The sequence below is a fragment of the Cyclopterus lumpus genome, chromosome 13 (genome assembly GCF_009769545.1).
Source record: "Cyclopterus lumpus isolate fCycLum1 chromosome 13, fCycLum1.pri, whole genome shotgun sequence".
NCBI lineage: Eukaryota > Metazoa > Chordata > Actinopteri > Perciformes > Cyclopteridae > Cyclopterus > Cyclopterus lumpus.
The window spans coordinates 2258453-2402631 of NC_046978.1; the positions used below are offsets into that span (position 1 = coordinate 2258453).

General features: G+C 40.3%; 1 protein-coding gene across 1 annotated transcript; it reads right to left on the minus strand.

Annotated features, from left to right (window-relative positions):
* Positions 1-41630: 41630 nt before the first annotated feature.
* Positions 41631-106572, minus strand: zgc:172282 (leucine-rich repeat and fibronectin type III domain-containing protein 1-like protein). Its single transcript, XM_034548949.1, has 8 exons — positions 106380-106572; positions 104720-104871; positions 104240-104493; positions 103894-104137; positions 103620-103777; positions 102221-102601; positions 60181-60830; positions 41631-41704 (listed from the first exon to the last, which is right to left on the minus strand). Exons 1-8 carry the CDS (start codon positions 106570-106572, stop codon positions 41631-41633), a joined length of 2106 nt encoding a protein of 701 aa, XP_034404840.1.
* Positions 106573-144179: the final 37607 nt, after the last annotated feature.

Below are 144179 nucleotides of genomic sequence, written 5' to 3' on the forward strand. Positions count from 1 at the left end.
CTGGAGTTAACAGTCTATCTCTGTTTTTAAATCTGTGAAGCATGAGGGAAGGGCGAAGAGCAGCAGGCACATTGACGACATTTACATGCAGCTAGTTTAGTAGGTGAGATCAGGTTAAGGCAGGAAACTGGACAGCATGCTTACATGACCTGCAGTAACCTGTGAACCCTCCAACATGCTGATATTGTAGCTGGTATTCCATACTTCTTACTCCATGTTTAAATGCAAGACTGGCATGTTTCCAGGTTCAGTTTGAACCGATTTTAGACTGCTCTCAGAGTATTATGGCAACACATTCTAACACCAATGTGTCAAATAATGCAGCTTAGTCAGTGGTACTCAGCGTCAAACTATGAAGCTCTACATACTCCTCTAGCATCAGTAAAATAACCATGCTGCGTTATGCTACGCAGCCTAAATGTTGTACCATGTAAAGCGTAGGCTGTACATTGCAAATAAAAATAATTCCAAGTCTAGATCCTTTATATTGATAAAAGAAACTATTATATCTTATTAACATCATAGCATCTGGAGTTTATGGATGGCTCACGTCACACATACGTGCTTCTTTCTTGCCCCTTGACTTTGTTATATTACAGATGATTTATTTATTATTTAGCAGCATTAACACAGGAAACACCCATCAGCTTCAGACATTGACATTGGCAGTCTAGAGAAGAAAAAAGAAAAAAAAGTCACCTGGAAAGCAGAGGCAGGAGATCATGCCATCAAATCATCACTGGTCTGTTTTTGTGAAGGAGAGGCTGTGAAATGCTCCAAAGGCATTTGCAAGTTATAATACATTGGCTGTTTTCTCCATTTGTAAGTGGACTACATTTTTTCAAAGACTATAGCCTCTCTGATTTTTTCACTTGACAGTTTTTTTCATTGCTCGGCATTACCATACAGTGCATGGAACTCTTTAAAGTATGAATGCAATATGCACCCTTTGTTACCCAAAAGGAGGCGAGTAGTTGACCAGTGTGGGTCTTGGCCTGTTGTTAAAGTAGTTGTGTTTTATAGGTACAATATAATTTTGTGTGTGTAGGTTACAGTTGCAGGAACAACTGTAAAGTTAAAATATGTTGCATTTGTCGGTTGCTTTTGTGAACACTAAGCATTCAAAGTGGGCGACTCCTTCTCGGCTCAACGAGCGAGTAAGGGAGAGAGAGAAAGCAGAGATGGTCGAGCGAGCTATGGAGTGAATGAACAAAGGAATAGGCATTTGTGAGGACAAAGCAGTGAATCAGAGAAACAAAACATTATTTTCTGTATTGTTTTACACCAGCTACATTCCGAAGCACAATAAAGGCACCCACATCTCGGCACAACCCTGCAGGAAGGCGTTGTGTTGCCGGATTTTAAATGAGTACAGTCAAGGGTCACGCTTCATGCTGCCCGGTCTACTGGTGTGTTCCCCAGCAAGGAGCGATGCAACTAACTGCTCTCAACCGTCAAATATGGTCACTTTGTGTCTGACGGAGCTAAAGGGGGACATGTGTCTCTTTATCAGATGCAGAGGGGCCGGACAAAACAGCAGTATCTGACGGACAGGCTGCACACCCTGCATGCTAAAAAAAGGGAAAATACAGGCAAAGTGCAGCATCTCTCTAGAAAGAGAAACCATCACACACACCTCCAGTGGTTCATAAGTGATGATTGAGAGGGATTATATTTTAATCAGTCCACAATTTTTCTTGAAATTCTTGCATCCTTTTAACATAGAGATACATTATTTACAACACATGGACAAATGTGCCACATGATATTTGTCAGTTGTTATCATTGCAACGTGCTGGGAGCCTGTTCACTAATGGGTTCCAGCCTGATCTTACTTCAAGCAGCCTCCCAGCCCAGGGCCTCCTACCTGTGGTTCTTCATCTAGGCAAGAATAGCAATGCGCTTGCCTATTATATTTACCTACAGCTTTTTAGCCTGAGTCTTTGGATGAGGCAAACAAGGTTCACATGGGTCGTGGGTTGAAATGATTTTCAGAACCTCTAAATTAAAGCCAAGTACATTTATCAAAAATATCACAACCTGACAACCCATGAAAGAAACCTGGCAAACATCCACAGTGAAGCTTCAAGGATTACAAAATTCTTTTTGAAGACTATTTTTCAATTTTCTGTTATTGTAGGGATTTATCATACGCACATAGAGATTAATCAGACACAAATAATTTAGAACATTTCCAGTTTCAACATGTGCTTATCTTTACATGGTGACATAGATAGGTATCCATAGCAGCAGGCTTTTGCACCATGTAATTCATACCACTATTTCTAGATTTTGCAATAATTACAGTCCTTTGCAAAGTCTTTAAAGACTATATTTATAAGACTCATCAACAAGGGCTTCTTTCATGTCAAGTGACAGAGATTTTCCCATGAGGACTAACCGATGCACAATTTTGTAAAAAGTCTATTTCCCTGGCTCAAAGCACCACGCCTTTGTTGAGCAGTATTATGAGTGTATCATTTCATGCAAGGAACGCATTTTATTTGATTTGATTTCAAGTCAAATCAATCAGATAGCTAATATTCTCGGTTGTCTTGAGTGGGCTTCAAAGGTTGGTATGAACATATACATTAATATGCTTACATACTGAATGCTGAATTAAGCTTTAACACAGCTTTAGCTTTCAAACCAACACTCTGTCCTGGGGAATACCTAGTGATATCAAAACCTTGTCTCTGTCAAAACAAACTGGAGGTGTTTCTTAAACCTGAAAGTTCAAAAGATGCTGCTGGCATGCAGTGGCAGCTACTGCATATATTTATTGCTGATTACACAGATAATCTCTCGGGGCGTTGGAAACTCAGAGGAGAAGGTCATCACATCAAGTCTATGCTGCTACATAGAACATTTATGGATTTCATGCTGGGATCTCAGATTATTGCTCATAGCCGACCTGCATAAACGCATAGCTGCATTTTTCGAGATATGTTTCATTTGATATTTAGACGAGACTCAATAAATAAACAAGGGTAAAAGCATGTTGTGCTAGTTTTTACTGTAAATGTAGGCAGGTGAAAGAAATGCCAGCCGTCTAACCCTGACTGATATTCTGTGATTTTAGGTTTTTTGTTGTAGGCTCCATCAAAGCAGCTCTTCAGACTGTTGTAGTTAAATGAGCCGGGCTAGGTTCAGCATTGACTTCCCAAAAGCCAAATGTTATTGTAGCTGTTTCTACATTGACCTGCAGGCCTCTGCCAATCAAAATGAAGTCTCCTCTCAACTCTTTTCTGACCTTTACATGATGAAGATAACTAAAATGTACACATATTTAGGCGTCTTTCTCACTCACCTTTTTCTTTCTCTGACTATGCTTTCTTCACTGCTTGTCATTGTTTTCTTTTGTTTTGTAAAGGAGAAAGTGAAAAGGCGCATCCGTGTTTTAAGCACTCCTGTAGAACTTAAGTGCTGTGAGAATCAACAAGAGCTATAGCACTATAAGATGCACTGCATTATTTACTCTGTGCTGTCGCAGACTGCACATGTGGACTCAGAGTGGTTTAAAAAGCTGGGTGGGGCTGTAGGGGAAATAATATCAAGCAGGTCCCCAAGGCCAATGGTATCATACAGGTTTAGCAGGGAGTTTTAGATGTCAGCGCTAAAATGCCCACTGTAATATTGTGCAGCCGGCACAAAATTCTATTTCAGCACGAGAAAAGGCAAGTCACCCAAACAGAATGGCACATCTAAAAATAAGATACAAAAACATCTCAGAACAAGAATATTTTAGTAGAAAGAAATGATTGTTCCTAAAGTCTTCAGTAAGGTGTGTGTATAAACAAGTGATATGGGGGGAGGAGGGAGGGGGGGGGGGGTAAAGACGTTGTGATTTATAATAAATGCCAACTGGAAAACGACCATTTGAACTATCAAGGCAAGTCTGAGTTTGTTGCCCACATCTGAGGCTCTGAAAGTGAAAGGCTTTGAGTCTGTGTCGACAGTCAATATCCAACCACAGCTGACCTCATCTATCCCAGGCTTGAGTGGTGGAAATTGCCACGATTGTAATCTGATTTAGTTTAGGCTTAAAAGGAAGACACATTTAGTCACTTTAAACAACACGAAGGTAGGATGAGCTGGTGCTTTTTCAAGTACGCCTGGGTGGTTGTGATTTCAGATAATGGATGCTAAAGAAACTGGTCGCCTGTAGTATGAAAGTGTAATTGATTTTGGTTAAAAGCGAAACATGATGGATTAAACGTGAACATTTCTTTATGCATTATAATTTGTAACCTTTGTAACATAAAAAGCAAAAATCCACTCGAGGGTGTACTAAAGTAATTTTAGCATAACTGAGAGGGTTTCTCACTGTTGTAAAATCACTTAAAAAAAAATACCCCCCTGTGTATTATTGTTGTTAAATAAAAAACTGCTCGCACTCTGAAATACAAACATTCCAATTTTGTGCCACTCTGATTCGGAGAACGCCAATTTGCAAATGCATGTGTGATGTGTGAGGAAGTATATTGTTGTCAAATTATTATACTCAGTGATTTAAGTAAATCTGTCCCTGCTCCATTCTCAGCACAACTGCTTCCCCTCAGAGACAGCTGGTGCAGGGAATCCAACCCAACTGTTTTTCCTCCTTCTTTATTCAGAAAGTGGAAACTGAAACCTGAGAAAGGAGGTTTTGGATCCTGGAGCAGCAGCGGTACTAATGTCATTCCAAAAGCAGGGAGAGTTTGAACTCGGAGCCCAACTCGGTTTTCAAGGCTATTTTGTAACTACAATTTAGACGAGTACAGCAGAGGGAAACTTACTCGGGAACAGCGTTTGAGTGACAGCACTTAAACCCTGAAAGAGATACGAGCGAAAGGAAGCTAGAGGACGCAAATAGAAGCAACACATCTCAGCAGCTATAAACAAACATGGAAACTAACAATGGAAAAAGCCCAACGCTGTTTTCACCCTCACAGTTTTGGAACTGTTTGAGATCATTTTATTTTAAACACATGTGATAGCACTCCCTGCATCTAAATCAAAGCAGCATCCCACCACTGTGTATTCTTGGCTTTTTAGGGTATTAAACTATTGTTAAGCACGTATATGTAGTACAGTGAATATATCGTTTGATCCAGTAAAACAGTTGTACCAAATGAGAGCGTGAGAAAAAGTAATTGAAGCTGGTGTGTGTGTGTGTGTGTGTGTGTGTGCACTGCACAGTGCTTTAAACACACTTTCCTTGAGGTGTGTTTACGCTTCATGTGTGCTGTGTGGTTTGGAAAATGCCTCAGGATTTTCTATTTGATGTGTGTGTATGTTGAGATGATGTGTTTACTAGAGGATGAACATGTTTTTTCACATTTGCATGTCATATAGAATTTTACGGTATACCTTGAAGTGAAATCTAAACGTACTTGGGTGTGTATTGGGGGTTTGGGGCTGCTTGTTTTTAAGTACACAAGTACGGTGTGTGTGTGCTCTGACCTGTGAAAGACGATTATAGAAATCCTTGATTTATGCTTGAGGAAAAGATATAGAGCTAACAAGACACCATATGTGTGATAACCCAGTATACACAAGCACACATACCAATGCTTTACATGTTTACGCTCACAATTATGAAATCATTTTATATCACAAGTATTATCCAAATACACTTAATGACATAATGCAGTAAGTGCACAATTTAAATGGAGTGTGCCCTATTTTACAATTGTTGATGTCCATTGTATGTCGAATGATTTAAGCAGCAAAGGAACATGTGTCTTGATGTGTGGGATCCGGTACCCCTTTGGTTACTGTTGATACTAACAGGTATAAATGCAGTCCAGGCATGTGAGTGTTGGTTGTTTCTGTGTGTAGCCGTGCTGGTCGGGGCAAGTCAGAGGCTCAGTGTACCATGTGAATCGACCTGGTGTGCAGCATCTACCTGCTTGCCTTAGCTGTTAAACGCATGACTGATCACACAGAGACAGGGGGAAGGAAATGAGGAGAGGGGTAACTGAGAGAGAAAGAGCACATAAAGGGTAACAAAAAACAAAGGAGGGGGGTTGAGGGAAAGAAGTAAAGAGGGAGTGCAAAAGAGGAGGAAAGGATCAGAGATGGGGACCGATTTGTTGTCAGCCGCATGACTGGACACAGACACAAGACAGAGAGGATGGTGGTGGAGAGGAGGAAGAGCTCGCCAAATGGAACATAGACAGAGTGGCAAGGTAGGAAGGAAGGAAGCACTTTGGTTAACTTCATTACTACACATCAAAATAGACGACAGGATGGAAAACTGAATGCTGGGGAAGACAAATAGAGCATACACAGGTGCACGTCAGTATCTCAAACCCATTTTCATCAACTGTGACTGGCAAAGGTACAGTCATGCATGATTTGAGATGAGATGTTTTTAGAAAAAGGTTAGATGTTTAAAAAACCAACCTATTTTTTTAGGTTTCTGCTCGAAATAACATACCCAAACTAAAAAAGGTGTATCTCTGCAACCACAAAGGCGTGGGCTAACTCCTGACCTATTCGGGGGCAAGGTTTTTAAAAGGCTAAGAGAGGACAGGACACTGGACAGGGGCTGGAAATGGTTCAATAATGCTCCTCGCACCTTATAAAATGGATAGTACACATTTGTTGCGTTGAATAGTGAAAGGGAATGGGTTAAGAAAAAGAGGTCAGGCAGATGTGTCTGAAGGGCAGTTGGAGGATAAAGCTGGCTGCCCAAGTTTAAAAGTGTAGCCTGCAGTATTTGCCTACGTGTCAGAAAACAGCTGCTTTGATGATGAACTTCTTTCTTCTTTCTAGGATTTCATCTGTGTCGTGTCAACTCTCTTTTATCTATATCTCTGCACATTTCTGTGCAGGAAGGAGGCTACCACTGGTGTATTTACCTGAATGAACAGCCTGCTGGTGTCTCCTATTATACTTTACTTTGCTATTGTCTAATTAGAGATGAGGATGAAAAGCGGACTTCAAGGACTGAGGTGCTTCATTCATGACGCTCACATTTAAATTGTAAATCAACATTGCAATGCTGAACATTGTTTTTATATATATATATTATTTTTTTTTGCACGTGCATTCATTGTGTTGCATTTCTTCACATTAGCAGATTCATATCAGTAATCTAGTGTTTCCCCTGCAGCAGTGCACCACAATCGTTTATATCCTCTGCCCTTCTGCTTCAGAGTGCAGGGCTTACATTGGAGTCGTAGAGTGTGCAGAACAGGATGGCTTTCCACACACAGCAGAGACCGCTGACGAGAAGATAACAGTGTTGGAACCGATTACAAACAGGCTTGGTAATAAATAACTGGACGGATAAATAACGGATCACACTCTTCCACTTTCTGCACACACCGGGTGGCAAGTGTTGAGTTTTATTCATTAAAGAAAGTTATTTTAATAAAAAAATCACCAACACTTAATTGACGATAGGACAAGTTGAATTTGAGAAAAAGTGTATTGGATTAGAATTGCACACTTGGATAATGCGGGATTACTATTCCTTATGTCATGGGCTATTTGACTTTTCGGGTAATTCATAGGCTATACAGCATAATGTTTACAAAACAAGTCATTTAAATACCGATTTGGATGTTGATTACTATGACAACAATCAAAGCTTCAGGTCAGCCTAGTTAAGACTCACAGCTGTGCATTTGTGTCCAGTAGCAGGATGTGCAAAGAGACGCACGTACACATGTGTGTTGGGAGTCACGTGTGCATGCACGTTAGTCTGCATGGTGTTACTAAGCAGTCGGAGATGCACATGCAGACAAACAACAACTTTTAGTCAATAATCACATACATATCTACATATGTCTTGTCCTCCGTGGCTATTATTACCCTTCACACATGCACGTCTTCAAGCACACACACGCGCACACAGAGATGTAGATAGATGATGTTGCTAGACAACATAGTATGCAGAAAGAAGGAGGGGGAAACCAATCACTCAGAGACCTGATCAGCGCTTCACTAATGGAGTTCTGAAGAGTCATCGTTTTCTGGTCTTTTAATTGACTTCCTGTCATCTGCATATCATTTACATACTGTTACCCTGGGCGACAAGGTGGAAGAGAGGCTGATGCGTGTGTGTGCGTGTAGTTGAGTGTATACGAATGTGCTCCCGTGTGTTGTTAAGTGGAGATGAGTGCAGTGCAAACGCTGTTAAAGAGACACATTAATCAGGTGCTTAACCTCATCAGAAACTCCACACACAAACGCAAGCAAAATGAGACGCACTGTGAGAAAAAGACTGAGAGAGAGGGGGAAAAAGCGATTAGATAAGGAAAAAGAGGAAGTAGCCTCAGTGACAGCTATCAGTAACCGGGGAGTGTAGCTCAGGTGGCGGAGTGAGTCAACCAATTTAATTATATTAAATTATAATTTAGTTATAGCAAAGTGTCTTTGGAGTTGGGGGTTCAGTGTCTTGCATCATAATGAGAACATCTAAGTTGCTTCAGAATAAACATACAATTAGGCTCCACCAAACCACATAACCAACATTAACAACGTATTACAATACCTTTAGTAGCTACTGAGTAAGCAGGTCTCACATTTCAAAAATATTTCAGAAATATTAGTTTGGGTAAAATATTCACAAACTGTTTTTTTGTTTCACGATTTAAAGCAAATTTAAAATGTTACGGTGTAATACATATACACCATTGAGCCTTCCAGCTCATTAAATTAGGAGTTATAACATGCGACAGGATAATTGAGGTATTTCCCATGTGCTTTAGGAAGTTGATATCACAAAACAATTCTGTTCCAAAAGTACTTTTTAAAAAAACAAAAACTCTGTACTAAACTGAAGAAAGACATTGATATATTCCTACTGGCTGTAATAGATAATGATTAAATCAGTGTTATTGTGAAGCATCAGAGGCCGGACTGTTTACTTATTTGGAACTATATCAATCAACTTTATTTTTGATTTGCCAAAGACTCAAGTGGGATACCTCAGTGCTTTGTAACCACTCAAAAGCGCACTATAATGAGATTACATTTGTGTGAGAACAATGACGTACGCACATGCGGTGTGTTTTAAAGTGAATTGACTAGATGCGGCATCAGAATAAACAGTACTGAATAAGTGCACTTCCTTTTACATTTACAAAACATATTTTAATCTGTGTGAGACAGGAGTTGGACGAGCAGAGAGAAAAGGGAGTGATGGGAGGACAACAAAAGAGAAGCCAGTGTGCTGAATATTGAGGAAGATAGAAGCATAGACAATGAGAGAGCAACAGAGAGATATGCAGGGAGGTAGAAGAGAGAGAGAAGTAGGGTAGAGTGAGCTAAATTACGCAAAATTACAAATTGAGTGAGGAACCTGCTCTTCATATCCTAAAAGGGAAACCTAATCCAGCCTGATCCCATTCCTGTGTTAAGCTGCCAACAAAGCCAAGATGATGGAGAGAATAATGAATTAACAGAAAGAAAGCAGTGTGAGCAATGGGACACACATCTGGAAACTCAGACACAGAACCGTTTTCTCTGCTGGAGAATAAATAAGTTGGTATTGAGACATCTGCAGTGAATAATTACCGGGCACATTACTCTGTGCTGTCGTCCCTAGTAAAAATGCAATCTAAACAACAAACTCTTACAGGAAAATGCAAATTACAGTCTTGTCCACGCAGATGCAAATAAGTTGCAGATGCTTGATAAAACAACCAGAACTGAAAATCCCTATTTGACAGAAATGAGACGACATGTTTTCATCCTCTATACAGCACATTCTCGTAGCCATGTCATTGCATCCACAGAGGTGTCTTGCAGTAACTACACTATACTATGTCCCATATTTGACCCATATCTCTGCTGTCACTCATTGCTACACTCCGCTGACACACAGTTGGAAGCACACGGACAGCACGGTGACGGACGGCAGTGAGCTGGGAAACCATCCTCTTAGCTGCAGGAGCTGTGTTCAGCCCTGTGTGACAGCAACCATCCATCCTGCTCAAGGGTCCTTCAGAAAAACACTGAATTCCTGAATGAAGTCAGTTCTTCCAACATCGATTGGAAATATTGCACAACAAGGCCACCTTGTTGGTCCCAACACTGTCATGATCATATCTATCGTCACACGTGTGTCACGTGGCATGTTGCGTATGTGGAACGTGAGCGAGCGCACAACATGGGGTTATGTGCTATTTGGAAATCTCATCTGATAAAATGTGTGTGTTTAGTGTGTAATGACAAGATTGCTAAGCAGGGGCTGTAAGATTTGTTCAAAGCTCCGGGTCCCGTGGCCGCAGGAAATTCAGGATTCAATGAATTAAAGTTTAACAATATTTAATGGCAAAGATAACATTAATATAGCGTTCACGATCGTGCAGCTGGTAAGGGAGAGCTCTCCACAGACGGACACCTCGCTGCTCCCAAGGCCTCTCTCTCAGCCAGGTGCAGCGTAGAGCCCGGGGCGGTCTCAAGATCCCGAACCAAAGAACTCTGAGTCCAGAACAAATGCTCGGCTGTTAGTCTGGTCATGCAAATGAATTCACACCTATGGGTTAGTTCTATTGGTCAGTTCAAAGGATGCCGCCGTTCTGTTCGCTAAGCTAATTAGTAAACAGGCGGGGTCAAAGTGTACCATCCGGTCAGGGACCGGAAGTTCCCCGTCAGAATAAAACCTACTATTCTGCCTTCAGAATAAAAGCAACATATCAGGTTTCAATCGGCATCCATTTTAACTATTGTCTAAACACTAAAACATTAATTCTCATGCAACATACAGTTAATCATTACATTTGTCATTAACAAACAGAATAATAAAACAGTGATCCTCTCTTATGTTTCATAATACATTCCTCCAGAATATTCCTCATAATATCCCAAATTAATTATCATAACTTTCTTTATGTATTAATTTAAAACATAAACTTTCTTATTTACATGTGCAAGTATATATCAAATCCACTACAACTCAACAGGGCTCAGCAGGAGGTTTAGAGCGAGAAAAAGGGAAGCTTAAGAGAGAAAACGAGAGAGGGGGAGCGTGCGGAGTGATTTAGTGGGAGATGAGTGGGCAGGCTGAGAGATGAAAGGCAAAGTGCAGGAACGCTGGAAGTGGTAATGGGAGATGGAGACAGAACAAGAGGTTTGAGCACAGAGAGGAGGAAGCAGAGACCGAGAGAGGCAGTCGTTAGCGAGGTCCGACCTGAAGTGCTCTAATAAAAGGAACACTAATTGGGAGATAAATGGAAGAGGAGACAAAGAGGGGGCTAGAGGACAACAGATGTTGTTGCTGGATAGATCTGATTTTGTCGGGACTAGACAAAATAGATTTGGTAGAACATATTCAAGACTGCCCAGTCTGCACAGGGCTCCAGACTAACCTTTTACTTTGGCTACACTTGTGTGCCTAACTTTTTTACTAAAGCGCACATTATTTCAGTGCACCCACCATTTTTTGTGCCCTAATAATACATTTAAAGCATTACCCTTTTTTTGTCAGTTACCATACATTTTGGTAATTTCTTAAAACATTATGTAACTTATTGTGAACAGGAGGTGCAGATAAATATTCTTTTGAGTCAGGGTAGGCCATCTCTACCAAAGATGTTGGGTCAGAAGAACATTAAAAATACTTTATGCAGATAGCAAAAAATCATAAAGGTGGCTATAAATATCACAAAGTGAGTACATTTTAAATACAAAGAAATAATATGACATGAAACAAAAACAATGCATGTATATGATATTAGGGGAATATACATTGTTATTGGCTGTTGAGACATTTTACTTAAAAAAAACCTGCGGTTGACAAAAGAGGAAAAGCCAAAGGATCTACAAAGCCAGTAGCGATGCTCTTATAGCGATGATCAATGTCGGTACAAACTTTCATGACTTTCATCAATCCGATAGTTGAAATATTTCACTCTGGAGCAAAGTGGCATGACTGACTGGCAGATTGACACTGCCGTCCTTCAAACCATGGCCAAAGAAAAAAATGTAATGATTTATATTTTAAGGATGAAGGAGGATTGGGAAATGTGTTCATACATCAAATGAAAAGACAAAAAAAGAAGGGAAGAGGAACACTGTGTGTATATACTGTGCTATATGAGAACATGTTTTTTATTTATTTGGATTTCCTTTGTTTTTCAAAAGTCTTATTGGTCCATGTGTTAGGATTGCCTGCTTTCTCACCATCCAGATGCATATCTGCATCTCTATTGGTCAGTATGCCTGTTTGTCTGCTCGTCTCTCCCATAGATAGAGATAAGAAGTGGATGTAGTCACCCTGAAGTTACTCATTGGTTTGCGGACAACTGTTTTAAAGCATACAATTTGACATATTGGCCGTCGCTATCTTGATTATTGGCCGTTGCAAAAAACCAGAGGTGACACAAGAGGGTGGAGCTCAATGTTTACAATGTTACTGAGGTACATTTAATTTTTCAGAACTGGAGGTTGCAGCCTGGTCTCTGCTAATAGACTTGTCTGAGTACTGTTAAGTTCAACCGAAATTCTGAGCTTCCCGCGCTTTGAAAGACGTCCTGAGACCAGTAATTTAAAATATAAAGTATTTAATAAAAGAATAAGGATCATAAGCATATATTTCTGTCCCAGCCGGGCGCGCTCACGTGTCGTTGGGTCCACAGGCTATAATAACGATTTATATGAATCAAAATCTGTTAAAATAGTTAACTGTCTACCGCCTTCACGCGAGAGGACAAATGCCACGCCTTACAGAGTTTCGAAAGGTTAAGTACAATCCATACACTGAGCATAAAGCTTCTCCATTGGTTAGTATCAGGTATGCATGCATATACCTCAACCACACATCATGCTAACAGTACAAGGAGGCGGACTTCTCTAAGCAATAAACCACAATGCTACTTCCCTTATCTCTTCCCTTTCGGCCCTAAACAGTAAGATGGGCTCCTTCAAAATAAATGCCTCTCTTCCAGTCTCTTAGGGAGACCACTACTTTGACTACGCCTCCTTGGATCAATACATTCCATTCATACCTGAGTCATCTTTATAGTTATGATAACTATAAAACATAAAACAATCAGCATACAGTTACAATAATACTTATTCAGTGATTATACCTTTACAGTAACATACTTATACAGTGACAGTGACTTTTCTCCCATGTTTCCCAAACACATTCCTTCAGAATATTCTTCAGAATATCCCTTATTGATTATCATATCTTTCTTTTGTATTAATTTAAAACATGGACTTTCCTATTTGTGCAAGTATATATAAAAAACCATTACAACTCTACAATTCCCTCCTTTTATACTATTCCATAGTATAATCATCTTTGTAATGGATTTTATTGTAAACATCATTGTAATACAGTCTTTATTATCCCCCATATTCCTGTGGAATAAAAACTTATAATAATTGTCAGTGTGGTTCTAATCATCACACAGGTAAAAATCTTAAAATCTCTGAGTGTTCTAATCTAATCTATTGTATCTGTCTAAGTGTCTATATCTATGTATGTGTCTATGTGTTCCTGTTCCTCTCTGCATTCAATCTTCTGCATGATCTCCATCTCCTCTTCGTTTCACCTTTCTCTGCATTCCTCCATTCCTCCAATCCTCATTAGCTCAAAATAACCTGGAGGTGGGGTTGAATAGAGCAACGCCCTGTCTGGATCCTCTGCTTCTCTAGCCACCAGCGGCATCATCAATGGCTGGTCCTCTTTTGTCAGTGCAGTGGTTATGAGTCTGGCAACCAAAGTCCTGAGGCAAGGAATACAACAACATCCACAGAGAACCAAACCCACGATCATCATGGCTAATGTAGCCATGATCGACAGAAATAATTGTTTATACTTCCCGAACCAATTCTCCAACATGTCTGTGAAGAGGTCTTTTACTCCTGCATTCTCTTTCAATTCCTCAGTAAGTGAGGTGAGTCCTGCTAGCGCCCTGGTCACTGATCCATCAGGGGCAGTGTTGTTGGGGATGAATGTGCAACATAGTGAACCAAACATCTTACACACTCCGCCTTTCTCTGCCAGAAGCATATCCAAAGCCATCCGATTTTGCCAAGCCATTAATGAGGTTTTGTCCAATTGTTCCATCAAACCCTTGACCGCATCGCGTGTGTAATTTACAAATCGCTGTTGGTTGTAATGAATGTAATTAATCCAGTCTACATTTTTGTTGATTGTGGGCCATAGAAATATTGATTCAAACCCGGCAGCTATTTGATTTTGGGCTTTGTATTCATTCGGCACTCCTCTAGGTACCCCTATGCTGTCAATATACACATTCCTATCAAAGGAGGTGGCTATAAGCCCTCTCCTTCTCCTAAGTAAGCCCTGGTTGCGGGGTGTCTTTGAGTTAAGGAGCTCCTGAGAGTCCTGGCCTAATGGAATCATTGTTACTGGCATAATCAGTCTAACCAGCGCACAGGTTCCTGTCCAAGTTTTTGGAAGATAGTCTCTGAGTTTCTTGTCGCCACAATACCACCAAACATCAGCTCTAGCTGTGTTCTGGTCACTTACTCTACTGCTGGTGATGTGGTTGTCCCCTGCGGTAACATCAATGGTGATTTGACAGTCAGTCAAAGTCCCTACTTTATTTGTCCCTTGTGTACTTAGCAGACATGTGTAGTTGCCTTTGTAATATGTAAACGTCGGAGGATGTACTGAGGGCACCGCTGGAAACAGTAATCCCAGTGTGGTGCAATCGGCATCAATTACATTCTTAAACAGTCCCAGCATGCATTGGAAACCTTCAGCATCATTATAAGGGTTTACTGCAAATGGCACTGTCGCTAACTGGGGTCTAGCGTTAGCGCATACTAAACAATCTGGGCGCTGGAGGTCTTTGGCGGTGTATAAAAGCCAATTAAGCCAAGTGTTAGAGTCGCTAAACCCTGTCTCAGTTTCTATGGTTTGCCTTATGTTCGATATGTTCAGATACCTCACCATGGAATCTGGTGGAGCTCCGGTAGCGGTGGGTAATGGATCTGTTACCTGTATGAGGATTTTGTAATACCTCCGAATCCAGAGTTGTCTATCCCCAAAGTGTAATAACCTGCCATTTCTACCTGTGGGTTTGAGATGGTTAGTGTGACCTCATTACAATGATTTATCTTCTGTGGCCCATTCCAACTGGGCTTCGCCACGTTTGCGCATTGAGGTAGGCGGGTTGTTAGTGAGATAACTTTGTATTTTTCGTGTGCCCGATTTACATAACCATTTGGGTTAGTGTGTGCAAAAACATCAGCCCAACCACAATTACCGGTGCATAGATATTTATGGCTGCGTGCATTAGTCCGTACAACAGTATAGTGTAGTATTTTGGAAGCTGCTGGGCAGCCTCCTGCGAGGCAAACATCAAAAACTGCTGCACACAGCTGACCTGTGACACAACGGATTTTAATTTGGGGTGTTTCCTTAAACTGATTGTGTAACTTATTATAGCTGGTGCTCCCACCACTACGTCTCAATCGCCTTAAAGAGTTTGGTGGTGTTTGCGCATCTCGAAAAACTCTATCTATGAAATGAGTTGGGTATGTTGTTTGGTTTGTTGGATCAGCTGCTGTGGAATTCTCCCAGTGGGAGGGAGGTTCTTTAAGAGCTTTTGCCCCCCACCCCCCCCCCCACCCCCCCCCCCCCATATTATAGGGAGCACAGATATCGACGTTAGGAATGCTAATCCTAAAAGCATTTTAGGTGAGCCGAAACCGCTCAAGTCTTTGCAACGACTTCAAACGGCCCTGTCCACCTGGGCTCAGTCCACTTTCGCTTATGAACTTTCAACCTCACCCAATCACCTGGCTCTACCGCTGGCACGTTCCCCTCGGTTGGCTCCTGGTGGTTCCTGGAAACCTGCTTGGAGAAAACTTTAATCTGGTCAGACAATTTCCCGAAATATTCTTCCTCTTCTACTTGGAATATATCTATCACTGGACTCTCTCCCAGCTCTCTTCCTGGGCTCGGCATCGGTCTTCCTGTCAAAAGTTCATGAGGGGAGAGAAATGTTCTCCCTCCTTTTGAGGATCTCATGGACATTAATGCCAAAGGAAGTGCATCTAGCCAGTTCAGCTTGGTGCCGTGGCATATCTTAGCTATCTTAGATTTAATCGTCCGATTAGCTCTCTCAACTATCCCCTGTGACTGTGGGTGATAGACTGCTCCATGTGTGTGTGTGATACCTAAATACCGTTCAACTTCTTGTAAGTGTTTGTTTGCAAAATGTGTGTGTGTGTCATTGTCAGACCTAATTCTCCTTGGAACACCATATCTCAGTATCAATTCTCCTTCCTCCCTCCTTTTCTGAAGCAAATCTAATTGATTCAGAAATCTGAAGGAAGGGATCGGTGTCGTCGGCATATACCAAGTAATCCAAGAGTAACACATAAACAATATACTATTAAAGAAAAAGTCAATATATCAACAATAAAACCCTGGGTACGTACCAACCAATCAACAACCAATCTTAACAATATTCAAATAATAAAAACATATTTAAAAATTGGTTATCTATATAAAAAAAATGTTTGACCGTAAATCGAGAACTGTATTTAAATCAAAAATGCATGCATGTCCCGATTCGAACTGTCATCAAATGAGAAGCCAACCAATTCAAAATTATTCTACAAATCAAAACCATTCGTCCATCAATCCAAAACAGTAAACAATTCGTTGGGAATGTGCTTATCATCAATATGATTGCCGAAGTGTGTGACAGCTTTCAACACTGCTGGAGAATTCCCTGGCCAAAATTAGAGGCGCAATCAGACCCTCTCTGTTTCACCACCCTAACCTTGGCACAAGGTGGCGCCAAAAAGCTCAACGCTTGAGAACCCTAATTTCCTGCTGGGGTCCTCTTCCCCCTCTCTCAGCGTCCCTTTAAAAAAAAAAAAAAACCTTCCCCCACACCTGGAGTAAGGTTTATAGCTGTTTTATTACCCCGCTTTTATGGCCCTTTGTCCAAAAAATACTTTCCCTCCAATTTTCTCAGAGAACACTTTTAACATATATACAACACATTATTACTATTATTTACAACGCGTATCAGTAAAACCAGTATCTCTGCCCAGTATCTTCTGCCGCATCAACCGACTTCTTTTACTGTATCACTGTTTTTCTCCTACTTAAATTGTTCCGTAAAAAAGTTTTCTGGCCCGTGGTAATGGATCCGCATACTCAGGCGTCGTCTAGATACAGATTCCTAAGCGTGAAATACATGCTAAGTTAGTTCTTCTCCTCAAGCTTAGTACATCAGGCGTCGGCAATCCTAGATTTTATAATCTGGTTTTCTAGCTGTAAAATGCATGCTAAGTTAGTTCTTCTCCTCCGCGTAGCATTCCAGCGTCGTTTCAATACCCATATTCAGAATTTATTGTGCTCTCGAACAGAACTTAGAGAATCAAAACATATGGGGCACAATAAACGACCGCCGCCAATCTACGAACTCCCCGTCTTTCTTCTCACAGTGGACCTATCTCCTTAGAACCCACTGGCTATCGCCGAGACTTTAGTTCTGTTCAAATTATAACGCACCGTGTATAGAAAAAACAGGATTTTTTTTTCAATTTTTTTTTTTTTACCTTACTCAACAAACAAAAACAGCATATTCAACATATATTCTCATGCATCAACATTCATTCAATCAGATATATATCCTGATGACCCCTTCATTCAGTTTAGCCTTAAGTCTATACAGTGTTATACACTAAAAAATGTAAACCTCTTTACGACCAGCTGCTCCTCTTCACATCTAAATGTTCCTAAATAAACTAAAACAGTTTTCGGAATAAATCAGTCTTACCTTTGTCAATAGCCGGCTTTATGTGAAGAAGAGTCAGCGAGGCGGAACAAGGGCCACTAGAAACTGTGGTCTGTTGCAAATAATCTAGTCACTGGTCATCTTCCAGCACAAAGGCCCGCTCAGGAATTTCAGAACTGGAGGTTGCAGCCTGGTCTCTGCTAATAGACTTGTCTGAGTACTGTTAAGTTCAACCGAAATTCTGAGCTTCCCGCGCTTTGAAAGACGTCCTGAGACCAGTAATTTAAAATATAAAGTATTTAATAAAAGAATAAGGATCATAAGCATATATTTCTGTCCCAGCCGGACGCGCTCACGTGTCGTTGGGTCCACAGGCTATAATAACGATTTATATGAATCAAAATCTGTTAAAATAGTTAACTGTCTACCGCCTTCACGCGAGAGGACAAATGCCACGCCTTACAGAGTTTCGAAAGGTTAAGTACAATCCATACACTGAGCATAAAGCTTCTCCATTGGTTAGTATCAGGTATGCATGCATATACCTCAACCACACATCATGCTAACAGTACAAGGAGGCGGACTTCTCTAAGCAATAAACCACGATGCTACTTCCCTTATCTCTTCCCTTTCGGCCCTAAACAGTAAGATGGGCTCCTTCAAAATAAATGCCTCTCTTCTAGTCTCTTAGGGAGACCACTACTTTGACTACGCCTCCTTGGATCAATACATTCCATTCATACCTGAGTCATCTTTATAGTTATGATAACTATAAAACATAAAACAATCAGCATACAGTTACAATAATACTTATTCAGTGATTATACCTTTACAGTAACATACTTATACAGTGACAGTGACTTTTCTCCCATGTTTCCCAAACACATTCCTTCAGAATATTCTTCATAATATCCCTTATTGATTATCATATCTTTCTTTTGTATTAATTTAAAACATGGACTTTCCTATAATCTGGTTTTCTAGCTGTAAAATGCATGCTAAGTTAGTTCTTCTCCTCCGCGTAGCATTCCAGCGTCGTTTCAATACCCATATTCAGAATTTATTGTGCTCTCGAACAGAACTTAGAGAATCAAAACATATGGGGCACAATAAACGACCGCCGCCAATCTACGAACTCCCCGTCTTTCTTCTCACAGTGGACCTATCTCCTTAGAACCCACTGGCTATCGCCGAGACTTTAGTTCTGTTCAAATTATAACGCACCGTGTATAGAAAAAACAGGATTTTTTTTTCAATTTTTTTTTTTTTACCTTACTCAACAGACAAAAACAGCATATTCAACATATATTCTCATGCATCAACATTCATTCAATCAGATATATATCCTGATGACCCCTTCATTCAGTTTAGCCTTAAGTCTATACAGTGTTATACACTAAAAAATGTAAACCTCTTTACGACCAGCTGCTCCTCTTCACATCTAAATGTTCCTAAATAAACTAAAACAGTTTTCGGAATAAATCAGTCTTACCTTTGTCAATAGCCGGCTTTATGTGAAGAAGAGTCAGCGAGGCGGAACAAGGGCCACTAGAAACTGTGGTCTGTTGCAAATAATCTAGTCACTGGTCATCTTCCAGCACAAAGGCCCGCTCAGGAATTTCAGAACTGGAGGTTGCAGCCTGGTCTCTGCTAATAGACTTGTCTGAGTACTGTTAAGTTCAACCGAAATTCTGAGCTTCCCGCGCTTTGAAAGACGTCCTGAGACCAGTAATTTAAAATATAAAGTATTTAATAAAAGAATAAGGATCATAAGCATATATTTCTGTCCCAGCCGGACGCGCTCACGTGTCGTTGGGTCCACAGGCTATAATAACGATTTATATGAATCAAAATCTGTTAAAATAGTTAACTGTCTACCGCCTTCACGCGAGAGGACAAATGCCACGCCTTACAGAGTTTCGAAAGGTTAAGTACAATCCATACACTGAGCATAAAGCTTCTCCATTGGTTAGTATCAGGTATGCATGCATATACCTCAACCACACATCATGCTAACAGTACAAGGAGGCGGACTTCTCTAAGCAATAAACCACGATGCTACTTCCCTTATCTCTTCCCTTTCGGCCCTAAACAGTAAGATGGGCTCCTTCAAAATAAATGCCTCTCTTCTAGTCTCTTAGGGAGACCACTACTTTGACTACGCCTCCTTGGATCAATACATTCCATTCATACCTGAGTCATCTTTATAGTTATGATAACTATAAAACATAAAACAATCAGCATACAGTTACAATAATACTTATTCAGTGATTATACCTTTACAGTAACATACTTATACAGTGACAGTGACTTTTCTCCCATGTTTCCCAAACACATTCCTTCAGAATATTCTTCATAATATCCCTTATTGATTATCATATCTTTCTTATGTATTAATTTAAAACATGGACTTTCCTATTTACATGTGCAAGTATATATAAAAAACCATTACAACTCTACAGTACTGAAGGGTCTCTTTTCTCCCTCGCTGTTGGTGTAAATAGCTTTCTTTTAAACACCATATACAGCACAAGGTTAGCTTGATATATTTGTGTGTCTACTGTATGTATCTATTTTTTCATGAAACACATGCAAGCCTGTTATGATGTGAGGGCCCAAACCATGACAGTATGGGGCTGAGTCAAAGTTAATTGAATTTATTTCAAATTACCACACACAACACACACATACACACACAGACACGCACATGCACACGCACACACGCACACACACACACACACACACACACGCACACGCACACACACACACACACCTACACAGGCAGCTGCACATTGAGAGGGTAAGGCAGATTGGATTTCTTGGTGCTAAACACACTCATGTACGCACACACAAACTCATACACAGAGTGAGTGAGGGTTATTAAATGCCTTCATATCAAAAGGACACAGCTCTCACACTTCAAAGAGGAGCAGAGACCTGAAGCACACAACACAACACAACACAACACACACATACAGGCATGCGTTTGAGGACAGACCATGAAGCTCACGCCATACCCTAAACTTGACCCACACAGGAACACAGCAAACACACATCCCAGAGAAAGAGAAACATGTTCCAAGTAACATGCAGAGAGTAACTTTCTTTAAACAAGCTTTGATATAATACAACAAGTATTTACTTGTGCACATAAACAGGTAGTCGTGACAGAACCCGTACCAAGCTACTCAAACTATAGTCTGCCTATACCACAGAATTTAACACAGTATTACACAAGCATACAGAAACCAAAAGCCCTCCTCTTTATTATGCTTGTATAAGTTAATAGCTTCCGACACAGAGAAGAAAGGAGGACGAAATCTGTCATTAATCTCTGTGATTCTCTGTAGCCGCTAAAAGAACATTGCACATTACTGACAGGTCAACACACAGAGCACTTTGGTCATGAGAGAGCAGAGAGGAGTGATGCTTCACTGACCATATGGTGTGCTGTGGAGCTTTGATTTTACAACGGTGCATTTCGTCACCTCCGTGGGCCGTTATGTCAAGGTTATTACCGTCACTGCGAAAAATACAAAATACATGGACAAATGAATGGGCATAGTTGCTCTAAGAGCTGCTTTAAAATGAGGATAGACTTGTATGAATGTAACAATTAAATACAGTATCTAGTCAACTTTCTTTACTGTAAGCTTTACTCATATAGTTGTATTCAAGAAGGTATATTCTAACTTTTAGTAAAAGCTAGTTGACGGCATTCAGCAGAGTCATTCCAGCATCTCTCTGATATTCCTTTTTTTTTAACCCATATTATTATACAAGGAAGAAGCACATCTCTTATGTGAGTCTGTTGCATTGTCTACCTCTTCAGCTTTCAGGTTCTTTGCTTGTCCTGAGTCAGGGTTGGATCAGCAAGCTCCAATATTGTACAGAGACACTCAGCAACACTATTGCTGTTGCCTTGCAGTCATATAACCATTAGCTGTGTCTCTGTGTGTGTGTTTGTGTGTGAGCGTGTGTGTGTGTGTGTGTGTGTGTGTTTGTGCGTGTGTCCAACCTTCTTTCATGCAGAAGGCCAACAAGTAGGAGTTGCTAGTGCAGCAATAAGCACATGATCTCTCACTGGCCTCCCGCATCATGTTTCCTGTCTTCTCATGAATGAATTGATCCCAAGCAAAGGCCAACAGTTATTAAAGATATCAAGATATTTGATTTTGGTCTTCTCTAATTATTAGGGTCCTTGTGACGACTTCGCCGTAGAGGAACCTATTGTATTTCGACGAATTATTCTTTTCCTCTCCAAAGAAACCCCTTTTTGGGGCCTATTAGGGTATAAAGAAATGTCTTTATAGCGCCCCCTAGAATTTTTATTTAATTCAAAAGCCCACAATGTTTGCCCCCAATGACCGATTGAAATTTGGCACACATGTCCACTTGGACCTGTTCTACAAAAACGTCAATTTTGTAAAAACACGTTATTTTTCATTTTCCAAAGCTTGTTGATTTCTCATTGCGTTCAGAGGATATGGACCAATGAAGAGGTGTCGCCTAATATGTAAAGACACATAACTTCCAAATCACTTGGTCTATCCTCACCAAATTGCTAGCCTCTGTCCATATGGCATTCCTTAACGTACCCTAATTCTTTCATAATATTTGAACATTAGGGGGCGCTGCAATCAATCGCTTAATATCTGTATTTTGAGCCTTTTTTCACGTTTTGGGGAGTTGTAAAATAGTGAACTCCTCCTAGAGATTAAACCTGATTCCATCCAAAGTCGGGCAGAGTGATCTAGAGACCTTAGTAGTGAAAATTTATAAAAGGATTTTAAAAATATAAAACTATGTGCGTAGGGAGCGACGGCAAAGAACACCTTTCGCCATGATGATGGAATTTTTTTAAACTCGGCTATACATTATCTAATCTACTCCATATTTCTCATATGTCATGACATACTGACCCTGAAGACATCCATATGATAATTTTGAATTATTGTCATAGTGCCATCTAGTGGCAACATTAAGTTACATGTCTACTTTTCTACCCTTCTCCTCACAGATTAATCAGATCCCTCTCAAAACTTTTTTTTCCAGCTGAATAAACCATTCAGTCACGAACATGTACATTAAATACCAATGTAACATACTCAAAACATAACTAAACTTAGCACACACATTTAAAGTCAAAGATGTAGTTACCGGATATGATTTTAATGCTTCAGAATGGCAATATGTTTCAATAGCGCCCCCTACAAATATTAATTTAGGCAGCCCCAGCGCTACGTTTCACCTACATTTATGAAACTTGGTAGTCATATGTAAAACATGTAAACTGAACAGAAAGTCTCTTGGGACCATGCTCTAAACACTGTGATTATTACATTCTTTTTTTCATGCTTTAGTCTATTCAACTCCTCCATCATCGGACAGACTCAAAATTTGGTCAGTACAACCTAAATAATAAGTTGTCAAAATCTTGTTGATTGTAAAAGGCTGTTGCAGTGGCGACGCACTCTTTGCCATGAAGACAAAGATCTTTTTGGGTAGTTGAGGATGGGATTCCCACTGCAGCAGAGGGGGAGCCACATAATTGTGTTGTTTCTCTTGAACAGGTCTGCACACCAAGACCTGATCTCAAAGACACACCCTTTCCAAATGCTTTTCAGCAGAAAGTTTCCCTTTTTGGTATTTTCAGCTGTTTTCAGCCATTGTCAACTATCTTCAACTCTTCAATTCTCAGCCATTTTCAGTTATCTTCAGCCATGTTCAGCCATTTTGATCCTTTTTCAGCTATTTCAGCTATTGTTTTATATATTTCAGCTTCAAACTTCAGATTTTCCAACGCATTTTCTAAAGGAAATGCTTTTTCTAGTTTCCATTTGTTTTACTCATCAACACACATTTGGTCACAGTGACCCACTTCAAGGTCCTACTGCAATATATCATTTAGAATCTAAAACATGTCGATAACCTTTCTTTCTACACCGTTACAAACAGATATGAATAGATTATACTCCAAGAGATGAAGAGGACAGTTAAACTGACTAAAATCTGAACCAATCTGACTTCCCTCTGGAGACCTGCTCCGTCCGCCTGTCAATGTGCCAATCTGACTGCTCCACCAAGCTGTCAATACAACATGGATCAATTAAAGGTGGTCCGACCAGAACAACTTAAAGACTTGTAAACACAATCATGCACTCAGGGAGAGACTCACTGGCTCACACACCTACACTGATGTAAGTATCTGCAGTCACAGATACACACACATGCACACAGGGAGAGGTGGTAAACATGCTCTAATTGGGGTAGTAACAAGCTGCCTGTCAATCAAAACTCCTTCGTCACTTCTGTATTCTTCTCATTCTGGTCCAAGTCTGCAGCACTTTAATCAGCCACAACTGGGATTAGAATTTCCTCCTTGGAACACATCTGGTATATTTATTTGTTGATGTTTCATAGTGCAGAGTGCTAGTAAATAGAGGAATGGCGGGCTTTATTTAGTCAGGTCGTAGCATGCATTCTCCATCACCAAGACTCAATGAGGATGCATGTTAGCAGCACTGAAGCAGTTGTCTGACTCTTTCTCCTCAAAGAGACATCAGTCACAAGCACTTCCATAAATTATGACTTTTTGCTCAGAAGTGACCATTTGGGCTTAATGAAGGTTATATTAAATGCTCAAGAGATAACACTGCTGCAGGCCGGTGTCCCCGGGGTCATGTGGCTTGATGAAAAGCATGTTGTGTACTTGAAAACTGATTACAAATTATAGCGCCTTCATAGCAACATGAGACTGGCCTCAGTTCAGTTCTACTGTGGGCGGGGTCAGAAACTAATTGACTCATGTTCTTGAGAACGGCACTTGTCATGCGCTTACTTTCACAGGAATGTATTTGTAAAAGGAAGACACATTAGTCAACTCTCTCCCAGGTAATCTTGTGGCTTCCTGTTTATCTTTGTTTTCAGATTTTACAAACTTTGTGAAGCCGTTTTTTCAGTTCAGGGGAAAGGGTGACAGTTAGACATGTTCAGTTAGGTAATACTTGTTTTACATACACTGCACAAATGAAGTCCTTCACATAACATAAAGAAATGTCAGTTTAATTTAATTCATTTATATAATGTGTATTACTCTTATAATGGGCCTACTTGTTATATTACTTTTTTTGTCAATTTATTTTCTAGTTTTGTATACCATGTGCTGTTTTCTCTCATGATGTTTAACGTCTTTGCACAATGTTATTCATTTGATAATTGTCTTCTGAATCATTTAATTTAAGTATCCTTCCACGTTTCCTGAATGTTTTCTCGTTTGCGAAATACTGTATCTTCACTTAATGGATTTCCTTTGTTTTGGAAACAGGCTGCCAGATAGTTATTGGAGAGGCTTTGCTGACACGTGCATTCAATTGATAAACATAGTATGTTGAGAAATGCTAATTTTACTAATCAAATAAATGTTTTGAATGAAAGCTCTGTTCGCCTGCATTCAAATCAATGCGCTCAGAATGCAAAATAGAATAATATAAATACAGTATTCAATAGGAAACACATTATTTCTTGAAAGTAGAAGGGTATGAGAGATTAGAGATCCAACACAGGTTAGTAATGTGTTTTTGACCAAACAGCATGCACCGTTTGAACAGGTGTGATGGAGGACATCAAACAAAACAATGTTTACTCTGACTCATCCGCATGCTTTTATCTGATCCTCTGCAGCTTTTTGTTGTGTGTGTTTTACGCTACAGAAGTGATCTCTTCATTCTTTTCTCTTGGCATTTAAAAATGAGATTACAGTTGCTCTCTATTTAATAGATGGCCACGAGTAGATCAGATCGGCCTTTGTGGCCTAATGATCGAGGTCTAAATCGTGAAATGAAAGCCTTTTCAAATGGCTGGCTGCCAACAAACTATCACACTGCATCTGGAATTAAGAAGCTTCGCTAATGTTAGCTTTTGTTATATTCCAAGTGAGTTCAATGATGTGCTGATAATAATCAAAAGCTGAGTCTTATTGAGACGACAAACTGCCAGCTAACTGCCCAGCTGTATTAAGAAATTAAGGCCGGGCTAATCTGCAGTTTTTGTGATATTGCTGTCTCTAAATTCCTAATGAGTGCGATTATAGGATGATCCTATCTGTGTCACGAGCATCCAGTGAAGGCAGAATGCCAGTGAAGTACTCAGCTGAAGAGCTGGAGAGACACAATAGCTGCATCATTTGCTCTTAATTTATATTCAGCCACGATCTCTCCTTGTTCCTCTTTCTTGCTGGTTCTCTCCGTCTCTAAAGTCCAACTTCAGGAAACGCTTTGAAACAGTGTTTTTGTTAAATGTGTTAAATAATTTTACGAATTTTAGCATTTCTCTGTCTGCTTCAAAGACACTTTCAAACCAACAACAATGATCAACTTTATTTGTTCAACATTTTCTAAACATTTAAACTTTTTTAACAACATATATTTTCAAAGATGAATAAAATAAAACTATGAAGTTTGTATTTATTTTTGTTTTCATGGAATCTGATATGATATCAGGAAATTGTGGAACATTTTGTGTGATTTATTTAATGTAATTTGTAACTGCAAATATGTATATTGTTTGTGGCATATTGCAATATTAAACAACAGTAGAATGGTCCCTCCTTGTGTGCCTTCCTGTGTGTGCGTGCGTGTGAGGCTTTAGTTGGCGTCCGTCTTTCTGGCAGCCGAACTGCATCCCTGTTTGCCTGATTTGAGATCAGCTTAGTGTCTAATCACTTGCTGGATCTCTCACTACATCACTGACTGAGTTCACACGCACACAGTTTCTCTGATACTTCCACATATTATACTTGTAATTCACTGTTAATATACTTACTGATTTCTAAAACACCTCGAAAAACAAAAACGTATACCTCGGGCAAGCTGTGCAAATTGTTCCTTCAACATAACATTGGTGTGCATGCAAACATGTTTTTTATCTTCTTTCTCTCTGCTTCCAATTTGAACAATAGTCTTTCTTTTCTTTTGTCTTGTTTTCTTTCTTCTCCACCATCTGCAGGTGGTGGAAAAGAGGGAAAGAAGAAGCAAAAAAGAACACGATGGATGAAGAGCCAGAGCACAGGAAACAAATATTTTTCTTTCTTAATGTCTGTGTGTTCAGCCATGTGAGGGAAGCACTGGGATGCAGGCCAGCCAAAAGACTATCAAAGAAAACACGCCACACTGTGAAAGTGTAACACACTGTTACACACTCTCTTTCTAACACACACACACACACACACACACACACACACACACACAAACACACGCACGCAACTGGCTTGTTGGTAAGAGGAAAAAAGGAGGCAAGTGAGTAATGAGAGGGCAAAGGAGTAAGAGAAGAGAGGAGGAGGGGATGATGGAGTTGGTGTTGAGGCAGTGGGATTGAGGAAAGGAATGAGGGATAGAAGAGAAGCAGAAAAACAGAGGAAAGTGGAAGAAGTAGTGGAGGTGATATGGAGGCCAGAGGAGGGAACGGATTAATTTGCTCCCACTGTAGCTTGTCCTTAAATTACAGTTAATAGGACACAGAGAGACAGACACAGCGGTAAAGGAGCGAGATACACAGGAAGAGACGGATGACGCTTTAGAGACAAAGAGCCTAGATTTCTTGGGGGGGTATGAGAAAAGAAAAAAAGAACAAAAGGCCACGGATCCTGGGCCATGTGCTCCATCACTACAACACAGCTGTATGTATGTGTGTGTGTGTGTGTGTGCGTGTGTGTGTGTGTATTTGCACATAACTGTAAGGCAGCGTTGACATCCGATTTCCATCCGATTTCCATCCTCCCTGACCTTCTTCATTTTAATCCCTCTCACCCCCATCTCCCATCCCCATATTTCATCTGTTAGGTTTTTTAAAAAAAAAGAGAGATTGTGTTGCTCTTTGAAACAACCGCAGCTGCATAATGAACCGACGGGTCAATATGTTCACAACATTCGCTGGATCAGAAACGCTGCAGAAGAGCAAAGGGATCAGAGAGTTCATGTACAGCAGCACCAGTCGTAAACCGTGTGACATCCTACATGTGGACGTTACGGATGTCGGCCTCAACATCATGATCCCTATCATGATATAAGCATCAAGGTTCCTCCCAGATGGTGTGACACGTTTAAAGGTTCCTGTATTGTGGCTGCAGATCCATATTAGTTGGTTAAACGGTCCTGCTGCTAACAGTGAATCCCCAGCCTCCAACACGACACCTGTGACATGTCGGCGGGTCTAAATGAATGCGCTAGTGTTAAACTGTGGACAGCAACAATGAAGCTTAGTTAAAGATCTTTGTGCTATTTTCTTTGTGTAACCACCAACAACAAAAACGCATTCTGCCTCTAGTCTGTGAGAGTTATCTCCACAAGATGGACGGTTACACGAAGAAGGGCTGCACCTAAAGATTGTTTCCACTGTCGTCACTGTATGTCATAGCAACCCTTTACCGGAATTGGACAGTACTTAGGGACTAAACATTTTAAATGGTTATGAAATGGATTAATTTCCTCACTGGAGTCAAGTTAAGATATTCAAGGTATTGTTGAATCCGTGTGGGGTGAGGGAAATCATTTAATGAGACTCGATAACAAGAAAGCCATTTTCTCACACATACAAAAACAGTTAGATGAGGCAGTGTGTGAGGTTATGTTCCCATTACAGCAGCCCGATGGCTGCAGCACTATGTGTTCTCCTTTGAAAGAGTGGAATCATCTCGGATCTCTGTCACATGCTATATCATGATTTGAGTCCATCCATTGAAATTGACTTGTCATGAACCGTAATTATTTGCCTTGCTGTTCCCTTCATGATCTTTGCATTCAGACGGGAGGTGCAAGTTTGCAGCTAAGATGTAAAGATGTATAATTAATGTCAATCTTTATTGAAGTAAAATGTCCCATTTTAATGAGAACACACTCATATCCAATCATATGGTTTACAGGAAAGGATTTTTCAAGTGAAGATGTGTACAATGGCAGATGAATGAAAGCTTTCAGTGCTAACTAACCCCAGCTGGTCTCTTGATTAACACAGATTGTGAATCTTCACTCGTCTCTCAATTCAATTCGATTACGATTCACCTGTCTCGATTCAGATGCCCAACGATTCAGATGGTTACTTTTTCAAGAATAAATTCAAGCAGTCAGATGAATCTGACCTGCCTTTATATTTATAAAGTGCTTTCAAAATACCAGTATCTGTGTAGGCCACCACAGCACATGATCATCACAGAAACAAAACAATAATCCCTTTTTAGTGCATTACAGTGGGCTTAAATCAACCAAAATAAGGTTTTCACAAAGCGACTCTGAGACTTTTTGAATGCTGATGATATTTTACATTGGATAAATTAGCCGAGCTCGCTTTTTACTTTTCCTCACTCATAGCTCTAATATGATGCATTTTTTTCTTGTGCTGTTTTTTCAAAGCCAACCAGAAAAAGCTTTTGGATAGCTGTATCTTGACCAAAACACTGTATTTATATCTTTGTTGTTGTTGTTTTCATTTCTTTTCTCTCTTTCTATTGCAAAGTGATGTGAAATGATATCTTTCAAAGTAGTTGAGATGCCCCGATGGCAATTTTCTTTTTTTAAAAGTCTGACCTGCTGATTCTTATTTTTGCCAATTCCTAGTTTCTTAATAACTATTATTAACAGCAAGGCTCCAGGCCAGCTTTTTAACCACCGTCAACTTTGCCAAAAGTGTAAACTTCAGAAATTCAAAATGTTATCCATATTATCTATAGTGGTTATATGCATGAAGTCAAATGAGTGGGAAATTAATGATTGCATTTTTATTTGTGTTAATAGTGGAGTAACGGATGATAAAACTCACGGTGTGGATCGTACCACGGTTTAGAGTCACGGATCGGATCAGCACAAAAGAAAAAAAAGGAGCAAAGGTAAGTTTTACAGATCCCTGGTAGCTTTTTTTGCCACCGATACTATTTGCTGATCATTGATGATCCATAATGGCAGATACAGATCCCTTTGTTGTTTGATAGGAGCTGAGCTACAAGACTTCGTGCCATCGTTCTCAAAACAATTTTCAACCACTCTTCGGTCAGTTTGAATTCAAAAAAAGTCTAAATGTTAACAGGTTACGACTGATAATGCCTTTCCAACAGACAACGTTGTTGAGGAATCGCACACCCTGCGGTTCCCTCTCAGCTGAACACTCTGAGCTCTGTCAACACGTTTGCTGTTGTTTGCTCTGTTAGCACAGAGAGCCGCTGCCTCGTCAAAGCCACATTAAGAGCCGTTGAGAAGCAATCGAAAATGCTCCCGATCCCGTATCCTGGAACTACTTGCTTTGATTTAAAAAGAAATTACATATATATTGGCATTCATAGTAATAATGTATTATAAGCTGCTTTAGAGCTGGTGGAAGTTATGAGACACATGAAATCATCATTGTCGTGCTGATCAGATGGCAGCTGAGCAATGCTAATATCTTAATATTCAGCACTCCTTCTGTCAAAGTGTTACATACATTCAAGGCATTCTTTTATATTCAAGAGCCTGGTGCTCCATGGATTATACAGCAATGTTTCATTCCTTTTTAATTTAGTTGTTATTGTCCTCCTATTTCATTGCAAAAAGCAGAATTGCCACCTGGATCCTCAACACTTGAAGAGATACTTACCGTACATCCTTGAATCGCAATTCTCTCCCGAAAGTATTTCATATTGTTTTTTAATATTTCTTTTTCCTTTACCATCACATTTTTCACAGGTCTCCAAAATAACAGGCATATGTGTCTGTTTTCATAATAGTAGTTGGAATTTGAGTTATGTTGTTCCATGTAACCTCAGTCAGTCAGTAGGTTGCCGAATATACTTTCACAGAATCTTGGTTCTCTGAATGAGAAGTTATTGTCACCAAGGCAACCTATTCTTCATCGGCAATAACTTCATGTTCTATTCTCCACTTCAATCTGACTTAAGTTCCCCTTTGTAATTTCCTGGACTTTATATTATTTTCCTCTATTTCTTCTTTTCCCAACTCTCCACTTTTAGGAACTCTCCATCTCTGATAACAACTTAACATGATTCCTTCTTCCTATTTCTCTTTGTACCACAAGTAACAATCTTGGCATCCTTCACATTGTTCAACCTGCGTCCTCCTACTTTTCAAAGGCAATATCAAAATGTATCTGTGTCTGACATAAAACACATTCTACACAAAATCTTGGTTTTTATCTGATGGCAGAAGCCAAACCAACATTACCACTTGTGAACACATATTTGATACGTCTTCTTCAAAAAGATAAACATAACTGTATGTTGTTTTTCATCATTGGAAAGCAAACAAACAAGATTTAATATGCAAATCAGGTGATTTTTTTGGGGTCCTTAAAACTTCATTAAGAACCCGTTTTACTCCCACCTTTTTAATGTTAGGTCTAAACGGTCCCACTGTGTTTAATCTTTATACTGTACCCTATGCCGCTTTGTGAGTGTTCCACTTAAAATGAACTGAACTGGAGCAGGTGGATATCACTGATATGGATGATGTCTCTTTAGGATTCAAAGGTAACTCAGGGATAGGCCGTTAAATTTGCGAAAACATAAAAGACATTGCCAGTACTAAATCACTTGTTTCAATGGAAAAATGCTTAAATGTTTTTTTCTTTTGACCAATATGAAAAACTACGAGAAACAGTGGAAATAGAAAATGTGCACCAACAGCCAGGCAGCATGAAAACAACGATGAAAAGAAAGTGACCATCTGCAATCTAAACATAAATCCTGCTGTACTTAAAAATGCATTAGATTCACTGGTGGTATAACCCATTATCAGATGGCTTTGTTGAATGAGTACAAACATCACCTACCAAGATAAGGATGACATATTTTATACCCAAACAATAATGCATTAAATGACCTCATTATTTACTGAGAACAATACAATAATTCAACAGATGTGTCAAAAACATGTATGAGAGTCTGTTGTATAGGGATTCAATCTGAACTTTTGAGAAGTCTAACTCCCAGCACTGCAGAATCATAGATGGTGTCATAAAAGATGTCGGTAATAAAGGTTGCTTAGGTATCATGGGTAAATGCAGTAATAGGCAAAGCAATGACACTACAAAAGGATCAAAAGGCCCATTCACACCGCTGCTACGGCTCTGAATCCTTTAAGACAACGTTCTTCAAGTCTATATCAAATTATTCAGTTTGGTACCAGAATGAGTGGGTGCTTCCACACAATGTTTATATGAATGCCATAACAAAATCGTACACAAAAGATAGTTTCCTGCCGTATCCTTAAGAGCCAATCAGCTGCAGGGGAGGACTTAACTTGAGCAAAGAGCAACGGCCCAGAAAATCAAGGCCGAGACAATTGTGTGACAATCTACAGTGAATGACATTGCTAATGAATATAATGGGAGGAGGTGCTGCTTGTCAAAGGAATTATGCATGCAGCTCCGTGAATGCAGTTGACCGTGACACACAGCACTCAAATTGAGTCGCTCATATTACTGTACAGTGCACACGAAACGGAGAACCTGGCAATATGCACATTTTCAGCAGCTTTAATCCAGTTAATTTGGGACAGAAAGGGTGAAAGCGTTCATTGGTCCAAGGAAAATACTCATAATTTAGACTCTCCTGACCTTACTAAATTAGCACTAAAATATTAATATCAGGCTTTAGGTATGAACCAGGCTTGTTCAGTTTTTTGTAAAAGCAGCAGTTAATTAGGCAGAGTTTAGTATTTAGCTTTGCATTTGCACTGTAAATATCACTGTAGTGTACTTACTGTAGTAAGACACGACAGAAAGATACAACAAAGAATCTGCGAGAAGTCAGTATATGAACAACAAAAATAAATAATAACTTCAATGGATATGCAATAATTGGGGGTTTTCAAATTTGAATCCTGTATTCATGAGTACACATATGAAAAGAAACCCATTTTTTGAAGCTTTTTTTCAGTTAACAGCTGATTTAATGGAGGGGAGGGGTTTGATTATGATAATATTTCAGTATGTAAGCACCAAAACACACAATGAAACACATTCCGGACCTTTCCGTTTGCTCTGGGAATATATATTATTATGATTTCTAATTTAGCATGAGTAAAGGCAGTTTTTCTCTAAATCCGTTCCCAGTTGGGTCGACTCCTCTGCTCTCCTGACACAAAACAGCTCATTTGAGTAGGAGTCGAGAATAAAGATGTCTACTCAGCCTCTGTGTACTGCACACTTTAAGAGATTCTTCAAGCAAAATAGGCATCCATGCAGGAAAGCACACTGCTTCTTATTTACAGTAAAAGTAGAACATAGATAATGTTAAACATTGGAAAACACTAAACCCACATAAATGTTATGCCATCTGGAGTGAAGGGGTTTGTATGATGGTTGCAAAATATTTGGGAAACCTCACATGTATTATTTAAAGACTGGCGCAAATGGAGGCCAATTGTTTTGTCACTATGACAGACGAAATGCCAAATTAAAATGTTTAATCTTTAGAGGTTCAAAATTAACAAAACATTTTCACCCTCATTTGTCTCCATTCGACATCAGTACAGAAACCTTCATGACACCGTGTCAACAAAACTGAACAGCTTAGCAAAGGTAATTTATTGGAAGTGTATGTTGAAATGGATTTGAACTAAAGAAATGCGGGAAGGAATGCAAATGCATGATAACAGCATATTGAAAAAATCCACAGAAGTCATTCATACAAAATCTACATTCAAGTTTTCCTCTTTTTAAATGTTTTAACTGCTCCTACAGCAAGATACCAGTAACTTCTTAATTGGAGTTGAAGCCCATGGCTCTTGAGAATAGGCGTGTGTTGAATGAAGATGAATCAAAGGCAAAAAGTTCTGACACAACTTATTGAAACTAATTATTTTAAATTAAATGTATGTTATTCCTAAAAAGAGGAACTCCTCCTCAAAGATTTTAGGATTGAAACAGCCTCTTCATGTCCTGCGATATACAGATGGATGGCTGCAGATATGGTCCTTTTATTTAAAGATAGAAAGATCAGAGGGAGCAGTGATGGCAGATAAGAAATGTTGGCTTGTATTGAAAGCACACACACACACACACACACACACACACTGGCCTGAGATGACTTTTGCCATTGGCATTAACATTCCAATCAAGTCGCTCCACCGACTATATTCTTTGATGGGATAATTTCAATGAAATTGTCCTCGAACTACACTCCGACTTGTGAAACTTTCCCCATCTCTTATTAATTTTCTTAAGATGTCTTTTTATACTTTCATGTCTTTCGTAAGAGTTCTCTATTAGCGCTGCTCATAGTCTGGTTGAAGTTGGAGAACAATTCAATATGAGAGAGAAATTCATTATTCAGTTATCAACTTAACTTACTATTGAAATAACTTAAATTTCAAAGTCCTCCACTCCAACATATGAATTAGCTGTCATTTGCCTTTCAAGGCTGTGGCCTCCTTCTGCCCCTCCAAGCTACTGTCCATGAACAATAAATGAAAGCTGGCCATACTGTCAAAAAACAGTATGGCCAAAACCAAACATGATCTTCTTTTCATATCTAACTTCCTTCCATGCCTCTCGACATTAAGTTAAAAAGACTTGAGTCTTGACAAAATTCAAAAAACAATTGTACTGTACATTAGAACAATAATTGCATTTAATTAAGTTTGGAATGTCATTTTTGCTACAATCTTGATTACATTTCTCTGGTAAAGAGAAATCTCTTAAAATTATCTCAAATATCGGATAAAGATGCAACTTAATTAAATACCAAAAAATGCCTTTTTGCTCTAAATCTAATTGTGCAAATAGGTTCTACACAGAATATGTGACATTTGCCTTGCTGCCTCTTGCAGCTGCTGCAGAGCTCCACACAGAATGTTTTAATTTTTAGGGAATCATGAAATTGATTTAAAGAAATGTGTTTCAGAGGTACAAATTTAAAAGGGATAGTTTGGAGTGAACGTATCTGTCTTTAACCCTCAGTAGATGTCGGTCGCAAGCCTCCAGTTTGGAGAAATTGACATTCGTACTGACACAGAATATTCTAAACATGGAAGTGTCAAGTGTATGAAGGCAGATGACCAATATTAATTTCTTACTTGCTTATTGATTAGGGAAAAGGGTGGGTATTTCAAACCTATCCCAGCATGCACTGGATAAAAGGCAGGAAAACCACTTGGGCTTGCTGTCATAGAGTATAAACAGACTCGTATATTGCCAGATATTCACATGACATGTGCAATTTGGATCCTTTTGTTTATTTCATTTGGTGAAGAAATACTGCAGTTCCCAGAGGAAACCTTCATGTTCCACCCTAAATTGTACAAATAAAGAAATTACAAACAGCTGCTGAAGATACATACATCCCAAACTCTTTGTTCTCCCAAATGATCTAGAGATGGTGCACATTTCTTAATGTATGTCGTTTTATGTCATGTCCTGTTGTGCAGGTGTGATATCAGATGAAATATATAAAGCCCCAGCACCACGAGGGAGGTTTACACAATGATGTGACACGAATCAGCATGATGTGCTGGCTGGATGAGTTTCCATGCTGTTTCTTTAGATACTAATTCAGATCACTGCGGTCCCCTTGCTACTTCCTGCCAAATGTGGACAAACGCTACATGCTTTTGACAAGATTTAACCCCAATTAAGCAATTCCGTGCATACAAATTTAGAAAAATAAATTTCAGAATCGTACCATCATGTCTTTCCTTTGTGGCTTTCTTACAGCAGTTCCCTCATCTGGAAAATGTGGGCCCGGGAGAAGACGGTAACTTTGGGTTTAATTAGTTGAACTAAACTTGATGCGATCTTGTGGTGTGCAACCAACCTCAGATAAAACCAGGGGAGAGCAGATTTTTCCAGTTATCTCTCACTGTGAGCTGTCCTCATTAAAACACATCTGATGGTTGTCTGCAGAAGATTAAACCAAAAACACCATGAGGTGCCGTTATTATAAATACTGAGCTCTGCTGATTACAAACAATTGCCTTTATCACCCCTGCTCCCTTTGCTTAGCAAGTAGGTTGTGTCCTTAAAGTCCATTCAGTTGCCTTGCTCAAGTGATGAGGGATATTATACATATTTCCTCTTGCGGATGAAGAGTTAAAGTACCAGCAGAGCAGCAAGCAGCTACACTTTTTTAGTGCTTCAACTGCAGCTATTTAAAAGCAACATTTTCAAAAAAAGTTCCATTATTCATATGTAGGCTATATGTGTGACGTGTGATATGCAGTCATCACTTCACTGTGAGTGACACTGGCGACAAGGGGCACAGGAGGAGTAAAGTGGTATACGATGTTGACGGAACAATAGCCGACCGTAACCTTTTCATCTTCTGTTCCTATGGAGACACCATATATACACGTCGTAGTTTGTTAAAAATACTATCTCACTCACCACTTGTTGCCATCTTCGATCATCTCAGTCGTTTGCGAAATTAAAATGTGGATGAAAGGATGGAGGCTTGATGGTGCTGAGACGTGACAGAGGCTCCTCCAAGCAAACCTGCTGCCTCACATGACGAACAGCAAGCACGTTGAGCCTCTCTCAAAGGGACCAAAAACAACGATTGAGACCCAAACTTCATCTGGCGAAGAAGAAGGCCCACCGCGCGGTGTCGTGTGTATCTGAACTCGGATCAGTTTGACCATTGAATGACTTGTTTGGCTGAAAAAGCAGCGTTAGGAAGAAGAGATGGAGAAGACAAGATTTGTTTTACCTTTGCCCGGACTCCAAGTGTTTGTTTTAGTTTATAGACAGTTATTGGCAAACTAGCTGTTGTATTTATTTATTTTTGCAACTAACTGGTGTCTTTGGCAGTTCAGGTGTGTTACCACTATTCAATTCAATTCAATTCAGTTTATTTTGTATAGCCCAATATCACAAATTACAAATTTGCCTCAGAGGGCTTTACAATCTGTACACATACGACATCCCTGTCCCAGGACCTCACATCGAATCAGGAAAAACTCCCGAAAAATAACCTTTGACAGGGAAAAAAGGGAAGAAACCTTCAGGAGAGCAACAGAGGAGGATCCCTCTCCCCGGATGGACAGAAGCAATAGATGTCATGTGTACAGAATGAACAGCATTTACAAAGTTACATAAACACATTACATGAATATGACAATGTATGAATGGAACTCCAATCCATGAAACAGAAGGAGGTAGAGAGGAGGGGGCGGGGCATCAGCAGGGCCAAGGTGGGAGGCCGGCTCACCAGGCATCAGACACCTCCAGGTCCAATGGACCCTATGAGACGTGAAGTCACAACGACTCCGGGGAGGAAGCAGAGTTAATAAGGTGCAATGGAGAGATGTAAATGTATCCATAAGGAGAGAGAGAAGAGGAGAGAGGTGCTCAGTGTATCCTAAAACATCCCCCAGCAGCCTATAAGCCTATAGCAGCATATCAAGGGGCTCGACCAGGGCAAACCTGATTCAGCCCTAACTATAAGCACTATCAAACAGGAAAGTCTTAAGTCTATTCTTAAATGAGGTGACTGTGTCTGCCTCCCGGACTGAAAGTGGAAGCTGGTTCCATAAAAAAAGGGCTGAAATGATTCATTGAGTAACTCAACAACGGTGCGTCGATTGATTTTTCAAGAGCAACTGTCAGTCGATCCAAAAAACAATTATTGTCATCTGTTTTTATGGTTGTAATTGCTGCTGGTTGCCTCTGGATAGTGCACATCAGAGCGAGAGAGAGGCAGAGTGCGTGAAAGAGAGAGATGAAACAACGTCTTGATTGATAAGATGACAGACATTCTTTCATTGGTAATGGCGGATATAGCGAGGATTGGATCAGTTTGAATGACTCGCGCAGTCCGCAGTCAGAGTGCTGAGCACTCGAGTAACAGGAGAGACCGACAGGGAGCAAGATGCCTTAGTATGAATTAATTGACATACATTTGGAATTCGAACACATCATCTCAGTTTGATCCGTTTAAATCACACAGTCTTAATATGAGTAGCCCATAAGACATATACTTTTATTAAAGTAATTTGACAGAAAATGCTGCCTTTAAAACTGAGAATGTGAAGATGCACTAAATGGGCCACCGATTAGTTGTTCATTTTAAGAGACCCCTCTTATTTTATTTGTTTGTATATTTACTATTGCTCCTTAGTAAGCAAAATTATTTCTCATCCATTTACTCAATTAATGGATGGGATAATGATTATCAATAGCCCTTATTAACACCATTCAAACATTCAAAACAGCTAACATTTGCAGATAGTTTTTCCATTTTGCATCCGTCAAAACTACTTCACATCTGAACATTGCAAGGATTTGCGAGAAAATCAAATCGGCCAGTCTCCACCTGAGTCGACAGCAGTCCTCAAAGGCACAACACATCCGGGTGTAGCAGTGCACTCCCCCGAGTGCGTATGAGGATGGAACGTTAAACACTTGCAAATGAGATTCAGCTACACATGTTGGGTTTACACCTATCTTAGGATGTTGGCCGTCTGTCTTCCAGCTCTCTCTTTTCCATTGTTTTTTCCCCCACTGAGACTGTCCCAAGAGGGGAACAACTTCAAAAGTTTGGTGTATGGCACGGACAGGAAATAGAAGTCTGGTTGAGAAATAAATCAGTCAGTCACTCAAGAAGCAGTCAGTCAAGTGTGTGGCACAAAGAGCGCATGTTGAAGAAGCCACTCATGCATGAGGAAGTCAGTTACAGCTCAACTTCTGTGTAAAAACTCGAACAGTTTTCAAAACATAATTTCATTCTCACACCTTTGTTATCGCTGTGGGAATGTGGACACGCTTCCCTGCGCCTGACTGTAAGAGGGAGGATTTCTGTATCTGTGTGAGTTTTCAAGGCTTCTCACTCAAGTTTCTTAAAAAAAAAAAAAAGAAGAAACGTTTGCCTCTCTTATCCGTCCAATCAGGCGTGAGTTCTATGGCCTTGTAGTTCATTTTCTAACCAATTAAAATAAAAGGTTCTTTTCTGCCTTTCAAAGCTTTGATTTAACAAGTAGCAGAATGTAATATCTATTCCATAATTCAACCAAGGACACAACAGTTATTGTGCTCTTTGTGTTACTTTTTAATATTGTCATGCTGACATCTGTCTCTGTGTGCAAACTTTATTTATACGTCGTTTACACTAACTTCAGACCAGTACATGACAGGAATGCAATACATACTCGAAGAGTTTCCCTGCAGAGAAGATGGCCTGATGAAATATGAAGTACCGTGCTGCATAGATTTACATTTTAATGACCAAAAGGATTATCTTTCTGAAACTATGATAACTTCTCAATGCTGAATGCTCATATCGAAAAGATGCAAAGTACAATTTACATAACTATTTGGCTTAATTAATGAATTCAGCAGAATAACTGATTATTTGTAATAGTATCACGGTGATTATGTTTGATATGTTTTATTCATACCCTTGGAAGAAAACTTTTAAGCAAAGGTGAATGTTTCATAATTATTTCATTATGCTATTAATGACTCGTGGGGATGTATTCAACTTTGTTTTGTACTCTCTTGCGTTGATTTCAAGTAATAATTATATTTCCGCATGTTGTAGAGCTCAAAGACTGAAACATGATTCAAATTGTACTATTAGGATAATTCTTAAAATGAGACCCCAGGTGCCACATTTTCTACAGCTGCCTTCATCTTTTTTCCATTTCTTTGTCTGTCTTTGATGTTGCTATGGTAATGTGAGAGCAGCCGTTCCCCTTTTCTACTTCTGCTAAGAAAGATATGTTTTAGCCTACTTCTCCTTCATTATACCATCATTCTTTCTGCTTCATGTGTGTGTGTGTGTGTGTATAAAAATGAGAAAGCGAATAAGAGAGGATATATGTATATATAACAGGTGGTGATAAGAGTAAAGGAGGAAGAGGAGAGCGAAACAGTGGGGAGCTGATCTGGCACTGGGCACCTGCCAAGAACTAAGAAGCAGAGAACTGAGGAATGGAGGAGATCCGGGGAGCAGGATGGAGTTGTGGAGAGCAGATTGGGTACTAAAGTTTAGAGGAAAAAAAGTGCTTGAGATATGAGGGGATTGGTTTGGAGAAAAGAGCATGAGGGGAATACACGAGGGGAGCAGTGAAGTGATAGGTGGAGATAATAGGTAGATATTTATGTTATGTTCACAGGAAGCTAAACAAATAGGAGGCGGTAACAATACACCTTCCTTTACAAACGGTACTGCTCAACTTAAACAGGGCTTTACGTCTGTCATGTTGTCAGCCAGTACAACGTTAATGCATCCATGCACAGTATATCATGGAGTGTGCCCAAACGCCTTACAGTATTTCCAGGGAAGCTGTATTGATTTTCCACTTTGAAAAGTCACAATCAAAAGCCTAGAGAGTGATGCATTGATCCAGTCATGTGCAGGAAGGCTTCGTGTTGATGTCTCAGCGAAGGAAAGATAAAACATCTGTCATCCGTAGGAACTGGTGAAAGACTGATCATTTGATCCACGTCATGTTGGTCTATGATCACTGATGCCAGCACACTGAGCCTTAACTGAGGATCTGTGTTATACGCCACCTTTCTTTTTCCTTTGTTTTCTTTTTACATCGGTGTAAAATGTAACATTGAAGCTACAATGACTGAACTACAATCCAATATGTATTATTTGTTTATTTAAGTTATGTTTCTGTCCACCTGAATACAGGTCCAATATTCTCTCTTCTCTCGTCTGGTCTCCACCAACTCGTGAGGGAAATATCTTACTCTTAGCTGCTAGATCTTCCACTTTGTGAGTCCCTACATTAGTTTGTATGCAGTTTTGTGCTGGACAGGTAGTGTAATGTTTTTCGGAGACATTTTGATGAAAACAGCTGCCTGCTGTGGCCAAAACGACCCTGTTTGCGCAGCTCTCGCCACGTTCAGAGCCGTGTTGAGGGATTAGATATGCGCTGCATTTATAATTTATTACCTTTAAATCTGAATTTATTCATATGTTTAAGTGTTGACGTCCACCCACAGTATACAGCACGACAATAATAATTAACACATTTCAAAGTTGAAATTCAGTAACATTCTACCAAGGTGGAAAACATGAAATTAGTCTTTTGAAATTACTCTGTCAATGTTTACCTTCACCTCCACTGACAATTGCCTACTTTGTGTTTGTTGAAATGCCAAAGGTTGATTGATGAAAAGAAGATAGAAACAAAGCCGCCGTTCTCGAACAAGGTCGTCCATTTGTGTTCGTTTATTACAAAAATTCAACACACCATAAAAATTACATGTACAAAACTATAATATTTTAAATTGCTGTATGTACACTGATGTACACAAAATATAAAGCCCAAAAAAAAAGTGAAGGGAGCACAGAGGGAGGAAAGTGAAGACGTGGCTTTTGTGTTTTTTTTTGTATTTCTTCTATAATGGGTCAAACGGTTTATGGGTCTCTGTCTATTTGCTCTTCTATCAACGTACATCTCTGTAGGAACTGTAACAATCATGACAGTCATTATGACACTGGGGAACGGCGGCGAGCGCCATTACGTGCACACCCACACACACACAGACACACATATGGACAGCACTTATTTAAGATGACACACATGTACCACATATCCCACTTACAATAACCAAAGCCTGTCAAAGCATGGAAATGATGAGAGGAATGCTCGTATAGAGCACCTGTATCATTCTGATGATTAATATAAAGGGATATCTGTGAGACACACATGGAGATGTAACTCTTTCGACCGAGAACATTAAGTGAGATGTGACCTGTTGAGATGTGTCCTCCACAGTGAGATGAGAATGTTATAATGAAGATATGCAGAGGGCCTTGATGGCTACAACCATGATGTTCATAATGCAGGGGGTGCAGTCATATACAGTCATACAGTGTTTTTCTTTAAATTAAGTATTTTGATTTTTAAAGTAGAACTCTGGACCTGTAAACTTATTCAGTGATGACAGTGATGATGGTGATTTAGATGAAGATGAAGGCTGATTGGCGTGAGTTGGCTTACTGATACCCTGCTACTTTATTTGATTATTCTCTATCTGTTTTCTTCTTGACTTGAGACATGTGGCTTTCATCCGGATCTCTGGGTCTGAAAGAAAAAGGAACAAAAGAGAGAGAGAAATAAATCATCTTGCATGTAACTGTTGTTTACAGTCAGAAACATTTGAAATAATGTTTTGTCAAGAACAATATGCAGTGTCAAAATGTGTCAAAGTCATAGCTAATGGCTAAAGGTGATTGGGGTATTGACCCACACTTGAGTTATATAATTCCAAACATACATAAGTAACAATGATTTAATCTTTTAATGCAAGAATGAACATTTAACACAAAATATTTTGAATCACAAAGCAATATTTGTTCTGTTAGCAACAGCTGTTCCATATGTTCAGCCTTGGGCAAAAATATGTGTGTTGGCTAGAAGTATAACATGTGTGTGCGTTGTGTGTCATAGGCAAAATGCTGTGTGTGTATTTGTGTGATTTTTTCTTCTTCTTTAAAACATGACCACAAAGCTTCAGTTGCAACTCTTTGGATCAGACCAGGCCGAATCAGCAGGTGATTACGAAGAGCACTTCATTGCAGATGCATGGCCATGACGGGCAACTACTTCCCGAGCAGCTCTGATGGGAAAATATTCTTCAGCCTACGTTATTTACTCACATTTATAATTGTCCCTATTTGAAAAAAGAAAGAATGAGATGGACAGTCAGGCTGACACATTTCCAGCTTTCTCATTCTCAGTGCTCTACTGTAGATAATGTAACAAACTGGGTTTGAAATCCAGTGTACTGGAGTGTTTGACAAAAAAAGTATCTAATTTTGTTCAACCTTATACTGATAATATTATATAATAAAATAGATAATCTCTGCATTCTGTTACCACATACTGTTAAAACTGTCAAATAAGCATGCATGTCAGAAGAGCCCCGAATCCAGAAAAAAACATTAAAGCTACATGATGTCGGCCGTCGATTCCGCTCTTAGAACAATTTAATAAATGCATTCTGCTAAGTGACGATAGATTTATGGGAAAACATGTAGCAGAAAGCAATTGGCCAGCACACCAACTCCTTGTTAAACTTGAACAAATCTCCCACTGCTGGCCTCATTAGTCGTGTAATGTGAGCAAGCTAACATGATTCGCTGTCACATGGTAAGTATCCCTCTTGGGGAAAACCTGATGCAATATTGAGTGGTCGGCATGAAGAATACGTTTAAATGTTAATAATAATTACTGGACAAAACAAATCAGCCTTGCCAACCTTACCCTTACCCAAACTAGATCGAAGGCATTTTAACTGACTAACACTGACATTTCTAGGGATATGCACTCTCTCTGAGTGTTGTTAAATGTTGATAAATGTTTGTCCAATTGATTAAACCACTGACCGCCCTTCCTCATACGCTGCAACATGTGCATGAAATTGGACTGACAAAGGGACATGAAAGTACTCTCTGATTAAAGTGAACCAAAACTTCATCTGATGATTATTTAAAAAGATGTCTAAACCCATCGAGTGATTTCAAAGCTAATGTCAGACTGCGTGGTATATGGCAAAAATACATCAATATTTCACATTATATGTAGCTCTCTGCAGCATTCTTTGTTTTGTTTTTTTCATTTCAACCAACTGTTATTAACATGTGGAGTAGCAATGTGTTTAGTCTTTGGTCCAAGCTGCGCCATACACGGACAAAACAGATCCTGCTATTAAAAACAATAATAATGACAAATCTAACATCTAATGCAAAATAGACATTTGTCACTTCTTCACAAGACAAACCTAGAAACCTTTACCCACAAACTCATCTCAACCCGAATGTCATGTGATACACTGAGTATTTCACAGCAACAAAAGACACTCAACCCCAGAGCTTTGTTCACCCTGGTATTTTAAAACAAAAGCTTGTCTCTCAATCTTTATTTTCACAGCATAGCCCTTGAGACCATTATTTGAGTAAAGCTTTATTTCCACCAATAAACCAATAGACCACTGCTGTGCACTTTACACACATAAACACATAAAAAAACTCCAATCTCTAAATTCAACACTCTCAAATCTCACCATCGTCTTATCTTCCTCCCAATACAAATACACTGTGCCAGCGTTTTTGGTGAAAATCTACCGATATACCAGCCAACAAGCCTTTCTGAGGCTAAAACCTTAAACCTGCACACTATTTGAATGTAACAACAGTCCCATTTAAAGACTACCATTTCCTCTCCTGCCTGCAGAGGGACAGAGTTTTCTGCCGAGAGAGATAAATGTAAAGATGCTCACTCAAAGTCCCTGTAGTCAATAGATGTGTGAACACCTGCACGGCCATTGAATTAGTGGATGTGTCATTGACACGTTACATTATGTGTCACATGTAAGACAATATAACACATGGAAATCACATTAAGACTAGGGTGTAGTTATGAAAGGGACTAACATACATTAACACACTGCATACTTTACATTGAAATGTGTCATAATGTTAAAGCAGTGTGAGTGTCGATGCTTGTTAAATTATGTTAATCAATATCACAGTGCATTTAGTCTATTAAAAAACAAAAAAGTGTGTAAATCTACATAATGCACTGCAGTGATACCGGATACTGTACTAAACTTTATATTTATATGTATACGTCAGCCACACATACGTATCTAAAGTACAGAACATAGTGCAGTAAGAACCTCTGCAATCTTTAACCCTGAAATAGTTTACAGATAGCTCTGCAAAAATACAGCTGCCACCATTTATATGTAAATGGCAAAAAGGTACTTTCTTTTTTGCTGGATCATTTTATATATATATATATATATATATATATATATATATATATATATACAGCCATCAGTATTATCCTATTATAGCTTTACTTTCTGCAGCACATAACATGCCAAATCCTCACCCTGATCTTAGCCTAAACCCAACCCAACCTTACCCTCAGCTTAAACGTCATCACCCTAAAATGTAATGATACTTTTACGAGTCCGTGCATTACTAAATGTCAGCCTGTTTCAGTTGTTGTTGTGTTTAATGTTTTAAATGGCTATAAATATATTGCTGCACTCTCAATGGCCTCACAGGCTCTCAGTGCCAATGAATTATTATTCTGCTATCTTGAGCCGGAAGTTTAAATCACTTTCAGCGCTGCAGTATGTTGACTGACTTGCTCAAAGGAAACATATAAGATTGCAGCCAAAGACAACCACCCACACTGTTTCATTCAGCACTGTGTCATCATTTAAGTATTATTTTATTAAGTGGTGCAAATATACTGGGATAAGTGTAAAAGCATTGGTACACTGAGGTTATATTCCAAAAAGAGAGTAAAATCATCACATTTAAAATTTAAACTAATATATCTGATGGGATAAATGTGCTGGTGACTTTGATTGAATAGAGAAAATGACAGCAGTTCTTTTGAAACCGTTGCTTCATTGCTGACCTTCAAAAGCTGACGCTGGAACACTGAGACCAAGATCTTTTTGCAAAACAAATCCCAGGGGTGCTCACATTTAAGTGCTGAACAGCGCCCAGAAAGCATTTTTCTTTACTGCATCGTGGTAGTTTAGTATTCACAGCTCATCAGATGCTGTTCCTAGATGGGCAACTGGCAGAAATGTCAACTTTTTAGTGGGACTGACACATGAATCCATCCACTGAATAATTCAGGCTCTCACTCATTCATGCTGAACTATCAACACTTGCTCTGTAAGTTAATATTGTCCTCACAAACGTACAAACGGACATTTTTCTTTTGACTGCCAGAGTGCATGTCCGTGTGTTGACGTATATGTTTAGATGAGGGATCATCTGCCCCGCTGAGTAGATATTTTGTTCAACCATTTAAAAAGGGGATAAGGAGTCACAGAATAAACACTTACGAAAATAAACATGCATTGTGTGTATGTGTCATCTATCATTCATACTCCCATGTTTTCTCTCGGAGGAACCAAAGGCACCTCCCTGCACAATACAGCTGGAGCTCAATACACACTGGAGCAATCCTTCACACATCCCACTCTGTTTTCCCTGTTTCCCTCTCTGTTCTTTTTCTACTTCTCCTTTTTAACTCTTGCTTATAGCTTTCAAATATCATATCCTCTTTTAAAAAAAATAAAATCTTGTCTTTTCTTCTTCAACGCCTCTTATTCATAAAGCCGCTTATCTTGTGCAGCCTCTCTCCCTTATTTTGCTCTTCACCCTAAGAGTACAATTCAAGAAGCCAACACAGGCATGATACGCTTTCAGCAGGAGCATCTGAAAATACCAGATAACCATGTTAGTCATACATAATGGACTTAGTCTCTGTAACTTCACCCAAAGGTTTCTGAAGAGCAATCGTGGTGATCTGCTTCGGATCTTGGAAATGGTGACACAGCCTTACTCTCGAATAATTCAAAAGTGGGCAGAGAGGTGGATCCTTGTTGGAGCTGGGGCTGGTCTGTGTGACGCAGCGAAGGAGACAGCTAGCAGTAATGGGAACAGCCTCTGGAGCGCTTCCCTCTAAAAGCATTGTCATTTTAGACAGATTTTCTGCTTGCACTATTCTGAGCTAAAAGCGTATGTAAACTAACTGCCCTGTCCGTGCACCGTAGTTGCGTGTTGTTGGTGACCATAGCAGAGATGCAGTCAGACCAAATCCCTCCTTTGTTTGCAGAGTGTTCTTTCAGGTCAAGGGTTATCAAGCTGGATGTTTTTTTCTTTCTTCTGACATGTCCAGGGGACAAGGAGGTAAAATGACCCACATCAGACACAACAGCTATTCGCTTCGGGGGAAAGTGTGGCTGGTAAAGCCCATCCAAAAAATGACTGGGGGGGATGGCTTTGTGAGTGCATTTCCCAAGACTTTAGATAGACATGAAGAGACCCTCCCATTGTGGTCCGCACACACTCTACAAGCAGTGTTTCAGTGTCATCCGCTTTATGTCCAGGACATATGAACAACGGTGTCTCGGTCAATGCCTATCTGTTGGCCATGTCAGGCTCCTTTTCAGGGTCTCTGGTGGCTGGAACAACACAGCCACTGCAGGGTTGGGCCATGGCTCTACCCAGTTAATGTATGTACTACTATGACTAACCTTTAGTCGGTCAGGACCTGTGTGGTTGGGTTGATATGTAAAGCATGCATTCATTGGGTTGCACCTGCTTTACCCATAGAGACCATAATGGTGAAGCCTGTGTGAGTTGCAACAAAGGTTACGGTTTTGTAACCCAAGCTCTATAAGCAAAGGGAGAGAGCCCTCCTGCCCCTACGCCATGTTCAGGATGTTGAGCAGCGTGTGCTATCCTCTGTATTGTGGGAGTTTGTATCTATTTGGATATGTGCGTCCTGATTAACCAGCTACACTTCCATGATCGTGATTGTATGGTATATTACCCATGGAGTCTAGTTGAGGGCTCCAGCTGTGCTTATAGAACTAGGGTTCCAATATAGTAACCATTCCATCCTTCTGTCTTCTATTACCTGTCCTCCCTCTGCACGCCCTTCTCACTTTTAGCGTTTCTACCCTCTTTTTCCTCTTTCTCTGGTCCACTTTACCAAAGCAGTGTACACCTTGCCACCTATTGTAGGATACTCCTCTTAACATCAACATTGGATGCACAAACACACACATATGTATGCAGTTGGGAGATACACTTTTTCCTGGGATTAAACCTTCGGTTCTGCCGACATAAAGCCGATGCGGAAGTGTCTCAAAACGTGCATTATCTCTACTGACTCCTCTGGTTGCAAAAATAAGCCAGATTGTATGGAAGTCTATGACAAAATGACTTCTCACTTGATTTATTACCTCAGTAAACATTGTGAACATACATTTATGGTCTCAATCGCTAGTTTTAAGTCTTCTTTAATACAGCATGATGTTCATTTTGTAAATCATGGTCCAGTTTATAGTAAAATAGACAGAGTATGCTGTAGGACAGGCTTAATGTGATTGACAGGTTGCAGACGCTATGTATACGGCATCTCTACATCACTTCTTAATTAATGTAGAGATTCCAAATACGATAACCTTTGTTCATTGGCTGGAAAAACAAAACAAAACATGGGGCTCCAAGATTGTAATCCAAGATTGCGATGGCAAAAATTGGCGAATTCGAGGCATCAAAACGTCAGTTCACATACCAATGGGCGACATCACGAAGACTACATCCCCTTCTAGTCTATGGGCTGCATGTGTGTTCTCCCCTTTTCTTATTTTGTATGCTTCTCACTCAAGCAGCATGAAAGTATGTGTAATGAATGCAGGATGTGTTGGAGAACCCAGGGTAAATTTTAGATATTTAAGCGTACATGCGTGTGTGTGAGAGAGAGATGTCAGATAATTCTGCATAAATGCAGTAATGTATGCATGGTCACATTTAGCTCCATCACCACCACATCAGCTACCAGATGTGACATGCTGCTTAACTTGAACTAATAGAATAGCCAAACAGCCCACATAGAGGGAGCACACAATGCATATCCTCTACATTAAATTTGTAATAATAACTACAGTATGCGTGTCTCGCTGGGAGGGACTCAAAAATGCTGCAAAATTACCATGGATGGAAGCTGTCACATTAAGTGAAAAAAGCACTATATTGCCGTTCAGACGAAACTGTGTAACTGAAGAAACGAATACATAAAACATGTGTCTGGTTTACATTGTCAGTTTAGTGATTACCAGTTCAATCTTTGTGAATTTGAGAGGTTGAGAGGTTGAGAGACATCGAAATGTCACTGTTCTGTGGCATGAAAGAAAGAAAAAGGAATAGTTTGACATTTTATGAAGTATGCTGTCTCTCTCCGTCTTATAGAGTCTCTATTCAATAAAACATTAATATTACATCAAATACATATTTCCTATGTAAAGCTATAGTGGAGTGATGAAGTCAATCTCCCTCTGTATGTTTTGTCATCCGAGTTTCTCTGTGCTTTGCCTTGAGTATATTTTAATGCATGTTAATGTCTGAGCGCGCCACACTGGTTAGCTCACGGCTTCTGCTCTGACCTCTGCTCATACAGCGGTAAAAATCCAAGATGGCGATAGCCAAAATTACGAACTTGAGGCTTCAGAACTCCAGTCCAGGCTTGTCACAGTGACCACATCCACTTATAGTCTCTGCTGATAACACTGTCCTTACCGACGCCTTAATCGAGGAAGTGAAGCGCCCATCCTCCGGTTCCCCCTCAGGTTAACACTGTATGCTCTGTTTTTTGCACTCGTTGTTGCTTTTAGCACCATTAGCTGCGAGCCCCTGGCTTAGCCGTCCACATGTTGATAGCCATGTGAGGCATATGTTCATAACAATGCTGTATTGGAGGGACAAATACTCCTGTAAGTCAACATCATAGACATTGTTGAAGACACAATTTAGCCTCTATCTACACCTGTCACAATAGTGAAACAAAGGCCTCCATAATTATGTGTTTGATAATGTAATGCAATTACCATAATCATTGTTTTTACAAAGCTAAGTAGATGCCAAGGAAGGGTTTTACAATCCCTCATTGGTTCAATATTTTACACTTTCTAAAAAACCACGACAAACCATATTGATCACCAGAAAGGGATCACAAAAATCCCCCTCAAAAATCTACATGTTCTCCCACTGCCATCCTCCCCCTTTGGTGTAACACATTCAGCATTAGATACTGTCAATCAATACAGGCTAACATATATGTCTTCCATCATACCTATCCACCAGCCAATAAGCTTTTCACTTGGATTAAATGCAGCATACAATCTATCCACAATATTAATTTCAATGAAAACTAAAACTGCAAAAGAGATAAAGATGGATGACAGACGGGTATTCTCCTTAACTTTGAAACCCAACGGAAGGCACTTTCGGAAATCCACTTACAGAGGTATTCTATTTTTATGCCATGCTTTTAGTTTGTGCTGTTGTTTTGTGTTATATCTCTGTGTGTATGTGTGTGTGTGTGTCTGTATTTGTGTGTAAGAAATGGACAAGATGGCTCAAACCATCAGAGAGCAACAACAGAGAGAGGCATTGTTTGTCATGTGTAAACAGCTTCTGGTGTCTGACATGTGTAATCATACTGTTCATGCCGTCTGGAGAGGACAGAAAAATAGATGTATATAAAGAGAACACTATAATAGAGGTGCGCACAGGTACCCACTCTTACTTATGTCTGTTTACCTCGTCCACAAAGGATGATGGAGTTATGTATTGATATTGTATCTGAACAAACAACGAAAAGTGTTTGTGTCACTTTGTTATATTAGTAAATTAAAAATGGAGATAGTTGTCAATACTGTCTGTACAACTCACAGGATAAAATAACATATTTGTATTGCTGCCAAGTCAAAACACAGAAACAGCAGAAAGTACTGGATAATCTCACTACTTAATGCTGTCCTTCAATACTATATATATTATAGTAGCATAATGACAGATATCAAAATACAATTGCCAAACAAACAAAAAAGATACAGCATAAAACATCCTCTTACGGTTTATGTGTGTATTCATGGGTGTCAGGCTGAATAGATTATCTTGAACCGACTTAAATTAACTTGAAATTCTCAAGTAAAGTAATAATGGGTATATAGAAAATCCATAAAATGTACTTTAGCACCACTACACAAACAATTAATCAGATGAACTGAACTGCTTCAGAGTAAACTATAGTTAGAGTAAACATTGTTTGTTAACAATGAAAGGAAACATATCCGTGCATGATGATATTTATTATTGATAATTATATGCAATGGCAATTTTAATAAGCATATTTTAAAAAGCTTATTACATATTCTTAGGTAAATAACATAGTTATGTTATTTGAAATAAGTCTGAATGGATACAATGCAGTTTGCAGCATCTTGAATCTTTGATTAGCAAATGGATGGACCAATGTTTCAGTTCAAGTCCAGTAGAGAGCACTTTAAAGAGCCTGGAAAATAACAAGGCAAACAATGATTCAAAAGTGTAAAGGGCACTATTCAATTACTGGCGCTGTTTTTGTTTACGCCCACATTATATTGGGATACATCATACTTTCTCTGGAGATTAAAAAGGTTTAAATATATTTGGAACCCGAGCGTGATGTATAAAATACGACTACAGATGATGCTATTGATTACCTCTCATAAATGTCTAACTTAATTTTGACAGTGAACACCTCTCCAGCCTGGGAACTGGATGAGTTCAATTCTGCTGCTGCAGACATCAGCCTCTGTCTGTGACGAAAGAGATATTGCTGACCCCTCCCAACCCCCTTTGTACAGGCAAAGTCCATCCCTGAGGCTGTGGTGTTAGCTCATAACCATATCCTCCCAGCCAGCATATTATATTCTCCAACGGTATTTGATCTCTGCCTCAGGCAAGGCAAGAGAAAAACAAGAGACATGTGATTGAGAGGGGAAGAGAGGAGCATGAGATAAGGAGTGACTCAGACACTAGAGCGAGAAACAAAAAGGAGAGGGATGCATTTCCTATGGCCTGTTGTCATGTTGTCAGTGAAGAGTGGTAACGAAACCGATCATTAGCCAGGGTGGCTCTCTAATTGTCTAGCCGACGACAATTAGATGGCACTCGTTAAAGCGTTGCCCTTATTAGGTTACAGAGCACTCGCAGCAGGACAGTGCAAAGTGTAAGTGTGTCTTAAACTATGGGGCAGGACCCAAAATTGGTGGAAGGCCAAGGTGACTGCCGGTGGGTTACCATTTTTCACACTAATTAATGAGACCAGGTCTTTGGGTGAGAGAACTCCACATGTGTCTGCTTGTTTGGTTAGGTTAATGGGATAATCAGCAGATTACTCACCTGTATAAGTGGGCCTAAGGAGATGTTAGAGAGGTCCACAAGGTCCTCACCACTCCCATCCAGTGGAAAACAGACAAGACCAATTAATAACAGGCTTGTCTAGTCCAGTCTAGTCCAGTTTAGTCTGCATTGTATCACTGCACAGTCTGAATCCTTTAGCAGTGTACAATTCCAGTTGAGGCTCGTCTGCGTCCAAGTTTGGGTCCAGCTCAGGTAAGGTTTTTGTTTTATACTCTATGTCCTTTCCAGAAACAGACTTCTGATTGCGAGATAACAGGGTCCAGTGAAGGTTGAGATCCAGCTCCAAGACCGGCTCAGCTCAGTTCAGTTTAGCAGAATTGGATCAGTCCACATGGATGAATGGTGCTACTTTGAGTCAGCCATGTTGAGAGTCCCTCATGTTCAGTTGAGGAACAGTGAGCCATTGTCATTCGACTGCTTAACACATCTTTGTATCCAAAGCCAAAAACAATGTGTAATATTATTTCCTTTCTGTTTGTGCAGTCTATCAAATTGTATATCCGTGTTAAGTGTGATTTTTCTATGTATCCAACTTTTACTGTAAATATTGTCCACTTGGTATCAGAATGTTGATGCTGCTTCAGATGATGATAAGTTGATTCATATTTTCTTTCTGTCTTTATTTTGTTACACATCCACATATATCTTTATGCGTCCTTTTTAAATGACTTACTCCCATTGTATCTACTTTTACAGATACACGTTTCAAAATGGAAAATCCTGCATTCAGTGTGTGCTGTTCCACGAAAAAGGTGATTTATGATTATCATACTGAAAGCTGGATCCTGCAGCAACTGGCCAATCCACAGCCAAAAAAACACTGGGCCTTGACACATCCACACCAGAAATGACAACCAAGATTGGCAGTTAATAGTAAACCAGACAGTATAGGTCTTTTACTCAATGATACTCATGGAAACAAAGTGATTGGTACGGTAAACATGAGATATGGGAAAGGATCTTTTTAGGCTTTTTTTCTTCATTTTTCACCAGCTTCTCCCTGGTTGTGACACTCTCCACATCTGCCACTCAGATCAACAACGTCAGGGTTCTAGAGAACAAGAAGAGTAAGAAAACAAAGAAAGAACAACATTAAAAAGATTGCATTGGGCTAGAAGGAAAATTACATTACTGGAAGGACTGCGCAGTTCTACAGGGGACTATTTGGGACAAGGGGTTTAAGAGGTTAAATAAAACGTCAGGGATGCAGATTAGGACATACGGTCTTGATAGAAGGATAGAAAACAAAGATTCTTGGAAGAAAATATGTAAAACAGCAGAGTTCTAGAAGACAGTTTGGCATCTGTAACACACCAGTTAGAATTCTAATGAACACAGACCATCAATAATGCAACATGTGTTAGTGGGGCAGCATTTAACTTTAAGCCACTTTAACTTCAGTTGTTCGGTATCCCAAGTTGACATAAACTTGATCCTACCCACTAGCCTGACTCATAACATTCTCTGAAGGTGCTGTTTTATTTGTTTTCATAACTTCTGCAATGAAAAAAGATGAAGAAAAGGAAACTTTTGTATTTTTTTTTACCTCCTGAGGGAAAACAAAAGAAAATGAAACAATTTATAGTTGGAGGAGGTATAGGCTCCAATTTGTTTTTATACTGACTTGGTGGTTACATTAGACTTGATTCCAAACAAATGAAAAAATGGACATGGCAAGAAATTCTGGATATTTCGACTTTTAGGTTTTTGTTCTAAAACCCATTGACTTTTTACCTCGCAAAATGGTTTTCATTTTTAACAACTCAGAATCTGTGTGTTTTCTTTTGCGAGAGCTGTGTGTCATGTGTACAGAATGCTGTTCATTCTGTACACATGACATCTATTGCTTCTGTCCATCCGGGGAGAGGGATCCTCCTCTGTTGCTCTCCTGAAGGTTTCTTCCCTTTTTTCCCTGTCAAAGGTTATTTTTGGGGAGTTTTTCCTGATTCGATGTGAGGTCCTGGGACAGGGATGTCGTATGTGTACAGATTGTAAAGCCCTCTGAGGATAATTTGTAATTTGTGATATTGGGCTATACAAAATAAACTGAATTGAATTGAATTGAACCGCGGTGTAGACGAGAGATACAACAAATGCCGGAATAAACAAGGTCTGCTGACAATGGTAAGCAAAGAAGTGCAATAGCCTGGAGACTGATGAAGCTCTACTTGCTGGGGCAGAATATCGTTATTTGCTGTTATTTGTAATGTGTGTTTATCAGGATTTCTTTTACATATTTTGTCAGGAGGAATAGTTGTGTCCAGCCAGTGCTTATTGTGTCAGATTAAGAATGAAGGAGAGTCTTTTAATGCCGCAGTCTATATTCACTCATCACAACCGAAACAAATCAACACTGTCTTATCCTCCATCATCCTCCACTCCTCTCCCCTCTACTCCTCCGTCACCCTTTGCACCACATAGATGGATAAAGGAGAGGGGGTGATACAGAAAGTGGAGTGGAGGTGGCGGTATGTGGAGACGATAATGCAGTGCGAGTGGTAAAGACATGGATAGAAAGGACATAAGTAATAAAAAGTTACTTCAGAGACAAACGTGTTACACATTATTAGAATTAAGAGAATCAAGGAAAAGAGGAAACACAAGGCAAGATGAGAAGAAAATGTATAAAGGAAGTTAAATCAACAAAAATACAAAAAGGATTAGTTGATCACCAGGAAAGAAGAAAAAAGAGAAAGTTTCAAGGACACATGAACAAGAAGAAAGGATCAGATCACCCACCTAGAAATCACTTCCTCCATTTTGAGATACTTGTCATGTAGATTCCTGACTTCACCCCAATGAAATAATGTTGAATGGAATTGATTGTGTTGCTCATAGCATAGACACATTTCATAAATTAAAATGTTCAATGGGCAGGACATTGTTATATAGATAATGGCATTCCTCACCACTCAAAGTGACACATTCATTACTTGTTTTAAAACCCAAAGATATTCAGTTTATTTACTATCATGAATGACAAAGGGGTATCATCAAATCATATTTGAGAAGCTGGAATCGGGCAATATTTTAAATTTTTTTCTTGAGAAATGACTGAAATTATATATTGATGACACGAATATTACATTTAATTTCTGTTGATTGACAAATCAATTATTCAACTAATTGTTGCAGCACTAGGATGAAATGTTGCTGTTGTGAGCACCACCAGTTCAGTACATCATTGTATTATGATGGAGGCAGGAATCACAATGGTTTAGCTATCTCATAACATCATCAGACAAAATCACCAGAGGAAAGTTACAAAATGTTTTTTTAATTGTGAGAATTGACCTGACCAGAGAAGAAGAAACCCCAAAAGAAAGAGTAAGATGGTGGTAGTGACACAGGGTGAGGGAAAGTGAGAACGACTTTAGGGGGGGGGGGGGGGATAATTAAGGGAATTCTCAAGTTTAAATGCTAGTCATTACTCTTTGCTTGTAGTGTTGGCACGCTCTCTTTGTGAGGCCAAGAGACCTTCAGATCTTAAAGTCTCTCCATTTGACACTATGAGGCCGCTTGTCGTCTGCTGCTGGAGGCGTCAGAGAGAGAACCAGAGCCAGAAAAGGCAAAAGAGTGAGAGAGAGAGAGACATTGAGAACAACAGTGAGAATCAGAGAAAGATACAGATGCAGCAAATCAGCATTGAAAACATTGGGCACAGATAGGAAGAAAATGTCAGGATAGTCAAAATGCTGGTTGAGAAGAAAGACCAGAAAAAGTGACAGAGTTTGAGAAACACTGTGTGTGTGTGGGGGGGGGAAGAGAGATCGAGAGTTTGAGAAACACTATGAGTGAGTGAGTGAGTGAGGGAGGGAGAGAGGGAGGAGCAAAGAGGATGGAGGGAGATATTGCGTGAGATGAATTCAGTGAGACAGATGGCAGTGAAAAATGAGGCCTGGCATACGGGATGACACTGAAAGTGATAGATACATGAATACATTAAAATACATGAAGGACAGACAGGCTACAGGGTCATAGAGGGGCCATGGGGAGAACACATTCTTGCCCTTCACACAGAGTCACAAACATCCCTGTGTTGTCCTCGGCTATTTCTTTATCTGGTCTAACCTCGTGGGAACATTTACACTGGCTCAAGGCGGTTAAAAAAAAGCTTACAGAAAATTATCCACTTAGTATTCAGGTTAAATACATACTTCTGATAATGACTCCACATGCAGCATCATGTTGGAAGCTGGAGCTTCAGGGTGAGACTATGATTGTCAAAATGTTCCATACTGTGTATTTGTTTATTATATTTATTTTTCTAACTAAGGAATAGGTTAAGATCTTTCAAGTCTATGTAAATACAATACTCACATAACCAAATGTAAAAGATATCTGTTGCCGTATTCAAGCCTGATTCCCTCCTGGTACAATTTTACTCTAAAGGATGACGGACAAAGGTCTCAGGCCTTTGGTGGAAACAAATGCATTTTACAGTAAAGGCTCAGCAGAAATGAGGTGATAATAAGGTGAGCCAAATAAAGTGCGTATCTCCCAAAGTTATTGAAGAATTAGGACGACTCCTTTCGAAGCCGTGGCAGAGGCACAGAGTCGATAGTAGTAAAACAAATACAGAAATGTTCACTTAAAAGTCTCTGGAATTGAAAACTTAATATTAAACTTAAACTTAAAAAAAAATTAAAATCCATCTTTGCAGAGGGAGGAATGTCAACTATGTCTTCAGTTTCTTACAATAGTGTAGGAAGGAATCATTAGCACCAGTAGGTACATTATAAAAAATCTAACTCTTTCAAAATGAGTGTTAACCCTCCTGTTATGTTGCGGGTCAAATTGACCCATTTCAAAGTTTGAAAATCTAGGAAATTATTAAAATTCATGAAGGACAGACAGGCTACAGGGTCATGGAGGGGCCATGGAGAGAACACAGCCTAAACCCAACCTTAAACGTCATCACCCTAAAATGTAATAATACTTTTACCCCATATATAAAGTTATACACATTTCAAACTTCAAACAAAACAATCAGGTGTTTGTTATGGGAACCCATCTCTATCCTGCACTTATGTGCCCATCACCCCATGTGAACCACATTTTCCAGACTAAACAATGTTTCTTATCTTCTCACTTTCCCCCTAAATACATCTTTATTGGACCGGAACACTAAAGTAAGGGTTTCTTTCATGTCTATCCTAATAATATAGTACTATAGGATTTATAATAGACTGACTGAGAGTGACACACACCCCATTTCATCCCAATCTCAGACGCACGCACACTCTTTTTCTAACTACCCCACCTGTGCGATGAATGCAGTTTATATCTAGATTTTTCCAAATTACCTACAAAATAGTTTGAACATGTATTGAGTGAGTTGAACTAACCTAATTGAACTATGATCTGTGGATGGGTGAATAACTCTATTCCATTATAAACTGATTGAATTGTTAGTAATGGTGTTGATGATGAGCTACAAACTATATTTATTAGGATCTTTTGGTTTCTGACAAATGTTGGATAATTCAACATGCACCGGGAACATCATTGCTGTACCTAAGAAACCAACTTAACATTATATATAACTTAATATTGTTCTAGGCCATCTATGGCAAAACCCAAATTATCATTTAACCTGTTTTCGTTAAAAAAAAAGAAGAAAAGAAATCCTATCAGAACTTTGCAAAACAAGATAAAAAAAATTAAAATGGAAACTCTAAATTATTTATCCAGTTCACATATGAATGTGAAAACAAAACAGTCTATAAAAAACAAACAAACGCAAGGCGAACTATCACCCACAATGTGCCTATTCTTTCATGTAGGGTTACATATCTGACAACCCTGGGCCTGTAATGGGGCTCTCTGTGTATCTGTCAGCTGCTCTGTTCCTCAGGCACTCTGACTCACTGCAGTTCTCTCTCTGATCAGATCAATGTTGCCTTTCTCTGCAATGCAGCAAGCAGTGAAACACATCAGACACGGCTACACCCTGAGAAACCCCAACAGCCTCCGTACATACACATGAGTATTATCCCTCGAAGTGCCAGCGATCCTGGAATCAAAGAGAGGAAACAAAGAACACGAAAGGCCAGCGGTAACTTTCCCTCCTAGTTGAAGTGTCAAAATGAAAACTTTAATAATTGCTTTGTTTGTCTGTTTTGATGCAGTCTGGGATGTTCGTTGGAAGCTCCTTTGAGTGACACACTTCAGTCAGTGAAGGTTGTGATGAGGTTAAGGCTGTTAATTAGGCCTATAGAGGAAATGTTTGAGTTTGCACATATGGTAACACCTCATTGCAACAACAAAGAATAATCCATGCTAATTCCTTGTCCCAGTTTGCACAAGTCTATCCTTTAACAGCCCAAATGAGCGCTCCTCGACTGCTCTGCATTGTAACTCCTATTTGGCCTTCAACCTTCCGAACAACAAACTTCCCCTCACATAGCTTCAGATATGTGAAAAACAACTAGAGAATCACTTGTTTTAACAGTAGCCTATTAATGAGAACGGCTCTTGACACTATCAATAATCTCCACAACTCCTTTGGTAATATCATTATAGACTGTGATGTAAGCTCATTTAATTTATGACTAACTAAGATCCATCCGGGTTCACAAAGGTGAAAACCTTCCGTGAACTTTTCTGCTAAGCACGCTGCAAAGATCTCTCGTCTCTTTCCCGCTATCAACACGACGCTCAATGACACCTCATTTCATCCCACACAGAGAGGCCAATTGAATTGACATGTCAGCCGCTGATAAAGAATTTCAACTCAGCTGTTTAAGCCACTCATGTGAAATGGTGTCTCCATTCATTCGTCCTAATGAAACCCCCATTTCCTGAGTGGATTAATGTTAAAGGTAAAGAGCACTGAAGTGGGCTTAGCACATGAAAAATCTACCCGGAAAGAATATTCCAATGCTCTTGTGGATTACTATTAATACTATATTATTATTATCATTATTATTATTATTATTATTATTATTATTATTAAGTAGCTCTATTGAGCATTTCAAGCCATCTTTGTGATCATATATGCAAGTCACTTAAAACGTTTGAATCAAGAGACTTGGGGCCTGATTACATATTCAGACAATGTTATCTCATAACCTTTGCTGGCAATGACACAAAGGTTGTATAAAAAATATCTTGCACGTTAAAGAAAGAGTATATCATCCTATTATAATTGCGCAGCACTGCTTTTACCGTAATGTGTTTTGCGCTACTTGGATAATACTGTGAATACGCATCAACAAACCTCAATAAGATAGAGCCAGTGGATGGTAGCCAACTAGTACTAATAGTTCTAAAAGCTGGACAATGAAAAACTCACTGGAACATCTTCAGAAAGTAGTTTTGGATTACAGCACAGTCTTGAATGTCTAGGTGTCAGAGAGGTTGCATCACAAACCGTGGCTCTGCTGTCCAAGGTCTTGCAGACTTCTTGCTTTATAGCAAATAAAAGCTCTGTGCTTTTTTCTCCTGCGTATTTTAGCTTTCTTTATCATTGAGGACAAAAAAAGAGAACACACTAGGGGGCAACATCTGAACTGTGAGTGTATGCAGCTGTCTACACATACATGCTGTCGTAAAGGTTTCACTTAGTAAAGAGAGTGACAGAAAAGCGTACAGTGGTGTCAAAGTGTACTTTCATCAACTTCTTTTGTATTTTAGTTATGTATTTCTTTTATCGGGTAAAGAATCATTTTAAATAGAATACTCACAGCATAAGACACTGATGAGAGCATGTAAGCCCCTTGAAAGACTTAATATCTTTTACACAATGTCACTTTTTCAAAAAAATAAAAAATGTTATACCAAGGAAGGCACCCAGATGTAATAACTAAAAAGAGGAATCCAAATGTATAACTTCCTCATGATATTTTAAAGGAGAAATGAGGGTCTGGTATTGAACCTCAAGCAACCTTCAATAGTCTTTCTTTTTGTACTGAAGGAACATTCTTTTTGTACTCTCAAGAGCTCTGGTTGCATCAATTTCAATGAAAACAAGCCTTCTCAGGGTGCTTAGTCGAAAAGTTTGTCGCACCATAAGAGAGAACACAGAAGGAACACTAACCGTAATAATGCTAGCTGAGGTGCGATGGGTAATCCCACTTGCATTACCAAATCCATCTCTCCTCTGATTCTAATCCACACAGCTTTCCCAAGAATTATGCATGAAAAAAGGCCCAAGAAGTGCTGTTTCTTGCACAAAGGTCACAGCATCAGGTACATACTGTATATTACTTTGGCAAACAAAATAACTCAACGGCTTGCAGGCCTTTGAGTTACTTTCCTATCTACCTTGTAAACTATCCTCCATCGTTCAGAATTTAAGTTTGGTAATTGGCAAGAGCAGAAAACTAAAATCAATGAGCTTGAAGGAAGTGAGGTTTTAGGTTAATTCCACTACACTGTATGGAGGTATTTTTATGTTTCATGTGAAAAAAATAATACAATTAATTTTCAATCGTAGAGAGTTTACTAAGACTTCAGATGCTACTTCAGCTCTACAGAGAGAATAAGTGTTCTCTGTCTCTTACTATTTTCCCAGTGCACCAGGATGGCATCTCTTCATTCTCTCTTTCACACTCACTCAGTTTCTCACTTTTCCACACACTGTTATCATCTTGCTCAATTTCACCGCCCCAATTACACATTGTCTATTTCTCATCCTCCATCTCTTTCAGTTGAACTGTATTGTTTGCCTCTCCCTTATTCCTCTCTCTTTCTTTCCACCTCTCTGAAATGCCTCCTTGCTCTACTGCTTGCCTCCTCTATGTATGTCACCCTCCTTCCTACCTGCCAGTTCATTGGGGGAAGTGGGCTCTTTGGCGACAGATGGCGGTCTGCTTTTCATCTCAATGGCGACCCTGGAGGAGAAGCGGGCCTTGGTGGGCGAGAGCAACTCCTCATTGGCCGAGGAGTCAGTCCTTGTCATTGTGCTCCGTCCACTGCTCGCCTCCTCTACCAATGCCACAGTGTCTCTCAGAGTGTTGCTAGGCGACATAGCTCTGAACGGTGCTCGCGCTTGGTCTTCCTGACTGTCAGGCATTTTTGAGGCCGAGTGAGGGAAGACTTGGACTTGTCCGCCTCCTCCTTGCCCGTTGCTGTGTGGTCTTGGTGCCGTCGCTGCAATGTCTGCTTTTCCTTGTCCTGCCCCTTGGTGGCTGTAAACCTTGTATCGTATCATCAGGATGATAATAAAAACCAACACAAAAGCAACAATAATCCCTCCAATGATGATAATCATAGTGCCACCCAGGAAGTGGCTGTGCAATGCCTGGCACTGGCTGAACTCCGTGTCTGTGGTGAACGACAGACAGCCTAAAGGATGAGTTGCAGTCAGTGATGTGATGACATCATCAAACACGGCCAGGACACAAAGGTCATAGTTGCGTCCAGCGGCGAGATCCCGAACCAGGAAGTCATTGTTGCTGGATGGAATCATCCTGCCAAAGCGAAAAAAAAGAAACAGAGAAATTTTGTCATGCATTTTATTAACTGTAAATACTAAAAAAATAATAAACATAAATCCGAAGTTTTGAATAGATTGTTTTATTTTCTGTCATAAAAACAAACAATTAAAATAATAATTAAATGAAATATATATATTTTTTTATTAAAACAAATCTTGTCATTAGTAGCTTTAATAATGTAGTATAAGCAAGTGAAAACAAGCCATAATTAACTCCAATATCTATTTATGTTGTTGTGAAAACATCTCTTTCAAACAACTGGTTTCTCACCGACACTAAATTCATGATAACGGTATAATTTACCTTTGCCCAATTCTCTCCCTTGTGGATCCTTACGGATAATGGTCTGTTACACTACTAATTACCAGCAAATATATAGCAATATGTCACCCATAGAAATGTACAAAGGATTGTAACACAAGTTACCGGATATATACACACCAATATATGAACACCTACATAAATATATTCAGGCAGACAAGTTTCAGATAGAACGGAAACTACTTTAATGGTTAAACCAAATTGCAGATAAATAGATATAAAGAATAATAAAAGTGATATTGAGTAGCTTAGCACCAGGCTGAACCACATTGTCCTTGGTCCTGGAGTTCACCTGTATTTAACTGCAGCAGCAAGGTCAGAGGTTAAACTGCTGTAGGACCACATTTCAAAGGGTTGTTAAGTCACTCATTAGAGCTTTCTAAGTGTTGTGACAACCAAAGAAGAGCAGTACGGCCATTACCTTGCTCCCTAAATGATGTCACACTTTCTTGTCACAATGACATTGCACGGAGAAACTGCTCTCATCGAAGCCAGATGGACTAACACGTGGCATCAGAAAGCCAACATACCTGCCAACACAAACTTGCTCTCTCCAACTCTGTCTGTTCATTCACCAAACAAGCAACGCAGAGTAATATAACAATAAATATAGAATCCCTGCCCAAAATGACTTATGATTACATCTGCTTGGTTTGCTCCCTTGTATTCTGTTGTGTGCTATTATATGAAAGCAGCAGCGGTGACACATGAACCATCATCATATATTTCCATGCGGTGCCCGCCTGTGGCACAACAGCCACCTCATCGTTCATATTTCCCCACAGAGTTAGAATTCATAAGCCTGCGACCCGACAAACACTCGCACGGATCCATCCCCCACAGCTACAGAGATCATCATTCTCAGATTAAACACATTCCTGATTCTTACCATTGTCAACTTCTATCTCGGTCTTTCGCGAGGTAAATACTTTGCCTCTACTTTTTTCTTGACAGGTTGCTTTCCTGGGGGAAATCCAGGGAAGAAATATCTCCCCGGTAAACAGGAGCAGGTGCTTAGTTTTCCTTTCTCTTCATGTCTCTACTTTCTCTTGGGGGTCTTCAGTGTAACTTGTGCAACTGTCAAACAGCCACATGTCATTTCTATAATTTATCGAAATCATTGGTCCCGTCTGCTTCATTCACATGTTCCAATATGTACTGTAAGTATTTCTCCTCCATACATGTATTTCCACCTGATGTGTGTGTGTATTTGTGAAAGCCAGTGGGCAGCAGGGTATGAACTGGCTTAGTCTCAGTGCCAAGCTCATCCACGGCATTGAACCCCAACCAGGAAGTATATATTGGCATATTGCTCTGTGTGTGTTTCTGTGCATGTGTGACCTTGTATGGATGGGAAGTCTGAGGTGAAATGATCTCCGAACTGAGTTCTTAATAGGAATCGAACCGGGAAACTTTATCTGCCATGATGTCTTGCCGAAGGGTAACAGCATGATTTAAGAGCAGAGATGGACCAGGGGTCCTGTAAGTCATTTGAAAGCGGTATTGATTGAAAAAATTATACTCTAGTCATAGAAAACAGCTTCTTTCCACCTTATTAAACTTCAAATACTACGGACTGGGGAATCAGCTGTGTTTGAACAAAATGATACCGTGGCTGTTTCTTTCTTCTTATCTCTGCAGTGCAACAAACTAAATTCTAGTTTTGTCAGACAGAGAAACGTCAGGGAAATCAGTCGGAGACCTCGGGTCTCATTCATAAAACAGTGCGTAGGATCCACCCTAAATGCTATGTACTGTACAAATGAGGAAATTAGGCCAGAAAATATTCGGATTCATAAAACCTTGCGTACGCATACCTGTGCGCAAATTACATTTATGAATCCCAAATCCACTCGGAAATGTACACCCATCCTAAACCTCTACACACCCAGACCCAACCATAAATGCTCAATGCAAAGCACATCATGAATGTTGATACATAGAAATATTTCTGCTGATTAATAATTAGCTACAGTGAATCACGGCCACTACCAAGAGACAGAAATCAAGGTTCTTAATTCTTCTTATTCCCTTAGTCTTCACATCTATCAGGCAGCATTATGGTCCAGTGTCACTGCAGTATGTTTCGAGCAATCAGAATGATTGCTTCCAAAATGATATCACCCATCCTAGGATATCATTTGGAAATGGAAATGTGTTTATTCAAGTACTATGTGTTATTGTGAACTTTAATTAGGACTCATGGAGGAGATGGAGTGTAATGATTGTGCGAGGGCTGTCATTGTCTTTATTTCCCAGAGATTAATCTACACCATCCCGAAATACCGGTGGTGAAGATGTGCTGAGTGACGTGACTGGAGAAGGCTGAGTGAGTGTGACAGTCACCGCACTGTGACCCTATCCCTATCAAATAAACCATAAATAAATCAATAAAATCTATGGTACTTGGTCCTTTCCGCAGCGCTGAACAATGAGTAAAACTTGATTTGATACTTGAAAGGTGCTAATGGCATAGGTGTGACTCCCAAGCACAAGCACAACCACTGGTTGTTTGAATGTTTATGATGTGATAAAGTAAATCTACGGTTACATAAAGGCGCCGCTCACTCTAACCGAACAATTTTTTCCGACAATTTCCCATCTCCATAACGTGCACACGCATGGCTCAGATTTTCCGTCAAGTTCTCGAGGGAAATCAGATGATTAGGCTACACTGAAGAAAATATGATAGTTACATCCTTCTGTGTTCTGTCTGAGGAAGCATGATTTGATGAGCATCTGATATCAATCCATCTGCAAATTAATCCAAAGTGCTATAACAGGCAAACTGAAGTGTTAAAAATAAATGATCTTCAACTAGAATCTTGTTAAAAGTATGGCTAGTGAGATGTTTCTGAGGACTTAGCGCAATATGTGGAAGTTAGCTGGTGATTAATTTCCATTTGCAGGGTTTTGCAAAAGAATCCTATTTCATATTGATCATGAGCAATTACCTCTTTACCGAACTCAAATTGACGAGGAGTCTACTCTTGGCACGAATCTGTAAACACCCGACTACACACACCACTGGACCTGATCAGATGCTACGTCATAAATATGAATTATGTTATTACTGAAGCAGCTCGGATCAATCTAATCAGAATCAGGTATAAGCCTGAATCAGTGAACCTCTTCACACTACCCAGATCATCTTTGCACACCATCAGCGTTGCCTCCAAACACAATCTCGCCTATGATTGTCAGGATGGGAAAATCCTCTACCCCCCCCCCCCCACCCCTCCCCGAGCATGTAAGTGCTCTGTTCTTATTAGGAATCAAACCGGGAAACCTCCACTGCCCCGAGGCTTTGTTAAAAGGCAGCTGCAGATGAACCGAGAAGTGAGTGGGTGGAATAAGGTGGAGTGAATTCTAGTGGGGAATGTAATACCACCGCCTGCCTTGTTAAGGTTGAAGGATTAAATGTTCTGAACAGAATGTAATACTTTAATATCAACGCTAACATTTGTGTATATGTCATTTTTTGAAAGAAATATTTTTCTTTCCTCTTTCAGTGATAATGACTTCATTTATAGAACAACCTTAGTGCAATGAAGGAAGTTGCCAGACGTACACGCACACGTAAGTTATCACGCATATGGCATTTCATTTGCTCACCGGCCGGCATCTGTTTGTGTTTTCTACATCCACAGTTCCAACCAATTAATAATTAACTGTGGCTCGGAGTTTTGGGTCTTGTGCAAGTGAGTCATGTCTCTATAAAAATAAAAAATAAATTAAAAAAAAAGGGACAAGGACTGCTGGGCAAAGCAGAAACGGTTCAGCAGGCCCATTTGACACAGCAATCATACTGGATGATTTATTCAGTTAATGGGTTCAACCACGGACACTCGCACACACTCAGAGAGAGTTAAACAGTGTTTCTCTCCTTTAGCATTCAGATTCAAAGACACACAGAGCTGCTGAGTAAAACGAACGGTTTGTACAGCTCTGCTGTCTTCCTTTGCTCTCTCTCTCAGTCCTTCCCCTCCTACTCACAAAGCTGGCAACCACCTTGACTATATTTTCACCAGAAACTGCTCTACAGCTAACCTCACTGTAACTCCACTTCATGTTTCTGACCATTTCTTCATCTCGTACTCTCTCCCACTCTTTGGAACTGACAACCCTCTCACAATGGACTCTGCACCTGTCCGTCGCAACATCCGCACCCTCTCACCCTCCTCTCTGGCCTCCTCTGTTCTGTCAGCCCTCCCTTCAACCGATTCCTTCGCACTTATGCAGCCTAACTTCGCCACTGACACACTTCTCTCTACGCTGTCGTCCTCTCTTGATTCTCTCTGTCCTCTTATGGCTCGAAAGGTCCGCAAGTCCTCTCCGGCTACGTGGCTATCCGAACCGGTGCGCGCTGAGAGAGCCACTATGCGAGCAGCGGAAAGGAAATGGCGAAAATCCAAACACGCCAGCGACCTGCTTGCCTATCAATCTCTTCTCTCCTCCTTCTCTGCGTCCATCTCTGCAGCCAAAAGTTTGTTCTATCAATCCAGAATCGAATCCTCTTTATCTAACCCTAAAAAAGCTCTTCTCAATTTTTTCCAACCTCCTTGACCCCCCTGTTCCCCCCCCCCCTCCCCTCCACCCTTCTACCAAGCCACTTTGTTGACTACTTTACAAAAAAGATAGACGACATACGCTCTTCATTTACTAATCCATCTTCCTCAACTACACCTCCAGTAACTTCACCTTCTTCCCCCTTGTTTTCCTCTTTTATCCCCCTGTCTCCCAATCAAGTTCTTACCTTGGTAACCTCTGCCCGCCCAACCACCTGCCCCCTTGACCCCATCCCTTCTCACCTTCTCCAGTCCATTGCTCCGGACCTTCTTCCCTTTCTCACCCATCTTATTACACCTCCCTCTCAACCGGCTGTTTCCCTAACTCTCTGAAGGAGGCAAGAGTCAACCCTCTCCTGAAGAAACCCACTCTCGACCCATCTGAAATCAATAACTACAGACCTGTCTCTCTCCTCCCCTTCCTTTCCAAAGCTCTAGAGCGAGCTATCTTTAACCAAGTCTCCTCCTTTCTTCACTGTAACAACCTTCTAGACCCCCACCAGTCTGGATTCAAGACAGGCCACTCAACAGAGACTGCCCTCCTTGCTGTCTCTGAGCAGCTTCACACTGCTAGAGCAGCCTCTCTCTCCTCTGTCCTCATCCTTCTAGACCTTTCCGCTGCCTTTGACACAGTGAACCACCAGATCCTCTTGTCCTCCCTCCAGGACCTGGGTATCTCAGGCACCGCGCTCTCACTCTTCTCATCCTACCTCACCGACCGCTCTTACCGGGTAACCTGGAGAGGATCTGTGTCTGAGCCTTGTCCTCTGACTACTGGGGTCCCTCAGGGTTCAGTCCTTGGTCCTCTTCTCTTCTCTCTGTACACCAAGTCTCTCGGCTCTGTCATTCGCTCGCATGGCTTCTCCTACCACAGCTATGCTGACGACACCCAACTGATCCTCTCGTTTCCCCAATCTGAAACACGGGTAGCAGCACGAATCTCTGCCTGTCTGACCGACATCTCTCAGTGGATGTCCGCACACCACCTGAAAATTAACCCGGACAAGACTGAACTTCTCCTCCTTCCAGGAAAAGGCTCTCCCACCCACGACCTAACTATTAACTTCAACAACTCAGTGCTGGTTCCGACTCCGACTGCCAGGAACCTCGGAGTGACGCTCGACAGTCAACTCTCCCTGACTGCCAACATTACCGCAACAACACGCTCCTGTAGGTACACGCTGTACAACATCAGGAGAATACGACCTCTTCTCACTCAGAAGGCGGCACAGGTTCTGGTCCAGGCTCTGGTCATCTCACGGCTTGACTATTGCAACTCCCTCCTGGCAGGTCTACCTGCTAATGCCATTCGACCTCTACAGCTCATCCAGAATGCAGCTGCTCGACTGGTCTTCAACCGACCGAAATTTACCCACACTACTCCGCGACCTTCACTGGTTACCGGTGGCCGCCCGCATCCGCTTCAAAACATTGGTACTTGCGTACCGTGCTGCGAACAGATCGGGTCCAGTCTACATCCAGGACATGGTCAAAACCGTACACCCCAGCCCGTTCACTTCGCTCGGCTTCTGCCAATCTGCTTGTAGCTCCTTCACTTCGAGCTAAATCACGACTGTTTGCTGTGCTGGCTCCTCATTGGTGGAACGAGCTTCCATTGACATCAGGACAGAAGAAAGTCTCTACATCTTCCGGCGCAAACTAAAAACACATCTTTTTCGACTATACCTTGAATAGGTAGCACTTAAATGCCGTAGTAGCACTTAAATGTCCCTTACCGATAGCACTTTAGTAGCACTTAAATGGCACTTACGGATAGTACTTTGTAGTTTAACTTTATTGAAGAAATTGTACTTGCTTGATTCTTGTTGTTCTGAGTTTGGACTCACGGTTTATGCACTTATTGTAAGTCGCTTTGGATAAAAGCGTCAGCTAAATGACATGTAATGTAATGTAATGTAATGCTGCTTTTCTTACAAACACCACACAAACGGATCAACAGTCAGTTATGTGTTGTCACTCCTCGGTTTATCCTCGCAGCTACAGAAACACATGCGCACACGCGTACACATGATTGCGCGCCCACACACAGCTACAAGACTGCAAGACGCATTTAAACACACACGGAAAATCTCACTGTTTGAATTGAACAGATTAGTACACGTCATGTGATCTTGCTCTGTGTACACATGCACAAACCTGCTGACAGTAGCCTGATTATTTTGTTTAAATGGTCGCATAAGCTGACATCTCCTCAAAATAATCCCTTCCGCCCTATTTTTTTTAATTCTCTAACAAGGCTGTTAACACATGATCACTAACAAAAGCTTTGCATTACACAAGCAATACTTTTATGAAGGTGAGAGGAATTCAAACCAAACTGTAACTTTGGGCATAGCACAGCGCTCAGGTTCTAACACTTTGCCGTTGCAAGTGCAATTATTATTTGAAACTTGAACCTTCATTTACTGCTGACCTTTCAAAGTATGTCTAACCAGATCATGCTGACCAAGATGAAAAAACACATGCTTTTGTGTCATGATCACGTTTAACCCAAAAGCTACCGCTTTAACTCTGCACTGTACGTCAAACACTGCTTAAAGAATATTATCCCATAACATACGTGACAAAGAGAACATCTCACGTGGTGCCAAAACAGAAGATGGACTTAAAGCAAAACAATTACCAGAACATCTTCATAAAATGTTATTTCTTATAAAACATAATGTACGTTTTTAAACGTGTTATGCATTACACACAAGCAAGCCACGTGTCCTTTATTGAAGTCCTTTAGGAGATAGGCTATAATGTTATACAGTGTCAGCAGCAGTATCAAGGGACCTACTTAAGTCTACGAATGGGGGAAAAAAGAGTGCTGTCAATGCGCCGAGGGTGCAATGTGTCACCTGAGTTCGTATCGTCACTGAAATGGTGATATGAAAAACTTCTCACCACATCAAGGCGATAGATGACTGCAACGGGATGGCATCAAATAGTTTAAGCTGTTTTGATATTACATGTTCATGTTGGTATTGTATTGTATTGATACGTTGCACAAATCTACTAATCTAATCTACTACAAACTAAATAAATGCCATAACTGTTGTTTTAAATATGGGTTACTCACAAAATGTTACTGTAATTGTGCAATTTACTATATTGTTTAAATGTTCTCATTGTATCATTTCTGTCAGGACTCAGCCAGCCGGACTCCCTCCTCAGCCCGGTCTCACAGTGACACCCGGTACCTCAGAGCGCTGCCAGGGAGCTACGGGCTTGGAGGCGGGGCCAAGCCAGGTGAGCTCCAACTCACACCTGAAGCCACTCAGCTCGTCCCACGGCTGCAGCTCGTCAGCTCGTTGTATTCGGGGGGGGGGGGGGGGGGGGGGGGGGGGGGGGGGGGGGGGGGGGGGGGGGGGGGGGGGGGGGGGGGGGGGGGGGGGGGGGGGGGGGGGGGGGGGGGGGGGGGGGGGGGGGGGGGGGGGGGGGGGGGGGGGGGGGAAATAAAGATCAGGACTGTCTGTGCTGACGTTGTGAGTTCGTGCCATGAATGTCCGTGGAGTTTCCCTTCCTGTGTCGTCACTGAACTTTCCCTCGTGTCTTTGCTGACTTTTTTGTGCGGAGTATTTTCTTGGATTTTTTTGGGTTTGATGTTCGATCACCCGTGGACTAAGGGGACACTTTGAGTTTTTTGTGTTTCTTTTCCCAGCGACTTGTTGTGCTCAATAAACTACGGCGTGTGTTCGGCTAGAACTAAACCTTCCTGTTGTCGTGCGCTTGGGGTCAGAGACAAACCATTAACATTTCAGATTACTAACATTTACCTCTTTGAATTCAAATTGCACCCACATTTCAATTGTGACATGTTAACCTCCTCTGAGATTCTAATGACATAAGACGGTAACTGGTTGGAAATGGGGAGGAGGGCATCCTCGTCCTGAGCCGTGGCAGAGCGCGATCAGTCACAGCACATGTATCATTATGAATACTGAATAGCTATGGTAATGTTGCTGTCTCTGCACATTTTTCAGGTGTGATTCAAAGAAAATAGTTTGTTCCTGTCCTATTAGGTCTATTTTCTCATGTATCTCTACATCTAAACATCATATATTGGCATGCTCTCACCGGCTTCACATATCTGCTTTCAACACCACTGCAACCAAAGATGAGTAATTACTGTCTAGATTGCTGTCATTTCCCCTGGTTATTCCTCGCCTATTAAACTGTTTGATAATTGCAATAAAAGCAAAAGATGAACTGAAAAGATGCATACTTTCTCCGACAACTAGACCTGTCTAACCACAATGTAGGCTTTACTTAGGAGGCAGATATATTCAACTACTGAGGGTATGATTGTTCTACAGTAGTTACCTTATATTCTTCTGTAAACTAAATTGTTCTAAACTAATTCAATAAACGAGACGGTTATATACAATATTCATGAATAGATACACCTGCCACAAACATACTTGCATGTCAAGTGACATCGTATACATCTATGTGCTTTACCATGCAGGTTTGCTCTGCAGTTACTGTTACGACTTAACTGTACGACTATAATTTTGCTGTTAAATTATGTCACTTAGCATCATCAGCATTATAATATGTAACATACATAAGTTTTGATTTTAAAATAGATATCCTGTTTTCAGGGAATAGTGAGGCTTAGGCAATAGGTTAGATAGAGAAAAGCAGGTTAGGTGCCTCGCTTGTGTCACCGCGGCTCTAACCTTACGCCCAAGGATGGATTGTCTGCTACCCATAACTAATAATCATAATATTGGTATACGGCTTCAAAATCTTAATTTTTTTCCTTTAAAAATAAACTCCAGGCTTTGTATTTGCATTCATAACAACAAACTAAGGCATGCAGATGACACCTTATTCAAAATAATGTGTTTAAACAAAATATGTTGGTGGTGTGAACGTATTTAGTTTAAAACCTGTTAGATGTTATCGAGCAGATGCAACTAAGTAAATAAAATGCAGTTCAACCTATAGCCATTCCCACTATTATATTATAGAGATGAAATAAAATATTGCGGTCGATGTCTCTCACACGCGCACACACACACACACGCACAGTGTCTGTACAGCAGAGGTGTTGTCAGTCTAATGTCTGATGGAGGCCTTGGTGACCAAATGACATTAATATATGCTAATAGACCTGTTATCAGCAGCTCTACGTTGTTCGCATGTCATTATTGTCTTGTCTCAGACGAGAACAGTGACAGTTTGGTTCGAGGCCCTTGTAACAGCAGCCGACGGACGAAAGGTTCTGGACAGCTGAGTGTGTGTGTGTGTGTGTGCCTGTATGTTCATGAGTGTGTGCCCAGGCTGAGTGGGGCTGACATTTCCGTGTGCACTGCGGATATGTATACTCACGTGCACATCTGTGTCTGTGCATGAGCCTGACATTTTCATGCTGTCTGCATTTAGTTACGTTGACTGATGGGACGACGCTTTGTTTGTAAATACTGCCCATCAATCAGCCCTTGGGCCCTCAAAATGAACACACACACACACACACACACACACACACACATATCCATACACACACATATGAGATGTCATGAAGTCACACCCGGAGCCCTGGGTTCTGACTGTTGATCTAAGCAAAACGTCAAGTGAATATTTATGATACTGTGCCCTGGTTGGTTATAAATAATGTAATATGCCAATTATTCCTTCAGTGCAGGCAGCACAGAGTGGGAGAGGGCAAAGGGTTGGCAGCAAAGTCCCTGCAGCGCACACAGCCTGTCGCTCCTGCCAGACACACTGCAAAAAATGACACCAAATATGTCACTGAAATGGGGATGGATGGATGGATGTGTGCACCTACGTTAAACTTCAATCACAAAACAGGATTTCTGAAACTTAGCACGGGCATCCAACATTGCGGTGATCTTATTTATTGAAGTAATGAATCATTGGAATCATGAACAATTAATAAAATCCTTTTTAGAGCTTGGCATTTTTGCAGTAACCATTAGGTATTCATAAGACCAAGGGGACAACATTTGATGTTATACAAGCTCTAATTATAAACAATAAGTGCCACCTAATTAACCATTCTGTGTTGACTTCCCCTTTGGGACCTTGTGAGCTGAGGGCCTGGTACTGTTGCCCCCTCTTAGGAGGTGAGCTGTCACCCATCATCTTCCCCTGGAAAACTGAGTCAGTATTTTTAAGGATCCACTGAGTGGCCAGATCTGTTAGATTTCCACTCATGCAGTGTTTTGACAATCTCTCTCTACCCACATTTTTTATTTTTATTATTATGATCACAGGTTCTCTCTCTCCCTACAACCTGCATATTGTTTCCCCTCCTCTGTCGATACCTTCACTCTCTCTGTTTTTCATGTCCTGATGACGCACATGCTCAGACGGATCAGAGTTGTGAGACAACCTTGAGAGAACATTTGCATTTAAATCATTCTCACTTTTATAGTATATCTAACTGTCTTTTAAGCACCCATATTATTATAACATTACTGAAGCGTTTATTATCTTATATCTGTCACAGGTGCAACTACTTTTTCTCCTAAAATATGTTTTAACCTTAAAAGTTATTAAATCTAATTTTTTTTAATGTGCCCACAATTTACCGTAACTTTAAATGAAGCAATCATTGGAGTTCAGAAAAATGTATGTCGGACATTTCCAGGCACAGCAGGTGTCTCCAGGACCACATTTTTGCCATGACGACACACACACACACACACACACACACAAGGAGAAAAAAAAATACCAGCTTAGCTGTGACGGCTGGAAAATGGAAGTCATCCAACAACTGCACTGTTTGGCCAGTCGACGTCAATTAGTCCGCTTACAGCCCACTGACCACTGGGCTGGCCGGATGTGGGGGAAAAATCCTATTTGTGGCAGTGACCTGTTGATTTATCTTCTTTTGTGGCCAGCTCATTAGAAATGAGTGACAGTGCTAAAAAGAAGCAAGACGGTACACATTCTATCTAGTATTTGTGAGCTGGTTGCTCATACTGTTCAATGTGACCACATAACCTGTGTCACGATCATCATTGCTCATCATCTATTTTCTGGTCTATTTGAAATGTTTTCTCTTCCTCTGTTCCTTCCATTTTAAACTTTCCTCCTACTGCCTCGGCGCTGCCTCCCTTCCTCTGACATGAATGTTTTTCCTGGATTTCTATTGAAGTAACACACGTTTTACAGGTGCACACAAATGGAGGCAGAGAGCTGACCTCAAGGATGAATGTGTTCTTGCTTTCCGTCTTTGTTTGCTGTTGCAGGGGCAGAGGGCAACCTCTAAACAACAGAACTAGATTTCATTACATAGCAGTTATAATTGAAGCGATGGGCGTGAACTCCAGCTGTCTCCTCGACTGCACCTATAGACTGCGAGACAATATAGAGCTGGATCAATTATGAAGAGCAGAGCATGATAAAAACGAAATCAAAATTATAGATCCATGCAGTGGAAGATTCCTGCTTTTTTGTTTTAATAATAATAATAATAATAATAATAATGCATTTAATTTATATAGCGCTTTTCATAATACTCAAAGTTTTGCACTCCACATGCCCTGTTTAAATCAATTTAATAATAATAATAATAATACATTTGTTTTATAAGGCGCCTTTCAAGGCACTCAAGGTCGCCGTACAACATATTTAAAAATCTGACACAATTTTACAATTTAGTTTTTTCTTTATGTTTTTAGCAGAGGATTAGTATTGATTAAGTCAGGGTTGATGAAAAGTAACGCAACATTAGTCATAGAATCCTTCTTTTGCAAGTGACTAATTTAAAACATACTGTGTGGCCTTTACATTTTGGTAGAGTGACAATCATTGTGTGTACATAAATAAGAACTTTGTTGGGCAATCTCACATTTTGTTTTTTGCTAATGTTACTGTATCAATAAAGGAAAACATATTGACAACAAATGCAGTTTGTGCAGTCTGTGACACACACAATAGCATTCAAATCACCAGAGTTGGTAACAACAAGCTAACATATCTGTGATTGGCTGATATAAATATAAAAGACAAGCAAAAACCAGACGGCCAATCAGAAGTTTAAAGAGCAAGTGCTATGAGCCAATCACAGTCCACCGTTGACTTCAGCAACTTGAGTGTGACAGAGACCAACTCTGGTGCACGCCATCAGCAACAGGAACGATAAGAGGATAGCAGTAACACAATAATGGTGGAATCTGAACATACAATCTATTGGAGCTAACTAGAGGCACTCACTCTGGAAACTCTGTTTGACTAACTTTTCCTTATTTCTTTTCTTATTCCCATGTTTGTATATTACATTGCCTTTTGATCTTCTGCTGCCCTGAACACACTTAATCATGATCAACCTGGTTCTGATCATTCTTGTCAAAAGGGAACTTAGCCCATTCTCTCATTATAAACATAACACTCAGATGAAGTTTCCAATCCTTGATTCATTAGTTCATGCAATCACAGAGAAGAACATCTCGGAGAATTGCGATGTCCAAGTAAGGTATAAAATCACACCTTTTTCTGACCTTCGTCCATAGTTACAGTTGTTTCTTCTTCCTAATAAGACTTTCGTGATGTTTTCTCAGGGAGGCCCACAACATGGTATTCGGAAAAGTATTACCCCCATTTTACCTCCTTTTGAGGATGATACTGTCTGTTTTGTTTAATTGTAGTGTGTGTTGTGGATTCAACACTAATCGCACACACACACACACACACACACACACACACACACACACACACACACACCACACAGGACAACACTTTCCCCATCATTATTATGGATTGGGTTGTTTTAATTATATGGGAATCTAGTATTTCTAGTAGGTCGTATACGTTTGCTGAGTTGGCACATGTTAAATGTGCAAAAATCACAAAAATAACAATTAACGTTATCTTTTATCGAGACTATAACGGGATGGGATTCTGATTTTGCTGGCTGACAAAACAGTTGAAGCGATTAAAGCGTGCCAGAGGCCTCCGAGATGTGTTGGCAGCATGTGGCATTGTAGACTTTGTGGAGAGACATTTGGTCTTTTTTCAGTGTCCTCCGGACATGGTTAGGAACTCATATCTGAGCTGAAGTCTGAGAGTGTCCAGTTATGTGGCATTATGATGGCATTTCTGTTCACAAATGATGTACTCCCTTTGCTTAACAGACTGTGATTTCCTGTGTGCAGTGGAGCGTTTTCCTGCTGAAATTCAGATGGTATCAGCTCTGCTTCCTTCACAGAAAAGGGTCATCTGCCAGTTAGATAAAGCAGCTGCATGAATTCAGCAGCAATAGTGGACCACATCAGCAGAGAGCACAGCCACAATGCATAACTCCTTATTTACCAATCAGTTTTAATTTTGACCTTCACCTTTATCCGAGAGCATTGGGTAGTGACCAAAGGGATAGGATTATGTATTCAAGTAGCCAAAATGAGGTTTCTCCACCCGCTGACTGGGCTCGGTATGCGTGCCACAGTGAGGAAGGAGCCAGGCATTTAAGCTCCTGCTCCTCTGCACTCGGAGGAGCCAGCTGACGTTGGTCGGCACCTGGTAGGGATGCCAACTCCTCATGTGTGTCTCTTTTAATGTATACCGACCCCGGTTGACTGAGAGGACAGCCCAGGGCTGGCGAGGCTCAGTGGAGGGGCTTCCACCTGGCATGAGAGCTCACTGGGATCCAAACTGCAAAAACTGCTATAACTGCAAACACAATCTGGAAGAAAATACGCTTCCTTTACTACTTAATTGAGGTGCTTTCGCTTTTACTGCTGCTTGCTTGAATAAAGGTGAACAATTATGAACTGCCTGCCTGATTACAGGACCTGATTAGCAATGCCCATATTTGGCTATTGAAATAAAATCTGACTAGCTTTCATGGTATGTATTACAGTGGCCTTACTTTACTGCAGAGCAAATTGCACATAGAAGACCACAGTTAGCTCTAAAATTACAGAATGATATACAAAAGAGTGAGTACTTGATAATAACAGTACAGTACTTAATAATGCACAGTTAAGAGACCGCTGTATAATTCCCTCCTCTCTAGGAATATGTGGTGACATCTTGCTGCTCAATATGGAACAGACCTTTGGGGGCATGTTGCTAGTGGCATGCACAATGCAAAGTGAATGAGGGATGAAAGGTAAGTGGTTGCGTAAGCGTGGACTGGAACTGTCTTTCTTGTGGCGGTTGGAGTTTGCTGATGTACATTTCATGAGAAAAATGGAAGCACAGGCACGGGAAGAAGCTACACATGTCACTTGTGAGAGCTGCTTATAAGTAGGTCAGTTTATTTAATGGCGCTCTCCACCTCAAGTTACAATAAATCTCCAAAACTGCCTGCGTCATGCTCTATATACGACTGTGATGCACACACTGCTGTCGCAGTGATTTCTGCTTGAACAGAGCTCATCTTCCCTAATAAGACTGTGCCCTGAAAGATCAAATCATTCCATATAATATATGGATAGACACATGATTCAATACTAAAAGATGCAGGAACGTTACTCTCATTGAGTCAGAGGGGACCCTATATGAGATAAAGTCAGTAGTAATCCCCAGTGTTATTATTGTCTATAAATACAAGCCGAGACACTTTATACATTGGCTAACCGGAGCCCTTTGATAGCAGACGTCCTATACAACATACATATTAAGTAATCTGTTATAATAATATATAAATAATATAGGATTTACTTATGGTTTAACCTTCATGAGAAAACACAAAAGTAATGTACTTATTTAATACTCTGGAAGTATATTATGACACATTGCACATACATAAATACCCAAGAGGATTTATTGTGATGAAATACGCCTTTGCTTCATCCATATACATATTAATTGCCGTTGGCTTACGTCTGCTAAACAGTTACATGTGTTTTGAGATCTATTTCATTCATCTATTTTCTCTTACGCTGCTTTTGTGTGCAGTTTCACATTACATTAATCTACCCAATTGCTTCTCTAAGGCTGTAACAGTGAGACATTTTATTGATCTCCGTAGGGAAATTGCCTCTGCACATGCATACAGAGATCAGAGTTCATGGTCAGCTATACATACGCCTGCCAGGAAGTGTCTTAGAAAAAGGACCTCACTCGGAATGTAAACACTAATATCCTGTGGTCTCTTTATCCATGCTGTTGCCAGAAATAAAGGGGATTGAAATAGCATCAGTATTCACATTAGGACTGTGGGATGAAGAAGAAAATAAACTGTAAGAATGAGCAGTACCCTTTTGTTTGAATAGAGAAGATGATAGCTGTTGCACAGTGAGTAATGTCCTCTGCTGCTGCAGCCGCTCTGCAGTAACGATCTTTGACTTAATACTGTGACCCCACCCCCACATTTGAGAGACCTTTGGATGACCCTGATGGGGTAACCACATGATATTTATTTAATCTTTTTAGTTAATACTGTACTTTAGTAATGGCCTGTGTTGTAACATCACACTATAACTGTTGACACCACGTGTGTTTTGATCCTGACCCGGAGAACATAGTGCCAGAAAACTGTTTTTTTAAACCAATACCACTGCAACATATTATACTGCTGAGAGGAAAACTTGATAACAAAAAGGAAAATGAATGCAATAATTAATGAACTAAAATGTATGTCAACAAGATACATGATATATAACAAATGTCCGGAAAAGAAATGTGTATGTCATTGAATTACACATTGTCTATTGTGTCTCTCTATGTCACATTGTGTGCAACCAAGGTTGTTTTTCTCTCAATATGCAAATCAAAATTGATGGGACATTGCTACAAGAGCTATTTAAGCCAATCACAAATCTAGAAAGATCCATAGGTGTTTCAAATGTGACCCATGGTTTGCATATTGAAGGTAGAATAAATGAGGCCACAGCCCCAAAGGAAAATCCTGACATTGGGAAGGTGATTACTTTGGAATTAAATTACACTTGATTTTATTTATCAGTGTCCTGTCGTATGTCTATCTGCACTTCACCTTTTATTCATCAATTTATTTGAACATTTTACGTGTCTTCTTATTAGTCATTTGTTCTGTTTTCTTTATTTTTCTATGCTAATGTTTTGAGTCACAGACATTTACATTTACTTTACCATATATTATTATGATTAACAATGAATGCCCAATGAAAGCGCTGAAGCACAAGCTTAACAACACCAGCCACATCTGCGTGACAGCAGGGACTTTAACTAAATAGTTTTAGATTCAGCAGCCACAGATAAACGCTCTTGCAATAAACTCAAACTGCTTTTAGATACAATGACTCAGTAAATGCAACGTATCAGATGATAATTCTTGCTGTACCACTCTTTATAAAAGTGGCCCTGAGAAGCAGCACAATGAGCCATTCTGCAGACGTCTTTATCAGAGTTAAATACCCGTAAAACTTTTAAAGCTGCCGTTTGTTTCATAAGACATGTCTTTATGAACTGGGGAAATTATTGACCCCATAACTCTAATCTCTAGTCTTTTCCTCCTCCCCATCCCCCAGTGCTGCTTCCCATTCCAACAGGAAGAGATAATCTGGGCAGAGATTATTGTGAGATTAGTTGCGTCTACTGTATATTGTGTGTGTGTACTCTGTTGAGGGCAACTAGATTATGACTAGAACGGATGCAAAGGATGGACTGAAGGAGAATGAAGGGACAGGTGGGCAGATTCACAACAAACATATATATAAGAGACAGAACAATAGATATAGATGGGAAGGCACAAGACAGACAGGGACATGTGGCTCTGCCTGAATAAGGCTGAGAGGTTGACAGGTGGACTACCATTTAAACACACATATGTTTATAAAGAAAGCACAAACCATACAGGAAATACTTGCATATATACAAGATGTGTATTTCTTTGTACCAAACAGTGTACAATGCTACACCAGTGTCAGCTGTCCTGAATTATAATCCACCCACACAAGAATATAAAGCATCTTTTAAAAAGTGATGGTCGAGCATCTGAAATAAGAGCGATGCTTCAAAATGCTATCCGAGCCAATATTGACCTCATTAAGCTGACATGTATCAGCCACAATCCACATTACATGAAGTTTCTTTCTCCATATCATAATAAAAGGTTCACTCTTTCTGCATTCATTCAGTCACGAAAAGTTGCAACTGTTTATTCGTTTATTTTGTCTTATTGCTTTTTGTGCCCCAGACAACAGAAATCTCTGGCCTAATGCAATCATAGGCACAATTATGCAAATAAATTCCACTCAGTAAAGTTGAAAGACTTCATATTTTGCCAAAAGAGAGCACTCAGTAGAGTACATGGTATCAGCAGAGATTTGGTGTCTGAATAAGTATCCAGGGAAAAAGAGTTGGATCCATGCAGTGAATTCTCTATCGTTACAATACCAGGACAGTTTGGCTTGAATAATCCTGGTTGAAAATAAATTGATTGTTGAGTAATTTCCTTTTCCCTTAATTTTTTTTAACTCCTGAATGAGACAAAATGAAAAAATACGTTTGTTTCTCAAAGACATTTGCAGCAATACTTAAACCAAGCGTCAGACTAACATTTTCAGGTTGCATATTGGTCAAACATTGTCTTTGCTGTATCTTTGTGTGTTTTCTCCCATCGTCTGAAAAGAGGGCCTGGACTGTCTGGACTGAAGTGAATGCAATACATCAACTGCTGAAGTGTAATGAAATAAAAATGATGGAGGTGTCGTTGACACCTTGGTAAAATGCATCCCCTGGCCATGATGATAGACAGCCACATACATTTAGACAAAGAGAAAACACAAAACATATTTTTAGAAGCAGGACTGAGCCTAAGCATAGTCTGTTGATAATAGGTTATAATAAGTACACACCGTAGCATGGTTACTTATTGTAGCATTGGCCCATACATACACATACAAACTTGCACACACATTCCTTTGCTTTCTGGACTGTTCTGCCCTTAGAATTAGTAATGTGTTTAATACACATTGATAAACACTTTATCCGTCGCCATTTCATTATCCACAGCTTATCCTAGCGGGGCCACTGGAGCCGATCCCAGCTGACATTGGGCGAAGGCAGGGTTCACCCTGGACATGTCGCCAGTTTATCGCAGGGCACACATATAGACACACAACCATTCATGCTCACATGGAGCCTCCAATTAACCCAAGCTGCATACCTTTGGACTATAGGCGGAAGCCACAGAACCCAGAGGGAACCGACGCTGCCACGGGGAGAACGTGCAAACACGCAGAAGAACCGCACCAGGATGGGGGATCAAACGCGGTGCCCTCTTGCTGTGAGGTGACAGTGCTATAGCCACTACACCACCATGCAGCCCTGTTTCTGTAGCTCTAAGTAAATAATGTGCACGGCCAAACACACACACACACACACACACACACACACACACACTGACAGTCATAACTAAGCAGGGGGAAATGTCAGTCTCTTTGTCAAGCAGAAGAGCCTGACAGAATCAATTAGCAGGCAGGGAGAATGGAGAATACTGGATTCAATTAAACTGACAGCTTTCCCCATAGGCACACCACTCACTGGGCCATTATTCAACCAAACTGTGCGTTTGTGTGTATGAAAGAGAGAGAGAGAGGGAATGAGAACGAGAGACAGGCTGAGAAGAAGTGTGTGCGTGTGTTAGAGAGAGTGTCTGTGTGTGTGTTTATCTTGAGGATGAACTCATTTCTATCCATCCGCCCCGAGGTCAGCTTGCTCTGTTAGGGATTTAGACCCACATAAACACTGTCAAAAGCTCATCCCTCCTTCAGCCATCCCCAGCAAGCAACGCACAGCCCATAATTCAAAGTGCAGCTCTGGTATCAATACAGTGGATCCTTAGGCCACATGAGCACGAGTCGGAAAACTGCTTTCCGAAACTGGCCGACAAGAGCAGATTTTTCTATCAGTCTAGCTTCATGCGTGCAGCCAGTGACGGGGATGTTGTTCGGGTTTCAGAGGAGCATTTGCAGAGCCATTCTAAGGGAGTCCAGGGGCATTCACCCTTGGAGAAAATCCTATATAACATTTCAAAATCAATAAGGTGAATACATCTGCCAACATACATAATGTATGTAAAAGGGAAACAGCACAATAGCTGAGTCTAGGTGGGTGTGTGTGGAGGTTGCACTTGATGGTTGGTGTTATCATGGTACCCGAAACACTTTGTTCTATCCATCTGCAATGTGGGTCGTCTGAGCGATTTTTGTAGTTGGTTATTTAAAGTAATTTATTCGTAATGTAAGAGTGTTGCTGTGTATGTGGGTTTTGTCCGTCAATTTCCATAAGCACTTAGTTTTAAGTCTGAAAAGACACTGAAGTCAATTATCAGCAGTCCGAACAGACCTGCAGAGGATTATAGAGTGCAGTCTGGCTTATCTGTCACTCTGCCTGCACTGAATAATGAACAGAACCTCCACTGTTATCTCTCTTCATCTCTGTCCTTGTCTCATCTGTCACTCCATGGATACACAGAGAGAAATACTATTCAAAACAAAGTGTTGGTACACTGAATGGGACAATGAACTAGACCAAATCCGTTGTTACTTTTTTTTAGCTATTAGTGAGTTTGCAACACTCGGCTATTATGTTGACCGCAGTAAAACAAAATGTTTCTTTTTTTTAATAATTTGATATGCTTATGCAAACAATGGGAAGTTTAGCTTTTTTTTTATTATCTTGCATTTATATGTTTTAAAAAGATCTGGTAAGACAGAACAGAAAACGATCTCCAAACTGCAGTTTAATTTTTTTTATTATTTTTTTTTTTATTATTGTTAGTTTTAACTATGTACTGGCTCTGTGGCACTCTGAGATTCTTGGATGAAGAATGCCTTACAAATAGAATGCATTATTATTATTATTATTATTATAGTTGGTGGCCTTTGATTATAGATCAAAAAGCCCAGCGTAAAAAACAACCTTTCCTCGGGAGACAGTAAAGTATTGTTTGATGCACCATTAAGATCCCAGCAACGTTGGGCGGAAAGGATTCCTTGTGTAACTAAATTACTTAATATCATGGATGCTAATTCTTTGCATTGGGGCTTCTGTAGAATACGCGATTACTAAAATAACCGATTGCTGCAGCCCTACAGCAGCGACAAGCATGCTCTCTCACTGAGAAAATAATTAAATCAAATTATAATCAGGGTTCTAATTTGCGAGAACAATCACAGTTTTCTTTGTGTACAAATGCTGTTGTTCTTTGCATGATTCCTAAACACAGCATTGTGTCTATTCAGAGCTTCTCAACAGCATGCTGAAGATTCCAATTAATTTAATTTGGTCTGATGTCTTGTAAAAAATATATAAAAAACATACATTAAATCGATTCCATTTCCATGTTATTAAAACAGATCACTGTTATTTGTCGCCCTAACAAGCCAATTGTCTACACAACATTGTTGGCTATTGTGATTGCTTTTATCTTCCAGCAAGTTATTGTTCTGCTAAATACTGTACTTTCTGATCCTCGTTAAATTATATTTTTTTTCTTGATAATTTAATCAAAGTTTCCAAACACCTAACTATTGGATATTCTGTACATATCACAAATGCTACATTCAGCATCAAAGATTGCTCTAGAGACGTGCATTACAAGCTGTCCTTTGGTCCTCTAGTGAGTCACCACTTGCAATTCAAATGCTTTGTGACGTTATGGTGGACTGTCATATTTGAGAAAGTGGATATAGCCACATGGCTTCCTTTCATTGATTATGTACATTTCCTTCGTATGGCAAAAGATATTCTGAGCTGCTTTCCACAAAGGTTATTTGTCTTTCTGGCTATAAGAATAATTATATTATAATGCTAGTTGCATGGAGCTATAACTCTAGCTATTTACTTGCAACAAGTAAAAATAACTGCTCGTCGTGAGGTGCATTATAATACTTTTGTATTGTCCTCTCATCAATGTATGCCGTCTTGTTCCATACAAGCTTGTTATGGCTTATGATTGTTTTTTAAATCTGCAGTAATACAGGGGATGGAAAACAATACGATTCCGACCCAAAGGATTCAAAACAGTTACATTGTATATTGTGATAAGATATAGAGACCAAATGGTGTGATGTAATGTAACTGATATATTGCAAAATTAACTAACTTTGAGGCAATCTTCTATGTTTTTCCTCCCTCTAACTTTTTCTACCTGTCTCTGTGCTAAATAATGTGAATAAATAAGAGTGATAACAGTAATCTAAATTTAAAAAGAATCAAATAGGCTCAATGTACTCCTGGGCAGTGACCACAGGACATTGGTATTCACTGTGAATATGTATTTCCATGTATCTCTCAGTTCACAGCTAAACCAAGTATGACCAAGTCTGCTTCTCTGAAAGACTGAGTCCTCTGTCTGTCTCTGCTTGTCTGTAAGTAATGTTGGCACACACACACACACACACACACACACACACACACACACACACACACTTAACCAGTTAGCACCTAAACCAGCTGTGATTTTCAAGTGCAACACCCAGATTTCCTTCCATTTATCAAAACTATCGATTCATAAACCGAATATGGTCCATCAACCACAGAGAGGGAGAGAGAAGAGGGCGAAAGAGAGAGACAGATACAAAGGCAGCGAGACAGAGCGAGGAGATTGAATTCATTTAAAGTGCAGAGTTGACAGTGGGAACCATGTACTAAATGTTGCACATCTATCATAGATTCAATACAGAAAGGAAGAGACGGAATGAGAAAAATAGAAGAGAAGAAGTGTATAAATGGAAATGAGGGAACATAAATGTAGAAGACAGAGAGAGAGAGAGAGAAATGAAATATTCTGAAATGAGCAGTGTTGACACTGGGGAGCTTGTATTTAGTTCAGCTGGCGGATTAAAGCCTAATTTTACATCCATCTAAATGGGCCATAAGGGGAAGAGTGGGGCGAGGCTGATGCGTGTTAATGGCTTAAGAGTCTTGTACGGGCTGGGTTAGACTTTGAGTTCAATGACAAGTTGTACATGATAGATGCTGGAGGTTTTAGGGGCTCAAGAAAAACACGTTTTCAGTTCAATACTGTCAAGCAGAAGATCCAGGCCTGCTAAAGCCTTCAGTTGTAATGTAGTGCTGCTGCTAATTGAGAAATCGCATATCTCCCATTTTTGATCATGTTTTCGCTTTAATTGGATATGCACCGTCTCTCCTGTGTTGAGTGAGGCCCAGCAAATCCTACTTTTTTGTTTTTGTCTGCAACTTATGAAGTCTATGTATTCTACGGTACCAGACAGCATAAATATGAAATATATATATATATATATATACGTATATATGAATATTTTTAACAGTGGAATATTTTTTTTTTTTTTAATCGTCAAACATCTGCCTCGATAACACGATACCCTGTATTTGGCAAGTGGCAGGTATGACATGCCTCTAAGTATGCATGAGATAAAAGTACAAATCAAAGAAACCAGAGATGCAAATGCTGTGTGCATAGAGAGAAGAGATGGGGAGTTAAAGGAGAGAAACAAAGAGAATGAAGTACCAAATAAAAGGAGAGACTGGCAGGTTGAATATTTCAAACAGTAAAAAAACAACACATTTGTGTTTCTTTTCTGCTCTGAAGGGAGCTGGCTTGGTTACAATTTGTTCACCCTCACACATACAGTCCTTGCTAATGATCTACTTGGCTTATGCAAACGCAGTGTCAGCAAATAGAATAACACGATTAAACCGAACTGCATCAAAAGAGACCTCCGTACACAGACATGTTCAAAACAGCACACACTCACACACACCTGCCTTTACATAATTAATACATACTTCACTCGACATTATGCACTCTCATACATAAAAGGGGCACTCATGCATGCATGAGCTAGATCAGCCATTATTAGGCTGACTGGTCTGTGTGTGCAGTAGGCGCTGACATAGACATGCACACACATTCACAAATGAAAATGATGAGCACAGGCAATGGAGTAAGGAGTTAGTTGGTTATGATTACATTACATTACATTACATGTCATTTAGCTGGCGCTTTTATCCAAAGCGACTTACAATAAGTGCATTAAACCATGAGTCCAAACTCAGAACAAGAATCGAGCAAGTACAATTTCTTCAATAACGTTAAACTACAGAGTGCTATCAGTAAGTGCCATTTAGGTGCTACTAAAGTGCTAAACAACAAAGTGCTATCGGTAAGGGACATTTAAGTGCTACTAGAGTGCTACTACGGCTCTACCCTCCCTATTCAAGGTATAGTCGAAAAAGATGTGTTTTTAGTTTGCGACGGATTATTCTCCTCTGCAGACTAATGCCTCTCTCTCTCTCTCTCTCTCTCTTCATCTATCCCACTCTCACCTTTTCTCTGTCCTTGTTTTTTCCATCACATTGTTTATAAACCTCATAATAAGCACTTTCTTCCATGTGTGCCAGGTTTTCATCCAAATGTATCATACATTTTAACCACATTTCTGTAAAATGTGAATGAATGCTTGTTTCCATCCCGGATGCGATTATTTAGATTTAGTTCATCGAGATAAGCAGTCGGTAGCCCTAATTTTTCGATGGGAAATCGTTACACCATTGCAAAAGAAGAGGGTGCAACAAGATGACGTAATTAAAAGAGCACCGGTCAAAGCTGCAAAATAATTTAGAAAACTGAATGTAAATACGACATTTGTTTCATGTTTATTTCATTGTTTCATTGGACTTTGAAGTGACAAAGCATCATTTATTTGCTAACTCAGTTTCCATTGGACTTGGTCTTATTGCTTTTATCACTGACTCTTCCACCTCCACGAAAACTTGTTGGCGTTATTGCAAGATTTATTCAAACTCTTTGGTGTTAGTCACATGTTTTATGCGCAAATTGAAAATGTGCATAAAAACAGGTGGACGGAAATGAAGTTTTTGCCTTGCTGTGTTGTGTGTGTGTGTGTGTGGGTGTGGTGATTATTTAAGAGCTGGTCATTAATGTAGCTTCCTGCTGTGTAAAAAGCAAAGACATCAGCCAGAGATGAGAGAAGAGGTAGAGATAATTATAGACAAAGGAAAAGAGAGAGTGTGGCAAAGGAAGGGGGAAGAACAAAAAGACAGACTTGAAGTTCAATAAGAGCAGAATACCAGCCTGAGTATTTAACGGCAGATGCCACACATGAGCATCGAACACAATCAGTGCACATGCCAGGGGAGTATAACACACTTAAATGGGCCAATTAAAAGAGACCGCTACTGAGACAACGGCCTATTAGCGGTGACGGGACGCTGTTTTCAACAATTAACAGTGATTGCTCAGTGCCCATGTGAGGCCATTGACTCAGAACACGAGAGACACATAAAATGCTTAGGTTTGAATAAACACAATCAAAATCAACTTGCCTCTGACATGAAGATTGCCCGACCTTTTAGCACTTCATACCCACGGGCACTTTTACCCGCAGCAATATACAAAGATCTACATTTTAACGCAGAGGCCGCAGATTATAATATATGTCATTATTTATCAACAATTGTGAAGCACAATTAGGCTTTAAAATACAGCATATCACCACATATCCATAGCACAAAGGCACAAGACAATGGCATACAGATACCACTGATATTCTGAGGAGGAAATGAACACTCGGCAACTGCTTGGCCCGCTCTCAATCTGCAGACTCACAGACTTTGAGGCACGCTCCCGCAAAGTCTGTGAGGGTTTAGTTCTATCCTACTGTCAAATCTTTGAGCGTTTGAGGGCTTTCTCGCAGACATTTGGAGCCCTTTATGAACCCTTTCCGTAAGTCCGCATTAGATGGAGACTTTGCCCAAGGGAATTACCCACAATTCATTATAATGTGACGTTACCAGTGGAAGCATGGAGACGGAAAAAAACAAAAGGTGAATATGTGTTCAGCCCGGCAAATTACATGTCCTCAAAAACAGGTTGGTGATCCAGTTGTCTCAGATTCAGCGTCTCAAAGCAGGTCCTCTGTGTGGAGCTGGGATAGGCTCCTCCCTCCTAATGAGGCAGCATCCCCTCCTCCAACCTCCCACCGTTTTTTCCTTTGAGCTTTTCATTTTTGATATCATTCTTTTATATTCCACTCTTCTTCCACCCGTTGTCTCATCCATACCCTGCTCTCCATCCTCTCTCCCTCTCTTTTCATCTCGCTCCTCGCCCTTCCACACTCCTTCACTGCTTTCTTTCTGTTTTCTTTCTGTTTTCCCCAAGTCACTATTTTTCCTCTTTACCTCCTCTTTTCTCTTTCATCTGTCCTCGACTCTAACCTGTAACTCCTCCCCATGGTGCTTATATCTCGCGCCAAGTACTTTCCACCTTGCTTCTTACTCATCCCTCTGCCCTATTTCCCGTCTCTGCCTTGCATCTCAATAATATAAAAGTTAATGAATAACAGAGAAGTGAAAATTAATGTATGCACTTCTTTGAAGTTATTGTAAGTCGGTACAGATAAGATCATCGGGCGAATGCTTTAAACATGTTTATGTAAACGAGGATCAAAGGACACTTGAAGCCATATGTGTCTGCTGGATGTCATTTGGAAAGAGAAGATATGGCGTTGTTGGGAATACAGCTCCAAAATGACTAAATGCCAGGCAGGCATTGACATGATAAGCAAGACTATACATATTGTTAATTATCAGCATTGCACATTTTAATGTTTAATGTTTAATGAATCCCTTAGTTGAGGAAGATATCTCTGGTCTTTCTGTCTGTGAGCTTGTATGTGGGTTGCAAAGATATTATAATGACGAGATTTTATTGGAGAATTAATCTACATTTGGAATGTAATGAGTGACATGTTGGGCAGAATAAATCTTAGAATCATAACAGCGCCTTTAATAAATTAACGAGGTCATGATTCAGGTTTATGACCATGGGGAAGCCAAAACATTTTATGATTGGGAAAAGGTTGATAATTAAATATGAAGCACCACAGCAAAATTGCTCGGTGCAGTGGTTTTTAATTACACTTTAACACACTGACATATGAGTTATTATCATCCGCAACTGAAAATGGTAACGCAGGTGACTAACAGAGAACGTGTAGGTTTGTATTGAAGACATGGTGCATAATCTACTGAGAATCACCAGCTTTCACTCTAATGTATTAGGTGTAGAGGCTCCTGTTGGAATCAATTCACTATGACAACCTAAATCTCCATAAACCATGGATCCGGCAGATGTTATGAATATCCATTTAGTGTTCTGTGATACTGTAAAGTAATGATTTAGTAATACTGATAAATGATTCACATCATGGTTGCTACGGTAGATGTTCTTTTTTCAAAAGAGCTTCTTAAAGAGTTTAAATATTCTGCACATGTTGTAATCAATTACTGGGTATATAATAAAGAAAAGGTTGCTTGAGGCTATATTAAAGTAATACCAATACATAGTTTATCTAGTCCTATGACGGATATGCAGCAGTTGTCTGCATGTGTTAAACTTGGGTAATACAACTCAAGCAACATGATATTTGTCATTGTTATCTGAATATAAAAAATTGGTTCATTGAGATTAACATCTGCAGCTAATTATCCATTCTGGTGAAATGGGGTACTTAATTAAAAGAGTCAAAAAATGCCAAATTATGGAGAAAATGGGATGAAATATGGCATTTATGTTTGTTTTAAAGCTGCAATTCACAGTAACTTTGATAATCAATTAATCAGTCAATTATTATTTCAATTAAATAATTAATTAGATTAAAAGCTTTTTTTGAAAAAGCATTTTATTAAAACAAGGTTATGGCTCATGTTCTTGTACAATTCTCTTTTACTACACAATGGGGATGCAGCCATGAACTGCCATTATGTGTATAAATATAAAACTTTTTTTAAATTTAACATTTTGTCGTTGTCTATTAACCCTTGTTTGAATGTTTTTTTTCCTCATCAATCTTGATCAACTTATTGCGACCAGTTTGTTTCATGCATTAATTTGAGCATCGCTGAAATACTTTCCTAATAATCTCATAGCAGTAGTGAATGGAACCGCGCAATTTATTTTAAGCTTTTAGGAATTTGCTTCTAAAGTTGGATAAAAACTTGGCATATGGGACTCATCATAAATATTGTGCATAGCTTTAACACCGAAAATAAATACAATATTAATTTTATGGGTTGATAAAGACATTTGAAGGAATCAAACAAAGTGAATTTGTCATCAGTGAGATCTCAAATACTGTAACCCACCAGTTTTGTCCACTGCTAATTCTATTGTGATCTGATGTGAAGTGAAATACACATCAATTGCACAATTCAAACCTTTGAAAATTAAAAAATATGACCCAATCCTGTATAACACTGGATTACTGTATACATATGAGACAGACAATGTATACATGTGTCTGTTTTTATATATATATATATATATATGAGTGAAGGCATGTCTCTGTTTATTTATAGAAGGAATCTTGGATTAGAAGATATAAGGAAATAGTAGACGGGTCCTGAGAAAGGAGTAAGAGGATAAGGGTATGAATAATGGAGTGATCAACTAAAAGAATGACAGTAAGAGAGACGAAAAGAGAGAGAGGGGAAATCAGAGGTGTACATTTGACATCTACACCAACAGTTACCACGATATCCAACACGACCACAGAGCATCACATTAATGTGTTTTTGTTGTGATTATGTTTCACATGACCTGCAAACAGACCTGTTCCTCATTATGGGTTCACATGTCACGTTCTTGTACTAGATAAAAACCTAAGCGCTGACCCACTCACATCCAAACAAATGTATTAATTATTGGGATATTTCTAAGTTAGCGCATTTTGAGAAATGTTTTCTATGGACCAATTTAGTCTTTTATTTAGCAGGGTAAAGGTTTTATTTTATTATTAGAAGGAGGAGGTAGAGAGAGGTGACTTTCAAGGTTGTATTGATTATGTACTACACATGATGGGGAAGTGACTAAAAATCCACACATTTTAAGGAAATAAAAAATTAATTGAACATGGAAAATGGTCGATATTGAATCTTTTTTTGTTTCAACATTCAACATCAACGAACAGCTATTAATGCATGCAAAGAATGCAAACAATGTTAAAAGGGTTTTCCTGCTGAAGTGACTTTGGATTTCAGCGCAAACATTAACCCCAATCAACTGCAAAGCGCTTGCCAATAGGACATTAGAGCCCAAGACTTAAAGTTAATCGCATCCTACTTGACTGCTGACCGACATTGGACTGCAACACACTCAATCTATTGGATTGGCTTTTTTTTTAATTAGTGTGTCGAACTAAATGCTTCTTGATGGAATACTATATATTTGTTCCTATTTTATATACATTCTCTATCCATTCTTTATTTTCTCCAATCATTCATTTTTGTTAATTAATTCCTGTTCAGCATTAATGGTGGGGGGGGGGGCATGGATCAAAACAGGGTGTCTGCAGGTTCACCAGGTTAAATGTAATACTATTTATGACTTTTTCAATATCACATAGAATACAATTCTGTTTCAGTCATACCGGCTAAGATGGTATGATTTGTGATGTTTAATGTCAACACAGTCCTGCTCCAACTCCATCAGAGCACTAAGTACACACTAGTTATCTAGTTATGCAAGAAAAGAGTTTTTAATTTGTATTGATCCCAATAATAATTGGAGATGGCCTAAACATATGCTTGGGATATTGTCACAAAGTGGACGAGTCAATGACTAAATAAATGAATCAATGCATGTTCTAAATGTTGACACCTATGAACCATGTCGTGAGCGTTCAGTCCCTCACAGCTGCTGTCACATGAGGAGGTCTGAGTTCAACACTGCTAGGCAGCTTAAAACATGGATACATCGTGATTGAATATTAAGCTTGTGAAAGCACATGATGGAAACTCAATCATTAATGAAGAGTTTATTTACTCATATTTCATTGAGTGTTGTGAGATGCAATCAATCCACCATCTCGCAGCTCTTATCCCTACTTAACATCCAAATCCCTTTTCTCCTTTCCCCTCACCCTCTCATGTTTCTCTTTGCTCTGCGCCTCCCCCCTCCTGCCCCAGTCTCCTCCTTTAACCCACTGGCTCTGTCTTTGCTCGATCATTTAATAATTACATCCCCTCACTCTCATCTCTCACTGTCTGTCTGTTTTTAATTACTCCTCTCCATCCATGAAGAGTTGAAGGTTGGGTGTGTTGGGGCTGGAGAAGGAATGTGAGTAGTAGACCAATGAAGAGGGAAAAACAACCTAGGGAGGGTGTATGGGGGCAGGTGCTGGGGGCGGAGGATGCAGGATGCAGGATAATTAAACATTGATTTGGAACGACGATGAGAACGGCAGCAAGACGCCTAACATGGGGATTATAGGTCAGGCAGCCGACAGCATTCTGCTGAGCTCTGCAAATATCCCGGACAGAAGAGGACAGGGAGGCGGAGTGAGGAAGCAATAAGTGAAGGAAGGAACATGCAGGGTAAGACTGCAAGTTTAAGAATAGAAAGAGGAGCAAGATAAAAGAAAAGATAAAAGCAGAAAAGCAAAGGGACATGAAGTGAGAGTAGCAGAACTGGGAGTAAAGATGAGAAAGGCAGCGTAAAAACAAGGATGGAGCAAAGCCTGAACACGTGGGATATAGGGAAGTGATACAGACTAAAGGGGGAACAAATCTAAAATGAGAAAGGGCGTAACAATTCGACGGAATATGGACTTAGAGAAGCTTACATGAAGAAAGAGAACAAGAAGAGACGACTAAATGGACCATGTCTTCAGTGACTTTGAACTTAACCTCTCTGATCTGACTCATTAACGCCGCACTTAATTGGTACAAATACAGCAGGTACCAGTGATGGCAATGTGTGTGTGTGTGTGTGTGTGTGTGTGTGTGTGTGTGTGTGTGTGTGTGTGTGTGTGTGTGTGTGTGTGCATGCACATGTTTGCATGTATGGACAATCATTTGTCATTGGGCCCTTAAGCTCATTAGTGCATACGCAGTGAGTCATTGAATTAAATGACAATGACCGAGAGCAAACTGACTCCTCGTTGCCACCAGTGGAATTGAGGATTTGCACACAAATCTATGATTGTGAGTGTGAGCAATATGATCGACCATGTATATCATTTTGTTAATATTGTATATTCTGCTGGTAGGAATGTGAATATCTTTCCTTTGGTGTTATGGGTTAGGTGTAATGAGCTATCAGGATCTTAAACCCACTAATGTCCTGATATTATGAAAGCATGCTGCTGCCGCACACGCTGGCAAAAAGCCACATGTTTTTGTGAGCCATAAGATCTATTATTTTCCAAGGTCAAACACATGTGGACAGGGCTAACTCATCAAATTGTAATTTAGTGTGTAACAGGGCGGCTAACCAACCTAACTCATTATTCATATCACTCAATTTACCATCGAGGGTTTCTATGATTCTTTTTTTTTTATCCTGTTTTACTGAACTACTTCAACTGTGTTTAAACAATGACAGATTCAGTGCAATATTAGTAGAGAGGGGTACTTCCTGAACTGTGCAAACACAGGCAGACCTTCATCCTCACACACTAATACATAAATATGTTGCAACGCAAACCTTGTTGTGAACTGAAGAAAGGGATATAAAATGTTACCAGGTGATCAGCTTGATTAATTTAAACTAGAAATAAGATACATTTGTAATGCAATAATTGACCATGCAGTAACATACAGTTCTTGTATCTGATCTTTATCTCTTTCCCTCTGTTTACAAGTGCACATCCTGTTTATTATGCAACTGGAACATTTTAAAGCCTTTAAACAGCAGCCTTGTCGAAGTGTTTTGAGCATTGAAGGGCAATCTAACAACTAACACATATAAATATGTGAATATCTCTCAAATTACAGATGTCCTTTCAACAATCACTGAATGGGGAACTTTATAACTGTTATTATTAAAACCAGGTTTACTAATTTGTGGAGTTGTGAAATACATAAGAACAAAGAGGAAATCAAGATTGACACGACATTGACCACTTAGCCCAAGCATGCTTGATTTAGTTGGTCGGTTAGTTTTTCAACAAAATAAAGTATTTTATTTGATGTATGCATCATATGTATCAAACTTGCATATCAAAAAATGGACGGATGCACATCACACATGAACAGACTGGTGTGTGCTTAATCTAGTGTACATGTTAAACTGTATGTCTGCATGCAGCATGCACTCACCACACTCTCTCTCTCCCTCTCTTGGTTCCCCGTCCTGCTAGACACAGTCGCCCACGGGCCGCCCCACCTCAGCCTCAGATGCTTGCATCACCTGCTCCAATGCTATTAACCCCCCAACACCCTTTAACCACTCACCAACCCACACATACACACTTACATTACAACTACTTACTTGTGCACTGACATCAGTTAATTTACATTTCAGTTTAATAACCCATGGCAATTTACTCTTAACACCATTCCAAGCACTCTAATAGATTTCATCAATCTATACTTCATGTATTCATTCAGAAGGGAACTGAAGGTATTCTAGAGTATTTATAAATAGACAACGCTCATCTGTTAACAAATAATGTTTTCATTCATAAGGTACAAAAAGTACATTTGCTAACCTCACATAATGTGCACAGCATCTCTGAGTGCCACGAGAGTAGCTATCCACGGACAATGCAGAAAAGGTAGCGCGACAGTAAAGTCACAGGCAGCGTTCTGCCATCTGCGTGTGTCTTTGTGGGTGTTTATGTGTTTCTGTGATGGAAAAAGCTTCACATTGACCTCTGTCTGCCCTTGCGTGGTGAAGAAAATGTGAGGCGAATACAATTCTTGTGATCAACCTGGACAAATAATAAGACAGACACAAACATGCGCACACTCAAAAATCGTATCCCACACATACTCGACGAAGTATACTCACTTGTATATGATCCGGACAATGTGGTGTGAATTTGAGAGAATAATAGAATGCGTGGTCCTGAAAGACTTACCGTGTTTGTGATTGTGTGCTTATGTATGTGTAATGGTGCTTTGCATTGACGGTACAAGAATAATGTACCGTGAATGCAGTTTTAAAAATCATGTCACGCTACCAAACGAAAAATAAAGTGTGTGCTTTATGGAGAGGCCCCCGACAGAATGTCTGAAGGCTGACACACACTGCAAAGAACTGAGAAGAAATGACATTGTGATTTAGTAAGATTGTTTCACTTATTTTAATTCAAATAAACTTGTCTCATAGCTTTATTCTGCCTGTTTCTTTCTTGTTTCAAGTATGCACATGTCAGTGACATTACTGGAAGTGTGTAAACTACACAACAAGACAACAAGGCAGTCACAACTAAAAACACATCTTTTTCGACTATACCTTGAATAGGGAGGGTAGAGCCGTAGTAGCACTCTAGTAGCACTTAAATGTCCCTTACCGATAGCACTTTGTTGTTTAGCACTTTAATAGCACTTAAATGGCACTTACGGATAGTACTTTGTAGTTTAACTTTATTGAAGAAATTGTACTTGCTTGATTCTTGTTGTTCTGAGTTTGGACTCGTGGTTTAATGCACTTATTGTAAGTCGCTTTGGATAAAAGCGTCAGCTAAATGACATGTAATGTAATGTCACACCACTAGCAGATTGTATGTAAGTAAAATGTGTTGAAGGCTTAAATTAAACTAATTTCCTTATGCAGCTACATTTTGCAGTGCAGGATTCAGCTATGTGCTCCAGCTGGCATTTGTTGACAAAATGTAATATACTGGAAATGGTAGAAGCGCAGCAATTCATGCTACAGCTGAGGCGCAGTTTCCACTTCAATTTTAATCCACAAACAGGATGCTCTGTATGGCAGATTTAAACACTGCCAAGTCAGATTCTGCTCTCAAAGGCAATACGTTGAGCTAGACCACATTCATTAGATGATCAAGTTTGAATTATGACTCTAAATCTGCATATTTTTGATAACCCACCGAGTGACAATAACCAACACTAGACCTTAGAAATCACATGCTATATTCCTGCTGCATTTACACTGCAGTTTAAGAGTTGCCATGCAGGTCTAGCTCTCAGTGGCTGCATGGCATTACGACACTATAGCTTTAAGTCTACAGGTATAATGCTTGAAATAAACATCTAGTTGGTTGAGTTGTCCTTCAAGTAATAGTAAAATGTTCTAAAGCTGCACCATCTTTGGTCTCTTATAAGGATCACCATAGGCATCACTCATAGCAATGGCAAGACCGCTGACGGAGATTGACTCCATGTGGGCCCTTTTCATTGTGAAATATGTAAAACACATATAGAGATTTTCTCTGGGTGCAATATAATGACCAAATGTCAACACCTACATCTCCTCAATGAAAAGTGTAGTTTTAGGCAAATATAGCTCTGGATTGGCTGCTCAGCCACAGAGCGCAAGCCAATCTAATGACAGGATTGTTTGGTTAGATAAAGTGCTATCCCCGGTGAGGCCTGTGGGGGAAAGCTATTGATCCTCTTTGACCTCTTGCTTGAACCAAAAGCTCTACAAGCAGAATGCACACACACACACACACACACACAGTTTAAATCACACTAAGTTAAACAGCAACCTATTGTACATAACGAATCAAACACTATAGGGGAAAACAGTCTCTCTCTTTCTGCCTCACATGGACAGCAATACATTCATCAAATATGTGTGCAGCAAGTCCCAGATTAATTTATAGTCTAGAGCTCCTTTACTCAATCACCAGTACGTGGTGTAACTTTAACGGAAAATAAAAATAGAACGAAAGAGGAAAAGGCAATGTGTGATTAGCCAGAGAAAAATACAATGCAACAGAGAGGGGGAAGTGGAAATAATCGAGGCAGGAAATGTGGTTGGTGGGGAAAAAAAAGGAATCTTTAGGAGGAGGCAACAGATAAGAAACTAAGTGTAGATTTATTTAATTCATCCAGGTAGTAAAATGTTGAGTCAAAATGTAATTATCCAGCGCACTGTTGTATAATTTTACACATTTTCTTTATCTGTGGTTTATTCCGACCTAGACCATAAAAAGACCTTGACTTTTAATGGGTTAGATAACGGTTAACTATTTATGTTACTACCTCAGTGTTTTTGCAACACACACTTCCAGAAGAAAACATGTGGTGCCTTCTGAATAGGTACAGTAGCCAAAATCCACAATTCATGCACACGTGACTGCCCACCTCCCAATAGTACTATTAGTTTAGTTTCAATTTCCGGTTAGTAGGAAAATGACACATTTATTAAACATGAATATTATCTACAAAAGAGCTTCCACAATGCTGTGAATTTGTATCGACAGATATGAAACAGACACAGACACTTAAGAGAGACAGCAACACAAGAGAATCTTAGAGAAGAAGACTCTTAGAGAAGCCCCCTGCAGAGGTCTGTTGCTATTGATGGCACTAAAACTGACGTTAGGTTTCTGGCTAATACACAGCTGCCATTGGTTCCAGTGTGCACACACATGCACACATACACACATCACACGTGCACACAGCTGCACACTTCAAAAGGCATTGATCCTATTAGTTTTAGGTTTTTGAAGACACAGGGTTAACTAATACACTCCTCCTATGAATCGCCACCTTAACGTGGTGGAGGAGTTTTAGTGGCTCAGTGATCCTGGGAGCTATGTTGTCCGGGGCACCCTGGTAGGGTCTCCCAAGGCAAACAGGTCTCGGGGGAGAGCCCAGAGTAAGAGCGGTTCAATAAACCCTGATGAATAGCAGCCGACGGACTGAAGCTACCTTGACCGGACAAGGGAAACTGGGGCACCCTCCCGGAGCCAGACCCAGGAGGGGAGCTCGTCGGCGAGTGTCTGGTGGCCGGGCTTTCGCCCATGAGACTCAGCCCGAAAAAACAGCATGGAGCAGCAGTCACCCTGTGGACCCACCACCCGCAGGGAGAATTATCGGGGTCGGGAGACCTGGGCAGGCCGATCGCCGGCGGCATAGACTAGCTCTAGGGACGTGGAACGTCACCTCACTAGCGGGGAAAGAGCCGGAGCTGGTGCAGGAGGCGGAGCGGTACCAGCTAGATATAGTTGGGCTCACCTCCACACACAGCATGGGCTCTGGAACCAAGCTCCTGGAGAAGGGTTGGACTTTGTCCTTTTCTGGAGTTGCCCAGGGTGAGAGGTGCCGGGCGGAGTGGGGATACTCACGAGCCCCCGGCTGAGCGCCGCTGTGTTGGAGTTTTCCCCGGGGAACGAGAGGGTCGCCTCCCTGCGCCTACGGGTTGCGGGGAGTAAGGCTCTGACTGTTGTTTGTGCTTATGCACCGAACAGCATTTCGGAGTATCCGGCCTTCTTGGAGTCGGTGGGAGGGGTCCTGGAAAGGGCGCCGCCTGCCGACTCCATAGTTCTCCTGGGAGACTTCAACGCTCACGTGGGCAATGACAGAGAAACCTGGCGGGGCGTGATTGGGAGGAACGGCTTGCCCGATCTGAACCCATCCATCCATCCATCCATTTTCAATACCGCTTATCCTCATTAGGGTCGCGGGGGCACTGGAGCCTATCCCAGCTGACATAGGGCGAAGGCAGGGGACACCCTGGACAGGCCGCCAGTCCATCGAGGGCACATGTAGGGACATACAACCATTCACTCTCACATTCACACCTATGGGCAATTTAGAGATCAATTAACCTGCAGCATGTCTTTGGACTGTGGGAGGAAGCCGGAGAGCCCGGAGAGAACCCACGCTGCCACGGGGAGAACATGCAAACTCCACACAGAAGGACCGCTCCGACCGGGAATTGAACCCGCAGCCCTCTTGCTGTGAGGCGACAGTGCTAGCCACTACACCACCGTGCAGCCTCTGAACCCGAATGGTGTTTTGTTGTTGGACTTCTGTGCTAGCCACAGTTTGTCCATAACGAACACCATGTTCGAACATAAGGTGGCTCATAAGTGTACCTGGTACCAGAACACCTTAGGCCGGAGATCAATGATCGACTTTGTAATCGTATCATCTGATCTGCGGCCGTATGTCTTGGACACTCGGGTGAAGAGAGGAGCAGAGCTGTCAACTGATCACCACCTGGTGGTGAGTTGGATCAGATGGCGGGGGAGTTGGCTAGAAAGACCTGGCAAGCCCAAATGTGTAGTGAGGGTGAACTGGGAACGTCTGGCAGAGGATCCTCCGGAAGAACTTCACACAAATCCCGAGGGAGGCTGGGGACATGGAATCCGAGTGGACCTTGTTTAAAGCCTCTATTGTGGACGCGGCTGCTCGGGGCTGTGGCCGGAAGGTCATCGGTGCCTGTCGTGGCGGCAACCCGAGAACCCGGTGGTGGACACCGGGGGTGAGGGAAGCCGTCAAACTGAAGAAGGAGGCCTTTCGGGCCTGGCTGGCCCAGGGGTCTCCTGAAGCAGCTGACTGGGTACCGGCGGGCCAGAAGGGCTGCAGCTGCGATGGTCGCGGAGGCTAAAACTCGGGCATGGGAGGAGTTCGGGGAGGCCATGGAGAAGGACTTTCGGTTGGCCTCAAGGAAGTTCCGGCAAACCATCCGACGGCTCAGGAAGGGAAAGCAGAGTCTACCCCAGGCTGTTCTCAGCAGGGGGGGGGGGACTGCTGACCCGGACTGAGGACATCGTCGGGCGGTGGAAAGAGCACTTTGAGGAACTCCTAAACCCGGCCAACATATCCCCCGGAGAGGGGGCAGCGCCGGAAGACTTTGGGGTGGTTTTACCCATATCCCTGGCAGAGGTCGCTAAGGTAGTCAAAAAGCTCCTCGGTGGCAAGGCGCCAGGGGTGGATGAGATCCGCCCTGAGATGCTGAAAGCGCTGGACATTGTTGGGCTGTCTTGGTTGACACGCCTTTTCAGTGTCGCATGGGGGTCGGGAACAGTGCCCATGGACTAGCACACCGTCGGCCTGCTGAACCTGCTGCCACCGCGACCCGACCCCAGATAAGCGGGTGATAATGGATGGATGGACTGCCGACCGATGGTTTTCCAAGTATGCACACACTTGAATGCGCACTCAGACTCACACTGTGTTTTAATGGCATTGATCGTAAGTAGTCAGGGGGTTTTGAGACTGTGTTAGAGAGCTCTCTTTATGCTCTGAACTTCACAACAAATGTGAAAATAATAATAAATGAAGTTGCCTGCTAAAACAAAAGTTAAATAAAAAGGACACTGGAGGCAATGTATAGATAACAAGAGTCTGTTATTTGGATGCTGTGTAGGATGGAGATATTTACTCAGTGGCGGAAAAAAAAGGAATTTTAGAAATAAATATTACACAATATTTACACTTTCTAATTGTGAGGAAGAAACACACTTTGATTTTTCTTTCTATCATGTCTAATCGGCAACATTGATGGAGCTTCAGCGAGTGCGACATTGATCAGTGTGGTGGCTGGGTGTGGTTAAGCTCATCTGCAGAGGGGAGTGGGGGAGTACGCTCAGGGAACGGAACCAGGTGGAGGCCTAATTGGCCTCACCTGGGTCTAACGATGATTGCTCCCCATTATAAGTGCAGGTGGACAAAGGAGCGGGGTGAGGGGATTGGGCAGAACGCCGGACCTGCGCTGCTGTCCACGGTAGCAGATTAGCGGAAAGCATGACGGAGACTGCGTCCGTCTGGAATTAATAAAAACCACTAACAAGTTCCTGTCGCTAGTGTCTCTGTGCTAGGGGGATACACGCGTGTGTTACAATCAGTTTTAAAAATATGCTGTACAGAGATTACCAAAATGTAAATTATTATATATATATATATATATATATTATATAAGTGGATATTGACCAAAAAAGGAGAGGAACTTTACACATATGCACACAGACACACTTTTTCTTCTTCTTTTAATCAGAGCACAGCTGATGCAATGATGAGGCCTCCTAATGTATGTTAATCTCACGATGCCATGTGACTCTATACATGGTATCAAAGTCATGATTTAGTCACGTTCTTATCTGATGAAGTAAGATTATGAGAAATTATTAATATGCAACATTGCATTTTCTACCGCGACATGAGCACATGTGGATTGGGGTGTATGATGGATCAGACAGTGATATGGGCAAAGTATTTAAGATTAAGCTATAGTGTAGCTCAAGCCGCAAAATGTTTTTCACGTGCTGTGCCACATTGCACATGCATCTGTAAAGCCATCTCCTCTTTCATGTGACAGTGGCCAGGTAATTGTCAGACTTCTGTTAACTCATTCCGATTTTTTGTTGAAAAAAACAAAGTTTTAATCCTTAAGATTTCAGTCCTGATTGATTTGGCAACACTTTTGGTTCCCATGTCAGCCAGCAGCAAGTATGGTTTAATACTACAGCAAAAACTCTTTAAGCAGCTGGTTTGTCAGAACTACAAAAGCAACCAACAAATTCATCTTGTTTTAATGAAGAACACCGTCAAAAATAATTGCAACCATGATCTGATTTCAATACCGTGGGCTAACTTTTTAGTAGAGTTGGTTACCTTGCAACCTCTCTCCTACAAATTTTCATTAAAAAAAAAAAAAAAAACTCCATTGCAGCGTCCATTGCTAAAATTAAATGATAACCCGCTGCCAAAAAAGAAGCCAGAAATGACAATTGTCATGTATTTCTAGACGCATTTTTGATGACTGCCGTCAGTGCAAACTGCAGGTGGCGAACACATTGTGTTTTCTGTTGCTGATTACAATAAAAGCCATCTCGTGTTTCACCATTTGAACACTTTTGATGGCAGGCAGCAGCACTAAGAATTCTGATTTCTGATAGCAGTCATTGATGATGCACAGTAAACAGTAATGCAGATATCAATTACATAAAATGCCGGTCTGAGTTATACAGTTAAATATGTAATGTAGACATCCAGACAATCTGGTTAATAATGTGAAGCTCATAAGATTGACAGCTACCCACAAAAAGATACACACCTACAAAGATCTGTAAGGAGGGTTATTATTTGTACCCTGCAGTGGCCACTAACTGCATCCAACCTTGAACGGGCAGGTGCAGATGGGAGGTTGCTATGAAGGAGATGGGTAGCCATGCTCAGAATTGTAAGAAGCTGCTTGCCTCTCACAGTTAGCTGAGCTGTCTGGATATACAAGTGTCCTCGAGCTTAGAAATAACATCATAATTACCCCAAAATCCCCCAATTCCATATCACACAAGTGTTGACTTTTCACAAATTAAGAAGTACTGTCTGATTCTCCTGTCAATGTGGATGGATTTGACAGATTTTATCACAGGGTTTTCTTTCAAGAATTATTTTTCCCCCAGTGACAGTTCCAGCTGTTGAGTAAAACGTCCAAGCAGAGGTAACTTAGATATTAGATAATACTGTAGGGCAGTGAAGACATTTCTGATGTACTTCTGTAATCACAGAAGACAGAGTGATGGTCCTTTATTTGGCCATGCTATTTGCACCTTAGAGAAAATGAAATGAATTAATAGTCTGTGATAATATTAAAGCCACCTGTCACTCATAACAAGATCTAGGAGATTTTCCCAACCTGTTGCCATGACGACTCCCCAACATATGGAAACTAATCAGAACAAAAATAAACAGAGCTTTCCGAGATATTTGGCAAATAAGGTTGCCAGTGTGTTGTTTTATTTTGAGCTTAGAGAAAATGTGGAAGATTCCTCATGACCACCATGGTTTCGAAGAAATCATAATTGAAATGCGGTAGCTTACCGCATTTTTTTTTTCACAGACTGCAACAATTCCTCAAAAGATATTCTGCTTCTGTTGATAATGGAATTACTTTTGTGACAGAAAGCACCAAGTGTACCATTCATTAAAGTTCCTTGAGTTTCATGCAAAGGTCTACACAAGCCCTGCATGCCCCTTCTGTAGTTCAATGATTAGTATGATTTGCTACGCAATGACCTTTATACCTATTCAAATGAGGAGCATTATGTGAGGCTTATTTCAGTGATAGCATATTGTCTGAGTGCAATCACATCACTATCAAGAATAATTTAATTTAAATTCAATCCATTGAAATCTAAAGGGAATTTCTTTCTAGTTATATTTAGACTTAGGATGACAGTATGCTGTATGTGCAGTAGCATGTTGCGCACTCAAAGCAGAAAACCTACCTGTTTGTTTATGGGATCAACAAAAAATGTTCTTCCTTCTTTCTACATTGAAACCTTTACATTGTATCAAATGTTGTAGCGGTTTGATAGTCACCAGTTTTATTAAGGGGTGCCAGTCAGTCAAATCTGACAAAGGTAAGGAAACTAACAATGTATGGAAAATATCATATTTGTAGAGCAATACTATATCTAACAGCAATGAAACAATGTGGCAACAAGATTAGCACATCAACGCGGCACTGAAGCAAGTTGACAGACAAGCGTTGAAACACATTTGGCCTAGGCCAGCGAACCCAACAATGGCTCTGTTCCACTACAAATGTCTTTATCACATCAGCTGATTAGACTTTTTACGACTGGATGACTGGCTAATCTCCATTTGTATCGTCTATCATCTGCAGTCTTCCTCATAGCAGTGGTTGATGCCTCGTTATTTACACACATACAACTGCACACAAACACACGCTGACCTTGACTAAAACAAACAGGCACAGAAATGCTTTTCATGAATACTCCTCAGAGAGTCCATATCAGTCACCATTAAAACTGTAATAAGGACATAACATTAAAACTCACAGACATCATAAATCATGAATTATGACAGTGTAGATATACAGACCTGTAAACCAGTGTGTCATCCCCAGAGCTGTTGTACTGGACCTGGAACATCCTAACTCCAGTTGAAGAGGTCTGACTGCTCCATCTAATGAGGGCAGAGTTCCCTGTCAATTCCACCAATGAGACCCTCCGGTCTGCCCCTCTGGTCTCGTTGTTTGGCAGGGCAACCTTAGAGGAGGTTAGGATGTCAGAAGGGGCAGGTTCAGACGATGGGTCTCGGCTGCGGCTTGTGCTGTTCGCCAGATGAGGCATTGCCGTGACAACTAGCTCCACCCTTCCTGTAGATTCACCTGCTGCATTGGAGGCAATGCAGGTAAAGTTACCTGAATCCTTCAGGGATGTGACATTGATCTCCAGGCTTCCATTAGGGAAAACCAAAGTTCTGAAAAAGATTGAGATGTATCATAAAGTGAATAAGTTCAATGCATTAACTGTGGTATAAAGGTTACAACAAAGTAACAAATATATACTGTCAAAAAGTTCAGGCAGTTGGCATAGTCAGGACTGTATAGGAGATTGGACAGGCCGTTTCTCTCCCAAGTCATTTCAGACGTGGTCAAATCTGGTTACAGAATGATCTACCAATATCCTGTCACTTCCAATCTAAGAGGCAACTCCCTTCTGGCCAACATATCCCAGTGACATGAGCCCTCCTTCTTTGTCACCCACACAGGAGACAATTGATAATCACTGTTCTTCTGATCAACCCATTAAGTCACACGTGTACTTTGCTACCTCCAGAAGCCGATGCTGCCAACTTCCACCACCAGCATCTAAACACACTCTATTCAGAAGTAATGCTGTGACAGTCAGGATGAGGGGATAGTTGCTGACAACTTGTCGGCTTCATCCCCATAAGTGTAAGCCTACACCAAATGGTATTCTCCAACAATCAAACAATGCCTCATTTCCATGAAATAGCTTTTACTGATATATATCTAAAGATGCAAACATAAATGTGTAATCAAAAAGAGAGTAAGAAAGATATAAAGGTTCTGTGATATAGTTCACAATACTATCAATCGTTTTATAATGTATGTGTTATAGGCCCCTGGTGTGACCTCAACAGCTACCTTCTAATCCTGATTCAGATTTGGCCCGCACAAGCCATGTGCCTACATGTACTACTCCAGCCAGAACAAAAAATATGTTAGACAACCCCGTCTGAATATTTTATTTGGTTCCGCTGAGGTGAAGTAGTACAGGGAGGAATATGCCACTTTTCTTGCACCTGCCAACTGGGTTGCCAGTTTTCTGACATTATTTAATATGGAGCTGAGTCACATGCCCTAAATAAACACCTACTTTTGAGAAATTGTACAATCAATACACTTACTGAGAAAATTAATAAATGGTAGATCAAAAAAGAATATGTATCTGTCTATAAATAAACGTAGTACCTGGAGCTATTAGATATAAGTCGCCCTTCAGGGCTGATCCAGTGGACTTCTGGCTCTGGGTCGCCATTTGCCTTGCACTTCAGGCTGGCAGGCTGGCCCACCATAGCCACTGTATGAGGTGACTTACGGGTCAGAACTGGTTGGTCACAAATAAACTCCTAAAGGAAAAAAAAAGTATGAAGTCATTTTTATCATACTTATTTAAATTATATGGTTTCAAGGTTATGCGATATTTTGTAATAGTTTCCTGCAAGTGAAATGCTTAAAATGTCACCTCTTCAGGTATTGTCCAGAAATACTTGGCACTGAGGTCAGAGGGAGAGGCGCATGTCTCGAGGTCATCTTCTCTAGTCAGTCTTCTCAACCACAGAAGTTCACAGTTACAGTGAAGTGGGTTGCCACCAAAACTCAACACCAGGGAGGTGAGGGGGGAGCCTTTGGACTTGGCATAAACTGGGATTCTCAGGAACAATGGGTCCGGGGGTATTTTCTTCAGCTTATTGGACGTCATGTCTAGCCTGTTGATTGACGGGGTAAGGAGATGTTCAGTTAATCAGTAAACCATCCTGTGCATCTTTACATTACGTGTTCTCACAACATCAGATAATCTATCAATATACCTGGCTAACTTGTGTAGGTTGGTGAATACCCCTTGAGGAACATTTTCTATGAGGTTATGATCCATATTTAGGGTATTGACGTTGGTTAGGCGCCTGATCGTGTCCCAAGGCGCTTGGGCAAGGTTGTTGTAGCTAAGGTCGAGATCCTCCAGTGTGGGTAAGAAGTCATCAAAGGCATGGCTAGATATGGAGTGGAGCTGGTTGTTGGCAAGGATCAAGTGACGAAGGTTGGTCAGGCCTTGGAAATGTTCATCCTGGTTGGTGAAAAAGCAAAAATAATGAGAGAAGCATCACGTCATTATCATAAAGGATATTGTATCTACTGATTGTCTTTCTGTCATTGTCGCTTTATCATTCAAATATGTGTATCTATTAACCACCCATCCAAACTTAAAGGCCTATAGGTCTGTTTCTCACTCCAATAATCCATATGACTATTCATTCCCCTTTACTATCATTAAACCAGTCCATCAGTCTCACCTTTATCACAGTTAATCTATTAGAGTCTAGATGGAGTGCTCTCAGTCGCCGCAGGTCACTGAAGGCTGAAGGGAGAATCTGACTGATGGTGTTTCTGGAAAGGGTCAAATGTAGCAGGCTGGTCATGTTGGCAAAGTCCTTTCTTCGTACAGCTGGGGGTGAGCAGAATGAACACAAAGAGATCAACTGAGTCCCAAGTGACCAGATATATTACATTAATACATTATTGAGTAGGGCTTGGTGTTGTTTAACATTATGATGCCAGTACCATTATCAGTAGCCTTAAATTGATACCAATAGAGAACTTCATTCAATACCCATCATGTCAATGAAAGCTTTGTGTGTCCCATTAGCTAGCTAATTGCCACCACTCTACACAGTGCTAATACAGTGCTCATACCACGGTCAGCACTGATTTTGTCGTCCCCAACCCAAGGTGTGATTGATCACAGAAAGATGACCCTGGTTCTTACAACTTTGATAGCCGGATAGCAAGAATAAGTGTAAGGAAAGTATACAAAAATAAAGTGGCTGTTACTTTATGGACTTTTCTGCTGAATTTGCTACTATGATCATATTTGGCAACATGCAAACCAGTTTTTTTTGGATTTCTATTCGCAAGCCCATGCCCAATTAGCCTCTTATGCTGCATTCACACCAAAAGCGTTGCGAATATTCGCAACGCTTTACTTGCGTGAGTTTACTCGCCCGACAAGTTGTGGTTTATTTGGGTTCACAACATCATCCATAGGCTCACACAGCTCAGTGAATTTAACGTCTTGATAACTGCCGCTTCCAGCGCAATTAGAGTAGCAGCAGCAGCCAGGCGGACGGAGTGTCTCAATGCTGATTGGCTCAGCGTCGGGCGAATTTTCGCGTCATTCGCAACCATTTGCGTCTGTGCATTGACTTTGCGCGAAAGATTCACACCGCTTTTGGTGTGAACGCAGCATTAGAGTCCGGACCCCATGATACCAAGGATGTTTAAATTCTTTTTTGGCAACATACACTAAGCACCTCAGTTGACAGCAGAGATAATCTGGTCTTCCCCAAGATATAATACAGAATATTGAGTTTAGCACAGGATGGTGGTAAACCTAAACTAAATTGATTTGGAGATGAACACTGGACTTAAATACATATCCAATATGTAATGTTGTTAATGGGGCATCACATTATCTTACTGGACCTTGTGAAAATACTCTTTGTTTAGTTTATGTCTTTTGATTCAGCGAACTATGGAAAATAATTTATTTTAAATTGGTTCTGGGAAGAGCTGCGTTGGCGGAAGCGAAAAGGAATCCAGATTAAAATAAAAGAATAAAGCAACACTTATACAAAAATAACTATGTTTCAACGCATCAGATAGCTCTTTGATATAAGATGAATCATGAATGAGATTTGCTAGACTGAATGACAAAACAAAAAAGTTTCAAAGTATAAAAGTTTTTAAAAAAACAGACTCATAAGAAATATGACTTGAGCTAACATTTGTTTTCAGTGCTATCACTCACATGTGACACACTCTCCTCGCTGCATCAAATGTGCCCTTTGAATTTCAGTGGTATATTTAAGCTGTCTAGACATTGCTTAGTCTTTTTCAATGTACTTATCAATATTATAGCACGCAAAATACAAGACAGACCGGCAGGTATCTTACCTGTAATAAAGTTTTCTTGGAGCCGTAGCTCCACGGTGCGCCGGTCAATGGCAGCAGGAATAAACAGCAAGCCTGTCTTGGAGCAGAGAATAGCGAGCGATGGAGAAAGGCTCTGGCACATGCAGCGTTTCGGACACGGCTGGCCCCTGCATGCTGCTGCCAGCAACAGCAAAAAGAACCACAGCCATTCCATGATCCTGCACAGGGAACAGGGCAACTGGAAGACAAAAGGAAAAGAGCAATGAGTTTGAGTGGGTACAAAGATAGCTTTCCTCGACAGCTGGCAACTGGCAAAAAGAAAACAAAGAAGAAAAACATACATGTATAAACATTTACAAATATGTAAATCCTTCTGTAGACTCAACAAAATGAGAGGTTCTTTCTCTATTATATTATACCAGAAAAACAAACACAGATGCTATTGTTGATATCTTCATAAATCGGCTAACCTGCTAACCACAGCACACATAGCTTGTTAAACATAGCAGATTCTTCACATGTATGATCTGTAAGCAACCGGACCATATTTTGGCATTGGAAGTGTTCTGGTATTGCAGTTTGAATAGTGAATGAGCAAGTTTAAATTTGTCTTTGGTTGAATTCATGTAAACTTTCTTTGTGGAGAGCAGAAGAGGGAGAACGCATTGGCCGAAATGCAATCTCAGAACCCATCGGCCTGATTTAGCTCTCTATTATTTTAAAATTAGCTTGTAAAGTGGTTGCTTGTGAAACAATCTGGTCGTAACATCGTTGTTCCCCAACTCCAACTCCAGTCTCAAATCTAAAGTTGCTTATTGGACTGTAAACTTGTTTGTACAGTTTTAAAATCTCTCCAATGTGCAGCCTCAAGTTCACTGCAAAGAAAACAATCATGAACAATGAAAGAACCTGTGAGGTCCTGTAGACTTTTTGATATGCAGTTTCTTTAGCTTGTCTTTTCACATTGTAATTGTTGGTGTCATGATAAAGCCAGGATAGAGGGAGAGGAGTGAGAAATAGATCATTGCACGGTTCAGAAGCTGGACTGAATTACACAATGCTGTGAGCTCATAATGGGCTTCATCATTGTGTGGCTGCATGGTGAGCAGCCATTTTGCTGAAGCACACTGGGGTATATGTTTGATATTTTGGGAAGATATAATATAGGTGCGGGGCGTCAAAAAAGGTTAATATCTGTAACACTCATAGCCTACTATCATCCACAACAGCTTGTACGCTAAATGAAGGCTTTCTACGAGCACACATCTCTCTGTTCTCTAATCCACATCAAACATATGTTATTTTCTCAGTATGTTGGACCAGTTCTGTTTTTCAAATTAACAGTGATGGGCATGATGACACTCCCAGGACTCAGGGGACACACACAATTTAACACGGTTCCATCAAAAATTGTCAGAGAGATTGTTCTCTTTCTAGTTTTCACCACTTCAACGCCCTCAGGGACGTCCTTTCCTCACTCCGTGTTTGTTTCCAACAATACCTGTCCAACTCTTTCCAACTGGTGTTGCAAAAAGTAATACCTGACGCATCACATTTACAATTGCAATAGATGTTGACCTCCTCTGCGATTACATGATACGATAGAAAATAACTTTGTCTGTTTGTGACATTGTGGAGCAGTGCTGGGCTGGGTGGCATACCAATTCATTCCGCAGCCTGCTTTAATTTCCCGTCCCGTAAGCACTGCGGTGCGTTGAGAAGGGACCCTCATTAACAGTGTTCCCTTCTCACTCACGGTTAGAACTTCATACGACAACAATTAATTACCCAAAACATTTTTGTAAAACTAATAATCGTACATTTACAATTGTACGCCACTTAATTGCATGCTGGGTAAAGATATAGCTGCTAACTAGCAGAATAACATTCTGTTAATAGCCTGGAGAGGCTTGGTCGCTATTGCACATTCGAGAACAGAAAAGAGAGATGGTGAGTGAAGAAAGAGAGGCTAGACATGCACAGGAATAACTTGTGTCCAAGAGAGGAGCTTTTTTTAAGCGACATAGCCACTGTTTCTGCCAGTGCCAAACTGCTATATTCTAACATTATATCAACAACTCATACACATATACATACATGTACAGTTGCCTACTTTGTTACAGCAACAGAACTGCGGTCACTTTTACAACTTGTGCTTGTTTATTAAGGGTTGAATGAATACTTGTTTATCTTATGCCATTTGCTGCAAAACAGTGAATAACTTAAATTGTCACAAAAGTCATAATTGATCAAATTCAGTCAGTTTGACAAGACGGCTAAATATGGAACCACGTTTACTTTTAACACAGCAGACATGACTTAAAACTCATGCTGTGATATGTGTGTGTACCGGTGGGCAGAAGTATATTAGCCTGCCCAGTTTGACTCCCAGGCTAATCAATAACACTGGACTTGTATTTAGGAGGAGGCCTGTGTAAAATACTACTCCTCCATTCTGTTTCTCCATTGATACTCATAAAACCCTCAGAACATTTTTATCGAGGGATGATCTTCAGGTTCACAAGATAAACAATGCCCAGTGTTGCTATCTGCTTTTCTACCTCTCTTAGTTTATCAGCAATAAAAAAAAAAACTGCAAATATATACAAATAAACAAATAGGTGTGCATGCAATCGCCTGCTAAAAATAGATGTGCTGTAACTTACAAACAAGCAGCGACGTCTGTTCTTCTATCTGCCTTTTCATTTTACTCTCTCTATATTTCTCTCTTTTGAGTTTGATTATTTCCCTGCCGTACCTTCACCTCACCGTTTCCTTCATACAGCACATTAATCACCTGTTGTTCCCTCAATCTATGCCCCCTCCTTTCACTCGTCCCACTCCATCATCCCTATTGTATGCTCCTCTCAATACATCAACTAATTTGCTTGCAATGTTCCAGTCGTTTCATATTTACATCACTTGACCCTCCTTCACCCTTTATGATATGAACTAGCGGAATCATTTTCCGTGATTGATGAATTTTCTTCCACCCTAACTCATGTTCCCTCTTCATTTCTATATCATACATCCCTCCTCTTGTCATTGTCTTCCTACCTGCCTGTTACCTCTTCTTCATCTCCTACTTCTCTTAAACCTTTATTTATAAACCGTGGTTCCTTCTTTTCCCGCAATCATCTATCTTGCATACTTCCTTTTTAATCTGTTTTAGGCTCTCCATGCTGTTCCTGTGTTTGCCCCCATCATCCTTCCCTCATGTTGTCTCTCACTTTTGTGATTTTTTTGTATCTACAATGTGTATATATTGCATCAATGGTGATTTTAAATGTATTTCCACCCACTCATCCGGCTGGCATGTGTACAGCTTAACTCCACAGCATAGTCATTTGATGATGAGGGAACATAAATAATAGATAATAGTAATTATCATTAATATTTTCTTCATTGTTAATATTATTATGACTTAACCATTCTCCTACACACACACACACACACACACACACGTGGTGGTGGCATGTGACGGTGCTTGCCCTGGGTCTGGCTATTTGTTGGAGTCTCCCTTGGTGCTGGAGGGCGGATATGAGCTAATCTTTTCCACATTGACCAACACATGAAAAAAGGCAGAAAGCCTCAACTTAAGCCAAAAAAAAGCAATTGGAACACATTACATAATTAAAAAAAAGAAGAAAAAAAGAGGACACGTTTGACCAGAGGGTCTGGAGGAGGGTATATTCTGGTGGTTTGTGTGTGTCATTTAACACCTCTCACTGATCCATTATCTTGATAACACACACACCTTCAGTTTGCTTTTGTCACTTTAATTGTTTCTTTTCTTCTGTTTTTTGTCGTTTCTCTCTAGCTTCCTGACTTTTTATGTGCCCTTGTACTTGTCTTCACCTGTAATTACTTTACAAAATCAATTTCTTTTAAAGAAATCCACAGTATGATGATTGTCCTAGTTACAAACATTAACACACCCCTTACTCGGTTCTCCCACACATCCAAAGTATGTGTGTTTCTAAGGCTATTTAACAAGAGATGTAGTTTTTTTGTTGGTGTAATTCAGTGAGGATGATAGCGGTCAGTCACCCACCATTACTCACTGCCGTGCTTGTTCAGCTCTACGCTGTCTGCCCTTGTTAGATTGGATCATTATAGTTGTTGACCATGATTTAAATGACAATCTAATACTCTCTGAATGCTAACTGTTCAGACAGCTTTACTGCAGGGCAGCACTTGACTGTTCTGACCTAACTTAAGGAAACTTCACCTGGTTCTAATCAGCTGTGATTTTGTGATGCATTGGATCACAAAACTCAATGTTTGAGTCTTGACAAATGTAATTTCTAGAGATGCCCCGATCAATTATTTTGCTGCCAATACAGATCGTTTATGTTTTTGATTCGTTTCGTTATAGCAGTTATTCTTTTCACCACCGTCGCGAAAAATTATTTAAATCGCCCCTTAAGTTAATTAACACATGTTGCCCAACAAATGGCCACCATCATTTTGCTAAATGTCAGGTCTTAGAAATTGGGCATAATGTTTTCTTTACGTCTCAAAGTTGGAGTTAAAGGGTAAAAAGCATCCAGCATAATTTTGCAGTAATTACAAGGAGGAGCTCTGCATTGATATTCCCTTTCTACAAGTGGCTGTGGAAGCTGCCAGATCATTGGGGATGTCCCCAGCAGTGACAAATGTTTATGTTTTTAAAAAATATTTTTGCAAAGTAAGGTCCAAACACATTGACAGTCTCTTTGTTTTGTTTGACAGTATAATCTGCGCTTTGCATTTGTGAATCAATCAGCTTCTCCCAGGCAGAGTATGTCTCAATGTGTTTAGGGCAGATACATTGCTGTGTTTGTATTGAAAATGCTCGGATTTGAATGTATTCTTCAGTCAAGAGAATGGCCATTAGTTATGGGAAAAACAATGTAACAGATACACAAATAACTTCAAACACAGCTAAAGGTGCTGTTACTTTGGAGGAAATGAAAACAGTGTTTTTGCCTTAGTTATACTGAAGGGTTCTGAAGAAATCGATAATTAAAAACACACCACACATGTTTTCTAAGGGAATAAAAATCGCCTTCACAGTTCATATCGACCCTACCTTTGAAGATTAAAGTGCCCTTCTGAACCGTGTATTTTCTTTAATTATTTGGAACCCGATCAATGGACACAAGGGGCTGTATTTACTAATGTTCTATTTCAAGTATAGCAGATTGCAATGCTACAACGTTTACCATGTTTGAGTGTTTGAGTCTCCTTTTGATTACAATAGACTTTCCTCTGATTAAGTCTGTGCGCTTCAGCCAGGACAGGATGTGATTAAATGTGATTAAAGTAGCATACAGCCAGCTGAAGCTCCTTCATTGAATTGCACACGTACATGATGATGGAAAACAAAACAACAACAATGTTTGCAACATTCACATTAAAGACATTAAAAAACCAGAGCAGTGGTCTGACGCACAGATTAGCGGTTCTAAGAACTACAACTGAAAGCAAAGCACTGTTATTACAGCCCAATCTGAAGCAATTAGCAATGCAAATCACCACACACACACACACACACACACACACACACACTCTCTCTCTCCCCACCTACTCACTGTTCCTATGCATAACTAAGCTGATAAGACCAATGGAGAAAGAGGCAGACTAAAAGACACGACGACAATAATCAGATAAAACAGAACAAGTCGACAATTGACTGGAGTTTGTTAGTGTTAGCTTTAAGTAATTTAAGTTGCTCCACAGAGTAAGTCCAGATAGTCAAAAACATATCCAGAAGCAACGTTCTCCCGTGGAAGACACTCTCAGTCAACTTGTGACTTAACCCACATGCTCTGCTAATACCCCAGAGTGATGGGTTGGTGGGAACTATTTTTCACAATGATATCTGAAGTTCCAGAAGTGAGTTCAGATCCTGCCTCTGGAGTTTGTTATCTCTGGCTTAACAAGGTGCTTAGCAAATGTTATCTAATTTTCTTCCTTAATTGTCCGTCAAAGCGGTATGTCTTCAAGAATCTAATTTATTGGTGATCATTTTTACTCCAACTGGCAACCTTTGATCTCACAACCATCAAGGCTTACTCCCACTGTACATCTCTCGTTACATGAACATGATACACTGTGTATCAGCGACACAGACAAGAAGACACATCCTGCACACTGTTAAAATAATGTCTTTAAATGATATCAGCGTTTGCTTACCCACAGAACAAAGTCATAGCTGACAACAATATTGAGTGCCACCACATACAACCTTTTACCAGAGGTATTTGGTACAATAATTCTTAGACTTTTAGACCCAACGGTGCTAATACTATAGGAATGTTATTGCTTTTGAGACAAGCAGCATAAATCTGATGTGGTGGCCATGAACATGGATGTAGTGCAGTCAGTGATGATCTATTGCCTTTATTATTACCTGCTATATCACCATCATCATCATCCTGATGCTGTGCCCCATCATTCATTAAATCTGAATTTGAAATAACATTATGATGGGATCTTTGCACTCAGTACCATCAATTCATCCACATCTGAGTGTGTGTGTGCGTGTTGTTTTGGTATGCTTAGTGTGCCCATTTAGGGGTGTGTGTGTGTGTGTGTATTTCTGGCCCCTCACTGATGTCGTTGGTGGAACGAGCTCCCCATTGACATCAGGACAGCAGAAAGTCTCTACATCTTCCGTCGCAAACTAAAACCACATCTTTTTCGACTATACCTTGAATAGGTAGCACTTAAATGCCGTAGGAGCACTTAAATGTCCCTTACCAATAGCACTTTGTTGTTTAGCACTTTAGTAGCACTTAAATGGCTCTTACTGATAGCACTTTGTAGTTTAACTTTATTGAAGACATTGTACTTGCTTGATTCTTGTTGTTCTGAGTTTGGACTCATGGTTTAATGCACTTATTGTAAGTCGTTTTGGATAAAAGCGTCAGCTAAATGACATGTAATGTAATGTAAATGTCGTGTCCAGCCTGCTTTGCCCCAGTACACTGCACCTCACAACAGAGATGGGTCACCCTGTTTTGCAAAGACACTGCAGAGTGTCTTCTGTGTATAATTGACTGTATCTGTACAAGAATGTGTTCACATGTGCATATCCTTACTGAGTTTTAATCGTATTTGCTTCCTTGAATATGCTCATGCAGCTGTGCTCATGCACAAATACCCTGAAACCTGTATGTGTACATTTCATACATTGTTGTGTGTGTATGCATGGATGGAGGCATGTGTGTGTCTTTAAGGGCTTGCTTGCTATCGTACTTAAGTACTTGCTAATATGTCTATGTTTTTGTGTGCACATGTCTACTGCTAGCGAGAGCACTGGATTATTAACAACGTCAAAAGCAGCATCATCCATCTGCTCTATACACACGCACACACACACACGCGCACACACACACACACACACACACACACACACAATTAACTAGAATCAGACAGATTTATGTGTCTGTTAGTTTACAGTACTTGTGTGCATATGTACTCATAAGTAGAAATATGTGCTAGAGCTTGTTCTCTGTGTATTGTTATAGTGATTAATGGTGAACAAAATCTGTACAGTTTCCATTTTCATATTAACAATATGTCATCTGGCACTGAAGCAAAACTCTACCTATTCTACTGTCTGTGTCGTTCACTTCCTCGGTAACTATACCTCATGATGTTGTATTCCTCAAATGGGAGGAGGGGAAGAAAAGGGTAAACAGGGGCGTGAGTTTGGGAAGCAAAAAACTGAACTCCAAGCATGAAAAGGCATGAAAGCAAGTGAACGGACAGGTGGGGACCATGGCGAGGGGAAGCAATGGAGAGATAAAGCTAGAGCAAAAACAAAGAGCTCCTACAGAACGAGGTATCTGTCAACATCAGTGATGAAGGCAAAGCTTTTATTGGCCACAAAAACAACTTGGTGGGGGCCTGTAACTTAGCAACAGCCAATGACACATGGATGGTAACAGTGAGTAGGTTGAGAGAGAGAGAGAGAGTGTGTGTCTGTGTGTTATACGTATGGGGGTGTAGTGAGAGTGTGTGTCTGTGTGTTATACGTATGGGGGTGTAGTGAGAGTGTGTGTCTGGGGGCTGTGAGAAAGTGCAAGATTGGTCTGGAGATTTAGCAAGTATTGCATCTGGAGTGTTGTCGTCAGAGAGGGTGAGTGTGGGTGAGAGCGAGAAAGATTCAGAGCGAGAGAGAGGGAGAGAGAGAGAGAGAGAGAGAGAAAGAGAGAGAGAGACTGCACTGAATGAAGAGTGCAGTAGGTCCACAATTTATTTTTGCCCAAGATATCAATCAAAGAGGCCTTGTATATTCAGAACAAATATTTTTCAAAGTTTTTCAAAAAAATTTTGCGCTGCTTTTAAAAGTGTAACGAGGGATACATGAATCATAATATTGATGCAATAACTACAAAAAATTTGTGTAATTTTTTACTTTTGTCATAATTTGGGGAACCCCCAAAGTGCACCCAGACTCTCGCCAGACTCTCCTCCGGCGGGTGAATGCCGTTTTTATTTTTTAATAAAAATTTCTACAAATCCAAAAAAAGAGTCATTACTCTTTCAACATGACATAATTACCAATCATTGAAGTTTGCCTGGGAAAATAGCAGTTTGACAAAAACATACTAAATCAAGTTCAAATCACTCAACATTTCTAGAGCTTTCAATCAGATGACATGATCTGCATCAGTTTACACGCTGTGGATGATTTGAGCCCACATGGCAACTGAGAAAGCTTCATCCAGGGACGAGCGTGTGACGTGGCTGAAATGAAGCCAGGATCTTAAGGGCTCCGTAGAGCTGCAGCTGACAGCTGTTTTCTGCACCACTGGCTCTGTCGGTATGTAAGTATTTTGTCATTTTGTTTTCCAATTGAATGCATTCAACTTTTATTGCTGTTGCCTTTAAAAGATGCATCTTATTGACCACTTATGTCCAAAAAATACATTTGTGCAGGCAATTAGGACCATGCTTGTTATAACTCGCAATATGAGATATTTAGGTACTTAATGTGAAAGTCAAACTTCTCGATGCTCCTGGTGCAACCCACCATACATCTTTGACTCGACTCTCATGATGTGTGCGATGGACAATCTGTTCCACGTACAGACACCATGCACCAGTTTTCAGCTAGATGGCAAGGGTACAAACCACAGTGCCAGCAAGAAACCGAATCCCTCCAGTGGTGCTTTTCTGCAGCTGACCGTGACCTTCCGTGGAGGAGGATGAAGGAGCAGACACCTTCTCTGTGGGGATCAGTATTTGTATAGCCACAAGATGTGCTGTTAACCTTTAAAAGTCATTGGGAGAAGTATGTACTAATTCTTGTTCTTCTTGCCGGGGCAGCAACTGCCTCCGCCATAACCTGCGAATCAGTGTTATTATAATATAATATAATCTGTCCTCACAAGATTATGCGTTACAGTGACTGAAAAAGAGAGGTCATCAGATAACCAACACATTTGGTAAACATGGGGATTATTAGCGGGATTATAATTTTAAAACCTGTTTGAATTAAAGAGTGATGTACTATAAAGATGTGCACATGTGCACGTCATTACAACACTGCAGGACGCAAGTCCCACAATGCAGCAGCAACGCTGTCAGCGTGGACATGGCACACATGAAAGCTAGAGCAGATCAGAGAGGGGGCCGAGGCGGTGTGTCACGCGCTAGGGAAAAAAATGCTAATGCGATAACAATATATCTAAAGCAGGAAAGGGGAACAACTTGACAGTAGCCTACAGTGTACATTATCGCAAAGTGGGTTGGTTTGCGCAATTCCACCTATCAATATTAATCCTTCTGCTGAGAAGCATCCCCACGTCAAAAGACGTTTTTGTAAAAAATGAGCGAACCGCCTCAAATATCTAGTTCAGCAAACATAATCAAGGACAAAATGGGTAATTAGTAAGGGTGTACCATATGAATCGACGCTTCATTTATAACAATGGCATTTATATAATTGTGTATCACTAACCGACAGTAACCTCGTTGGGAAAAATTAAGTAAACATTTTTATCAAACAAAGAATTGTCCTTCAAACATTATTTATTGGTGTTTAGCCTTTCAAAAACATAATTTTCAGTGCAGTCAAAAAGCAAAAAGGGAGACAAGCACATGTATTAACGGGGCAGTCCAGCAGCAATCTAACCATTCAATTACATGTGATTTATGTTACTGATTACATTTTTAAACAGGTATTGCAAAATTGTTGCTGAGTACATTTTTTAAGTAGCCCCTTCAACTTTGCTCTACACCTCCTTTTCCAATGTAATACGTTTGTATTACATGTATTGTGCAACTTGAGGTACTTTTAGACAATTAAACATCTTCTAAACTCAGTTTGTGATTTCAAGACTAAATATGAAATATGAAGTTTTCATTTGACAGTAAGGATAGAAAAGTTATCAGTTTTCTTCAACCTAAACTGGCCTTCTGCTTTAAACCTTGAGACTCAACCACGTTGACTTTGTTTCACTGTGAATGAACAGATCCGCCACGTAGGCGGATCTGTTCATTCACAGTGAAACAAAGTCTCAACAAAGTCAGGTGAAGAAACCCATATTTCAGGTTAGCGTTATGCAACTTAGATATGCAACCTTGCTTTCAGCATGGGTTGAATAAAGATATGTCACTGCTCTGCTTTACTATGAAAGGTTGAATATGGCTTTATAGTTACTACATAATTTGTTTGGCATATTTTGAATTGGCAGTAAGCTGTAGCTCATTAACCAGCGCCTTCTGCTTTACACAATTGCTGAGAACTCGTTGCATTAACTTTTCATAAGGCGCCCAAATGAACAAATCCTATAAAGTTGAACATCACCGGGCATGTGGCGCCCATGCCAGAGCCAGCTGATTACTTTAAGTCTCATAGAGAACGTTAAGAAATAGGACCCCCAAGGAAGAATTACCTTCCTTGTGACAATATGTAAGCAATATGTAAATAAGTTGATGATTTTACAGCCACGTGCACTCCTTTTTGACTTTTCCAATCAAATGTGAGGGAAGATATGCGCTAATGTGGCAGCCAGAAACACAGGGATTTTGGCAAGGAATGTAAGTAAACAGTCACAGTTTTAGTCTTCTTCTGTGCCCCGCTGTCATGAAAATCTCTCTCCAGTTAGGAGAACAAAGTTGGCTGCCCTACAAATACACACAGCCACATAGGTACACAGGTGCTGATACTAACAGTTGCCCAGACAAACCCTCATCTCCAATGTGGAACTGATACACCACAGGGATCTGAGCCACACACACACACACACACACATACATACATATGCCGTCTTTCAGAGTCCTGAGCAGGGAAAAAAAAAACAGACATTTGCTAATGGCTCTCTTGTTCCATGACTCCTTCTCTTTCCTTTCCTATCTCTATTTACTTTTCTGTCTTGCTGTTTCCCACTGTGTCTCCAATTCCGCTTCTTTCAATCTATTAATCTAATCTAGCTCCTTTTGTGTCAGTGTCATCCTCTTTTTGTCTTTGGGAGGTTTTGCGTCTCTGTTCCTCTTCTGTATCTTCTTTCGAACGCTCTGCCCGGTCACCGCCAGTACAGTAGATAATGAGGCGATTGCGGCTGCCAGCACCGTGCGTCAATGCTCGTCGCACTGCATTCCCATTGTAATACTAACCACGACCTCTGTTTTACGGGTTGTGTTAACCACACACGCACACACACACTGACACGCGGTCCTGCCGCTTTGTCTCCTCTCTCTGATACAGGTCATCTCTATTGCTTCCTCTTGTCCTCTTTTATAGTCCAACATGATATTTAATACATGGATCTATCAGTCGCTCTTCCTGCGCCGCTGCACTAGAAACGCCACATCTCGCTAATCATTCTGTCTAATTGGTGATTTCCATTCCATTTTTCTGCTCCAATAGAGGCATATAGTAACTACAAGTGACGTGTCTTCTGTCTCTTGAACAGAACTAATAGCTTCCTCTCACTCTCATGAGTGCTATATGATATAATTAATTCTATTTTTATACCTGAGTAACATAGCACTCTGTCTGTTGTTGTGTAGGTTCAACCCTGTCTGTGGTTGGTTTTGTCTTCCAAATCACTAGTGTAACATATATTTTTGCTTTAAAAATCCTGCTTTCATTTTATACATTTAATGTCAGTTTTTTTGTTTTCATTAAATTGTGCAAGACATAGGTAATTAAATGTTGGCGGTTCATGTTTCCATGGGGAGTTAAATAATGAATGTTACTTTCCTTATCCACCTGTACTGTATGGTATTTTCTATTAGCGTCCATGGGAGAGACTGGGGACGCTGTGGTATGTACACCTATGACACCTACACTCTTTTTGTATTCTTCTTTTTTTAGTGAGTAAAAACAATTCATGAAATCACTTTTTGGGTGTAACATTTGTGGCATTTAAGTGTCAATATGTGACACTTACTCATTTCACAACTTTCCCTCTCACGTCTACCTGTACTATTCCAATCTCAAAATATGTTGTATGTGACAAGGACTTCACTGTGGTAGCATTCACGGCCGTCAGGGGAATAGCAAAACCTAGAAGCTGTTTGATCATCAGCTGTTTGATCTGCTGGAACAAGCACAGCCAAGTTGACCTTGAACAATGATAAACTATAAAGAGCTGACGTTAGCATAAAGGCATGGAAATGGGAAAGGCAACAAATACAACCCAGTCATCCAATGGGTAGATTTCATATTTATATGTCGTTTTCTTTCAACCTGCCATGATCATGTCTCTTATACTGTGGCCTTGTGCTCACACGCCAAGGAACCGTGAAGCTCACACTACATGCTTTTCTCTCTTGCTTCCCTCCATCTATCTCTGTCTCCCCTACACAAACACAAACACACGCACACATACACACAATGTGTTTTACAGCAAGATCCAAGATCCAAATACTCACTACTGTAGCTAATGGGGTTCTGACATCAAACACTTCCCAATCTGAAACAGTACCAAATATAGACCTTTTCTTTTCATCAGGTCTCCCTGCATCCTCACACTCTTTGCTTCTCCTAATGGTTTCTTTATAAATCCTTTCATTCGTCCTATCATATTTTCTTTTTCTTTATTTTCTTATCCCCTTCCTTGACTGCTTTCATGCTTTCTTCCCTGCCTTCCTTCCCTTTTTTATTCTTCTCTTAATCAAGGTTTTATACATATTTTAGGTGTGACAGATGTGTCTTATTTTGAAGAGTGCAGATGCAAGCAGTTCTGATACGGTGATTAAGGTGATTGGGGAAATAATAATATTACAGAAAAAAAGAAAAGGGAGATGGGAGAAGTAGAACTGAGCGGGGGGAAATAAGCAGAGGAGAGGCCAACAGGAACATGTGGAAATAAGAAGCAGACTACAAGAGGGAAATAAAAGGAAACGATAAGGGGAAGGAAAGTAGAAAGTAAGAGAAATAAGAGGAGAAATGAGGGTGGAGAGACGTGTGCGCCACTTGGTAGTCATCACAGGGAAGCTCTCTCCATTCAGGAACTTGCCGTGCAGCTGTCGCTTCAGGGAATTGATCACACACACTCAGTCACAGATACAACACACACATATGCACATGCGCACACTATCTGTCTCTCTCTCACACACACACACACACACACACACACATACACACACACATGCACACGCACGCACACACAACACACACAACACACACACACACACACACACATACACACACACGTGCACACGCACGCACACACAACACACACACACACACACACACACTCACTCACTCACTCATGCTTTGGGTTGTGCTTTGAACTGATCCCTGCCACTGGAGAGGCACACACAGTGAGCTGGCTGATAATAATATTATCCTATGGCCTTCATATGGTAATATGGTTTTATTGCTACAAAGTAATATATGAATATTATGCTTTCAAAGGCAGCTTAGGGAATTACATGGCTGTCATGGTTCTCAGCTTCAATAGCATATTTTGATTCTCTTTATCTAAGGTCTCTGGGTGGCAGATCTATTATGGTATTTACCTTTGCTATGATATGTACTGGCATGTTGTATATTCACACCTATGACGATACTCAAAGGCAAAGTGCAAGACACGCCTCGAGATGCCATTGAGTGAAGGTCACAGCTCAGTGGGGCACACATCTGGATAGAAAGGACTGTGGCATGATGCAGCAAAATAAACAAACAGTGGGAAAAGAGCAATAAACTCAGACAGTCTTGCTACATATCATGCAGAATAGTTGAGTCACTATATATGGACTAAAGTTTAGTGTATATATTGAACAATAGCAATTCAAGACCTTGTTTCTGAACATGTCTTTATTTTTCATTCAGTTTCCAGCCCCAACCTATTTAAGTGTGTCTAACCTCCTTATTTCCTGTTGCTTTCACTTCTTATGTGTGTTGACTATAATTCTCATATAGTGACAATAATCTAAACTAAGCCTAGCCACGCATCATACTTCAAGCTAGGGCTGTTGGGTGTTCCCCAATGTTTACGCCAGTGGGCACGTAATCTGGCTTTTGTGAACTGATTCCATGACGGCCATTGTTTTGCATTGACTAATCAACCTAATGATTTGGCTTACCTGCCTCCATCTATTCCAGTTCATACATCCTCATTAATACAGTGATTTAATGAATATATGTGGCCATTTCACTTAATGTGTGTCCTCATGGGAATATGTGGGAGGATTTGTATGGAACGAGACTAAGACATGAAATAAATTGTTTTATGTAGTCATAAATGACATGTGTGGTATGTTTTCTGCACTTAAGTCCACTTAAGTGTTATTGCACCAATGCAATCTCTTCCATTTCTAATTATTGTGATTATTTTCCCCCTACTAGCATTTACCAACCCTGTCACATACAAGGATTCATTTTTTAAAGATTCTGCCTAAACACCTCTTTCATAGCAAAGTCGGCCCCATAAAATTCCTGATGACAAAGCTCTGAATGTTGTTGAGCAAATTAAGACAACACTTTTAACTTTTAGGGAGTTGAGCCATCCTATACCTTATGCCTGGAACCCAATATTAGTATAAACATATGGCTTGACAGCTCCGTTTAGAAGTTCTATAGTTTTTGCTTTTGATTATTCGAGAACAGCATCATGTTAACATTAATGTATTTGAAATATTGTACTGTATATGCACACTGTTGCAAATGCATGTATGCATGGACAACCACAAAGCGTTTTCCAACCGATCATCAACCACTTTGCTGTGTACAATAACTTACATTTCTAGAATGTTTGTCTTTGATGATTACTAGATCAAATGTTTAGATAACATACTTGAATGGGTTATGAGTTTAGTGAATAACTGGGTGGCATAACAACTCTCATTCAAGCTTAACTACAGATGCATGTTTCTTCCTGTACAAATTAATGTTTAACTGGCAATCATGGTATTTAATTGTGGTGGGGAAAACACTATGATTACATCATGTTCATGTCTTGAATACCTTTTTACAACAATCTCCGTGGCGTGGTCATTAATCTGACTTCATCTGAGATTGCTTTAAGATTTTAAAAAAAACTAAATTGCACAGCACCCCGAAGTGCATCATAGTATATATTTAGAAATACTGATAGACACACAGTTTTGTATATATTTTGTCTCTCAAAGTAGCAGAGTACCAATGATAAATGAGCAATGCCATCTCTTGATGCATACAGTGTGCAAATGTGACAGAGCTGGATGACTCTCCTCATTATGTGTGATGGCTAACCCTGAACAGGGACAGATTTCCACAGAAAGTGTAGCAAATCTGATAACTCTTACTGGCATTTCATCTTTCATTTCCCACTTGGATGAAATCATACTCAACCTTGGCCCCACAAACAGGGTACATCAAAAGGACATATTATTATTAGTCTCAGTGTATGTGTCTATGCATGTGTGAACAAAAGAGAGAAGATATCACAGAGCAGTACCCAGACCACCTCCTGAATTAGAGCCGGATCCCAAATTAGATAGCAATTAACTTGAATATGTGACTATGCATTGTTTCTCACGGACAGTATGTACTATGTAATGTACTTATTACATTAAGTGAGAAACACTTGACTTATTAGTTTGTCTTGAGCTTTGACTTTTCTAACCTTGATTTAAGAAAAGGTGCAATACTGATGGTAAAATAACATTTAATCTATATATGTCTATGTACTCTAGTGTATGTATGTATGTATGTATGTATCATGAAAAAAGTGCATACTGTATATATTTACCAATATGACAACACATAGCACTTAAAATTGCATTGCAATTACACACAAACACACGCACAGACCTACACGTGGTGTAGTAGCTAGTAGTGCCGCCTCACAGCAAGAGGGGCCTGGGTTCGGATCCCGGTCTGGGCAGTCCTTCTGTGTGGAGTTTGCATGTTTGCATGTTCTCCTTGTGTCAATGTGGGTTCCCTCCGGGTTCACAGTCCAAAGATATGCAGCTCAGGCTAAATTGCTCGTGTGAATGTGAGCGTGAATGGTTGTCTACCTCTATGTGCCCTGTCACACACACACTCAAAGGCACTAGTGTGGCCTTTTCCAGTAATTCTAGGTTTTGTGAACTTGTACATTTTCAGCTCTAAGGATGATGTAAACTTCAAATATCTGATTCTCTCACATCAATCCGCTTCGATTTCCGAGATAACTAATCTTAGATAAGATGAAACCTCACTGATACCGTGCTTCATACTTGATTCGATTCAGATGTCTAATCCATGAAGATTTCCCAAGGGGATAAAGAAAAAAGAAATAGACAGAATTTTGACAAATACCAGTTCAAAGGAGACTTCTTTAGTATTCATAGAAATGATTACACATTCTGTCTGACTTAATGTCTCCTTGTAAACTCCTAAAAAGTTATTTGAATGTCAGAAACATCTGAAGTGACATCCATCAGTGTTGGATAAGTAGCAATTTTAGTTTCTCCGCTAGGTTAAAAATAACTGGAATATAAAATATATTGGATATCTTTGCAGTTTAGTTCACTCTAATAAACTGCCCAAGACATATGTTTCTCTTGGGTGCTGGCAGAATATATAGCCGTGTAGGCAGGGGAGGCTGCAAAGCAAGAGGACAACAGGATACTGGTACACATTGTTCTGCACCCTCAGAAATGAAATTATTTTTCAACCCCCTTCTGAAATGGTGTAAGCCAGTTAATAAGCTCTAATAGGTTGGCTTCCGCGGCAACATTAAATTTCATAGGACTTCTGACTATACTGTTTTTCAGCATACATGTAGCTTGGCGTTGGGACGTTTTTAATTCAGTACACTCTGGACCTTTACTTACTTCCATGTTAAACAATGTTACAGTTATGACCCAAATGACCATTATGAGAGTGCTGCATTCACTGACTCTTGCAGTGAATAAACAGCTCTTATTTATGATACATCTGACTGTGTAAAATTGAGAATAATTCAAAAGATCCCTTGCAAGTTTCTTATAAGGTCAGATAAGGAATTAAGTTGCAATAACTAAACCTTTTTTCTTTTAGATATATTTTATTGACATTATGTTCGACCTTATTGCAGTTGTGTTAACCATATACAGTATGTATAACTACAATCTGAAGCAACTGTTTTGCTGACTAAACTGCAGAGAAAAGACTTCAAAGGCTAAAAACGCAATGCATACAATCATTAAAAAGGGGGATATAAAGCAAAAGCAGGAAATACTGTCGGGGAAAATTGGTCACCTACACCTCCAGAAAATGTTTGTTTAATGTGTTAGGGCTTTAACTGATTGCCTGACTTGTCTACATGACTGCTTTTTGGGAGGCTGCCAGGAGTCACAAATGTATGACACTTCCAACTGAAAGAAAGCCAGAGAAAATAAAAAGCTCTTAACTTTCTGTGCTCCTGAAATAAATCAAAAGCTGTAGAAACTGAGAAGGTAACAGAGCAACTGTGGTGGAGGTTTTCCATGTTCTGTAGAAGCAATTACATACATATAACTTACAGCACTTGGGTGAATACAAATGTGGTCTGTGCAACCTAACAAAGTGCAGTTGTGGAGGAGATAAAGTCGTCTCAATGTATATCTTGATGAATTAATGTACAGTGGTTCTTTGCAGGTCTACAGTTTCTCATGATATCTATTTCCAATGATTGATAGCTCATGGTGGTTTCAATGTCTGGAATATTTTGTTGTTGTTGACCTTTGTTCCCACTGGTCTACAGGTTTAAGCCATGCTGTGCTCTGACAGGCTCACTGCCAAGTTATCCACTGTCTACAATCTGTGCTGTTAGAAACACAGCTGGTTTTTAAAGGCTTACATTGTGTCTCACCTGGGAAAATACCTTTGACATATTGCTGTACTCTCAAACAGCTGATGCCAGTTCATAAACAGATGGCAGCTGAGTACCCAAATCTCAACCTGTGACATTCACACCATGTGCAGTATATAGAGATGTCTCGATGTTTAAGACGGCAACATGCTCTGTCCTCAAAGTTAAAATGTTAAATAACAAATCTGATGGATCCACCTGAATGACTACTTAGCTAACTTACTTTACTTTGCATGCCTTTTTATAGAGTCATCGTGCTAAAGGCAGTACTCATGTCTCAATTTACAGCAAGTAGGAATGCCCGACCAAGAGATTCTGTTATAACATCAGGCATGTGTGACAATTGATGATTTGTGAGTGCTGTACAACCACTATCGAGCCCTTTTTGATACAGATCCCCCATCTTTCCTCTATCTATCCAATATCAATAGCACTCGCTCTGCTCCGCTGAGCTGCCTGCCTGCAAACCTTTCTGGCCTCTCTGCACTCACAGCCCTGCTAATATGTCTGTAACAGAGGCAGAGCACATTGGACTGCAGCGCTGCTCTCACCACACACACACACACACAGCCCAGAGTGACAGCATACACACAAAGACGGAAGCCATTTACATTCACATGTGGATAAGTACACTCAACCACCTATTATTATGGTACATTAGATAGGTGGGCACAGAGGTACCTGTTTACCCGCTCACTCCCACACATACACAGGTGCATGCTGATGCAGTATGTTTTACTTGTATGCGCTGAATTACTTCATCTTTATACCGTGTAACACACATGCACGTCTAAATATTCAGCACATGTTTCTAGTTGGTTAGTGTAAGGAAACATTTTATTAAACTCAATTGTCCGTAAATGTTTCAGATGCAATATAAAAGAAGCACTGCCAACCCCATGTCACAACAAGCAGGTTCACATGTTGTCAGTGAATTCATACATGGCAAACAATAACAGAGTAAAAGCAAACGTGAATCATTGCCTACCTCTATGTGGTGTGCTGGGATGTGTTAAGACTCAACATGAAGATACATTGCGATGATTGGTAGATTGACTGAAAAGAGAAAAGATGGCCTCTGGAGATAGTTCTACAGATCTGAAAAAAGAGAACAGAGAAACAAGACACGTGTTAGTGCATGATGATTTATATAGATATCCCTGACTATATTGACTGCATAAACTCTGCACATCAAATACTGAGGTTATCGCAGCCCATTGGACTGAATAGCTGTCATCATGAATAAATAGCAGCAGTAACCCCACTGAACCCTACTTACAAAGATTGAGCAGAGACATGTAGGGTTAACAACACTTAGAATCTGAGATGCTCTGTGATGGTGTACATTGGGCTGAATGCAAACATCAGCATGTATATGCTGAAAATTAAGCAGGTGTAATGTTTACCTGTAATAATCATCTTATTTTAGCGTGTTAGCAAGATTATATTTGCTATTCATGACCTTATTATTGTGTGAAATAAAATGTTGTCCGAAGCCTTCCTGCCACATCTCCAAACAGATATCCTATTGGGTTTACAATGTTCGAGTTTTTTTTAAAGAATCTCAGAGTTCTCTAAAATAAGATCATAGCTACATTATTGGCAAGCAGAAATCTGGAAGGCAGAACATCATATAAATGTTCGATGCCTCGACTAAAATTACTTTTGGCACTTAAAAATGTAGGTGCTGCTGTGTCATTTTTTTTCTTTCTTCAAACAATTTGACACACACAGACACACAAACACACACACATCAAACAGGATGCAGCGACTTTGGTCGTCAGTTATTCAGCAAGCTGAACTAACGAGCTGCAGGTTATTAGAAAATCATTACTCACATCAGAGGCCCAACGTCATCTCATCATTAACACACAATGTGCAATGTGACACAACAGTGGGACAGCGGATCCTTTTGTAGACCCCCAACATGACATTCAGCACATAGTTGTATGTTTCCTCGCACATATCCTGAGAACAAGTCTCAATGAGCAGCGACAGCAGCTCTTATGGAAGATCGTTTTGCATGCTTGTTTTAGTTATTGTTCATCAGTTCTGTCGTTCTCCTGACACACAGGCAGATTTTGACATTGCAAGTATTCATTGTTTTCACGAGAGGAATCCCCTTTCCCTTAAAAAAAACAGCAGCATCTAAACGACACTTGCACACACAACACTCTTTTCCCTTTCTAGCAATGACAGCTTCGTGTAATATGATCATATTTATGTATTTTCTCTTTAATGGCTTTCCCTTCAATTGTTGAAGCGCCACACCTCATTCTTCAACAGCAATCAAAACAATAATTCACAAGAGGATATTCTGTGGTGTGATATGCTAATGTTACAGCTATACGTAAATCCCTTGTGGCAGCCAAAAAAATATGTATTTGAACAATCTATTAATCCTGTTAAGTCTGTACAGATAATCATTTGTAATTATATTAATGTGTTACCTTATAATCATATTTTTCAACCAGGAATTACTTCATTCATCTCCTCAACTTAATTAATGGTGGGGAATTTTGCGCCCAGTGAGTTGCTAAATTATGCTCTTCAGTTATTTCTCCTTCTTTCTCTTTTGATCATCACATATTCCCTCTTTGCACACAGCCGAGGTTCATTTCAGGTGCTCTGCAACAACTCCAGAAGGGGGAAATTTAAATTAAAGGATGACACCTGCAGTAACTATCTATAAAAAAGGTGTATTACACTGTTCTCCCTGAAAATAAGTTCAAACTAATTGTTTACACAATGTTGTGTTTGTAATACGAAGTGCAATATAAATACACATAAATCAACCAAATATCAGAATTATGAATAAAATCTATGTAGTCCATTTAGCTTCTAGGACATGTACATCCGACGGCTCAGGAAGGGAAAGCAGGGTCTACCCCAGGCTGTTCTCAGCAGGGGGGGGGAAACTGCTGACCCGGACTGGGGACATCGTCGGGCGGTGGAAAGAGCACTTTGAGGAACTCCTAAACCCGGCCAACATGTCCCCCGGAGAGGGGGCAGCGCCGGAAGACTTTGGGGTGGATTCACCCATATCCCTGGCAGAGGTCGCTAAGGTAGTCAAAAAGCTCCTTGATGGCAAGGCGCCAGGGGTGGATGAGATCCGCCCTGAGATGCTGAAAGCGCTGGACATTGTTGGGCTGTCTTGGTTGACACGCCTTTTCAGTGTCGCATGGGGGTCGGGAACAGTGCCCATGGACTGGCAGACCGGGGTGGTGGTTCCCATCTTCAAGAAGGGGGATCGAACTATCGTGGTATCACACTGCTCAGCCTCCCGGGAAAAGCTTATGCCAGGGTGCTGGAGAGGAGGCTCCGACCGCTTGTCGAACCTCAGATTCAAGACGAACAGTGCGGATTCCGTCCCGGTCGTGGAACAGTGGACCAGCTCTTTACCCTCGCAAGATTACTGGAGGGGTCCTGGGAGTTTGCCCAACCAGTTTACATGTGCTTTGTAGACCTGGAGAAGGCTTTCGACCGGGTCCCTCGGGGGTTTTTGTGGGGGGTGCTGCGGGAGTATGGGGTGCCGGACCCGTTGGCACGGGCCATCCGGTCTCTGTACGCCTGCAGTAGGAGCTGTGTTCGTCTCCTCGGTAGTAAGTCAGACACGTTCCCGGTGGGTGTTGGCCTCCGCCAGGGCTGCCCTTTATCACCGGTCCTGTTCGTGACCTTCACGGACAGGATATCTAGGCGCAGCCAGGGGGCGGAGAGGATCCGGTTCGGGAGTCTCGGGATCGCCTCTCTGCTGTTTGCGGATGATGTGGTCCTGTTTGCCTCCTCGGACCGTGACCTCCAGCATTCACTGGGGCGTTTTGCAGCCGAGTGCGAAGCGGCAGGGATGAGAGTTAGCACCTCCAAATCTGAGGCCATGGTGCTCTGCCGGAAACCGGCGGATTGCTCCCTCCAGGTGGGGGCAAACTGCCTACCCCAAGCGAAGGAGTTCAAGTATCTCGGGGTCTTGTTCACGAGTGAGGGTAAGGTGGAGCGGGAGATCGACAGGCGGATCGGTGCGGCTGCAGCAGTAAAAGAGGCGCTGTACCGGTCCGTCTTGAAGAGGGAGCTGAGCCGGAAGGCAAAGCTCTCCATTTACTGGTCGGTCTACTTTCCAACCCTCACCTATGGTCACGAACTCTGGGTCGTGACCGAAAGAACGAGATCTCGGATACAAGCGGCCGAAATGAGCTTCCTCCGTAGGGTGGCCGGGCTCAGCCTTAGAGATAGGGTAAGGAGCTCGGACATCAGGGGGGAGCTTGGAGTCGAGTCGCTGCTCCTTCGTGTCGAAAGGAGTCAGCTGAGGTGGTTCGGGCATCTAGTCAGGATGCCTCCTGGACGCCTCCCATTAGAGGTTTTCCGGGCACGTCCAACTGGTAGGAGGCCCCGGGGAAGACCGAGGACACGCTGGAGGGATTATATCTCCCGGCTGGCCTTGGAACGCCTCGGGATCCCCCAGAATGAGCTGGAAAGTGCTGCGGGTGAGAGGGAGGCCTGGGTCGGCCTGCTGAACCTGCTGCCACCGCGACCCGACCCCGGATAAGCGGGTGATAATGGATGGATGGACATGTACATTACAAATATCACTGTTTGTTTTGAACAGCATTATTTAGCAGCAACTGTGCAAAGAAACAAACACTGAATGTAAAATTAAAACTGTATGAGAGCGTGTTGACGGACCCAGACAGACTGTAATTAGGGTCTTAACACTTTTCTAGGGACTAAATCGGACTTGATGCTTGACAATGACTACTTTCTAAAGGAATATTACTACTCTTTATATTTTTAAAAACTCCAAGATATCACATTTATTGGTGAGTTACACAGAGGATAAGTGTTGAAGCTTCCCAACAACAAGTCTGTAATTTAATGTCTGGTTTAATGCTCATCTGGTCATAACAAAACAGTCAATCCACCAAATAACTAGCAATACTGATAAATGACATCATGAGATGCCTGATGATGCATCTTTTTTAATTTGGTAATCTTGGTGAACATGAAGAGGTGCTCAACATTTATTAAATTATGGATTTAATCTAGTTTTAACATGAACATCCATTAACATAATTTCACTGCCATTAAATTGCAAAAGGTTTTGGAGACTTTGTTAAAGCAATAACCCAATTAAATGAAGCTTCTTCATGAAACTATTCTTTAAACTCCATTTTAAGCCTCCCAATAACCACCTTTAGGTCTTGAACTTGTCTCTTTCAACACTGCCTTATTGCTTCATGTTAACCATCACACTTCTCATGTGTATTGTATGATCTTGAAAGCAATTGGTATTCTACTCATGTTGCCTCTATATTTAGCTTCTGTTCTCTCCACTCAGCTTTTTTAGATTGTAGTGAAATTACCTGTCAGTGAGGTTGGTGTGTGCGTAAATGTGCGTGTCCATGAATGTGAAAGAAACAAAGAGAAAGGGAGAGGGTGAATAAAAAGTAGAAAGAAGGGCATTCGCGAGGTGTATATGTGATGGCTTTTTACTGACATGAAAAAAGCCTGATCTGACTCTTTGAACATAAAAGTACAAGAGAAATTGTCTAAATTATTCAAATAAACAGCGCAGAAACACCCACAGTAAAACCCACCCGTACCCACCTAAAACACATACATTCATTATTGACCTGTTTTTTTTAAAAAGGGCAGGGAATTCCTCAATAAATAAATAAAATAAATAGATTCCCCCCATTTTTTCTTAACTTTTTCTTAACTTCCCATAAAGCTTGTCTATGAACCTCCTATTGGTATCCTCTATCTGTGTCTCTTATTGGCTTTCTTTTCACCTTTTTTCACCCTAATTATTATTGTACAATAGCACCAAGTTCAGCTATGAGTGTGATTAAGTGCTGGACTCAACAGTATTCTTTTGAATCGCTAACTACAGTATTGCATTTTCTCCTCGGGTGTGGTGATTGAAAATTATCCATCCAAATGCTTTCCCTACTGTATATGGGACACTATTTTCCAACAATGTATGTTTTTATTCTGGCACCGTTTCCCTGTTTGTCTCTTTAATGATGCAGTGCGTGTGGATGTACCTGTTAACATTTCATTGTAGGTTACTGAAAACTGTATGCAATACGTGTTAGACTTTTCAACACCTGGGGAACGATTCAAAATAATGTTACAAAGTATTCATCCATTCACTTTCAGTCATGCTTGAAGTTACCACCACTATTAAGTATTACAAGAGAGGCCACTTAATAAACATTAAACACCAGCCGGTATCAGTTATACCTAAACATGCAGTAATCAATATTAACACTGACTTACATTAAATTAGTTCATTTGTTAAACCTGTAAAGTCCTGACCAGGTATAGTCAAATAACATTATTACGAATCTGTGCTTTGGGCGACAAAGAACATTTAGTATTTCCTCAACATTGTCCTATTGTACAGAATTGTATCAAAGATATTCTCATATATGTTATTTGTTATGAAAAACAAACCTTTTCCTACATCGGACCGACTGGAAGTGGGAGATACACAATGTCGATACACAATTCTGACTTTCTTTCTTTCTTTCTTTGACAATATTAAGCCAAAAATTGAGGCCGACTCTGGCAGTCTTTACTGTGTGTTAATCCAAATTAGAGCAATCGGCAGTTTGTATTTAACCTCAGCTCCACTGTCATATAGCATGCCTTTGTGGTTGTTGTGGGTATTTAGCCTTTAACCCATTATCTTCCTCACAGCAGGAAGATAGCACTAATTTGCTTTTGTGGTTGTTGTGATTATCTGCCTTCAACCCTTGAGCATTTTATTTTTTGTTTCAAACCTTCTAATGATGATGTTTGGTTGCTTTTATGTGTGTAATTAAATGATTTATGTGTATTTGTGATTGGAATTGTTTCCCCTTGACGGAACAATTTTCTAGTTTTTGATTGAATTGTCACTGCACTCAGTGGGCTGGGGTCTTCCACCTGACCGGACCCTTACCCGAGTACTGTTTGTCTGGGCATTAAGCAGAAGTTAAGGGTAAATAGATGAAGCAGGTCTGATGTAGCGCAGTCATTAGCATCATCAGCATTATTAATTGAGTCCAAAACAAATGAGAAGCACTTTTAGTATTACGTAACTTCAAGTAAAACCTTAACAGGCCTTCAACCTACAGTGTAGCACTTCAAGCACCCTGCTCTCCTCTCATCCCATCTTCTATGCTCTTCTTCACTTCCAATTTCTCATGATGCACTCATTCAAGCTCTTCTTAACCCCTTTTCGTGTACATGCGCTCCTCTTTCTGTCATCCATTCTAACTCTCTTTTTAATCCACCCCCATAATTATCTGGTCATCATTATCAGAATAATTCTGTTTCCTCATTATAAACCCATCTGCTCTGCTCTGCAATCCAACCAACATGACATCAACACACAATCCTACAGACACTGAAGCACACACATCTCTCTCTCTCTGCGCCTCCTTACTGTCTCATCAATAGAGCCACTTGAGAGACTGAACACATCAGTGTAACTGGTGTTAGGGGATTTTGCTCAAAGTGAGGTAAATATGGTGGACTAATCTACTGGGATCCATCAAGGAATGAAAAAACTATTTTTTCTGTGGTCTTGATGTCACTGTTAATATATTAAATGCATTTACTGGCATGCTGTTGTTCTATCCATTGACATTCAGTTTTAACTATCTCATTCAAACATTGGTGAAACAATGCTTGTTCAGATGAATCCTTGGACACTAAAGGGCAATCAGAATGTGTTTCCTGCTGAGACACCTTGATATGAAGGCTGTGCTATTATAGAGGGGCATCTAGGAGGTGTGAGTGTGTCTCAGTGTTGTGACTTATACATGGTCCTACCTTACTTGTCTGGCTGAGTACGGTCTGTGTTAGTGTCGACTGCCGTTCTCATGTTAAGTGAAAAGGTAAGACAGTGACACAATTCATGTGAGACCTCCACTTAAAGGACACATGCAGAATACAATGCATGAAGAGAACCTGTTACCATGGCTACCACTAGTGTGTGAATGATGAAGTCCATTTAATTAACAAATCATCAATGCTGCTTTTCTCTCCAGAAATGAATGTCAACATTCAAAATGACCTCATTACAGCTACCGTAGCGTTCATCATGACTAGATTTGATTAGAAATTGTAATCTCCTTGATGAGATCATTTAACTTTTAGTAAGGTACGTAAGCCCATTAGTTGTTGTGTGTTTGTTTCCTTCCTTTTAATAAAGCGAAAAATAAGAGCGGGGAGAGCAAGGAACTCGTGGCACATGGGTCAACAGCATATGATTCCTAACCATGTAAATATAGAGCACAATGCAAAGTACTGAAGGGAAATGAGGATGAAAGCACCAGAAACAAGGCATGAAATCCAGAAGAAATATTTCAGGAATCCATTTATCAAACACATAGAGTGTGAGCAATGTGTCTGCCAAATGCAAAAATATTAATGGGTTTATTAGAGAAGTGCAAAAATCTCCATCAAAAAACATTTTGTATAGTTAAATGTTGATATGATGTTCTTTAAAAGCTCCCGTCTCCCGTCAAGCCTTTTAGCACAAAGTGAGTGCCTACAGTAGTTTGTGGAAGCACGTATGTATGTGTAAATGTGTACTTCAAGGGCACACAGGGATCTGGACGCATGTAACATTTGATAACCAGTTCTGGTGTTGCGTCATTGGCCATTCTGACACATGTGTGCAATTAAGAACAATAACACGTGTAGAGAGAAGTGCACGGGGCTCTTACTGTACACACAGAGTGCTGTAAATATGGCACTCACACGTACAGATGCACTCGGTCGTTGAAGGAGGACTACAGCTATAGCTGCGGTTTAGAGTTCAAGAATAATGGAAATAAAATATATATATAGCTGACCCCTCTGACCCTGGACAAAAACAGTTTGAGTCCCTTCCATCTGGCAGGAGGCTGAGGTCCATCAGGACCGAGACCTCACGCCACACAAACAGCTTCTTCCCGTCGGCCGCCGGGCTCATTAACAGAGCCTGGGTCCCCCACTGGCTACTACCCGTCACTCCCCTGCACATCCCTTCATACTTAAATACACTTGACACTTTCACGTACACTCACAGTGCACTTGTGTAGAGTATTGTTTTCTGTTTACCTGTGCACTTTATTTTAAGTCTATACTATTCCGTATTCTATTGTACATTTAATTGTAAATTGAACATATTCATATTTCTCACACTGTGTTTATCTGTCTTATTGTCTTATTTTCCAATGTTATGCACCACCCGCCAAGACAACTTCCTTGTATGTCCAACATACTTGGGAATAAATGGTTCTGATTCTGATTCAGATATGTATTTATCATGAAAAACATGTTAACAACTAACCTTTAAACAGAAGAATATTGTGCAATGTCTTCAAAATATGATATCACAAAAAATGGATAATAGATGGCTTCAAAAGAGAATGTCTGTTGTGTGTTGTTTACTGATTCTCTAACACAACAGACACACTGGCAACTGTTTCCTAAATAAGAGCTGACTCTCAAGCTAGAGTCTGAACTCTCTTATAAAATGTTGTGTTTGTGCAGATTTTCCCATGTTTTTCTCACATGATGAACTGCTAATTAAGGTTGATATGTATGCGCAAAAACATCCATCGCCAAAATGTGTCACTGTGTGGTGTGCATTGGCCTGTAGGATGATCAGACCTCATAACATGGAGTTGCCTTGGCAAGCGTTCTGAGAACGTTCTGGAGATCAAACCGATGGGGAAAATTGGATTGATAGAACAACAATGTAGTATATAAATATAACTTATTTATTGTGCAAAGTCCTATTTAAACTAAATAGGACAGCACATTTGAACAAATTAAAAAATCTTTTGGTAACTTCTGTTGCACACACAGATGTATAGAGGGTCACAGACAGAGACACACATCCACATGCACACACACGTGCAGCTCAACACACACACAGTGCCGAGCTGTGCTAGGGATTACAGATTAGCAGAGAGGAAGAGGATGAATATATACACAACAGTCCATAACATTATCACACATCTACATCTCCAAACATGTATCGTACATATCAGCAGAGATAAAAATGGGTATGGTTTGCATCCATGCTCACATTAAGAATCCATCTCACAATGTATCCTGGAAAATATGCAACTCTCATCATTGATAAACAACTGCAACTGTGATAATGTCATCCATTTCGCTGATACAGAACCTCTTATCGGATCTCCTTGCTGCCTCCTTCTATTTGTTATCAGACCTTTTATTTGTTATTCTACTTTACTTGTTGTGCTTTTGTTTAAATAGAACAATGCTGCAAAGCAGTAGGATTGGGTGATGGCTTTGATATTTTAATTTACTCTGCCAGCAGCATGAATATGTTGTACATTTAATGGAAATTAAATAACAAATAATTATTTCTAATGGACCAAATCTAGATAAGACAATTTTCAACTGTAATATCTGTTTATGATGTTTCCTTTTGGTGGTATAGCTGATCTAAAACCATGATAATAAAGTGTATTTTAATAATGAATAAAAGGGAATGACTAATTCATGAAATGTAACCTGGCCATCAGCCATCATGCGGCTTCTTCTGCCAAAACAGGTTGAACTGTGCAATATAGAGAACAGAAATGTTTATCTAGAAATAAGAAAAAACAGAAAAAGAGGGGTCAGTGAGAAATGGTGGGAAGAGAGGAGGCGGGAGCAAGATTATTAACAAACTTGGAAAACCCTGGAGAAACCTTACTGTATATAAATGGTATCTCACCAGTTTTGTCTGTCTTTATGTTTTGGGGGTCTTGAGTATCAATCAATCTGCCTGCGAGTCAACACAAAGACTTAGACACCAAAAATTCCATCGCAGCAGTGAAACATTAACCTAACTTCCTGCACTACATTGAAAACAAAGACTTTTCTATTCTGTTCCATGTTCAACAAATAAAATGAGCCACACCAAAGTTCCACTTCCTAAAATCTTGAACTCAGTTATGTGAGGACTAAAAAGTATAACTAATGGTGATATACCTGTACACACAGAGATCTTTGACTTTTAGTGTAGTAAGGCTTCAAAAACACGACTCCACACTGTACAGGTAGTTGATAATATGTTTGATACTTTACATCAGCATTGACGTATGTGTCAGAATGGCTAACGAGGAGCCAGTCCATGACCTTCACAAAATTAGCAACACAAGCAAAACACAGGCCGGCTCTTAAAGTGGTACACTCCTCTTTCTCTCAAATGGATTCCATCGCCCATCTAACACCTACAAAAGCACCCATGTGCCAAATCACACACACACACACACACACACACACACGAGTATTATTTTTCACCAGCGTCTCTCATCTGAAACTATTTCTTACCCCCTCCACCTCTCCCCATCTCGCAGCCACTTACAGCCCCACTATTTCTCTCTATTTAGCTTGTCCACATCACCGGGAAGGCACTGCATTGTGTGTGTATGGGTGTGACAGAGTGTGTGTGTTCCACTCCACTAGAGTGAGTTGAGAGGCTGTGATAGGTCTCAGGGAGAAAGCCAGGCCACAGCAGTTAACACAGACCTCTCCATCGCATTGTCCCAACCTCCCACACAACACCATCACCACCTGTCTCTCTCTCGCCATCTCTCTCTTTCCCTGTGTCTCTCTCCCTCTTCCACTCTCTGTATCAAAACTCTCTTCATCAGTATAATTTATTACACTCTTTGTTTTCATCTACTCTGCACCTCCCCCGCTCACTTTCCTCGATCTCCTTCACACTCTCCACCCGTCTTCATTTTTTACATTTGCCCCGTCCTTCTATTTCTCACATTTCTTTCAGTGTTCTCAAGATGAGCAAGTTTATTTTATATCCCCTAGGCCTGCACTCTATAGCCTCTTATGCTCCCTCTCCAGTGTCCTTTTCTTTCCTCTTTCCGCCTCCTTTCTTTCACCCAAAGGCCCCTCCACACTGTTCAATAACAGCGATTGTGCAGGTTCATTGCGCGTCACAGTGTGCAAGATGGGTCTAATAAAATCTTGGTCACAATCTGTGTCCCTGTGACTGTGCGGTATCAATTTTGAGGCATGTCAGATTGTGCGATGAATACCAGGTGAATCGTAGCACTACAATGTAGAAATATATTTCTAGTGCAAGGTTTCTGTTCAGGCCAGTGTATTCTACTTCATTTTGTATTTTCATTTGGCTGCAGCAGCAGTGGGAGAACTCACCCATTTCTAAACATTATCCAGGCAATCAATTGTCGCCATCGCTCTAAATTGGCCATTGGAGGATTTTATTTGATTAATAACCACATTTTTCACAAATGTCCATTTTTTTCCAGGAAAGAGAGTTATTGTCAATTGTAGAGTGCCTTTACTCTTCATTTTCAATGAAGATTTTAAGTCTGCAAGCTCCAAAATGTGCCTTCCATCACCCTCACTATCACCCCCCACCCACCCCCGTCCTGTCAACCCCTCTATTCAATATCCTAACACTCTCTCCATTCGGTTATCTCTTCATCCATCTGTTTCCCCTCCTCTACATTTGTCAACACCTCACTCTATTTCCCTCATTTGATCACTGACTCCTCGAATTGCCTGCCCTCCAGCCCTCCACTCCCTTCTCCATCCATTACCTCCTCATTTATTCATTCCACACATTCCTCATTCCTCGTCTCTATCTAAAGTCGTCCAACAATTACTGTCTAAATTCAAACTTAATATGAATATGCATCATTCTCCCTCTATCATGTTTCTATTTCATAATTGCCATCTTTTATAGTTTGTGTGTCTTCTCTACCTCCTGACTGTAATCCCCCCCCCCCCCCCCAATCTTCTTGCCTCCCTTCAGTTTTCTCACTCGCCAAACCAGCTCCTCATTGACTTCCTTTATTGTGCAATGGTCATTTATTTATCTGTTAACGGTTTGTGTGTGTGTGTGTGTCTGTGTGTGTGTGTCTGTGTGTGTCTGATTCTAACTGTGTAATATGACCTCACTAACACACTAATTTGCCATTTACATACACACATACACATATTACTGCATTGAGCCATGATCACTGTGTCAACCCATATATTCTGTGGTCCTTTCCTCAACACTTGGTTTCTCCCAGACCTCATTACTGTGCAATTTAACAAGCGAATTTGGTTGTTTCTGGTTCGTTTTTAGGACTGCCATTCTTCACACCCTTTCCTTTTTATTCATGTCAACTCAGCTTCTCTCTCTCCTCGTGTTGTCTAAACCCTCGATATATATGTATTTTCTTAGACTTAAAGACAGTTTGCGAAATACGGGACACCTGATTGACGCCTCATACCCCCTGAAAGCCTCAATAGAAACATTTGGGGGTAGTCTCTAAAATGATGACACAAGTATATGTCACTTGCAATTTTTTTCTAAAAGGCCTTTAAAAGCTTACTAATGCCCAGCAGTTCTCATTATATTAAGCTGCAAAACATTTATTCACAAGTATGATTAATGAGTGCAAGAGACGATTTTCTGCCATAAATGGCACAGCGAGACAGTGATGAAAACACTGCAATAGGTGACTGTGACATTTTTCGAGAGAAATTGTTGGCCGGCTTGTTTTGACGGGTTATTTGCAATAGCGATTAGTATTAAAATCAGATTTGTGTAAACCTGCAGCAATTAATTGTAGCTCTTAGATACAATCTGGCAAATGATACTTGCGTGTCGACCTTTTGTTCGTAGACAAATGTAACCCTTTGTCAAACCCTCTGTCTCCACTTGTATAGCAGCCTCTCTCTATCTCTATTTCTCTGTCACTCTCTGTATGGCCCTTTTAACTTCTAATTAATTTACTGAATACTTTCTGGCATGACAAGTAGACCATCGTATTTTTGCCAAAGTAGAAAATGAATTGCATTCACTAAGGCTCACATTCAGGGTTGCGATAAGCCCACATAATAGCGATTCATCTGAAAAATGGTGTCCGTTAGCATTCAGACATAACTGCTTGTGAGACACCTCACAAGCTGCTACATGTGCTGGATAGAGATTCTCAAAAGAGTGCTTTTTTTTAGGAGAATCATCCAGTATTTACTACATTATCATTTGGAGACAAAAATGTCCTAAGGACAGCGGCCACTGTGCTTTTTTTTATTAGACTCATATTCAATACTCACTATAAAGACAACCATTTGTTTACATTGATCCCAACTGAAATTGCATTGAGCACAGGCAACCTCCCAAGCCTCAAGCCATTTTCAAATTAGAGCAGTGGATAATGTCATGCAGTAACAAAAAAACACTATATTGTAGAGCTAATGGACAACACAAGGTTGATGAAAGCATGTTATATAATGCACTGAGTTTTAAGCCTATTTGATGCATCTCTTTATACTTTTGTTACTTAAAAAAAAAAAAAGCCTGAGAGTGCCAGAAAACACAAAGTTATAAATAATATCAGATGCTTGGCAACTAGACATGTATAAAATAAAGATGGCCCGATTTCAATATTCTGAGATGCAACAACACAACTCAAAACTTTGAAACAGATGGAGACAGATGGGGAATACCTTCTCTTATGCACAAGCTCTCAATTTACAAGGACCAACTCAATTATATGCTTCATTTCATCAAAATGATAAGTAACATTCGGCTTTCTTTGAGTGGATATTGGTTATGTTATTATCGATGCTCAGTTCACTCAAGCACTTTTTTGGAAGCTAAGAGAGTGGCAGGATAAGGATAAGTCAAATTGAGAATTCAAAGATGATTTAAAAAAAATAAAATAAAATGCTTGGGAGGGCTTTGATTTTGTCATAAAATTCAATACAAAATAATAAGAGACCATGTTGCAATTGGATCACGCCAGGCACACCGCCTAATTGGGCATAAAGTGGAGAGACCAAAGGCCCCTTAGCCCCTTAACCCCTTACCGTAACCCTGACCATAACCCCATTTTCTAGCCCCTTTCTCTCACCGGCGTTGCATGTCCTCCACCCAACTACAAACCTGGCCTTCATTTTGATCTTAACCACACACATGTAGTCCCGTGACTACATCATTCAAGGTTGTGATGCTATTCTGGTGACAAAACCTGTTCACAGACAGAAATGTAAACTACAAGCAAAGTACGCAGAACTGCTTCTGTGTTGTTCCTGCTACAGTGGGTGTATTTGTTTTACAGTGGGTGTATTTTTGCTATCGCAGCTGGTAATGATTCAAACCCCCTCCATGCCACAATCATTTTCATACTGTCCATACGCAAATTATTTTGACTTTAAACTGCCTATTAGTTGAAAATAAGTTTGTCTGTTTACAGCCACGTTAGATCTATTACATCTACGTCTATTTCAGCAATTCCTACCTCGTATTCATACCTTGCATTTTAGACTTGACCTTTGTGATATGTCACAATGAATTTACGAAAATCTTTAGCAATTTAAAACACAGAGATTTCAGAGGAAAAAAAATGTGATTAAGATAATGCAGGGGCGTTTGTATGATTCCAAGAAAGGGGGCACTAAGCCCTAAGGGGAGTGTCACTCTTGTGAACCTGTGCAATTAGTCTTAATTTGGCCTCAATGACATCCTATAATACTGTGAGGTATACACTGTGATAGCCTATTGTATGTACTTACTGTACAGTAGTGGATCAATGCACACACAGTTGGTCATTTGCAGAAACCTCTCACTAATCTTTCATAACAGGCAGCTTTTATGTTTACTGGAGAGCTGTAGAATCTTGAGTACCACAAAGCCTGCTTAACATATTTAGCTCTTGTTTCTATTGGAAGTAAAAAATTAATTCCATAATTAATTAAATAATTAAAGAGTTGCTACAATGGGCTACTTAATTGCCTGAAAGTTTATGGAGTTTGCCCCGGCTCATACATACCAGAGTATATCATGAATCATTCACAGGATTTCAGCTTTATCCCTTAATTAAAAAAAAAATATTTTCCAAAAGTTAAATGAAAAAGCTCTTCCTGGTCGTTGGTGGACTGCCAACCACTGCGCTCTGTTCGAGGTCTCTGGAGGCTCAGTCGAGGATCCAGGAAGAGAAGTTTGAAATGCTTTAAAATCTATAGCCAGTCCAGGAGCAGACAAATCCTCCAGTAGCGAGAAGTGTCTCTTTAATGTGCAACAGTCTCAAGCTATTATCATAAATATATATATATATATATACATACACATGCTGAAATTAGTTTGCAGCTCATTTTGCTAAATGAACTCCTGTTGGGTTTCCTAACAGCCACTGCTGGATGGAAAGTCTTGCCCTGAGTGATTGCCCTGACAACCATGTGAGGGTGTTATTTTCAACAGCAAGTGATAAGTGGTTGTATTGGTCCCATTACAAATAATTGGCTGTCATTCTTGCTTTTTATTATATTTTCTGCAATTCTGGTTTCAGTTGCTCTTTTATTACATTTTCAATTGGAATCGCTCTTTCTTTTTTTCAATATTAATTTCAATTTCAGTTTTGGTTGGTTTTGACACCGTTGCTGGGGTTCTGCTTTTTGACGCAAAAGTTTCATTTCATTTTTTTATCCAATATGGTTTTGGGATTTGCAGTGTATCTGATAAAGCAGTTTTGCCATATGTATATGTTGTCTCAATCCCAGCAGCTCCAGGGGTGTTGCACTTTTGCTGAACCTGGTCCAAGTTATAGTGGATGTAATTCACTTCAGCCATAATGTCTTTGGTGTGCAAAGAATCCAGCAGTATACCTCAAAGTAACATTATCCATAATGTATTTATAGAATCCTCCTCAGATTCATATCTTAGAGCAGCACACTAAACTAATATTGTTTCACTTTCTGTCTTGGAATATGTCTCTGTAGCTGTTTTCTATTCTCCCTCTTTTAACTGCAGCTTTCTGAGGCTCTCTGTAGCAAAGAAAATATTGATCATTAGGATGATGGAGACATAATTACATATGTAAAAATCTTTGTTTGTGTGTTTTGTGAGGCACAGCTGTTACTTTAAGGTAACACTCATTTTTGTAAAATCTCTTTTTTTGTTATGGTTGCTGCTAATAGGAAGTAACGTCCTTTCTTCCTGACAATGGGACAAAAGTTAGTTTGAACGAGTGTCGTCATACAGAAACTGTAGTCACATCATACCATGCTACAGTAGTGTGTAATATCTTTAGTTTAGCAACAACGGATAATATTTTCCAAGATGTTCCCTTTTGGTCATGGACATTTTAAGATTTTCATGGCTGGACTTCTGATGCTCTGCGGTCTTTCCCATGGCACTTGATCAAATACAATGCCCTTTATTTGAAAAATATATTGCAATGTCAAACCACTACCGTTTAATTCAACTGGGCACTGCCTCCTGTTTCACACTAATAACAGGCTTTTTACTTTTCAAAACTATATTTACAAAGCCATCAGCTGTAATTATATGCTAAGGGTCCATTGTAACTCTCCTTTACCAGTGGTGTTGTCTAACAGTTGGACATATGAGTGTGCACTGAGTCAACTCTACAAGCAGCCAGCCACAGACGGTCGAGTGACCACTTTCAGCAGTAATAGTTTAAGTATGAGTGATTACAAGTGGAGGGGTTATTGGATGGAAATGTACCTCGTCTGCAGAACAGGGAACCAAGCATACAATTGCACCACCGGACACCTTTTAACTTTGGGGCTAAGGGTTGCTATGGCCAATTCAGCAAAACACAAAGCAGTGGGAAAGTGAAAAGCTAAACAAAAACTGCAGGTTTATAATGAACAAGGCAAAGGAAAAATTAAGGTATATATTAAGGTATAGTTTGAAAGTAGGGAGAGGAAGACAGACGGAAACAGATAGACAGGGCTGGCCAACTCGAGGCCCTCTAGTGTCATCCTAATTGTTAGTCCCCTTTACACTATCTTTGTGAAATTATAATCCTGCAACCAGTCTCAAAAGTGTTTATGAGAGAGTGAGAGTGAGTGAGTGAGTGAGTGAGTGAGTGAGTGAGTGAGTCTGTCTGTCTGTCTGTCTGTCTGTCTGTCTGTCTGTCTGTCTGTCTGTCGACCGGATGCCAGTTGGCCTGTGGTGCAGTAAGCTGTTCTAATGAAGTGATCCTATGTGTCCCGCAAAACTAATCCAAATTTATTTTAAAAACGGCGAGCACATAGGTAAGGATAATGACCCATAATAGAAAATATCATGAGAATTATTACGAGTCAGTTCCCTGAGATGCAAACAACCAAAGAAGGAGCCTAAACTTGTGCACCAGACTTCTTCAGTGGTTAATTTAACAAAGACTAAAGTCGATACACGCTGAGAAATTAGCGAGCCTTTGAAAACATGGAACAATTTGTTGCAGTCAAAGCCACCATATTCTCGAGGGTATTTTGGGGGGCATTTTATCTTCTCATTAAAAAGAAGAAAAAAGCTGTCAAGATTGGCCTAGAGCGGCTATTTCGAATAAAGACACATTAGAACAATGTATTATACTGATGTAAAGTTTTAAGAAACGATCAAAAAGCAAGGCAAATGATCAGAAAATCACATTTCAGTGTAATTTACGGTTTGTGTTTTGGGATGTGTGCCATTTATAACTAACTGTAATATCAGTGCTACTATTCTCTAGCTCTCCTCGTTCTTCTCTGGATTGTAGTTCAAGTCTCATCAATCAATGGTTACATCTGTGTGTTGAGCAAGTGCCTCAGCACAATGAATCATGACCCTTGTCAACAACATAAACTAAATTAATTTTGTTTTCAACACTCACAAGATCCCACAGTATCAACAGGTTAATCACATCAAATAACAGTCAACATGAGCCTTCGTCTAATCAACTGACCTCAGGCCAAACAATCAGAAGATCAATAGCCCTACTCAGAAAGACTGGTTTAGTGAATTGCATTATTGGAAACAGATGGCAATTATGCCAACTGCCGATTGTACATCTTCTATATCATAAAGGCTTCCCCCTCTTAGAGCTGTCCCTATTGTGTTCATCCCCCCGGTTCATTCTATCAGGTGCATCAGCGAATGGTGACCATTCCTTCATGTCATGGTGATAACAGGCAACATGACAGGACAGCCCGACTGCTGGAAATAGAAAGGAGCCGTCCGCTATGTTACCATCAGGGTGCTGTACTTTCCCAAGGTACAGTACCTGCTGAGGAAATGCTGGTTTCAATTTGGAGCAGAACTATGTTTTCACGGCTGTCATAGATAGAGCAGGTGCAGACCTAAAGGGGCCCTATGCAGGCCACAAGAGGACCAAAAATATAAATATTCATGACTATGCATGCTCTTAAGGGATGAACCCTAGCTCTCAGAGGGCTATGCCTATACTCGTAGAATCTTGAGTTACAATACATAACAAAGGCTTAGCCATGCAAGTGGTAGGGTGTCGGTATGGCCCTGGCAATGTCAGCTGTTCGATCCACCACTTTGGTTCAGACTGAAATACTGTATCTCTACTTTTGGAAAGGTTGCCATGGATTTTTTCCAATGTGCCAAAGTGATGAATTCTAATAACTGTGCCAATTCCTTAACCTCCCTTCTAGCAACATCATAGGGTTAACATGTGTCACACTGCATACCTGAGTAGCGTTTGTGCGTTGGAGAACCTTTTGTTTTTCCCTTCGGCACCCATGTTCACAGGTTGTAGCAGCACAACTTTTAATGTCCATTATAAAGATCAATGGCACTGAT

What these genes read in the sequence shown, in the direction of transcription:
- zgc:172282 (XM_034548949.1), bottom strand. Translation starts at nt 106,572, where the DNA reads ATGGAATGGCTGTGGTTCTTTTTGCTGTTGCTGGCAGCAGCATGCAGG. An exon ending in CTTATATCTAATAGCTCCAG is followed by an intron (nt 102,602 to 103,619) that starts GTACTACGTTTA and finishes AATCTTTTTCAG; the next exon opens with AACTTTGGTTTTCCCTAATG. An exon ending in TTCCCCCAATGAACTGGCAG is followed by an intron (nt 41,705 to 60,180) that starts GTAGGAAGGAGG and finishes TTTTTCTTTCAG; the next exon opens with ACCCAGAGATCCGGATGAAA.